General features: G+C 37.5%; 2 protein-coding genes and 1 long non-coding RNA gene across 33 annotated transcripts in view; all 3 read right to left on the reverse strand.

The window, feature by feature from the left end:
* Window positions 1-6546: 6546 nt before the first annotated feature.
* LOC126931789 (uncharacterized) lies at window positions 6547-8028 on the reverse strand. Its single transcript, XR_007717925.1, has 3 exons — window positions 7942-8028; window positions 7472-7612; window positions 6547-6698 (listed from the first exon to the last, which is right to left on the reverse strand). It is a non-coding gene; the product is annotated as an uncharacterized LOC126931789 (long non-coding RNA).
* A 27628-nt stretch (window positions 8029-35656) lies between these two features.
* Window positions 35657-103465, reverse strand: IPO8 (importin 8). The gene is made up of 25 exons (XM_050750252.1): window positions 103036-103465; window positions 98023-98104; window positions 91416-91572; window positions 88797-88955; window positions 87638-87794; window positions 82746-82835; window positions 80919-81013; window positions 80254-80338; window positions 77563-77697; window positions 75786-75885; window positions 72356-72432; window positions 71915-72031; window positions 71408-71497; window positions 69647-69812; window positions 68488-68648; window positions 67330-67455; window positions 63548-63614; window positions 59523-59648; window positions 58747-58844; window positions 55742-55837; window positions 46168-46388; window positions 43644-43849; window positions 40741-40944; window positions 38572-38688; window positions 35657-37631 (listed from the first exon to the last, which is right to left on the reverse strand). The coding sequence occupies exons 1-25, from the start codon at window positions 103117-103119 to the stop codon at window positions 37534-37536; spliced, it is 3114 nt and encodes a 1037-aa protein (XP_050606209.1). The 5' UTR covers window positions 103120-103465; the 3' UTR covers window positions 35657-37533.
* A 13612-nt stretch (window positions 103466-117077) lies between these two features.
* CAPRIN2 (caprin family member 2) overlaps window positions 117078-144179 on the reverse strand; it is a 45679-nt gene continuing 18577 nt past the window's right edge. For 3 of the 31 annotated variants that reach the window (XM_050750299.1, XM_050750282.1, XM_050750285.1), the window contains exons 5-19: window positions 142688-142926; window positions 141388-141470; window positions 139137-139304; window positions 138039-138082; window positions 136459-137136; window positions 133800-133922; window positions 132209-132290; window positions 131099-131154; window positions 128661-128765; window positions 126942-127088; window positions 124367-124535; window positions 122803-122988; window positions 121635-121735; window positions 119091-119154; window positions 117078-117998 (exon numbers count right to left, since the gene is read on the reverse strand). In XM_050750299.1, coding sequence (XP_050606256.1) covers window positions 117430-117998; window positions 119091-119154; window positions 121635-121735; window positions 122803-122988; window positions 124367-124535; window positions 126942-127088; window positions 128661-128765; window positions 131099-131154; window positions 132209-132290; window positions 133800-133922; window positions 136459-137136; window positions 138039-138082; window positions 139137-139304; window positions 141388-141470; window positions 142688-142926 — 2814 coding nt within the window. In that variant the 3' untranslated portion in view covers window positions 117078-117429. Of the gene's footprint in view, window positions 118043-119090; window positions 119155-119266; window positions 119311-121634; window positions 121736-122802; window positions 122989-124366; window positions 124536-126941; window positions 127089-128660; window positions 128766-131098; window positions 131155-132208; window positions 132291-133799; window positions 133923-136458; window positions 137137-138038; window positions 138083-139136; window positions 139305-141387; window positions 141471-142687; window positions 142927-144179 lie in introns of all 31 variants that reach the window. The other 28 variants (XM_050750289.1, XM_050750287.1, XM_050750284.1 and 25 more) reach the window with 15 other exon arrangements.

Here is a 144179-nt window from a genome sequence, read left to right on the forward strand (position 1 = left end):
TACACCTTTCCCTATCCATCTCTTCATCTGGCACTCATCTTTATCCCTTGTAATATCCTTTATAATAAACCAGTAAAGGTAAATGTGCATATCCCTCAGTTATATGAGCTGCTCTAGCACATTAATCGAACCTGAGGAGGGGGTTGTGGAAACCCTGATTTATAGCTGGTCGATCAGAAGCACAGGTAAAACAACCTGGGGCTTGCAGTCAGCATCAGTGATGGGGGCAGTCTTGCAGACTGAGCCCTCAACCAGTGGGATCTGATGCTATCTCCAGGTAGATAGTGTCAAAGTGAATTGATTTAGAGGACCCCCAGCTAGTGTCCCCTGCAGAATTGATTGCTTGCTTAATGTGTGGAGAAAAACCTACACATCATGATTGTTGAGTGACAGTCTAAGTAACACTGAGTTTGACTTGTTTCCCTATAATCTCAGAGCAACTCAGAGTGGTGACTTACAGTATCAAACAGCGGCAGAGAACCCAGACTCTGGAAGGCAGCCATCTGGACTGGGTTCCTTGGAATTAGACTCTGAGGTGGATATTTGTATGCAGCTTTCCTTGGGAGCATTTTCAAAACCAATACCTGTAAGAAAATGAGAGAAGCCGGGTTGGGCAGAGGTGATGAAGGAGCTACACAGGACAAATTTGATCTTGCAGAGAGCCCTTGAGTTGGAAAGGGACTTCAAGTTGCAAAGGGTTTTGATCAGGCCATTAGTCCATACATTGACCAGATATTGGTTATGGGCAAACCCCAATAAAGGATCTAACTCTGGGCAAGGCAGCTCCCTTTGGTCAAGAACAATGGCCAGAGAGCGACACATCTGACAGCCACCAGGAGCCAGCTCTCCCAGAGGCTGAGGGAGTGAGCATTTCAGTTCTGAATAGGAAATCTGGGTGTCACATGAGGCATCCATGACACTGTCTGGTACCAAGCTCAGTTCAGCTACTTACTCACTATGAGATCTTGGTTAGTTTCTTAATCCTTCTGTGCCTCAATTTCCTCAGCCTAAAAGTGGGAATAGTAATGCATTTACCTCAAACAATTGTTGTGAGAATTGGATAAGTTAAAACTGCTAGAAACACACCTGACACAGAGTCAACACTTCATAAGAATAGAAGGTCGAAACCTCACAACAGCCCAGGTCTTCTGATTTCCAGTCCTGTGCCATTTCTTCAAGCCATTCATTTCATCAAGGCTCCTCCATTCTCATTCTGTTTCCAGTGTATGTCGTACATGAGCCTTGTGTGCTGCAATACGCCACCCATAACTATGTTGCACCTTTGCAAAAGTATGTATTAATTTAGTATGACCAAAACAAGGGTATTTAACAAAACAACCTAGACATTTCAGTGGTTTGCAACCATCTGTTACTCACTCATTTACTCACCTGTGGGTTTTGCTAACCTGGGCTAGGCTTGGCTGAGCCTGACTCCTAGCTCCATGGCTGGGCCCAGGCCTTTCCACATGTCTCTTGTCTTTCTTAAATTAGCAATACTCACAGCATATTCTGTTCATAGTGAAAGACAGGAGCTCAAGAGACCACACCTAAATATGCAAGCACATTCCAAGCCTCTGCTCACATCTGTGGTCATCCTATTGGCTAAAGCAATCCAGGTGGCTAAGCCCAAAGTCAAGCACACGCACCAAGGAGAGAAGGTACCCACAGAGGTTGAGGCAAGGGAAGGACTGGAAATTTGCTGAACAGTAATCTTCCACACAGCCTGATGAACCAAAATTTTGTAATAGAAAAGAAGATACTCATGACCAGAATCTTAAGAAGAAAAAAAGCTGCAGCTGAAAGCCTTTACTAAATACTTATTACTAGTATGTCTAGGCAGATCCTTCTAGCCTCTCTCTGACTCAGTCTCCTCACTTGCAAAACAATTATAATACTCCCCTTCTATTTGATTCATAGAAATGGGGTATCATCATTCTCATCCACTTACCATACTTTTTTGTGGAATACTGCAGCAAGCCTTTGTTGGCATTCTCTGCCATCTAGCATGCTTATAATTCTTTATTGAGCATTACAGCATGGGACTGATCCCCCAGAACTGTCATAAAAAGGCATGAGAAATGCAGAATTACTTCAGTATATAGGAGTAGCTAGAATCTAATGTGCTATAGATTTCTTAAGCATTGGGTCTTCATCTCATAGACTTCTATCTACCCTGACAGCACTTGAGTATATATAAGCCCTCCAAAAAATCTAGTTGAATTTTCTGTTTTCAAGGTCAGTTAAATAGAGGATGGTACCAACACTGCTGAGACACCAGTCAGTCAATGCCCTCTGCTAAAAGCCTAATGCAAGCCTCTTTACCTATCATAGTTACTAAATACCCAGCTCAGGACTTTTGCTCCTTAATTCCAAAACCTTCTATTTGGGTACTACCTAGCAGCATCAAATTCCTTTAAAATAAAACAAAAGAATGATGGTTCAGCAAACTGTAGCTTTTGGTCCAAAAATATATATTTCTAATTCATTTAGTTACAGTGAGACAGATGCCAAACTTTTATGAGTTTTTAGTCTAATCAAATTTGTGTACACAAAGATGAAATCCTCCTCTCTCTACTTGCCAGGAACAAGGCATAATCTTTATTCCAACAAAAGCTTTATTGCTACAAGTATCACCTAGTTCTTTAAAGACCCTCTGAAGTCATTTTGATCTCAGGAACTTTTTCATACCTCTTCCAGATTGACCTTATAAAAGTACCATAGAACTTCTAGCAAAAAAAAAAAAAAAATAGGAGAAAATCTTAGTGGTTTAGTGACTATTTGCTAAGCCTGCTAGAACTAAGTACCACAAACTGAGGACTGAAGCCACAGAAATGTATTATCTCACAGTTCTGGGGGCTGGAAGTCTAAGGTCAAAGTGTCCGCAGGGCTGTTCCCTCTGAGCACTGTGAGAGAGAATCTGTTCCATGGTTCTCTCCTCCTCTAGTACTCCCTGGCACTTTTGGCATTCCTCAGCTTGTAAATTATCCCCCCAACTCTGCTTTTATGTTTCCATGGCATTCTCCCTGTGTGTGTATCTGTCCTCAGATATACCCATTACATAAGGACACCAGTCCTATTGGATTAGAACCCACCCCCAATAATCTCATTTTAACTTGATCATCTCTGTGAAGACCCTATTTCCAAACAAGGTCACATTCTAAGGTAGGGCTTACCTTACCTTACCTCAGGGCTTATTGGGGGTTAGAGCTTCAACATGTTAATTGGGGGGCAGGGGGAATACAATTCAACCCATAACACATTGACCTTGTGTTAGGCAAAGATTTCTCCCAAACTATAAAAAGCACAAACTACAAAAGAAGAAAATTGTTAAACTGGTCATCATCAAAATTAGACACTGCTACTATTTGAAAAACACTCTTAAGAAAATGAAAAGACAAATCACCCATAGACTAGGTAAAAATATTTCCAAACACAGAAAGAACTTATATCTAGAATATATTTTTTAAAACTCTTTACCCAATAATAATGACTCAATAATAAAAATGCAACTCATATTAAGACAAACAACCTAGTGAAAAATGGGCAAAAATCTGGACACCTCATCAGAGAAGATATACAAAAGGCCAGCAAGCATGTGAAAAGATGCTCAAAATCATTATGGATCAGGGAAATGCAAACTGAAACTGCAAGGTACCTCTACATACCAATACAATACAAATCAAAATGATTGACAACACAAGTTCTGGCAAGGCTGTGGAGCAACTAGACCCTCATACAGTCACATTGGAAAACAGTATGGCAGCTTCTAGTAAAAGTAATAATGCACCTACCATACAACACACCAATCCAAATCCTAGGTATTTACACAAAAGAAACAAATACCTATGTTTACACAGAGGCCTCTACATGAACGTTCATAGCAGCTATATTGAGTAGTCAAAAACTGGAAACAACCCAAATACTCAACTGGAGAAGAGATAACCAAATAATGCTATATATGTACAATGGAATATTCCTCAGCAATAAAAAGAATGAAGTACTAATACATGTATGCAAAAGTATACATATTCCACATTCCATCTATATAGCAGTCTAGAAAAGATAGTGCTATAAGGGTAGAAAATAGACTAGTGGTTGGCAGAAGTTGGTGGTAGTGAAAGGGAATGACTGAAAAGGAGTACAGAGGAACTCTTGGGGGGGATGGATATTTCTGTATCTTGAGTTTAATGATGGTTAGATGACAATACATTTGCCAAAACTCATTGAACTATACACTTAAAAAGGAGAATTCATTTTAAGTAAATTATTTTGCAATATTTTTAAAGTGCTACAGTATCCTTCACTCTCTCCAGCATCTACAAGGGTTTCTGGAGTAGCCCAGCCTCATGTGCTAAGCACTGTGAAAATTCCCCAGCACAAGGTCTTTAAGGGCAGGGCTGTAGTTTACTCCTTTCAGCTCATTCCTAGAACCAGCTTCCCAATAGGAACACAATACATACTTGCTGGCTTTATTATTCTGCATCCAGTCATTCTATGGGATAAGATAAAAATGACAAACATACAGGTAAGTTTTCCCAACCCTTTTCCCTGCCAGATAAATCAGGTTCTGATTCTGCAAACTGTTTAGTTCCTTCCCCTCTTCTCCTTCTGAACAAGATTAAGGTTCTTGGGAGGCAGAATGAGTAAAAGGCACTGAAGAATGGTGAAACTGGCAGTAAGGGTAAAGAGGGGCTTCTCTTCCCAGGAGGCATTGAGTGAAGAAGGATCCCACACCTGCAGACTATGAGAGCCCAGGGCACAGCTGGCAGAAGTCGGTTAGAGCTGGATGAGGAGTGGGCTGGAGAGAGACCGGGGGTGGGCCAGGGATAGTGAGAGAGGGTCCTTCTGTGGAAAGAGAGTGACAGGCCTCAGGAGTTGTCAGATGCTACAGAATATGAGAAAAAGGAAATCTTAGTAAAACCTGTCTTCAAGTTCTGCATTCGATTTGTATATGATCTGAATTCCTGTTTGAACTATTCTTTGAATATGGCCCCACTGCTAAATGAACCACAGGAGTCTTGACTTCAAGATGATCATAAGTGCAACAAACACATATTAAACACTCTCTGGGGCTCCTACATCTTACTGGCCACACAGGGGAGACAAAAATATATAAAAGACAATATTAGAGATACTTGATTATGTAAGACATGAAACATAATCAATAACATTTGTAAAGTCATTAACTACTTTCAAAATCTTAGTATGTGTATTAGTCCGCTCTTGCTTTGTTTGCTATAAAGAAATATCTGAGACTAGGTAATTTACAAAGAAAAGATATTTAATTGGCTCACAGTTCTGCAGGCTGCACAGGAAGCAAGGTGCCAGCATCTGCTCAGTTTCTGGGAGGCCTCAGGGAGCTTTTACTCATGGCAGAAGACAATGCAGGAGCAGACACATCACATAGCAAGAGTGGGAGCAAGGGAGAGAGAGTGGGGGTGAGGGGTGCCATACACTTTTACATGACCAGATCTCACAAAAGCTCACTCACTATCACAAGGACAGCACCAAGCCATGAGGCACCTGCCCCCATGACTCAACACCTCCCACCAGGCCCAGGCTCCTGCACTGGGGATTACATTTCAACATGAGATTTGGGTGGGGACAAATATCCAGATTATATTGGTGTACTTGATACATTATGATTTTATTGAACCCTCTTAGGAACTCTAAACCCTCTTAGGAACTCTAACCCTCTTAGGAACTCATTATCTAAACTAAATGATCTGACAGTGGCTGACACTCAGCTCAGCAGGAAGAGTCAATCTGAATCTAAGTCTTGAGAACTCCGAAGTTTGTTCTCTTTGTTCCCTCTGCACCTTCCTCTCTCTGGCATGGAAAGAAACATGTAACACAAGATAGAGACCCAGAAGTGGAGGCCCAGCGTCTGATGTATAAAATGGCTTTTCAGGATTACAAGAGACATGGCCAGTACTTTCAGTGCAAGGATGTCTCACTAAAATTCAGGAGCATATTAAGTCTCAAGTCATCCATCTCCCTTCTGGCTAGACAGCCACTGATATGGTTTGGCTGCATCCTCACCAAATCTCAGCTTGAATTGTATCTCCCAGAACTCCCATGTGTTGTGGGAGCGACCCAAGGGGGAGGTAATTGAATCATGGGTACTGGCCTTTCCCAGGCCATTCTCGTGATAGTGAATAAATCTCACTAGATCTGATGGGTTTATCAGGGGTTTCCACTTTTGCTTCTCTCTCATTTTTTCTTGCCGCCACCATGTAAGAATGGCCTTTTGCCTCCCACCATGATTCTGAGGCCTCCCCAGCCATGTGGAACTGTAAGTCCAATTAAACCTCTTTTTCTTCTCAGTCTTGGGTATATCTTTACCAGCAGCATGAAAATGGACTAATGCAGTCACTCTCGGTCTCAAAGACTTGGCTACACCTCAGAGCTCATGGAACACCGCATATATCTCAGAAAATATTGGAGTGTAACTTCCATTTATGTGTATCTCTCAAAATCCATATTTATTATTAAGACAGAGGATCAAATTGATCAATTTCTCACCATCCCATGTGGAGTTCCTATGCAGGGCAGTTCTGCCCAATACCCCACAAAGACATCCGGCTTCCCTGGCTTTTTTAGAAGAGAGTTGTAGGTGTGGTAGGCAATGGTGAGTGGGGAAGGCCTGTGACTTCAACATGGATGATACAAGTAATCCTGCTATTGTGCTGTGTTTCCTGAAATAACAAATATGCAGTCTTATTATTTCCTTTGGCACAACGTAAACCTACTACCTCATGTGCTCTCACATTTTTGTCTTAAATCCTTTCAGGCACCATTGGATTTTTAGAGCACTTATTTTTAATTCCCCTCACCCACCCACTATTCTTCACTTCATCCTCTCAGCTTTGAGAGTATGTTGATTTAAATTTAGTAAGGGAAGAAAAACATTCATGCTGTTGTCTTTTAAATAACACTGAACCCCTTTCAAAGGCAGCATTCATGTGCAGGTATCACTTATCATTAAGGGATTATAAAGGTTCTGAAAGAAATATTTTAAAAATTGACACAAATTACCTGTGGGTTATATTATTTACTATATTTTAAAGTTTCTTGATTTTTCTTGAAACTATCTAGTTTGTAATTCAAAGGTTGAGTGTTATCAAGATTTAAAAATACATAATCTTTAATATAGCACAGACAAATGAAAAGTCATGCCTGCTGTACTCAGAGTCATTTAGTATCATTCAATTCTATAAAACCATAATAAAGAAGGATTAACAGTTCAACAGCTGCACTGTAAATATAACAATTATCGTTGTTGAAATTCAGGGTTCTATAAACTACCCCCTCACATTTAACTATATCAAAGCAAATAGCAGTCATTGATTCAATATAGAGTTAGGAAAGGATTGTTGCCATTACATCACCTAGATCATAGATCTTAATCCCTATAATAAAGTCAACCATTGCAGTGTTTGCAAAAGAAGAATGAGATCATAGGACTGACCTTTTTAGCTAAGATGAAAGAACCCATCTGGAGAGATCACATTACAGCAGCAGCCTTTGTTGGCACTGTCATATCCCATCTCAGCATCTCATGGTAGGCATTCCCATCTTGTATGGGTCAGTTTATCAGGGGTTACTAGGACTAGATTTAAGGGCTGAGAATTAGTAGACAACCATTTACATTATGATTTGGAGGATTCTGGAAAGGATTTCCTTCACCAAACATATCTCCTCTATAGTCTATTAAGATATTTGAAATCCAGGCATTCTCGACTTTCTGACATTTGTATCGCTGAACAGGCTAGTTGGTTCTTTTTCCAAAGTACAAGACTTGCAGAGCTGGCCCCTGACATGTGATAAGGCCCCTAATCCAGTCATGTATGCCTTTTCTTTTTTGCTACACAAAGGTGACATATATAGAGAAAAAAGGCAAAGGAGCAGAAAAAATGTGAATAATGAATGAAAACTTACATTTGATGAAAAACATTAATCTTCACATCCAAAAAGCTCAACATCCAAGAAGCTCAACAATCTCTAAGTAGGATAAAGTCAAACAGATCCACACCTAGCCACATCAAAATCAAACAAAGGATAAAGAGAAAGTTTTAAATGTAGCAAGAGAAAACAATTCTTCACGCAAGACCCACAATAAGAGTAACGGGCTTTTTTTCACAAGATGGTGGATTACACACTTTTAGCGTGCCTCAGTTACTTGGAAATAGCAAGATAGTGCATAAAGATCAACTCTGTGAGCATTAATTTAAGAAGGAAAATGGGAATCCACCAGAATCATGACAGGCACCTCAGATCCCAGAGAGGAAAATGTGGGCAAACAGACCCCATGACAGCATCTGGCTGATAAAAGTGAGTGAAACCCCAGTATGTGAGAGAGTCAGAGAGCCTCCTTCTGTTACTCACCTTTCCACTGGGGATCCGAGCAACCCAGGCCAAGGGAGGACACCTTGTTTATCCTAAGTCTTGCAGCCAGCCTGGGGAGGAGCTTGGAGATTCTATGAGAAAAAGACAGTGGAGAACACTGCAGGCATTTTCCCAGACCTGTGACCGAGAGCAGAATGTGTTTTTAACCCAGGAACATAAAGTCAGCCATTCTTTAGCAACCTGGCAGTATAGCCATGCAGGCATTTTAGTCTCAGGTCAGAGACTGGAGTGCCTGCTCTAGAGTGGGGTAGGGGTCTCCAGAGCTAGAACTATGAAAAGTACCTCAGCAGTAGGCACTGGAATTGTGTTCTTCCCCATTGCAAGACTAGGGTGGGATGGGAGCTGCTACCACTGCAGTTTGTCCTGAGCAGCAAGACCTGCAGCCAGGGTCAGTTTAGTGACTTGGAACCAGTCTGTGCATGCCATATCTGGGTGCCCCATCCTGCTACCCTGAGATCATGGTGCAGTGGGGCCCTATCCACTCTACCCACAGGCAGAAATCCAGGCATTTGGAGTACCTGTTTGCCTGGACCAGCAACCTGAGCTGCCCCACCCTTCATAGACATAGATCAAGATACAGTGGGGCCCTTTCTGCTCCATGCCCAGACAGATCTCCAGGCATTTGGAGGATCCATTTGCCTAGTTCAGCAGCTTGAGCCACCTCGCTCTTCCTGGGCATAGATTGTGGTGGAACAGGGTTCTCTCTGCTCCACAATAGGCAGATCTCCAGGTATTCAAAGTACCCACTCACCTGGATTGGCATTCTGACCTATGCCACCCTTCCTATATTGAGATCCTGGTGAAGCAGGGACCTCCTCACCCCACACTCAGGCAGATCTCCAGGCACCTGGAGTGCCCTCTCTCCTGGATAAGGAGTTTAGACCATCCCCCATCCCTGTACAGTGAACTTGGAGCTGAAGAGGTTTCCCAGCTCCATGCCTAGGTGCACCTCTAGGTACTTGATGGCTGCCCACTGAATTCTCCCTCAGCACTTGTGCTTGTTCCTGAAGCCTGTAGGCAGGCTCACCTGGTCCAGCTCCATCCATCTTGTCCCCTACTCACCACGGGCTGAACAGGAAGGTCAGAGCACACGGCACTCCATGGATCAGCCTATTTGCCTGAAGCAACAGGGAGCTTCTCCCAGTAAACAAGGATCAAGTATATCCCCAAATTGGTTGCAGCCAACTCATACCTATAAGTGCCATCTACAGGCTTAGAGTTTGAACTGCACAGCCCAATATAAAATTTGCCATCAGAAGTGCACACAGCTATAGAAGCAAAGCCAAACAACCCTACTCAACATTCTCTATAGTTATACCTGCTGGAGAGATGGAAAAAAAGGAAAGAGAAAATAATAATAATAATAATAATATAGGAAAAGAAATGAAAAGAAAAGTTCTACCTGCCAGAAAATAACTACATAAATTGTAAGTACCAGCATCTCAGATGAGAAGGAACCAGGGCAAGAATTCTGGTACCATAAAAAATATGAACGTAGTGATGCCATCAAAGGATTACACTAGCTCTCCAGCAATGGTCTCTAACCAAAATTGAAACTAAGAAATGACAGATAAAGTATTCATGGACTAGAAAAAAAAAAAAAAAACTTAATGATATCCAAGACAAGGTTAAAAATCAACACAAAGAAACTTCTAAAGCAATGTCCAGGAAACGAATGAGAGATAAACATCCTAAAAAGAAATTAATCAGGGCTGGGTGTGGTGGCTCACGCCTGTAATCCCAGCACTTTGGGAGGCCAAGGTGGGCAGATCATTTGAGGTCAGAAATTCGAGGCCAGCCTGGCTAACATGGTGAAACCCCATCTCTACTAAAAACACAAAAATTAGCTGGGTGTGGTGGCACATGTCTGTAATCCCAGCTACTCAGGAGGCTGAGGCAGGAGAATAGCTTGAACCCAGGAGGCAGAGGTTGCAGTGAGTCGAGATCTTGCCACTGTACTCCAGCCTGGGCGACAGAGTCTCTGTCTCAAAAAAAAAAAAAAAAAAAAGAAAGAAAGGAGGAAAGAAAGAAATCAGTCAGACCTTCTGGAATTGAAAAACTTACCTAAGGAGTTTCAAAATACAATTAAAAGCTTTATCAATACATTGGGCCAAGCAGAAGAAAGAATTACAGAGCTTGAAGACCAGTCTTTCAAGCTAACCCAGCCAAACAAGAATAAAGGAAAATGAATGTAAAAAAATGAATAGTCTTCAAGAAATATGTAATTACATAAAGTGAAAAAATCTACAAATTATTAACATTCTTGAGAGGAAGAAAAAGTTAACAATGTGGAAAATATATTTTTGAGGGAATAACTCAAGAAAAGTTTCCTAATCTTGCTAGAAAGATAGACATCAAGATACAAGAAATCCAGAGAACACCTGCAAGATACTATGCAAAACAACATCACCAAGGCATATAGTCACCAGACTGTCCAAAGTGAACACTAAAGAAAAAAATTTAAAGGCAGGTAGCAAAAAAAGGTCAGATCACATACAAAGGGAACCCCATTAGGCTAACAGCAGACGTCTTAGCAGAAACCTTATAAGTCAGGAGAGATTGGGGGCTTATTTTTAGCATTCTTTAAATTGCCAAAGCAATCCTAAGCAGAAGGAACAAAGCCAGAGGCATCACATTACCTGATTTCAAACTATACTGTAAGGCTACAGTAACCAAAACACCATGGTACTGGTACGAAAACAGACACCTAGACCAGTGGAACAGAATAAAGAATGCAAAAATAAAGCCACACACCTACAGCCATCTGCTCTTCAACAAAGTTGCCAAAAACAAGCAAAAGAGAAAAGACTCCCTATTCAATAAATTGTGCAGGATAGTTGGCTAGCCACATGCAGGAGAATAAATCAGGACCCCTACCTGTCACCATATACAAAAGTTAACTCAAGATTAATTAGAGATTTAAAGGTAAGACCTCAGACTATAGATAAAAATCCTAGAAGAAAACCTAGAGAATATCAGGTTTGGGAAAGAAATTACAACTAAGACCACAACAGCAACTGCAACCAAAATATTAAAAACCAGGACCTAATAAAACTAAAGACCTTCCGCACAGTAGAAGAAACTATCAGTCAACTGCTGGCAAGATGACCGAATAGGAACAGCTCCGGTCTGCAGCTCCCAGCGAGATTGATGCAGAAGGCAGGTGATTTCTGCATTTCCAATTGAGGTACCTGGTTCATCTCATTGGGACTGGTTGGACAACGGGTGCAGCCCACAGAGGGCAAGTCGAAGCAGGGTGGGACATTGCCTCATCTGGGAAGTGCAAGGGGTTGGGGGATTTTCTCCCCTACCCAAGGGAAGCCTTAAGGGATTGAACCCGAGGAACAATGCACACTCCAGCCCAGATATTGTGCTTGTCCCGTGGTCTTCACAACCTGCAGGCCAGGAGATTCCCTCTGGTGCCTACCCCACCAGAGCCCTGTGTTTCAAGCACAAAACTGGGTGGCCACTTGGGCAGACACAGAACTAGCTGCAGGAGTTTTTTTTTCCATACACCAGTGGTGCCTGGAACGCCAGCGAGACAGAGCTGTTCACTCACCTGGAAAGGGGTGCTGAAGCCCCAGGGAGCCAAGTGGTCTGGATCAGCAGGCCCCATCCCCATGGAGCCCAGCAAACTAAGATCCACTGGCTTGAAATTCTCAATGCCATTACAGCAGCAGTCTGAGATTGACCTGAGATGCTTGAGCTTGGTGGGGGGAGGGGCGTCCACCATTGCTGAGGCTTGAGTAGGCAGTTTTATGCTCACACTGTAAACAAAGCAGCCAGGAAGTTCCAACTGGGTGGAGCCCACTGCAGCTCAGCAAGGCTACTGTGGCCAGACTGCCAGATTTCTCCTCTCTGGGCAGGGCATCTCTGAAATAAAGGCAGTAGCCCCAGTCAGGGACTTATAGATAAAACCCCCATCTCCCTGGGACAGAGCACCTGGGGGAAGGGGAAGCTTTGGGTGCAGCTTCAGCAGACTGTGTAGCCTAACTGGGAGAAACCTCCCAGTAGGGGCCAACTGACACCTCATACAGGCAGGTGCCCCTCTGGGACAAAGCTTCCAGAGGAAGGATCAGGCATCTATGTTTGCTATTCTGCAATATTTGCTGTTCTGCAGCTTCCACTGGTGATACCCAGGTAAACAGGGTCTGGAGTGGACCTCCAGCAAACTCCAACAGACCTGCAGCTGAGGGACCTGACTGTTAGAAGGAAAACTAACAAACAGAAAGGAATAGCATCAGCATCAACGAAAAAGACATCCACACCAAAACCCCATCTGTAGGTCACCAACATCAAAGACCAAAGGTAGATAAAACCACAAAGATGGGGAGAAACCAGAGCAGAAAAACTGAAAATTTTAAAAACCAGAGCACCTCTTCCCCTCCAAAGGATCTCAGCTCCTCGCCAGCAACAGAACAAAGCTGGATGGAGAATGACCTTGATGAGTTAACAGAAGTAGGCTTCAGGCGGTCGGTAATAACAAACTTCTCTGAGCTAAAGGAGCACGTTCTAACCCATCGCAAGGAAGCTAAAAACCTTGAAAAAAGGTTAGACGAATGACTAACTAGAATAAACAGTATAGAGAAGTCCTTAAATGACCTGATGGAGCTGAAAACCATGGCATGAGAACTTCATGGCACATGCACAAGCTTCAATAGCTGATTTGATCAAGTGGAAGAAAGGATATTAGTGATCGAAGATCAAATTAATGAAATAAAGTGAGAACACAAGATTAGAGAAAAAAGAGTAAAAAGAAATAAACAAAGCCTCCAAGAAATATGGGACTAGGTGAAAAGACCAAATCTACATTTGATTGGTGTACCTGAAAGTGACAGGGAGAATGGAACCAAGCTGGAAAACACTCTTCAGGATACTATCCAGGAGAACTTCCCCAACCCAGCAAGGCAGGCCAACATTCAAATTCAGGAAATACAGAGAACACCGCAAAGATACTCCTTGAGAAGAACAACCCCAAGACACATAATTGTCAGAGTCACCAAGGTTGAAATGAAGGAAAAAATGTCAAGGGCAGCCAGAGAGAAAAGTCGAGTTACCCACAAAGGGAAGCCCATCAGACTAAAAGCACATCTCTCAGCAGAAACCCTACAAGCCAGAAGAGAGTGGGGGCCAATATTCGACATTCGACATTCTTAAAGAAAGGAATTTTCAACCCAGAATTTCATATCCAGGCAAACTAAGCTTCATAAGTGAAGGAGAAATAAAATCCTTTACAGACAAGCAAATGCTGAGAGATTGTGTCACCACCAGGCCTACCTTACAAGAGCTCCTGAAGGAAGCACTAAATATGGAAAGGAACAACTAGTACCAGCCACTGCAAAAACATGCCAAATTGTAAAGACCATTGATGCTATGAAGAAACTGCATCAATTAATGGGCAAAATAACCAGCTAACATTACAATGACGGGATCAAATTCACACATAACAATATTAACCTTAAATGTAAATGGGCTAAATGCCCCAATTAAAAGACACAGACTGGCAAATTGGATAAAGGGTCAAGACCCATCAGTGTGCTGTATTCAGGAGACCCATCTCATGTGCAGAGACACACATAGGCTCAAAATAAAGGGATAGAGGAAGATCTACCAAGCAAATGGAAAGCAAAAAAAGCAGAGGTTGCAATCCTAGTCTCTGATAAAACAGACTTTATAACAACAAAGATCAAAAGAGACAAAGAAGGCCATTAAATAATGGTAAAGGGATCAATTCAACAAAAAGAGCTAACTACCCTAAATATATATGCACCCAATACAGGAGCACCCAGATTCATAAAGCAAGTCCTTAGAGACCTACAGAGAGACTTAGACTACCACACAACAATAATGGGAGACTTTAACACCCCACTGTCCATATTAGACAGATCAATGAGACAGAAGGTTAACAAGGATATCCAGGACTTGAACTTAGCTCTGCACCAAGTGGACCTAATAGACATCTACAGAACTCTCCACCCCAAATCAACAGAATATACATTCTTCTCAGCACCTTATTGTACTTATTCTAAAATTGACCACATAATTGGAAGTAAAACACTCCTCAGCAAATGCAAAAGAACGGAAATCATAAGAAACAGTCTCTCAGACCATAGGGCAAATCAAATTAGAACTCAGGATTAAGAAACTCACTCAAAACTGCAAAACTATATGGAAACTGAACAACCTGCTCCTGAATGACTACAGGTAAATAATGAAATGAAGGCAGAAATAAAGATATTATTTGAAACCAATGAGAATGAAGACACAACGTACCATAATCTCTGAGACACATTTAAAGCAATGTGTAGAGGAAAATTTAAGCGCTAAAAGCCCACAAGAGAAAGCAGGAAAGATCTAAAATTGACACCCTAACATCACAATTAAAAGAACTAGAGAAGTAATGCAAACAAATTCAAAAGCTAGCAGAAGACAAGAAATAACTAAGGTCGGAGCAGAACTGAAGGAGATAGAGACATGAAAAACCCTTCAAAAAATCAATGAATCCAGGAGCTGATTTTTTGAAAAGATCAACAAAATTGATAGACCACTGGCCAGACTAATCAAGAAGAAAAGAGAAAAGAATCAAATAGATGCAATAAAAAAATGATATAGGGGATATCACCACTGATCCCACAGAAATACAAACTACCATGAGAGAATACTAACACCTCTATGCAAATAAACTAGAAAACCTAGAAGAAATGGATGAATTGCTGGACACATATACCCTCCCAAGTCTAAACCAGGAAGAAGTCGAATCCTTCAATAGACCAATAACAACTTCTGAAATTGAGGCAGTAATTAATAGCCTACCAACCAAAAAAGTCCAGAAACAGACAGATTCACACAAGAAGAGGAAGAAAGAAGAGGAGGAGGACGAGCAGGAGGAGGAGCAAGAGGAGGAGGTGGAGGAGGAGTAGGACGAGGTGTAATATGCAGCCACTAGAACAAAAAAGAGAGAGGCCACAGAGGAGAGACTTTTTAAATGTTACACATGTAATACTATAGAACTATAATTGACCATGCCAATGAATGTAGGTAAGTTTTTTACCTAGTAAAAGAAAAGACATTTTTCAGATTGAGTCACAAATCTCTGTCGCAAACCCAATTCCTATGCTATTCACGATTCACTTTGATGTATTGTGCACTTAAAAATTTGCTGAAGGTAGATTTCATGTTAAGCATTCATACAAAATCCACTAAAAAAAAAGATAGGCACAAGGGAACTTTGAGGTGATACAAATGTCTATTACCTTGATTGTGGTGGTGGTTTCATGGGTGTATGCATATGTCCAAACTCATCAAATTGTATTTAAATATGTATAATTTTTTGTACATCATTTGTATCACAATAAAGCTGTTTTTTAGAGTCACACCTTGAAAGCAAAATTATTCAAAAAAGTTAAAAATAAAAAGATGAACCAAGACATATGAGAAAAGTACAAAACAAAAAGAAAGTGGTGTTTATAATACAGTATGAGGGAAGGCAGAATTCAAGCTAACAAGACATAATAAATATATAAAGGCACTTTATAATGCTAATGAATACAAACCAAAACAAAGATATAACAGTGATAAATATCTCTATACTAAACAATGTGGCAGCAATGTTAATGAAACAGAAATCACAGGAGGCACAAGGAGAAACAGATGGAAACAGCAGTAGGAGACTTTATTTCACTTCTCCAAGTCCAACTCAGACCAAATGGGCAAAAATAAGAACACACATAAAAAGACAAACGATATAATAAATTAGGTATATTTCTGCTTCTGGACATGATGGAATTCATAGCAGCAAACTGCTCACACTGAGAACAATTACAAAACCCTGATAAATTTTTTAAAATCGTATCTTCTAATGTATCAGAGAGCTGCAAAAGTAAATGGTACTAGAGGGACTGAAATTCCAGGGACTAAGAAGAGAGCAAACCTTTTATAAATGAGTTGAGAATCTGCAGCTGCCTTCTCCAGGAGATATTTGCCAATTCTGGGCACTGGCTAGAGTCAGAGGATCTGGTCTTGGTCCGGACAGAGGGTCTCTGCTGGAGAGACAGAAAAACTAACACAGCTTTGGGTGGTCATTTAAAACCTGGTTTGACAAAATTGGAAACCTGAGAGCGGGTCTCCCTTCTCAAGGCATTCAGCTAATTCCAAAGATGTACACAGTGGGAGTTTCAAGTGCTAAGCGAAAACCTCTGAAAGACAGGACAGAAATTCCCACAGTCCATTGGTGCTGAGACAACAAAGACCCACCTATCTCTGAACTAAAAACTCTGAAGGGACACACACTAAGTGCTGGCTACTTGTAGCTTCCCACCTCCCAGGGACAACACCCACTTTGCCCTTCTAAATTGCTTTCCTTCATAGCCTAGCAGAAGGGGAAAAAATTATATTCACAGTAGGAAGTGATAGAGGCTTAGGGACTAAAAAGAAGCCTAGTTCAAAATCCCATTAATGGTCATCCCCACCCCAATCAGCAATTTCCCAGGCAACTAGTTTCAACGTTTTTAACTTTCCTTTACCTACTGAGGAGACATCTAAGTGCCCTGTTTTTCAACACTTTCTTGATTGTGGTTTTCTGAAAATGTTATAGCGTAGCCTGAGGCACAGCTGCACTATTTTTCAAGAACGGAGCTCCCTTTGAAGAATAGAGCATTTTTATAAATATAAAATGTTTGTTTGTTTGTTTTGTTTTTTCAACTTTTAAGTTCAGGAGTACATGTGCCAGGTGTGCAGGTTTGTTACACAGGTAAACCAGTGCCATGGTGGTTTGCTGCACAGATCATCCCATCACCTAGGTATTAAGCCCAGCATCCATTAGCCATTCTTTCTGATGCTCTCCTTCCCCCACTCCTCCCTCCGACAGGCCCCAGTGTGTGTGGTTGCTCCCCTCACTTATAAGTGATAACATGTAGTGTTAGTTTTCTGTTCCTGCATTAGTTTGCTGAGGATAACATTTTCCAACTCCATCCATGTCCCTGCAAAGGACGTGATCTCCTTCCTTTTTATGGCTGCATAGTATTCCATGGTATATATGTACCACATCTTCTTTATCCAGTCTACCATTGATGGGTATTTGGGTTGATTCCATGTCTTTACTATTGTGAATAGTGCTGCAATGAGCATAGGCATGCATGTGTCTTTATAATAGGATGATTTATATTCCTTGGGGTATATACCCAGTAATGGTATTGCTGGGTTGATCCCATTGATATTTCTGTCTTTAGGTCTTTGAGGAATTGCCACACTGTCTTCCACAATGGCTGAACTAATTTATGCTCCCACCACCAGTGTAAAAGTGTTCCTTTTTCTCTGCAACCTCACCAGCCTCTGTTGCTTTTTGACATTTTAATAATAGGCATTCTGACTGGCGTGCTCTCTCCCTGTTTTTAATGCTAAATTACAAGGTAAAAGAGAAAAGAAAACCGAAAATAAAGATAATTTTCCTTTTCTACAACGTCACGCTCATGATTAGAGGGTATAACTCACCAAGGCAACCAGGTCTTCCTCTACAAATCCCCATTCTGCAGACAAAGAAACTCCTACCCAGTCAGTGTCAAAACGCAGAAACTCAGATTTCCTCAACTTCTGCTGTCTGAAAAATCACATTTTTTCTGCTAAACAGCGTTGTCTAATACTTAATTAGTAATATCTAATACTGAAAATAATATTCTATAAAACAGAGTCATTTTTTTATTGGCTAATGTTCTGAAAAAAGAATGTGAAACTGTACACGGTGCTACCGTGACACTTTGGTTTAATTTCTTAAACCAGAAATATCATCACTTACCTTCTCCTCTTTGGTTCTGATTTTCACGAAAATCAAAACATAGAAACTGGCAGTTTTCTAAGAGTCTCAATTCACAAAGTCCATCTGAAATTTTGGAAACTAAAATAAAGATAAGCAAATGATTGGTGTTCTCTAGCTGTTTTTTTGAACTGCTCTCTCAGGCTGATAGCGGCCTTTAGCTTCCAAAGCTATCAACCCCTCTAATACTTTTTTATGTCTAAAATATTTAAATTAAAAAATTCAAGTCACCTTGCAGCAGTCCTCCTAGCTTGCTCATTATGAACAGATTTCTTCTATCCCTTTTCTCTCCACTGCATTTAGAGTTCATAGAGTAAGGTGCACTAACAAGTGGATGATTAAGTCAACTTCATTTTCTGCCCTTCAGGGCTGTAAGGATGATCTCCTATTGGCTATGTTCTGTAGTTACTGAGAAAAGTGATGGATAATCAAGTCAGAAAATAACAAGTACTGACTACAAGTGCTCACAACAAGTCCCACCTACTGCGTGTTCAGCACAAAGCAGAGCACTGGGGCAAGAGTGGGGTGGGGAGAAGTGCAAAGGAAAAATATGGCATCTCTGGCATCAGTCCCACCACAGTGACCACCACTCCTACCTCCCAATATGCGCATACACACAAAGCCTTTGGGAGTGTGTAGGTTAGGAGAGTTTTTCGTTGGAAGGATTTGACTTTGTTCCCAGCCTTCCCATTGATGACAGCATGACTTATGCCATTATCCACTCTGTTTCCATATCTACTCTTCTCCTTCTATCTGTTCCTTCTTTTATATCAGATAGTCAAAATACTCAGGGTGAACCACACTAAGAATTATTCCATCTCTAAAACTCTAGTAGATATTTAATGAGCTTAGCATGTGTAGCTAGTATGTTTCTAATATAAACTAAATTTTCAGATAGGAGTAAAAGGAAATAAAGAGGTATTGAAAGAAAAATTAGAAAATGGAAGATAAATGAGAATGATAAAGCACAAAACTTGTTAAAAATGGTATCAAGGACCATTAAAAGGCATGCTGGTTCACAAATACTCTTTTTAAAGGCAAGAAACAATATAACAACGGTTTAAAATTCCACAATGTTTTACAGAGTATCAAGAAATGTGTATGGGCAAAAATACTTTTTTGAAATACTGGAGACAAGAATTGGTCTGTCCAGAATTAATAACAGAGAATGAAGGTGGCCCCCGGATGAAGACAAACAGCCCAACCCCCCTCCCCTGTTGCCCAGTGTGCACGGCCAAGGCAGAAGCTGGCCATGGCCCTGCTCACAGTCATATTCTTCTGTGGTGACTTTTAGACGTTCTTTCTTCTCGATTTCTGGTGACTTCTGCACATTTCTATCGCTCTCAAAAGAGGAAATTATGCAAAGGCAATTCACTCCATTTTTAAGACATTCTCTTTCTCTCACATATATATGTTTTTAAATTCTATACTTAAACTTTGCTTTAAAAGGGCCGTAAATTAATACCCAAAGGACCATATTTACAATTGTATATAAAGCATGCAGTGGAAAATACATTCACCATAAAGAAATGCACTTTGCAGCATTTAAAAAAGACATGTTTCCTTAATTAAGGTATATACTGTTAATCATGGTATGGTACAACTGGACCATGTTGATTTCATTCCCTTGCAAAACCTCGTAGAGGTTCTGTTAAACCCGACTGACAGCACAACCCATTACTCTAACTTACTGGTTCTCTCCATAAAATAAAATTAACGGTGTCACCATCACCAAGCCGCAGCTCAACAGAAGATCTGAGGAGCCAAAAGCCTGTGTTACTATATGAGCAATTCTCTTCTTGTCTTTAAAGCCCACAGTGAATTCTAAACCCAGATGTCTCTGAAAAGCAGATTTCTAAGTTGAATATAAACATGAGATGGCAAAAATTGAACCCAAGGGCAGAAGGCATGCCAGGCTTACGAATACTCCCAAATGATTCTGAGAAAGCTTTGCAGCAGTGCAAGTTTATCGTGCACTTTAAACTGATCTATTGAACTGTCTCAGTTGCGTGAGTTAGTAGAGCTGACCCACTGAGTAACAGACACATCCGTTACTGCAAATGAGCGTATTAACAAGTGTAACTCAAGATAATGCCTGAATATGTGAGAAATTCATTCAGCCACAGCTGCAAATGGGATTTTATGACCATATAAATATAATCTATAAATTAGATCATGCCTTTTCATTTGTAGAAAGTTTTACATATTAAAAAAATAAAGCTGGCTAAAAATAAAAATGATAGTCCCTGAGAACAAAGGCATAACATCTGTAAACAGTGCAGACTGAATCTGAGCTACAGATTGTCATATCTGCTTTTAAATGTAGCTTAGTTTGAAAGTAGACAACCAAGACCATTTTAGGAAAACTCAGTTACATTCACTTTCGAATTTTACCCTATCATTGAATTTTGGGGTGAGGAGGGGTGTTGGAGATTGCCTAGTTCTGCTTCGCATGAGAGGTCTGCATTGCCTCTCCAGTGTTCTTGTATGGACAATGCCTTATTGTTCTCCTAGCAGCTCAGTATGTATTGCCTTTATTTATATTGCAAAGCATAGGAGAGCATATGGGAACCTAGGTTAGAAGAAAGAAACTATTTCAGATAACACAAACCCTCCATTATGTAGCCCCCAAATAAACAGAAGTAAAGGCTTCTGCCTCACTTGTCAAGATGAGAAACCAGTGTTTTCACACTCATGCTGGAAATCATATTTATCCTGTGTTTTCTGTTCAATCTCTATTTTTAATGACCTTTCCCTTGCTCTCTCATTCACTACGTCTTTACTCGATATTTCTGACAGTTTCTACATTTTCACAAGTTACTAAATATTGGAGCTTTCTGAGCTTTGTGTGCTATTTTACCCCAAATCATAGCTTTTTAAAATGGAATATGTATCTTTAAGCCAGCCACTTTCAAAGATAAATAAACAGTAACAAGAGATAGAAATGATGTTAGAAGGCATGTCAACTTTTATTTGCCGGCAGACTTCTCCCTTAGAAAAGAGAGGGGAAGCAGGCTGGGTGCGGTGGCTCACGCCTGTAATCCCAGCACTTTGGGAGGCCAAGGCAGGTGGATGGCCTGAGCTCAGGAGTTTGAGACCACCCAGGGCAACATGGTGAAACCCCATCTCTACTAAAAATACACACACAAAAAAAAAACAAAAAACGAGTGTGGTGGTGTACGCCTCTAGTCTCAGCTACTTGGGAGGCTGAGGCAGGAGAATCGCTTGAGCCCCAGAGGCAAAGGTTGCAGTGAGCTGAGATCATGCCACTGCACTCCAGCTTGGGATACAGAGTGAGACGCTGTCTCAAAAGAAAAAAAAAAAAAAAAAAAACAGAAAAGAAAGAAAAGACAAGAAAAGAAAAGAAGAGGGGAAGTTAAAAGGGGCTTCCCTGAAATTAGAAAGCTGTTTTTCATGAGCTGATTGAACCATCTGACCCCGAGATGATTTCTATACCCACAAGATGTATGATTTTAGCAGACTGTAAACTCTATCTTCCCAGGCTCCTCAGGAAGATGATATCTCAGGCCTGGCATGGTGGCTCACACCTGTAATCCCAGCACTTTGGGACGCTGAGGCGGAAAGATCGCTTGAGCTCAGGTGTTCGAGACCAGCCAGCCAACATGGCAAAAACCCTATCTCTACTAAAAATGCAAAAATTAGCCGGGCATGGTGGTGTGAGCCTGTAATCCCAGTTACTCAGGAGGCTAAGGCAGGAGAATAGCTTGAACCCAGGAGGTGGAGGTTGCAGTAAGCTAAGATTGCACCACTGTACTCTATCCAGCCTGGGTGACAGAGCGAGACTCTGCCAAAAAGAAAAAAAAAAGGAAGATGCCATCTCTCATCAAGAGGTGGTCTGTGTCCCCTCCTTTTGAATTTGGGATGGCCTTGTGACTCATCTTGGCCAACAGGATGCATAATTGGCATTGTGTGACTTGAAGCTGGGCTATGGAGAAGCCCCCTACAAGCATCCATGTCTGCTTTCTTGGAACACACTCATTGCCGGGTGAAGGAGTCCAGCCTAGCTTCCTTGAAGATGAATATTCAAATAGTGAGGCCCAGCATGCAAGCTAAGCCCAGTCCTCCATCAACTTGCCAGTTGACTGCAGCCACATGAATGACCACAGGCAAGCCCAGCAGCAGTATCCAACCAACCCACAAAACCCTAAGAAATAATAAATCATTGCTGTTTTAAGCCTTAAATTTTGGAGTGGTTATGCAACAAAGGCTGAGATGGGGTGGGGTGCTATTATACCAAATAAGAAACTAAACATGTGGTATTAGGTAACTATTAGAAACTGGAGAGAGGATGACCCATGTTCTGTAGGAGAAGAAAAATCAGTAAAACTGTTGCCCATTGTAACTCAGAAGGTTAAGAAAGCCACCTAATAAATTTGTGAGTCAGGCAAAGGGGATTTAAAAGCAGAATTTGGGAGAATCAGTTGGTTTTTTTTTTTTTTTGGTTTTTTTTTTTTTTTAAGCTGTGTATGATGCAGCATGGAAAGAAAAAGATAAACAAAAGAATTATTCAGTTTGCAAGTCAAATTTAGAGAAAATATAGAAGAGCTACGGTGTTCTAGATCAGCAAAGAAAACTGTTTAGTATTTCTAATATCTCCAATCGGCAAAATATCATCAAAATAAGAGATGACCAAAGCTAAATCAAAGATGTGGCTAACTCCTATTCAACATAGTGTTGGAAGTTCTGGCTAGGGCAATCAGGCAAGAGAAAGAAATCAAGTGTATTCAGTTAGGAAAAGAAGAAGTCAAATTGTCCCTCTTTGCAGATGACATGAATGTATATTTAGAAAACCCCATTGTCTCAGCCCAAAATCTCCTTAAGCTGATAAGCAACTTCAGCAAAGTCTCAGGATACAAAATTAATGTGCAAAAATCACAAGCATTCTTATACACCAGTAACAGACAAACAGAGAGCCAAATCAGGAATGAACTTCCATTCACAATTGCTTCAAAGAGAATAAAATACCTAGGAATCCAACTTACAAGGGATGTAAAGGACCTCTTCAAGGAGAACTACAAACCACTGCTCAGTGAAATCAAAGAGGACACAAACAAATGGAAGAACATACCATGCTCATGGATAGGAAGAATCAATATCGTGAAAATGGCCATACTGCCCAAGGTAATTTATAGATTCAATGCCATCCCCATCAAGCTACCAATGAGTTTCTTCACAGAATTGGAAAAAACTGCTTTAAAGTTCATATGGAACCAAAAAAGAGCCCGCATCTCCAAGACAATCCTAAGTCAAAAGAACAAAGCTGGAGGCATCACGCTACCTGACTTCAAACTATACTACAAGGCTACAGTAACCAAAACAGCATGGTACTGGTACCAAAACAGAGATATAGACCAATGGAACAGAACAGAGTCCTCAGAAATAATACCACACATCTACAGCCATCTGATCTTTGACAAACCTGAGAGAAACAAGAAATGGGGAAAGGATTCCCTATTTAATAAATGGTGCTGGGAAAATTGGCTAGCCATAAGTAGAAAGCTGAAACTGGATCCTTTCCTTACTCCTTATATGAAAATTAATTCAAGATGGATTAGAGACTTAAATGTTAGACCTAATACAATAAAAATCCTAGAGGAAAACCTAGGTAGTACCATTCAGGACATAGGCATGGGCAAAGACTTCATGTCTAAAACACCAAAAGCAACAGCAGCAAAAGCCAAAATTGACAAATGGGATCTAATTAAACTAAAGAGCTTCTGCACAGCAAAAGAAACTATCATCAGAGTGAACAGGCAACCTACAGAATGGGAGAAAATATTGGCAATCTACTCATCTGACAAAGGGCTAATATCCAGAACCTACAAAGAACTCAAACAAATTTACAAGAAAAAAACAAACAACCCCATCCAAAAGTGGGCAAAGGATATGAACAGACATTTCTCAAAAGAAGACATTCATACAGCCAACAGACACATGAAAAAATGCTCATCATCACTGGCCATCAGAGAAATGCAAATGAAAACCACAATGAGATACCATCTCACACCAGTTAGAATGGCGATCATTAAAAAGTCAGGAAACAACAGGTGCTGGAGAGGATGTGGAGAAATAGGAACACTTTTACACTGTTGGTGGGATTGTAAACTAGTTCAACCATTGTGGAAAACAGTGTGGCGATTCCTCAAGGATCTAGAACTAGATGTACCATATGACCCAGCCATCCCATTACTGGGTATATACCCAAAGGATTATAAATTATGTTGCTATAAAGACACATGCACACGTATGTTTATTGCAGCACTATTCATAATAGCAAAGACTTGGAATCAACCCAAATGTCCATCAGTGACAGATTGGATTAAGAAAATGTGGCACATATACACCATGGAATACTATGCAGCCATAAAAAAGGATGAGTTTGTGTCCTTTGTAGGGACATGGACGCAGCTGGAAACCATCATTCTTAGCAAACTATCACAAGAACAGAAAACCAAACACCGCATGTTCTCACTCATAGGTGGGAACTGAACAATGAGATCACTTGGACTCAGGAAGGGGGACATCACACACCGGGGCCTATCGTGGGGAGGGGGGTGGGGGGAGGGATTGCATTGGGAGTTATACCTGATGTAAATGATGAGTTGATGGGTGCAGCACAGCAACATGGCACAAGTATACATATGTAACAAACCTGCACATTATGCACATGTACCCTACAACTTAAAGTATAATAATAATAAATAAATTAAAAAAAAAAAAAAAAAAAAAAAACAAAGATGTGGCTAGTGGTAAGATCTTTTGCTAAGACATCAGAAAGATTTAAGGGAGCACCTAGCAGACATTTCTCAGCAAGGTAAAAGGATTTTTAAGAACCTTAAAACATTGTCTCACCTGTGGGACAAATTAGAGAGATTTCTCAAAAAGAATTATGGCTTTGGGGTATGGAGTGAACCCCAATAAGACATGTAGCAAACCCACAAATTTTCTGAGAGGATTATATTGGTGAGAGCACCACTGGTTTGAATTAGAAGGGACAAAGACCATTCACAATGAAGAGAGTTTGCAGCTAAATTTTTAATAGTTGGTAAACAAGCTGAGAAGTCTACTCAACTACAAAGATGAGCCATTTTTATTGAAAAGAAAAAGACATCTCAGAAGGCAGAACCCAAATATCACAGCAGAGCCAAAAGCTGGGAAAAAACAGGATTAGACAATCACTCCAAGGAAGCAGAAGTGAGTTCTCATCAAGTATTCCCTGTCACCAAAGGAATGGGTCCTGGCAATGTGTGTCCAGATAGATTTCAAAATTCCTATGGCTAATCATTGCTAAGTACCTTCCATTTCTCACATTTTTTTAAATGAGAATATCTATGTGAATATTCTCTCTCTGCCTCACCTTTGTGTGTAGGATGGAGGTGGGGAGGGCAGTAAACTTCTTTTAGTTCTCTGGTGTCCTCATCAAGAAGAGCACATAACTACTTTTGAACCTAATGCAGACAGATTATAAAATAATGGAATTTGAGTATGACGCCATAACTGGATGAGACTTTGCGAGTCTTGGGAAGGGACTTGAATTATTGGGAGAGAATGCAGATTGTGGCATGTTTTTACTATAATGGCTCCCAATGAACTACAATATCCTGTGTCCACCTGCTTTTGCAAAGTGACTTTGCCACCCCACCCATCAAGAGGTAGAGTCTACTTCTCTACCCCTTTAATCTGAGCTGAACTTGTTTTATTATAATAGAATTTAGCCTAGGCCAGGCACAGTGGCTCACACCTGTAATCACAGCAACTTTGGAGGCAGAGGCATGTGGATCGCTTGAGCCCAGGAGTTCCAGACCAGCCTGGGCAACATGGTGAGACTCTGTCTTTACAAAAAACACAAAAAATTAGCCTGGCGTGGTGGCATGTGCCTGTAGTCCCAGCTACTTGGGAGGCTGAGGTGGGAGGATCACTTGAGCCTGGGAGGCAGAGGTTGCAGTGAGCTGTGATCACACCACTGCACTCCAGCCTAGGTGACAGAGATCGTATCTCAAAAAAAAAAAAAAAATTGAATGCAACCTAAGTAATATTGTGACTTCAAAGGCTAGACCATAACAAGTCAGGCAGCTTCTATTTACACTCTCTTGTGAAGTGGCCGTCATGATGTGAAAAACCTTGGTCTTCTTCCTTGAGGATGAATGACTACATGGAGAGAGGGGCCTAGTTGACTCAGATGAGCCCAGCCCCAGAAAATCAAGCAGTTAAATGCAGCTGTGGGAGTGAGACCCTGACAATACAAAAAGAAAAAAAAAAGAAAAAGAAAAAGAAAAAGAACCACCTGATCAATGCACAGAACAGGGAAGGGGGTAAGTTTTGTTTTTTTTTTTTAAGCCAGCAAATTTTGGGGTGATTTGTTATGCAGCAAAACTGACTGAAACAGTACATAATGAACTGCCTATTTAATAATAAGTGTCTAATTAATTTCAAATCCCTTTCTTAAGTTGTCAGAAGGGCTAATTCCCAAATTTCTGCAGTCACAGTTAAGCCCAACCTAGATGCAGATAATCTGACCAGTTTTCTCCTCTTAAGCTTCACAGTACATAAAAAATTGCTCTTTAGAAACATAAAAAAGAAAAAAAATGCTCCATCCTTTACCCTGCCTTATCTCGCTCAAAGTGAGTTTATGAACAGTGTATTAGTTATTCTTATTAGCATAACAAATGGTCCCCAAACTTAGCAGCTCAAAACAGTAATTGTTTATCTCACACAGTTTCTGAGAGTCAGGAATCCAGCAGTGACTTAGTTGGGCAATTATGACTCAGAGCCTTCATGAGGTGGTAGTCAAGCCAGAGCTAAGTTTAAGACTTGTCAAGGGTTGAAGCATCTAATTCCATGTTGACTCATATGTCTACTGGAAGGAGGCTTCAGTTCCAAATGATGTAGGCCTCTCTGTAAAGCTGTTCATGACATGGCTTATGAGCCATGACATTAGAGCAAATAATATCAGATAAAGCACCCAAGATGGAAATCAGTTTTTCATAACCTATTCTTGGAAGTGACATCCCATAACTTCTCCTGCATGCTTCTAAACTCACAGTCCAACCATAGAACAATGTGAAAGGGAATTAGTCAAGGGATAGTAAGAATCACTGGGGGCCATCTGGGAGGCTGGATATCACAAGTGAATAATAATCCATCTGCAGTCACACATCTCTCTAGATGCAAAGAGCTAGTGTGTCTCCTACATCAGTTAGCATTCTACGTTGTAAGCAATAGCAGCTGCTCTAGCTAATTTAAGTAGAAAAGGAACTCAATGAAAGGATCTTAGGTTCTCACAGAACTAAAAGGAAATCTTACAAACAAGGCTCAGAAACAGGATATTAGATGACTGATTAAAGATATATTTGATAAATGAAAAGATTACACTTATAATATTTTGCATTTGTTTAGATACTATGCTATTATAAGAAGTACATTAAACAATCACAGCCCATGGGATGTAATCAAAATGCAAATTTATTTTTGTTTTCCATTCTCTCTTTACATTTTATCCACTGGAAAAAGTTTTTATCTGCTTTTAGATAACAATCCCTAGCAGACCTGAGGATTTTCTGATCATGCTTAAGAAATAAGCCTCAAAATCACTTAATATTGTAAAACATAAACTTGATTTAGAAATTTAAATGTCCTGCCCAAAATATTAATCAATACTTCAGTCTTCAAAAATGAGAATTCTCCTGCATCTGTCCTCCACCAGTCCGTGCATTTATTTTCTATTGTTGCTATAACAAATTACCACTAATGTAACGGCTTACAACCCACAAATGTATCATCTTACAGTTCTAGAAGTCAGCAGTCCTAGATGGGTCTTATCGGGCTAAAATGAAGGTGTTGGTAGGACGACATTTCATCCTGGAGACTCTAGGAGACTGTTTCCTTGCCTTTTCCAGCGTCTAAAGGCCGCCTGCATTAGTTGGCTCACAGTGCCCTTCCTCCATCTTCAAAGTCAGCAATAATGGACTCAGTCCTCACTCCAGCCTTCTCTTCTGCCTCCCTCTTCCACTTTAAAGAAACCCCATGATTACACTGGGTGCACGTGGATAACCCAGGATACTCTCCCTGTTTTAAGATCAGCTGATCAGCAAACTGAATTCTACCTGGAATCTTAATTCCCCTTTTCCATGTAAAGTTACATTTTTACAGTTTCCAAGGATTAGGACATAGACATCTTTGCGTGTTTGGGGGTCGTGGGACGGGAGTCACTATTCTGCTTACACAGCCTATAATAGAGCAGCCAATCACAGGACAACCACTGGTAAGGATTAACACAATGTGGCGAGATCATGATACAGCAGTAAGGGAAGTAGCACCACCTGGCAGTGGTGGCTAGTTAAGATTATTCCCTGTTTATTAATCCTATGTTGAAGGAAGAGGCTAAAAGCCTACCAAGTGGAGTTATACTGAAAAAGTAAACAATCTGCTTATTTATTTCTGCCTTCAGAGAATCACTTGACTATACTACCCAGTCACAACCCCATTAATGGTACTTGGAGTACCAAATGTAGAGTCTAAAACCTCACTCTTTGGAAATATGAAACCACAGCAAAGGTTTCAAATGCAACCCATTTAACTAGTAAAATGAAAATTGGTCTTGTTCCCCCAAAATAGACAACACCCTCATGAAGAAATAAACACTTCTTGCTGGTACCTATTGATGTTAAATATCTTGTTTTATTTGAAAATGCTACCAACCCTGACACCACCCAGCTGAGGGTTGTCTGACAGCAGCAGCTGCAGGGAGCTAAAAATTATGAAATTAAATTTATAGTTTTGATTACTGGGATTGGCCAACATTGGGTTATCTGGTTTGAAAAACTGTGTGTAATACATATATACAACAAATTCCTTATTTTGAAAAAAGTACATAATTTGTATTAGTAAAAAAAGAAAATTAGCTTCTTGCTAAATAGCAACACAAAAGCATGTGAAAATATAAATCTCACTGCTAAGGGTAAATACATAGACAAATACAGAATAATGTAATATTGTAATGGTGGTGCATAAATCACTTTTAACCCTAGCATAAAAGACAAAAGTATTAAGAATATAACCACAAAATATTGGTTAATGGATACACAATATAAAAAGGGAATTCTGACATCAATAACAAAGTGGGGAATGGGAGAGTAAAAGTGTAGTTTTTGTATGTGACTGAAGTTATCAGCTCAAAATAGACTGGTACAATTCTAAGGAGGGTTATGCAAGCTTCACAGTAAATACAAAGAAAAATCTTCAGCAGATACAAAAAAGAGAACAGAATCAGAATATATGACCATAAAAAATTATCAAATCACAAAAACAGCAAGAGGAGAAGAGAGGAACAAAAGAACCACGAAACAGAAACCAATGAACAAAAATGGCAGTAGTAAGTTCTTATCAATCAATAATTTCTTTAAATGTAATTCACCAAAGATATAGAGTAGCTGAATGGATTAAAAAGCAAGATCTAATTACAAGATGTCTACAAAAGACTCACTTTAGATTTAAGGACATACATAGACTGACAGTGAAGGGATGAAACAAGACATATCATGCAAATGGTCACCAAAAGAGAGCGTAAGCAGCTTTTCTTATATTAGACAAAAAGACTTTAAGTCAAAAACTGTCACAAGAGACAAAGAAGGTAATTACATAATGATAAAAGGGTCAATTCAACAGGAAGACATAACAATTGTTTTTAATAACACCATAAGCCAAATGGACCTAACAGACATGTACAGAACCTTCTACCTAACAGCAGCAGAATATACATTCCTCTTAACTGCACATGAAACATTCTCCAAGATAGATTACATGCAAGGTCACGAAACAAGTTCTAACAAATTTAAGATGACTGAAATAATTTCAATTATCTTTTTTGACTACAAAGAAATGAAGCTAGAAATCAATAAAAGAAAAACGGAAAAATTCACAAATACATGGAAGTTAAGCAATATATTCAACCATTGGGTCAAAGAGGAAATTTTAAAAATTAGAAGATATCGTGAGACAAACAAAAACACAACATGCCAAAACTTATGGGAGGTGGCAAAAGCAGTGCTAAAATGGAAGTTTATAGTGATAAATGTCTACATTAAAAAAGATCTCCAACAACTTAACATTATACTTCAAGGAACTAGAAAAAGAAGCCCAAAACTAGCAGAAAGAAGGAAATAATAAAGATTAGAGCAGAAATAAATGAAGACAAGAAAGCAAAGGAAAGTCGACAAACTGAAGTTTGTTTTTTTGAAAAGATAATCAAAATCAACAAACCCTTAACTAGGAAAAAATAAAATAAAATCAGAAATAGGAGATACAACCAATGCCATATAAATTTTTTAAAGGAACTAATATAAACAATTACATGTTAACACATTGGACGACCCAGAAGAAATGAATAAATTCCTAGAAACATACAAGCTACCAAGATTGAATCAAGAAGAAATAGAAAGCCTGAACAGATCAATAACAAATAAGGAGATTGAATCAGCAATTTAAAACCTTCAATCAAAGAAAAGCCCAGGAACCAAATGGAAGAAGAAACCAGTGAAATAGAGGCAGTGAAAAAAGGCAACTGGAGCGTACTTTCCAAGAAGTTGCACACAATGAGATAGCTGAGGAAGGGCCAAATTACTTAGGGTGGCCGGGTGCCCTGGCTCACAGTTCCAATCCCAGCTCTTTGGGAGGCCAAGGTGGAAAGATAGTTCAAGGCCAGAAGTTTGAGACATGCCTGGGCAACATATTGAGTCCCTGTCTCTACAAAAAATTTAAAAAATAGCCAGGCATGGTGGTGCTTGCCTGTACTCCCAGCTACTCAGGAAGCTAATGTAGAATCACTTGACCCCATGAGATCAATCTGCAGTGAACTGTGATCACACCATTGCATTCCAGCCTGGGCAACAAAGTGAGACCCTGTCTCTAAAAATAAAGTAAAATAAACTTTTTTTATTTATTTATTTTTTATTTTTATTTTTATTAGAAAAAGAGGGAATCCTCCCTAACTCATTTTATGAGGCCAACATCATCCTGATACCAAAGCCTGGCAGAGACACAACAAAAAAAGAGAATTTTAGACCAATATCCCTGATGAACATCGATGCAAAAATCCTCAATAAAATACTGGCAATCGGATTCAGCAGCACATCAAAAAGCTTATCCACCATGATCAAGTGGGCTTCATCCCTGGGATGCAAGGTTGGTTCAACATTCACAAATCAATAAACATAATCCAGCATATAAACAGAACCAAAGACAAGAACCACATGATTATCTCAATAGATGCAGAAAAGGCTTTTGACAAAATTCAACAGCCCTTCATGCTAAAAACGCTCAATAAATTCGCTATTGATGGAACGCACCTCAAAATAATGAGAGCTATTTATGACAAACCCACAGCCAATATCATACTGAATGGGCAACAACTGGAAAAATTCCCTTTGAAAACCGGCACAAGACAGGGATGCCCTCTCTCACCACTCCTATTCAACATAGTGTTGGAAGTTCTGGCTAGGGCAATCAGGCAACAGGAAGAAATAAAGGGTATTCAGTTAGGAAAAGAAGAAGTCAAATTGTCCCTGTTTGCAGATGACATGATTGTATATTTAGAAAACCCCATCATCTCAGCCCACAATCTCCTTAAGCTAATAAGCAACTCAGCAAAGTCTCAGGATACAAAATCAATGTGCAAAAATCACAAGCATTCTTATACATCAGTAACAGACAGAGAGCCAAATCATGAATGAACTCCCATTCACAATTGCTTCAAAGAGAATAAAATACCTAGGAATCCAACTTACAAGGGATGTAAAGGACCTCTTCAAGGAGAACTACAAACCACTGCTCAGTGAAATAAAAGAGGACACAAACACATGGAAGAACATACCATGCTCATGGATAGGAAGAATCAATATCGTGAAAATGGCCATACCGCCCAAGGTTATTTATAGATTCAATGCCATCCCCATCAAGCTACCAATGAGTTTCTTCACAGAATTGGAAAAAGCTGCTTTAAAGTTCATATGGAACCAAAAAAGAGCCCGCATCGCCAAGACAATCCTAAGTCAAAAGAACAAAGCTGGAGGCATCACGCTACCTGACTTCAAACTATACTACAAGGCTACAGTAACCAAAACAGCATGGTACTGGTACCAAAACAGAGATATAGACCAATGGAGTAAAATAAACTTAAGGCATTATGACCCATGTTAAGGATTTTCTCTTTATCCTAACACCATCAAGGGATCTTAATCAGGTTTTTGATACAATCAATATTTTGCATTTTGAATAAATCACTCTATTGTGTGAATAGGTTAAGAATGGTGCTATGGGACAGAAGAGCAGATGTAAGAGCTAATATTTGAAGATTCTAGAATATTCTAGCAAAGCAATGGTTGTAGCTTACACTAAGGTGACATCGAGAGCAGCAGAGACTCAAAATATATTTTGAAGAGCGAATCAGTGAGACATAGTAAGTGTTTTAAGTGTTTGGGTCTGGGGAGTGAGGAAGTGGAGTGAAGATGAACAAGCTTAAAAATTAAATAGAGAAGAATGAGGCCATAAGGGGAAAGGAAAGGAAAAGAACAGCTGGAGTTAGAAGAAGGTGCTTTGCCATGCAGACTACAGAAAGAGAGGTCTGAAAAAAATAACCTACCTGGAATGCTGCTGCACATAGAAACTGTGCACTAGATTTAGGAACAGAAAGCAGGGGGCACAGTGACCCACAGACAACAGCTTCCTTCCAGCGGCATACATCTACTTCACCATCCAGCTGCTGTTGCACACTTGTTTTCTCCACAGGAACCTATCTCCAAGATCTTATTTGTGGCCTCCGAGATGCCTCTAAGATCCAAACTCATTGGCAGAACGTCAATCATCCATTTGTTCATGTGTTCATTCTATTGACCACGCTTAGCCACCAGATGCAGGGCATTAGAAAGACAACAAAACATGTCTACAAAATATTAATACCACATAAAGCACAATCTCTGCCCTCAAGTCTATAATCAATGGTGTGAGCAATTCAAGGCCAAACAAAACACATACCAGTGGTGTGGAAAAGAGGAAAGAGCTCATTCCGATGGCAGGGATTACCCACATGTGAAGGAATTCTAATTCATTGGCATGCTGTATGTCAAACTGTATGGAAATAAACTGTATGGAAATCAGGAGGGATGAGGGTCCAGCTGCTGGCAGTTCTCAGGAGAGAAATGACTGGCAAGGAAGAGAAACTGAGGGTACTGCCCACACTCACTAGGCAGTAGGAATGGTGGGTCACTCTAAACTTAAGAGTGATGTGTTGGGACACTGGGCCACAGTGGACAGGTGCCTGTGAGGCCCTACTGTGTAGTACCGTTTCTCCCCAGGTTTTCCCTTCATAAGTAGGGAGGTCCAGTGGGGAAAGTCTCCATAAGGTCACTCCTGCCCGAGTTGCTCTCAGCCCCTGCATATTCCATAGCCTAAAGAAAGTTTCCAATTTCCAGCTCTTGAGGGGCATCCATCTACTTGTGAAAATCTTTTTCAAGTTGGATGACCTCCAAGATGAGCTTCTTCCCATGTGTCCGGCAGGGAGCATGTGCATCCTCTTCTCTTCCTCCTTGATGTTTGGGCTTGCACTCCCTCTTCTTAACAAGACAGCCCTTTCCTTCGTCTAGCTGCACTGCTGTCTGGCCTGGACTCTCAGACTACCCAGACACATGCCTTCTGTCACCGACACACCTTTCTTGGCTACAGGATCAGCCATAGTTGCCCTTTGTGCTTCTTCCTCAAACATAGTCTAACTACAGAGTATAAGCCATCTCTTTATTTATTGATTTTGCAGCCTTTCTTGCTAGCAGACTGCCTAGAAAGTTCCCAACCCACCCAGGCAGCATTTGTACAGCAGTTTCAATGGAGAAAGTAAGGTGGGACAGAAAAGATTGCTATTTAAGGCTCAACTAATTTTTAATGCATGAAACATTCATGCATACACACACATGCACATACATGGTCCTAACACGGCCAAGTTTCCCTTTTATGCCTGGATTATTCAGTCTCCCTTGCTAAACAGCAAACTGTACTATAATTCATTATATTACTTAATGACAATTTAAAATAACTGTTTTCTTAGGAATTTTCACTGATTAACAATGTAATGGGTCTTATCATCATGCAAGTACAAGTATGTGCTCCATGACCCTTCAGTCAATAATGGACTACATAAATGACAGTGGACCCATAAGTGAATGGAGCTGGAGAATTCCTATCACCTAGTACTTACTATACTTGCTATTTTAGTGCATACTCCTACTTACTAAAAAAGTGAACTGTGAAACAGCCTCAGGCAGGTCCTTCAGTAGGTGTTCCAGAAGGAGGCATTGCTACATAGGAGATGACCACTCCATACATGTTATTGCCCATGAAGTCCTTCCAGTGGGACAAGATGTGGAGGTGGAAGACAGGGATATTGGTGATCCTGACTCTAGGTAGGCCTACACTAATGTGTCTGTGTCTTAGTCACTAACAAAGTTTAAAAAGTAAACACATTTTAAAAATAGACAAAAGCTCATAGAATAAGGATATTAAAAAGGAAAATGTTTTTGTACAGCTGTACAATGTGATTTAAGCTAAGTGTTATTACAAAAGAGCTAAAAAGTTAAAAGTTCACAAAAAGTTACAGTAAACTAAGATTATTGAAGAAAATTGTTTTATAAATTTAGTGTAGCCTAAGTGTACAGTTTTATAAAGTCTACAGTAGTGTGCAGCAATGTCCTAAACATTCATGTTCACTCACCACGCAAAGCAGCTCTCAGTCCTGCAAACTCCATTCATACATTTTTATCTTTTATATCACATTTCTAGTGTACCTTTTGTGTTTAGATACATAATTACTTACCATTGTGTTACAATTGCCTATAGTATTCAGTATAGTACAGTAACATGCTGTACAGGTTTGTAGTCAAGGAGCAATAGGCTATCCCATACAGCCTAGGTGTGTAGTAAGCTACACCATGTAGGTTTGTGTAAGTAGACTCTAGGATGCTCACACAATAACAAAATGCCCATGAAGCATTTATAAGAACATATCCATTATTGACACATGACCGTATTACCAGTCCAGTTTTGACCAGTAATAATTTGGTAGTAGACCCATCAGAAAATTGCACCATTTTAGTGATATCTTCCTTTCCTTCCAGGTCCCACTGTGGTTGAACGCTCTGTCCCTTTCCAGAGAGCTCTGACACCCTTGTGCAGACCTCCTGGTTCATGAGATGGGCTCTCACTCCCTACTTCTCTCCATGTATTAGCTGTTCCTGATAAGCCCTGGTTACCCTCCCAGACCTACAGTCCACTGTGCTTCAGGTCCCCAGATGTCAGGAAAACATATTGATGGGTTATTATCAACTGCTTAAAGCACCTCCACATTTCAGAAAACATTTCACACAGAAGAGTTCAGAATCCTGGGAATCAGTCCGCATTTTATTTTATAGTACATTCATATAAGTTCCTGTATTTCCAAGGTAACCAGGTCACATTCAGGTTAGCACTGCTGGTAACAAAATCATACAACTACCCTGGCTTCAAAAACAAGATAGGGTGATGCACATTAATACCTCTTTCCCTTTGATACGGCAGAAGACAGTACATCACAAAATAAAATCTCAAAAATCACATGCCTTTTACAATCCAGTGTGAAGGCATACCATTTATGTTAAAATTAGACCATGTGGAACATGAGAATAAAGAGTTTGAAAGCTCTCTAAAATTTCTCCCAATGCCATCTTTCGCTTCTAATGCCAGTTGGCATGTTCAGCTTCAATGCCTTGGGAAGGGAGGGGCAGAGGAAAGCAGGGGGTCACAGAACTCCAAAACTCATGGTTTTCCAGGCTACTTCTATAGAGATTACTTAACCTAAAATTCTAAAGAGTTAATATGCATGAGGGATGGTAATATAGGAAGCACCTGAAAAAAATTCCTCCAGTCACTGATGGGAAATTTAAGCTGTGAATTTTTGTGAATTTTCAATTTCACAGAAAGGAAAATCTGTATCACATCTAGTAATATGTTAAGTTCTGAAGATACATTTTTCATTTGGCTGAATAAAAACCCTATGATCCATGTTCTGGTCTTGAACCAGGTCAGAAAAACAATGTAATCTCCATCTGTAATATTTCCTATAGGCCACCTAAGAGTGCAGCCACCCCAACCATTGAAAATTTTGAGAAGTCAAACTGAGCTATAATAAAGACACAAACAAATCAGGTAGGAGAAAATCCAAAGATGTGAGAAAGCGAGAAGTTAGATTTGTTTGGGTCTTTTTCCTAGATTACAAAAAAAATACATCATTATAAAATGCTTTGAACCCTGGTCCAACACAGCTGGAATGACAAGTTATTTAACATACAAGTCCCCATCCAGAAAGACAGTGTGCTTATGTAGCACCTTTCTCTTAGAAGTTCAATGTGCTTTAGGTATGATTATCAATTAATTGCATAATTACATTATTCAGAATATACTCCGACTTACTGCTGACTCCACTGACTAAAGAGCCCCTGCCACTTGCTGCCAAGAAATTGAGTCCTGAACTTACAAGGTTAGGAGTGAAATTGGTATGTGTATTTGTTGACCCCAAAAGAAATACCACCCCTTTTCAAGGCAGAAAAAAATGAGAGAAGAGGGAGTAAGACACTTCTTTAAAAAGCCACGAAACATCTTATGAAAAACCAGAGCCAGTGCATATTTTATAATACAACCCCTGAAAACAGCCCCCAGCAGCAGGGTGAGCAGAGGGAGCAGTGAAGATTTGGAAACCAGAGTGACTTGCAGTAACTGCCTAACAATAAATTCACAGAGTAAAACGCAGAATAGTCGACATATAACCAAGGTTTATGTTGTATCTAGAAATATGTTTTATGCTTTAAAAAAAATTGCAATGCACTCCAAAAATTTTTTTCTGATAATTCATGTACAACAGAAGGCACTGTTATCCGTATAAATCCATTGATTCTGCAAGGCAAAAACCTGAGACGTGCAAGTCGATCCAATCCTCTAAAACGACCTTGGGCATTCAGCCTTTGGAACATATGGTTTGTCCTTTTCAGTCCAATGATTGTTTTTCTTTCATTTCATACTTACAGTAGCTGTTTAAATATATATTTCAGGGTGACAAAGGTCAAAGGGGAAAGAGTAGATAAAAGTGCTGCCTAATGCCAGATGGTAGCTGGTACAGCAGGAGGGCCCTGAAAGCAGCCCCCTCATTTCATCCCCTTGACCCTCACACTCCTTTTGTGAAATAAAATGCAGTGATGACAATTGGTCAGCTGATGTTCTTTCCTTCAGTTGTTGCTGGGCACAGTCCCAAAGTTAAATGCGGAGAGGACTCCTTTGTTTTCAAAGGTGAAGCCTCCCTGTTGTTCAATCTTCTTCTTTGCTTCTAGCATTTTTCAAAAGAAAAGGGGAGAAGAAAAAAAAAAAGAATGCTTAAGGTGACGAAGTTGGAGATGACCCAAAGGAGCCAGATTGTTTATATGCTTAGAACTGTGAAAGAATGTGACTCGTAGTATTAGTTATTCTGCCAAAGAAGAACTAAGAATAACAGACCCATGTCAATAAGGTGGTATGTTCACTACCATCGGAACATCTGCAAAAAAACGAGTAAAAAGAAAACACATCTCAGAGTTGGATTCTACTTCACTGTCTCTACTGCTGAAAGAGGGCCCAGATTTCTCATATCAGGAGGGCTGATCGAGAATCTGCACAGAACTGAAGATCTAAGTCCATGCAGAAGAACCAGCATTCAAAAATCTAGATGTCTAGTTTGCAATGTTTCCTACTAAAATTTTTTTGTAACTACAAAATCGTTTCCAACGACAATCTACAAGTAACTATAATAATCAACATAAAATAATTCCTCCAGCTTAAAAACTGAAAATTAACAACAAGAAACAATGTCAAATAAAGCCCAACAATGAGAAATGGAGGACATTCCATTTCCAGGAATACAAGCTCCTAGGAAGAATTCATCAAGTGCCTTTGGCCCACGGCTGAAATGTTTAGGGGAGCGATCCAGCTGATTAAGTTTCCCTCGGCAAGACTTATCCCAACCCTTACTTTGTACCTTTACCTCCAACATACGATATGAATGTGAATGAGAACACCACTAGGAGATACATATTAATGTGCAGGTTTTTGCAAAGTTAAGACATCATGAGTGATTAAAACAATCATACAATAATGACAATTCCTTATTATCTTAAAGGGTGAGTCTCTAACAATTTTAAAAACAGTGTTTAGGTGCCACCTGGCTCATCAAATAAGGCTGACTGTTGGCACTGTGACACATGCACTTCACTCTGGAGGTTACTCTGGCTGACCTGCCACCGTCCGTCGGTGCTCTGCCAGTGTGTACACCTCCTGCAGTGCTGTCCGCTGATCCTCGCTGAGTGGTGCCATCAGCAGCTGGTACCAGGCAGCATCTCGACTCTGCACAGCTGTTGCAATTGGGGAGGAAAAGACAGGAGGGCACAGTGACTATTAATTTAGAGAACAAGTAGTAACATGATCAAATTACAAAGAAATTATCCCAGACAGTAACAAAGAGTACAGTACTACAATACACACAAGGTAATGAAACTTATGCCAACAAAGGATTATTTCTGAGTACCCACTTCGTACCCAGCTATGTGGGATATCAAAGGAAGGTAACAACATTGCAAATCTCTAGTCTGCCTAGTTCTCTGTCTCCTTTGCTGTCTTCTATGGATGTTCTCTAAAATCCAGAACACCTGTACTCACTCATTACCATTTTCCTCTGGAATTGTCATACTACCTGCAGCTTCAGCATTGCTACCACCCCAAGGACCCAAATCTGTACCTCTAGCAAAAATCTTCCCCTAAGCCTCCTGGACGGTTCCATTTGAATAGCTCATCTCAAACTCAACACAACTAAAACCAAATTTAACAATTTCCTCCCAAACCTTCTATCTCTCCATTTATCTCACCAGTTCTATTAGTCTCCCAGTCAACTACTGTCCATTCTTTAACATCTCTGAGCATGCCCTCTCCACACCCAAAGCTCTGCTTCTTTCTTACTGTCTTTCATCTATATGCTGCTTTCCATCAAATGTCACCCTCCCCATTCCAGGTCTCTATACACCTAAATTAATAAAGTGATCTCCTTTGGCTCCCACATCTAGTCCTTTCCAGTTTTTTCCTGCACATAATCCATCACCGGATAACTCCCCTGAAATGACTTACCACATCTACAAGGTCACCGCCTCAGAACACAACTTTCAACACTATTCCAATGGGCAATGGGATGGACCACCTCAGTCCAGAATTCAAGGCCACTATAGCCCAGTCCAACTGTATTCCTTCAGTGTTTAAGCAGTGGCCCCTACATGCTGGTTTAAAGCTGCTTGTCACTTGAGAAGCATCTTTAAAAATACATCTCCTGAGATCCTACTCAAGATCTAAAAGCTTTCTTGGTGATTATGACACACCCATGTCTGGAACTACACTAGGGCACACCTTCCATATTTCCATCTCCACGTTTATGCTGTTATATTTGCCATGCTTTGGAATATAGTTTCCTGTGCTCTCTGCCTCCAATTCCTGTGAATTTCAATAAACACATCTAGGTAGTTTTTTCTTCATTAATGTTATTTGTAGCAACACTACAAAATTGTTACTAATATTGCCTTATTAGTAACAACATTTACGCATAAGGATGTTCATTTTAATAACCCTCATAATGGCAAAAACATTGGAAACAATCTTAAATGTCCCACAGTGGAACTAAATTACAATATAACTATGGAAATACTATGTAACCATAAAACAAATAATCTATATTAATGAGATTTAAAATAATTTATTTGATTAATAACTTTCTAAATAGCCTCATTGGCTTGTTTTTATTCTGTAAATTTTCCATTTCCATTTTTCCACTAGGTTACTGGTCTTACGCATTTGAGGATGGCGTCTGTACACTGTGTACGTTATGCCTATTATGCATATGTGGCAAATATTTTCTCCCCCCAATCATTTATGAGTCCTGTAACTGTAATTAAACTGTCCTCTGTTGTTTAAAATTGGCAAATTACTTACATAGTAAAAAGTCACTGTCTTATGCTAGCAATTGCATTCTACAGATTGTGAATAACTAATAGGTTGTTAGCTACAACTTTTAAGCAACACATGCCTGAAGCACTTCATTCTTTGCTATAAAAATGCTTGCCCATTTATGCCTAAAGGATGAACAACATACACAGATACTCCATATATTACTTTTGCAAGGACAACCTACAGGTTCACCCTGCTACTTCTCAATGATGAAAATTGCTAGGATTGGGGGATAGGTGTTCATTATTTTAATTTCCATCATTTCATATATGTTTGTTTGGGGATTTCTATCATAAGGAATAAACAAAAAAATTTTTTAAAGAATCTAGACCAATCTTGGGCAGATATCAAAACAGGAAGAAGTGAAGAAAGAGTTTAGAAAAAAAAAATATCAGAAGATGTGGGGAATAAAGACATACTTATCAGAGCTTGTGTAAAAAACTGATATTCATCCACACTATTGTCAAGGTCAAGTGGAGTACTGAACCCCTCAAGCGCGGTTTCTTCCAATACTTCTTCATCCCAATCATCATCTTCCTCCTCCTCATCTTCGCCTCTTCCATTATTTGACTGCATCGCTTGAGCAGTTACATTCGTCTCCTCTTCATCACTTGAAATCTCCTCTGTGAACCCATTAATTATTTAAAAAGAATCAAAACACATACGGACAAAATATAAAATTTCGTGACAAAAACCAAAGACTATAAAACTATACTCTGGAAAGGAAAAAGATCTTCCACAAAATTTTAATAAAAATAAATCTTATCTCTGGTGTAAAGAGGAGAATCAAAAAATAAAAATAAAAAATAAAATAAATAAACCTTATCTTTACTGTAGAGTTTGCTAAGTTGAGAATGTCCTTATCTTCCTCACTGAAAACAAGTTCCCTAAACCTGTTATCCAGATGAACATTACTACTGTTAGGCTATGCACGTTCATTAATACAAGAATATTATTCAATTGCATATTTCAAAATTACCTTTGTTTAAAACAAAAGTGACTGTACAGTCTGTGCATGTGTTTTAAACAATGGCTTCCTATTGAGAATTCAGTCCTCTTAATTAACTGAGTTGATTATAAACTGCTTAGAAATGCCCAAATGAGATCATTTCTGCTAGTAGAAACAGTAAAAATACAGATCCAGCCATCCCACTTCAGGGTATATATCTAAAATATTTGAAATCAGTATGTAGAACAGATGTCAGCAGCCCTGTGTTCACTGCAGCATTATCAGCATTATTCACAATAGCCAAGTTACAGAATCAACCTAAGTCAACAACAGATGAATAAAGAAAATGTGGATTCTTTAAAATGAAACACTATTCAGCTTTTAAAAAGGTAATTCTGTCATTTCCAACAACATGGATGAACTTGGACATTATGATAAGCAAAATAAGTCAGGCACAGAAAGACACATACTGCCTGTTCTCACTTATACATAGAATCTAAAACAATCAAACTCATAGAAGTAGAAAGTAGAATGGTGGCTACCAGAGGCTGGAGGTGGTGGGAATGAGGGAATGTTAGTAAAAGGGTACAAAGTCTCAGACAGGAAGAATTAGGTTTTTGTTTTGTTTTGTTTTGTTTTTGGTATCTATTGTACAGCATGGTGAATAGAGTTAATAGTATATCGTACATTTCAAAATTGGCAAGACTGTAAATTTCAAATGTTCCCACCATTAAAAAGGCTATTTAAGGTGATGGATATATTAGTTTGATTTAATCATTCCACATTATATTCACAAATCATAACATCACTTTGTACTCCACAAATATATAATTTGATAATTTATAATAAAAAGAAATAGCAAAAATATAAAGAAAAATAGTTAGCTACATGTGGCTTGAAAAGTTAAAAACTTGAACTACATTATGTATCACCATGGATTCTGTATCTATTTTCAGTATCAATCTGTTCCTAGCAGTTAGATTGTAACTGAAATACTGGAACAGGAAGGCAGTCAATGCGGAACAAAAATCAAGATAAGAGAGAAATCCTGGAGTAAACCCAAACCAGGTAATATTAACCTAAAACTAGTTCTATTATACACATCATACTGAAGCAGGTAGATTGAACTAGGTAGTTTTAGGAATAAGGCACTTAACCATAGTTTGGACCAAATACACGAAAAAATGCATGGCAAATTATAACTATTAATACAAAAAGACTGAGAAATACCTCCAGGAGTTAATCATTCCATACTTTAGTAGGAAATACAAGAAAGTCTGGGATATTACTAGAAAATTTTCCCTCAAGCCATATAGTATAAGCCAATAAAGAGTTACCAAACCAAGAAATTAGAGATAACACACCTGAAAAAACAAAAGAATTCTACAACTGCTGACACATAGTTAGCTAAAAACAAAACAAAACAAAAGTCACACATGCAACACTTCTAATAAAGAAGCATTTCTTCAAAAGACCTACATAGATTTTAGAAAAACAAATTAGAAGCTGTATTTTGTGCTGGGGAGTGGAGAAAGGGTAGTTTATAATCCCTGGTATATGAACAAACTGGGATGATGCCAGTTAAAAGTGTTTTAAATCTATACATGCTAAAATCACAGAATTTAGCATCGAAAATAGAGCTATATGTTCACCAGGAAGAGTTCTGATCTTTCTCAGCTAACGAGGTCTCTGTTTTTAACCAGGAGAGGAAAAACTCCACCTGGAATTGGAGAATGCTACTTCCTACTCTCTAGCAAGTAGCTCTGCAATCTCATCATTAAACAAAACAAAGGTCTAATATTCAACTCGAACAATCTTACTCTGATTCTCAATTAAGTAAATCCACTTCATTTAGGTACTTTCCCTTAATTTATATTTAAATCGCAAATATATCTCTCAAATATAATGTTGATAATAAGTCACCTAAGAACCGTTACAAAAAAGAAAAAAAAGACACTCTCTACTAATCTGTGGTACTAACACTTCTGCTCTTAATCTAATGATTCATTTAACTCATGGCTGCTGTCTTGATGAGGCTGTTAGCACAAACAAGAACATTAGATACTAGATTGCTAACTTTTAGTCAAGACCATTTGATTGTTATAAATGTGTTTCCTAATGTGTAACAACATCTATTAGGCTCCATAAAAAAAAAATCACTGAGTATATTAGGGGTCAGAAGGTGCACAAATCTAAATTTATATCACATGATACAATTAATAGCAAGTCAACCAAGCCCAAAATATTTCTTATATGTGCAGCAGACCGAAGAATGTAAATCTGTTTAATGTCTCCACATAGAATAGTATTCAAATAAAGTGCATACACAAATCAAAATCAATTGCAACATTCATTTCAATTAGAAGACTTTACCATTTTCTTCCATATCAGCTTTCTCTGCTTTTGAACGATCTTCCCGGTTTACCAGTTGTCTAGTAGCACAGACCTGCTTTAGGCCAAGGAAAAGGAAAAGAATTGAGGGAACAATCTGTCCCACCACAGCGTCTACTGCAGGAGGTCGATTTTGCAATTCCAGAAGGATACTCAGTCCTATTATACACATCTTCCGGTCATGATGTCTGCAAATTTTGAAGAAAAAAAAAATGTAGACATGAGAAGTGGAATAAAGAACAAATTCTGGAGAAACTAAAAAAAGAAATGTCCAAGGCATACTCTAAGGTTCATCTGTTGGTATTATACAGAAACATTCCCCATTTTGTACTGTATGAAACCCTATGTAAATCAAATTTTGTAAACCAATTATTTTCAAAGACCTATTGGGAGTCTGCAATTAACATGGTGAATCTTGCCACAATATCAATTTATAATTAATATAAATGTTATATATGGGCCTCGACATAAGGAGTTTTAATAAAGCAGAAATACCTATATTTGACAGCATAAAAGTCCAATACAATGGGGGCGGGGGGAAGGAAGAGTTTCTTAGACTCTTCCAACATTAGATTGATCTACAAAGTTTCTCAGCACACATAATCTACCCAAACCCTAAGAGGTGAAAGATGGTTCAAAAACTCAGCATCTAGTAAGATAGTCAGCTGAACTTAATGTAAATAGTCTACTAAAGTCCTATGCTATAAAATAGCATAAGAAAAAAATAAGGATAAGGAAAATTCAGAAAGAAAAAAGTTTGACCAGTAAACATTAGACATTTTTCTCCTAAATGTTTCCTCTAAGTTGTTTAAAACTAAAAAATTAAGAATTAAAAGATAACATTGGCAAAACATTCTTAAAATTGTGTGAATAAAAAATTCACTTGCAGTGATTCAGTTTGTTTAAAGTGAGAATAATATAACAAATCCAATAATGAATATTCTACAAGCTTCTGTTATTCTTCATTATTTGCATTTCTTGATTGATTCAACTCACTAATGCCCAAGTACTATGCTAAAACAGAACTGTGCTTGACCTGAAGACCTTCTCATCCATGCAGCCCCTAAATACAGACCACATGGATCACAGCAGAAAAGATGATTATCAAGCAGGGCTCTAAAGAATCCAAGGAAGCACAACCCAAGGACTCCCAGTCTACACAATAGCAGGGAAATTGCTTCCAGTGCTAATAAAGACATAAGAGGACTAACTGCTTAACTTTAAATGACCAAATCTCTATTCCTTAAATCTTTCTCAGAGATAACTTTAAGAACAATTTCTTTGAAAGTATGTTCTTCCCTTCAAGGTTTTAATAACAAATCTCAATAAGGGATAAATTCCAGTGTCCTGCAAGTAGAAAAATTAGAACACACATAGCAGCTTGTAAATATGTTCCCCCATTCCTATCGCCCCATCCTATTCCAGGCCTCCATCTTCTCCTGCCTGTGGCAGCAATGTCTTAACTACTTCGGGGAGTCTGTTCCTCTCAGGAAATTTTTCTAAATGATCTCTCACAAAACAATACTATTCATTTCCAGTTAAATATTAGATAGTGTTTTAAAACAAATTAGACAGCTAGCTCAATTTCTAGCATAACACAATCACTAATCTGTGTTGGGTGACCTGAGGTGGGCACATAACACTAATTGGAATCTCACTCTTCCTATTTTTTTGAGACGGAGTCCTGCTCTGTCAGCCAGGCTGGAGTGCAGTGGCGCGATCTTGGCTCACTGCAAGCTCTGCTTCCCGGGTTCACGCCATTCTCCTGCCTCAGCCTCCCAAGTAACTGGGACTATAGGCACGCACCTGCCACCATGCCCGGCTAATTTTTTTTTTTTGTATTTTTTTAGTAGAGACGGGGTTTCACCGTGTTAGCCAGGATGGTCTCGATCTCCTGATCTCGTGATCCACCCACTTCGGCCTCCCAAAGTGCTGAGATTACAGGCGTGAGCCACTGTGCCCTGCCTCACTCTTCTATTTTTGACAATTACGAGAGTGCTTCACATAAAACCAAATTCTCCTACTGGCGCAGCACCTGAGATACAAATAACAAGCCTTCTGACCCCACTTTTGAGAACAGGCATCCTTGAGATCTGCAAAGAGTTAAACATTCTGTGACATTACATTATATCTTTGCCAGAGGGGTACCTTCCTTAGAAATCCGACTCCATTTAGAATGTTTTTACCCACTGACACTTAATCATGGAACCCAGACAGACAATTAATTCTTGTTGCCTAGAGATACAATGATACACTCATGTTAAAAAAAAAAAAAAAAAAAAAAAAGGCAGGAAAGGGCTACATCTAATTTTCAGAGCCTGCATTGTTTCCACTAGATTACCCTGCTGAAAAGGATTCTTAATCCTCTAAAAATTAAATATTGACAATACACTAAAAATAATTCCTAAGACATGAAAATTATCTTTGTACATGCTATTATATGCAAATATTAAAAAGCAAACTTTCCAGAAACAGAAAAGAAGTGTAAAACCCAAAAGACACATACCCAAGAAAACAATCTGTATCATTCATCCATTGATTTATAAACTGTACAGTGATAGGTCCAGGGTTGTGAGGCAACTGAATTCGTTCTAAAGTATGTAGCAGCAAATCAGGGTTGTAGTACAAGGCAGCAATTGCAACCTGAAGACACATGGTACGAAGCTCACTAGTTTTGACCCCTCGAGTTAATCTCTCCAAAACAAGTTGAACGAAGAGTGGAATGCACTAGAAGACAAAAAGAAAAAGAGAGTCAACCACACAGATAGCCCAAGTAACTTTTATAGAAAGCTGTATATTGGCAGAGTGTCCTCAATAAATAAGACAGTCTTAATGGCAATGAGACTTTTGACTAAATCATTTTAGAGTTATTTAAAATATTTATATTATAAAAACCTAGAGAGACTAACTAGACAAAAACAAGTCCTATAGCAGTGCCAGAAAATCTCCTTCCTTCTTAAGTAAATTAAAGTCAGCTGAAGATTGTCCTGTAAGAGTCCACGCTCAAATGGTGTCAATAATCCATATGTGGACACAGCCACTTGCACATCTAAGGTGAAATCACTGCATGTCATTTTCTTTGACAAATTAAATTGGAAAGAAATAAATGGGACTGAAAGTAATTATGATGTAATCAGATTGTTTTTGAGAAAGAAAATTCCTGTTGGTATAAGATGAAAAAGGCTGAAGAAAAAATGGTGGAGCCTGAACATTAAAAAAATACCTGACTCCAATTCTAAAGTGCAATATTGATGAACTAATTTTACTGGAACGATTTCACAATAGTTACTTTCAGTTAAAGGGGATGAGTTGAAATGATTTGTATAAAATAAAATCTGAGGTCTTACTATAAGCCCCTTTTTAAAATAAACTTTAAAAAAATCAAGGTTTTGTGTAGAAATTTAAGAGTTATATTTATTATTTTCTTTTTAGTAGGCCAAAAGGCATATATATCTGGGTCAGCAGACTATTAGTCTGGTTTAGGATAACATATTGAATCAAAATACATGACTACACATACTTTTAAGACTATAAAGCTCTTTACAAAGATAACTAGTTTAACTCTACGTCTACTTACGCTGATACAACATATTCTGTGTTCTAATTTGAGATAACACATATAAGCTATGTTAAAAATTATTACCATGGTCAAATAATTAGGTGTGGATAAACGCAGCCACAAGAAAATATAAATTAAGTTTGAAAAGCTCTTTTCAAGATGTTTTAAAACTAAAGTTTCAAAATTACAGCTACATGGGAGAAATAAGTTCTGGTGTTCTATAGCACTATGAGATGACTATAGTTAACAGTAATGCATAGTTTCAAATAGCTAGGAGGAGGACATTGAATGTTCCCAACACAAAGAAATGATAAATGTTTGAGACAATGGATATGCTAATTACCCTGATCAGATCACTGCACATTGTATCAAAACATTACTATGTATTCTATAAACATACAATTATGTCAATTTAAATAAACAGAAAATAAAGTTTCATTTTCACAAATATTTACTATTATACACAAAGCCATAAGAACATAAAGGAATTGTGAAGTTTTAGAACTAGTAAAAGAATTCCATTATATTAAAACAAAATCGATTATGGAGGCTGGTTGGACAACTACGTAAATGCACAATTAGAGCACTGTGCCGCTGCAGAAGGAATGCAGAATATCTCTATATGCTACTACGAAGTGATCTGCAGGATATGTTACTTAGTGTAGAAGGCAACACAGGAAATGTATAGTATGCTACCATTTACCTAAGAAGGCAAGGCGAGAATATCTATTTTTTGTTTTTGTTTTGTTTTTTAATGAAAGGATGAACTAAAACTAGGGGAAGAAACAGGAGAAGAAGGGTAGAGGAATAGGGTGGAAGCTGGACTTCTCTGAATATACCTTGTCTTATAAATTAGACCTTAGAACTGTGTCTATGCTTCACATATCCATTACCAAAAAATTAAGCTATTTCTTTGTTTGTTTGTTTTGGAGACAAAGTCTTGCTAGAGTGCAAGGCTAGAGTGCAAATTAAGCTATTTCTAAAAATTAAGATAAAATGAAGTAAGTGAATCAACCAAACGAGGATTATTTTAGTAACTTTAAATTTTAATTATTTGACTGTATTTTCACTGTATATTGCTAGTGTATGAATATAGCTTAGAGATAAAAACAACTACTAAAAAAACAAATAATAGTAACCCTTTCTTGGTAACAAAGTTGGTATAATTAGTCTGAGGGTAAATGTATCCATTAGTGGGATAAAGCAAGCAAGTAATTAAGATGAGAACCAGAATTTTTGGTGTGGGAGATATAGAACAGTATCAAGTAGGTTAAGGATAAAGAATGTAGTCATGAATTTGAATTAGAAACATCTGTGTGTGGCAGGGCACGGTGGTTCACGATTGTAATCCCAGCACTTTGGGAGGCTGAGGCGGAAGGATCACCCAAGATCAGGAGTTTGAGACCTGCCCGGCCAACATGGTGAAACCCCATCTCTACTAAAAATATAAAACTTAGCCGGGTGTGGTGGCAGGCGCCTGTAACCCCAGCTACTCGGGAGGCTGAGGCAGGAGAATCACTTGAACCCAGGAGGCAGTGGTTGCAGTGAGCCGAGATCACACCATTTGCACTCCACTCCAGCCTGGAGTACAAGAGCGAGACTTCATCTCAAAAAAAAAAAAAAAAAAATCTGTGTGTATTAGATGGAAACAATAGGCACGGGGACTCCAAAGAGGTAAAGAAGAGAGTGGAAGAGGGTTGAAAAATGACCTGTTGGGTACTGTGTTCACTATCTGGGCAACAGGTTCAACAGAAACCCAAACTTCAGCATCACACAATATATCCACGTAACAAACCTGCACATGTACCCCCCACATCTAAAATTTAAAAAAAAAAAAAGATTTATCTGTGTACATTAATGCTTTATTGACTAAAAAAGCCAAACAACATATTTCTTGGCTCTATTTTGTAGAAACACGGACCAATCCAATATCAATGAATATATATATAGTGATATATTAGTTACATACATTAATATGCATTAGTATATATGTAGCTAATTATCAACTTATTAATATGACATATAAATAGTATATATTATATGCATATTATATATATACACACACATATATTATACATACATATATATTTTAGATATATATGTATAGCAATGAATATCCCTTGTACCCAGCTCATAGTCTTGAATACCATTTCCCAGGCTAGAACAAGACATCTATAAGATAAGCCTGGAATATCTAGTCATACCAAGACAGCAAGGAAACTACCAAAGACTATTAAAATCAGGTTAAAAGGGCTCTCAAGACAAATTTAAGAGGCTCCCACTGGACAAAAATAAAACTATGTATACTTAAAATACACTGAAACATATAGAGTAAATTTGGATCTATACATTCATAAGGATACTAAATATTTTTAAAAACCAAACAACATAACATAACATTTTACTGATCATCTTTGGAGAATGCTAGGTAAGAAACTTATCTTGAATAATGGTAAATAAAGGGAAATACTCAAGCTGTTTCTCAGAGTAACCTGATAATTTATCAGAAAACATTTCTCTTTATAGGAATATTTCAGCTAATAAAGAAGAAATGACAGAATTAGAAGATCACCATCAGCAACACTAACATCATGAGAGACCACCAGACATACTGTGCCTCCGAGTAAAATTACACACCATCAGCCATGAAGTACATGAGCTGAGACTGCGCCATCAACACTACATGTAATCACCAATTTACAGGAAATTTAGAGGAATGGAATGCCAATCAACACAGTCCTTCAGCTATACTTGAGTGCACTGTAATGGTAACCTCACTAACGTAGCGATCACCTTGTGTCCTTAACTTTCTGATACACAAATTCTTGAATACTGCTATGGTCTCAATATGGTTTGTCCTCCCGAAACTCATGTTGAAATTTGATTCCCAATGTGGCAGGTTTTGGGAAGTGGGGCCTAGTGGGAAGTGTTTGAGTCATGGTAGTGGTCGACCCCTCATGAATGCCTTGGGGCCATTCTCCCGTTCTGATGTAATGAGCGAGTTCTCACTATCATTCTGGCACAACTGAATTACTTTTTGTGGGAAAGAACTAGTTCCCATGACAGTAGGTTGTTATAAAGCAAGGTCACCCCTGGGTTTTGCCCCTTCGCATGTATCCACTTCCCCTTTGACCTTCCACCACATTGTGATACAGCACAGGCCATATCTTGCCAGCTTCTGGTGTACAGAATGGATTCTAAAGGATTCTAAAGTCTTTGGCGTGGATTTATTCTATAGCCTTCTGAACCTCTCCCCAACCTATGTTTCCATTATTAAATCCTATTGCTCAGAACCCTCCAAAATCCAGTAAACAGAACTAAATCCTTCTTTAGCCCCGTTCATGTCTTGTGCTTTACTACCTTCTTATTTTGTTAACATCATAATTTCTTTTCACCTCCACTGTAACACCTAAAAAGTACATAATAACAAAGGGGGAAAAGAGCCTTCACCTGTTGGGGACAGGTGGTAGTTCACACCTGTAATCCCAGAACGTTGGGAAGCTGAGGCAGGATCACTTGAAGCCAGGAGTTAGAGAGCGGCCTAAACCACATAGTGAGACCCCATCTCTACAAAAAATTTGAAAATGAGCTGGGCTTGGTAGCATATGCCTGCAGTCAGTCCTAGCTACTCAGGAGGTAAGATGGGAGGATCACTTGGGCCCAGGAATTTGAGGTTACAGTGAGATATGATTGCACCATTGCACTCCAGCCTAGGCAACAGAGTGAGATCCAATCTCCATTAAAAAAAGTTTTTAAATAAATATCAGTAATACTTTATGATTTTTTAGAAAGGTCATAATTTTTTTGTCACTAATACCCCAATAAAGCTTGGGGGTAGGGAGAAGTCATCCTCAAAAATAATGAAGATTTTGGTGGTAAGTAAATAAGAGGAAGCTCTATTGAGAGCAAAAAGATGGGCCAGCAGTTCACCAGAGATGGCCAAGAAAAGAGACAGTCAAAGCAAGGCCCCTTGGGTCCAAACAAACCTCAAAGAGGAACTTTGCTTTTTGGTGTTTTTTTTTTTTTTTTTTTTTTTTTGGAGATGGAGAAATTTTGCTCTTGTCACTCAGGCTGGAGTACAATGGCACGATCTCGGCTCACTGCAAACTCCGCCTCTGGGTTCAAGTGATTCTCCTGCCTCAGCCTCCCAAGTAGCTGGGATTACAGGCGCATGCCACCACGCCCAGGTAATTTTTATATTTTTAATGGAGACAGGGTTTCACTATGTTGGCCAGGCTGGTTTTGAACTCCTAACCTCCGGCGATCCACCAACCTCAGCCTCCCAAAGTGCTAGGAATAAAGGTGTGAGCCACAGCACCCCACCACAAAAATGAACTTTGAAAACAGCAAATCAGCCATCATAATGCTTAAAGAATAAAAGAAACTACTGTTAAAGAAAGCTATGAGACAATATCTCAAAGATAAAATTTCAGTAAAGATACAGGCATTGTAAAAAAGAACCAGGCCAGGTGCGGTGGCTCACGCCTGTAATCCCAGCATTTTGGGAGACCTAGGTGGGTGGATTACCTGAGGTCAGGAGTTCGAGATCAGCCTGGCCAACATAGCGAAACCCCGTCTCTACTAAGAAAAAACGAAAATTAGCTGGTGTGGTGGTGCACGCCTGTAATCCCAGCTACTTGGGAGGCTGAAGCTCAAGAATCACTTGAACCCAGGAGGTGGAGGTTGCAGTGAGCCAAGATTGCACCACTGCACCCTAGCCTGGGTGACAGAGCAAGACTTCATCTCAAAAAAAAAAAAAAAAAAAAAAAACAGAGAGAGAGAGAGAGAACCAAAACCAAATAGAAATTCTGGACTTAAGAAGTATGCAAACATCTCAAATCAATAATCTAACCTGTTACTTTAAAACACTGGAAAAAGAACAACTAAATGAAAAGCAAGCAGACAGAAAAAAATAAGGATTAAAGTGGAAACTAATGAAATGGAAAACAGAAAAATAGAGAACAAAACCAAAAGTTAGCTCTTTGAAAAAATCAAAATTGATAAACTTTTAACTCAACTAAGAAAAAAATAGAGAAGACTCTAATAACTAAAGCCAGGAACAAAACAGGGTCATTACCATGGACCCTACAGAAACAAAAAGACACAAGGAAATACTATGAACCACATGCAACGAATTAGATAAATTACATTGAAAAATTCCAAGATGCAAACTATTGAAATGAATTTAAAAAGAAATGTAAACTACAAATAGATCTATAACAAATAAAGAGACTGAATGGCCATTTAAAACTACCCACCAAAAACAAAACAAAACAAAACAAAACACAGACAAAAATAGGCGAGATAATTTCGCTGCTAAATTCTACCAAACATTTAAAAAAGAAGAGCAATCCTTCACAACTCTTTGAACAAAGAGAAAGGATGAACACTTCCCAACTCAATGAGTCCAACAATACTGATACCAAAGCCAGACAACAAACATCATAAGAAAAGAACGTTAGAGATCAATATCTTATGTATCAATAGTATTTATGCACATAAATACTTTTTAAAAACTACCAGGAAATTTAATCTAGAAATATATACAGAGATCATATTTGATAAGTATGATTTACACCAGGAATGCAAGTTTGATTTAAAATCTGAAAATCAATTAAGGCAATACATTTCTATTCTAAAAGGACAAAAACCACATGATCATCTCAGTAGATGCAGAAAAAAGCATTCTGCAAAATTCAACACCCTTTCATGATAAAAGCAACAAGTTAGCAACAGTCAAGAACTGAACCTGACAAAGTGCATATATGAAAAGCCCACAGGTAACATCAGACTTAATGGTGAAAGACTGAACGTGTTCCCTCCTAAGACCAGGAACAAGATGAGATGTCTCTTTTCATCATAGCTATTCAACATTGCACTCCAGATTCTAGCCAGGGCAATTAGTCAAGAAAAATAAGGGGCACCCAAACTGGAAAGGTAAAACTTATTTGTAGATAATACGATCCTGTTTATAGAAAATCCTAAAGAATCCACTAAAACACTATTAAAATAGTTCAGCAAGGTTTCAGGATACAAGATAAACATGCAAAAACAATTATATTTCTATACACTCGCAACAAACCTGAAAATAAAACAACTCTATTTACAATAGCATCAAAAAGAAAATATATAAAAATAGTTTAGGAATAGAATTGAAAAACTTGTACTCTGATAACAACCAAACATTGTTGAAAGAAATTAAAGAAAACCTAAATAAAAGAAAGTCACCCCATGTTCAGGGATTGAAAGACTATTTTTAAAACAGAAATACTTCTCAAACTAATCTATAGATTCAGCACAATGCCTGTTACAATCCCAGCTGGCTTATTTACTGAAATTGACAAACAGATCCTAAAACTCGTATGAAAATTTAACGGACCCTGACTAGCCAAAACAATCTCACAAAAGAATGCAGTTACAGGACTCAAACCTCCTGACTTCAAAACTTACTACAAAACTAAAGTAATAAAGACAATGCAGTACTGAAATAAGAACAGATAAGTACATAAATCAAATAGAATGAGTACAGAAAAAACCCTCACATTGTGGTCAACTGATTTGACAAGAATGCCAAGACAATTCAATGGGGGAAAAAATAGTCTTTTCCACAAATGGTGCTGAAACAACTTCATAACTACATGCAAAAGAATTAAAATGCAGACCCCTCCTCACACTATGTACAAAAACTAACTCAAAATAGATCAAGAGTCTATAAATGTAAGAAAAAAACTATAAAACTCTTAGAACAAAAGAGGATAAATCTTCATGACACTGGAGCTAGCAATGTTCCTTAAATACGGCAACGGCCGGGCACAGTGGCTTATGCCTGTAGTCGCAGCATTTTTCTACGAAAATTAGCCAGGTGTAGCAGCACGTGCCTGCAGTCCCAGCTACTCAGGAGGCTGAGGTGGGTGGATTTGGATGTCAAGGCTACAGTGAGCCAAGATTGTGCCACTTCACTCCAGCCCAGGTGATAGAATGAGACCCTGTCTCCAAAAAAAAAAAAACAAAAAAAAGACACCAACCACAAGCAATTAAAAAAAAAAAAGACATCATCAAAATTAAAAACATTTGTGCTTCAAAGGACACCATCAAGACAAATTGGGAGAAAATTTTGCAAATGATACCAGATAACAGGCTTCAATGTAGAATATATAATGAAGTCCAACAACTCAATAAATAGACAAGTAATTACAAATGAGAAAATGATCTGATTAGACATTTCTCCAAAAAAAGATATACAAAAGGCCAATCAGTACATGAAACATGCTCAAGATCATTAGCCATCATAAAAATGCAAATAAAAACCACAATGAGACACTACTTCACAAATGAAATAAGTGCTGGCAAAAACACAAAGAAATTGGAACCCTCTATCATTGCTGTAGGAATGGAAAATGGTGCAGCTGCTTTAAAAACAGTTTGACAGTCCCTCAAATGATTAAACACAGAATGACCATATTCCACTCCTAGGAAATGAAAACATATTCACACAAAAACTTGGACACAAAAGTTCCTAACAGCATTATTCATAATAGCCAAAAAGTAAAAATAACCCAAATGACCAACAACTGATGAATGGATAAAATGCGATTTAACCAAACAATGAAATATTATTTGGCATTAAAAGAAATAAAGTACCAATCCACACTACCACACAGATGAACCTTGAAAACCTATGCCAAGTGAAAGAAGCCAGTCACAAAGGACCACATATAAGATGATTCCATTTACATCAAATGCCCAGAATAAGCAAATCTATGGAGACAAAGCCATAGTGGTCGCCCAGAGCTTGGGGCAAGTGACTGTTAATGAGTTTTTTGGGAGAGGGGTGATGAAGTGTTCTAAAATTGTGATAACAGTTGCACAATTCTGTGAATACACTAAAAACCACGTATGTATATACTTTAAACGGGTGAACTGTATGGAATGTGAATTATATCTCAAAACTATTATAAGAAATACATAAAGCAAAACTTATAGAAAAGAAAAATTCACAATTTTACTTGAATATTTCAACATTTTTCTTAGTTATTGAACAACTTATCACAATAGTATCAAAAATTACATTAATCTTGTTGAAAACAAGATTAAAAATGTATAACTTATGAAAAATATAAAGTATAAATTTTAGCCTTTTAAAATGGTCAAGAAATACTTTTTTCTAGAGTACCTTAATTTCTGGTTAGAAAAGGTACCTAGGAATATTTAAATAGAATACACAAAAACAAAGGGAACATGAAAATCTCTGAGACTCCAACTGAGTAGCATTTACACACTTCATTTTTTTTTTGATAGCCCCTTACATTATTACATATTTTTCTGTGCATGCCTTTCTCAGCTACAATGCAAGGTACAGTTTCCAAACTACCTGGCTCTTTTTGTCATTTAAACAGGATTTGTACCAGAAAGCACAATCTATAGGCTGTCCTTTCCATTTTTCATCATAAACGAAAAGTCAAGCAGGCATGTAAACTTCAAATGTAACCATCAAGTAAGGTGCTTTCCAGACATACATTACCTGATCAATTCCCCTTCCTTTGCACTGAAGAATGATGACTTCCAGAAGTTTAGCTGCATGACACTCTGCATCTTCTCCTGCATCTCCACACAGTACCTGCAGTAATTACAATTTAGCTCAGCAGTAAATGGCACTGCGTAGAAGTTAATCAAGTCCACATGCACAAATGTCCCACATAAATTCAGCCATAGGAACCATAGCTTTGCTTGCTGTGCAAGTTTACCTCACCAACCCAAAGAAGAATGGCCAAAATAAATTCCATCTATCATCTCATTTCTTATAAGGAGCAATAATTCACTATTTGACCTTAGATTAATAAAGCAGACTACATAAGCTAATTTTCCAGATAAATGAAGCTTCCCTTTAAAGGCACCAAAATTATAAAATGAAATCAAAACAAAACAAAATAATCTTATCAATGAAACTATTTTTCTGTTCCTTTTGAATCCTGGTCCATATGAACCCATTTTTTTCATAACTACCATAATTTCATGTTATATACCTTTCAGTTCTCCAACATGAACTTCATAATTAGGAATATTTTTCATGGACATTGTAACCATTTACAACTATACAATATGACAGTAGGCGAATATAACAAGGTTACCAGACAGTTTCCCTATTATTAATTCTGTATTTTCACTACTATAAACAATTCCAAAATGTACATGTTCATACATAAAATGTGGAATATGACTGCCTTATAATAAGATTCTCAAAAAAGTTCCTAGAGTAGAGCATGCTTCTATTAAAAATTGTTTCAGATGAAAAAGAATAGACTTAAAGAAATAAGCGTGGGCCAGAAATTTAAAATATAGACAAAAAGACGTAACAGAGAGAAACCAAACACATATTCATTGAAAAAAGACTTACTGAAGTATGCAACTTTTGTGTAAGTTATTTTTAAGGAAAAAAAAAGCAAAATGTTAAAAATACTAGGAAAGAGACACAAATACAGACAAAGAAGGATTAGAAATAAGACTATAAAGAATACTGTATTCTTTACATTTAAAAGCTTAGATTCGATACTTTTCTAGAAAAATAAAATTTAAGAAAAATGAATTAAGAAATTCCAGATAATTCTGACAGATTTAACATTCCCATTTAATTTCATTCTCTCCCAAAATGCTATCAAAATGACAGTAAAGAGATTTTAAAGATGTACATATACAAAGAAAAAAAGTAGAGGTAATAGCAATAAACATTTTGGAAGCTGGAAAATAGCTGAATCATAAGCAGATATCAGGCAAAGCCAAGAATCAACTATATTTACATAAATTTAAAATGCTATCTCTATGACAGTGTATCACAGTCTAGCTTCCAAATGTGAATGGACTCTGGAACCAGGCTGCTTAGGTTCAAACCGCAGCTCTTCCACAGATTAGCTGTGTTTTTAGAAAAGTTACTTAACCTCTTTGTTTGACTGTCCCCATCTATAAAATGGGAATAAAAGAACCTACTTCACGGGGTTGTATGATACAGAAAGAAAAAGAATTACTCCCTTTTCCCAAAATTGCATTTACTTGGGGGCCTTTCGTTTTGGTTTGCCAAAAGGAAAGAAAACAAAAATGTATCTTGTAATTTTTAAAATGGGCTCTGGAGTCAGACTAGGTTCAAATCTGCCTCCAACACATAGTAGCTATGTGATTACAACTATTTCCTAACCTCAGGCACAGTGCAAGAAATTATGTCATAGTTTCCTTTTGATACAAATGTGGTACCTTCCTCATGCTCTCAAAAGGTTAAGTTAATATTGTAGGGAGTACTTAGAAAATGTCTGGTATATATAATAAGAATTCAAATATTAGCTAGTATTAAAACTAGTATTTCATATTCACAAAATATTAAATATATTACAACTATTTGATAAGTATAAGGAAATCATTGTATCAATTTTACTGTATCTGCAAACATACAGGGAAGCTGTGAATTACTAATGGAATACACAGAACTGTTATACTTGTTTTCTTTCCCTCTTTCTCTATCAGCTACCTCTCTAACAGGGAAAACTGAAGATTGCCACGTGATTATGATTTAACAACATGGGTTATTCACAGAGGTAAATGAATCATTACAACTCACAGTTCAGCCCCTTCACTTTATACCTGAAGAAGCTTACTGACTTCCCAAAATTTCCCTGACTCTTTAGAACTAAACTAAGACCTAGACCTAAACCAGATATACTGATTATCAGTACAGAGCTCTTACCAGATTTTGGGTACACCCCTTCTAGTGAGGAAAAAAAAATGTGTTGTGGGGGTTGTACACTAGCTATTTTACTCCCAACTCTATGGCCAAACTTCTTGGTGTCTGGTTATCCCAGCTTTATAAAATCTGCCTGCCAGCTTTATGCAATATAATTTCAGTTTCACATTTATGTGTGTGTGGGTATACAGACATTTATTTATTTATTTATTTACCTAAAGGAGAAGAAAAACGTTATTTGCCAAAGATCCCAAAATATAACCAATAGTGGGCCAAATCTATCTTGTGGCAAAGACAACATGGTAGACAATCATGTTTGTGTATAAGGATAACAGTAGCCATTATGTACGTTGTACAGTATAGATTCTTGTTAAATGATGCTTTTCCAACTATTATAATTTTTATCTTAAGTTGTTTATGCTCAGGTTACCTACATCTAGTGGCTTCCAATATATATATTAAATTAAAAAATAAAAAAGATCATTCCATTTGTCACTGATTAACAAAATGTGTGGTTAATTTTCCTAGCACTTTTCTTTAATCAAGTAGAAAATTCATTTCCAAAAGAAAAAAACACAAAGTAAAAAGCAGATATAAAAGTGGCAAACATTCATAAGCACGACACACAATATGAAACTTTCAAATCCCAAAGATCCTTTTGAAAATACAAATGAAAGAATATATGTTGATGAAGATAATGCAGAACTAAATGTATAAGAAACAAACTGAAAAAGTATCCTGAAGCAAAACAGGCAAACATTAGCAAGAACCACTGCAACAATAGATAAGGACATGCTTACCTTCCTACACATTGTAAAAAGAATTTCTAAATGTTTTGGATTTGATAATAAGGTATCTGTATCTATTGTCACATAATTATGGAGGAGAGGCATCATGTCTGAAAAAAAATCAAAAATTCAAATGAGACTTGAGTGACAGGAATAGAAATAAATTATTCCCACTGAAACCACATTTCTGTAGCACCCACACATTAGTATCTTCCCATGCAAGCACAAAAGGCTAGAAATGAAAGTAATAAGTCTGTTGTATATTTATAGATGGGGAAAATGTAAAGCAGAAAGACTAAGATGCTCATCATTTATGAAGCAATTGAGCTGAATTTTTTCCCTTTCTCCACTGCACACTCATCCCTATCTGACATATTTTATATTTTCTTGCTCATTTGTCTGAGTGATTCCCTACCCTCCCATCATCTCCATTAGAATGTAAGCTTCACAAGGGAAAAGGCTGTTTATTTTGCTCACTGCTGGATTACTGAGCTTAAAATAGGGCTTGGAATATACTTGGTGTCCATAAGATACTTATTAAATTAACATATGGATATATGTTCTGGTCATAAACTAACTTAAGACTCCATAAGAAATACAGCCTATCTCCTCTGCCTATATACCTAGGTCTGAAAAACACTGCTACAATAGCCCCAGCTTTCATGTGACCAGGAAATAAACACATTTTCTGGTCAATATTGGAATCGTATGTGTTTTTATTTCAGGTGTCGACAGGAAGTAATATCTAGACACAGAAAAGCAAAAATTTTATATGGTCAAAGCCATACCTGTAAAGTATTCAAAGCAATCCTGCTGAAACACTTCATATAGTATACCTAGAAGCTGCCACATTTGAGGGGAAATACTGTGGCAGGTTAAACTGTATGCCAGGGAAAGAATTTCTTCATAGAATTCTGGAAGAAAATCTCTAGTTAGAATGCTAGGAAATAGCAAAAGTTAAAACAAAGACCACACAGAGGAGGGTTTAGACTACCTACGCACACATAGTCCTCCTCTATCCAATGTACTCATAAACTTCCCTTTCTCAGTATTTGTATCTTCGGCTATGTATCTGCCAGCTTCCATTTCTTACCAAGATCTGCCCCTCTGTTCAATAAGGCAAGGCAAAAATGTTTTCACTAAACTTTCTTATACTATTGAAAAAATAAAGTTGTTTCTGCTTTATTATATATATTTACAAAACTGTATTAGAAATAGATACAAGAAGGAATAGATTATCATTCCTCTTTCATGTCGAGGATTTAAAATGTACAAATAATTAATAATATTCTTTGGAGAGCTTAATTATATCAGACTAAAGTATCTACCTATCTCAAATTTATACTTTTACTAACAACTATACACCAGGCAGTATTCTGTCAATTTACAAAACCTGTAAAACATACAGTATTCTTCAAGTTAATCAAGACAATAAGACCCACTATAAAGTAGAAGAGTTCAAAGGAAATGTTCTTATACTCACAAATATCATTATTCTCAGTCAAAAGTAAATTATATCTACACGTACAACCAGGAAACACAAACCTCAACAAAAATTTCAAATAGCTCCTACCACATCACTGAGCAAAGAAGCCTAGCCGGGCGCGGTGGCTCAAGCCTGTAATCCCAGCACTTTGGGAGGCCGAGACGGGCGGATCACGAGGTCAGGAAATCGAGACCATCCTGGCTAACACAGTGAAACCCCGTCTCTACTAAAAAATATAAAAAACTAGCCGGGCGAGGTGGTGGGCGCCTGTAGTCCCAGCTACTCGGGAGGCTGAGGCAGGAGAATGGCGTAAACCCGGGAGGCGGAGCTTGCAGTGAGCTGAGATCCCGCCACTGCACTCCAGCCTGGGCGACAGAGTGAGACTCCGCCTCAAAAAAAAAAAAAAAAAAAAAAGTCTAACTTGAAAGGTTTTTCTCTTATAAAAACCAGCATTCACCCTGGAAACTTGATTAAAGTTTCTCTAATATTACTTAAAACTTGATATTTTCAAAAGCTAGCAAAATAAAATGGAAATTACAAATATTGAGAAATAATTTACGTAAGGAAATCATTTGAAAAATAAATTATCTAAATACAGAATTTCTAAAAGTTCTAGCATGGCACTGGTATAAAAACAGACACACAGACCAATGGAACCAATTACAAAGCCCAAAAGTAAATCTACCCATTTAGGGTCAATTAATTTTCAACAAAGATGCCAAAAACACACAATGGAGACAGGACAGTCTCTTCAATAAATGGCACTGGGAAAACTAAATATCCATTTGCAAAAAATCAAATTAGACCCTCATCTTATACCATATACAAAAATCTACTTGATATTAATTAAATACTTAAGCTTTAAGACCTGACATGATAAAACTACTAGATAAAAACATAGGGGAAAAGCTTCATGGAAACTTGGAACACTGGTCTGGGGAATGATTTTTTTTTTTTTTGATATGAGGATATGATCCCAAAGCACACACAACAAAAGCAAAAACAGAAAAATAGGATTACATCAAACTAAAAGACTTTTGCATAGCAAAGAAAACAATTCACAGAATGAAGAGACAACCTCCAAAATGAGAGAAAATATTTAAAACCTATATCAAATGAAGATTTAGTATCCAAAACATATAAGGAACTCAAATCATTCAGTAGAAAGAAAATAACCCAGCTTAAAAATGGGCAAAGGAACTGAATGGATATTTCTCAAAAGATTATATAAAAACGGCCAACGTATATAAAAAAATATTTTAAATCACTAATCATGGGGGAAATGCAAATCAAAACCACAACGAGATACCACCTCATATCTACGAGGATGTCTATTATCAAAAAGACAAAAGTTAAATGCTGAAGGGGATGTAGAGAAAAAGGAAACTGTTGTATACTCTTGGTGAGAGAGTAAAAATAGCCACTGTGGACAGCAGTATGGAGGTTCCTCAAAAAATTAAAAATAGAACTACCATATGATCAAGTCATCCTAGTACTGGGTATATATACAAAGGAATTAAAATCAGGATCTTGAAGAGATAATGTGCCCTCCTATGTTCACTGAAGCATGTTTCACAATAACCAAGATATGAAAATACTTAAGTGTCCACTGACAGATGAACAGATAAAGAAAATGTCGTATTTATACATGATAGAGTACTAGTCCACCTTAAAAAAAAGAAAATCCTGTTATTTGCAACAACAGAGATGGACACACTATGCTAAGCGAAATAAGCCAAAACAGAACTTTCAGAAATTCTTTTATTATTAATTAAAGGCCATAGTTTACATTAAGGTTCACTCTTTGCATTGTTCATTCTAAGGGTTTTGACAAATGTATAGTGACATTTGTTCATCATTATTGTATCATACAGAGTAGTTTCACTGCCTAAAACTTCTGTGCTCTAACTATTCATCCTGCCCTCTCCCCCATCCCCAAACCCTGGCAACCACTGGTCTTTTTATTGAAAGATGTACTTTTTAAAAATACCTTGAATTGACAAATAAAAATTGTACATATGAAGTATACACCATTTTGAAATACGTATATTTTGTGGAATGACTAAATCTGGCATCCATTACTTCACATAGCTTTTCGTGGTGACACCACTTAAAATCTACTCTTAGCAATTTTCAAGTATATAATACATTGTTATTAACTATGGTCACCATTTTGACCAGCATCTCCCCTCCCTCCACTTCCTGCTAACTAAATTCTGTTCTTTCTATGAGTTTGGGATCTTGTGGTATCTGTCTTTCTGTGCCTGGCTTATTTCACTTAGCATAAAGTCCTCCAGATTCACCCATGTTGTCACAAATGACAGGATTTCCTTTTTAAGGCTGAATAGTATTCCACTGTTTATATCTACCATGTTGTATTCAAGTACTCTTAAAATATTATTCACATATATTAGCAGTGCATGCTCAACTTTTTACTAACAGAGTGAACAATAAAAAGCCTGGAGACAACTGCTCTTAATCAGAGACATGGTTTTCCTGCATCCTTCTATCTGAGTACTACACAGCTTGCATCTCTCTCACACCCACATGACGTGGGGCTAGCATCTTCAATATGCTTGAATACAATGGAAGACTCACCTCCTCTACAAAATTCCCATCAGCTTGTAACATCTAACATTGGTTACTGATTCTACTCAGAAGTCAGACACCATAATAGACAACAGGACAATTAACTCATACTTTATTTGAAACAGGATCCCACTCTGTTGTCCAAGGGGAGTGCAGGGGCACAATCACAATTCATGGCAGCCTCTACCTGCCAGGCTCATGTGATCCTCCCCACCTCAGCCTACTGAGTAGCTGGCACCACAAACACATGCCACCACACTCAGCTAATTTTTTGTAGAGACAGTGTTTCACCATGTTGCACTGGCTGGTCGTGAACTTCTGGGCTCAAGCAGTTCACCCACCTCAGCCTCCCAAACTACTAAGATTACAGGTGTGAGCCATGGTGCCCAGCCATTTCACATTTCTGATTTTAAAAAATGCCTATTAAACATTTTTCGATCCAAGATTAAAGTAACCTCACCTAAACCTCATCACAGTTCATTTCTAGCAATGTACAATTTAAAATTACTGTCCTTTAAAGTTCCAAAACCAAAAATTTTTCATTGGATGCATAATTTTTTTAGCTCTAAATGAAAATACAGATATTTAACACTAGAAAGGACATCCAAAAATTAAAGTGATTATGCTTCTCTTTCTCAAATTGTCAATCTTGTTAAATCTGAAGGGCTAAAATTATACTTTGAGTTCAAATTTTTAAAATTTTTTCAATTTATCTTTTTATTTAACCTTTGAACTTACCAATTACATGTTTCTGCAGAACAAGATCAATGATCCGTAGACAGATATTCTCTAACTGCTGCGTAATCTAAAGATAAATTTTAAATATTAAGCTTAAAATTATCATAATATATAAATTTAATATCGTGCCAATAAAAATATCAACAGGACATTTTTCAGACGGTAACCTGACAAGTTAATTCTAAACTTCATGTGAAAAAGTAAACATGCAAGAATACTCAGAAAATTTTGAAAAATAGACTAATGACAGAAATGGGGGTTAAATCCATAACAAACTTAACGATTTAGTTCCTTACCATGTATTTTATACCAAAATAAATTCCTAATGGATAAAATATTTCAGTGTGAAGAAATAAACCATAAAAAAAAATAATAAAAACAATTCTTGTATAATCCTGAAAAGGGAAAGTGACTCAAAGCCCAGAAATAATTTAAAAAAAAATGAAATCATCTAACTAAAAAATTAAAAACTTTTGCATGGGGCACTGGGAAGTCAAAAAAATAAGTGAAATATTTTCAAATGGTATCACAAAGATCAAATTCCCCTTATATAAAATTAATTTTTTAAAATTGAAATACAATAGAAAATGTGTGTTTTTTTTAATAATCTTTGCCTGTGTTTATAAAAAGATGTTCATTATAATACACGGTAAGGGTACAAATTCCAAGTGCAACATTAACAATTTTGACCTTTTAAAACTGGCAATGATCACAATTATGGGGCTGGGAAGAAAGACCCTGTTTGTATATTGATTTGTGGAGTGTAAACAGTACATACAATGAAGGACAAGTTGGCAACATCCTTCAAACTTACCCATACAAATCACGATGCAACCCAGCAATTCCACTTGAAGGGATTTACCCTTTACACATATTATGTGTGCAAAACAACACGTAAAAAGCCATTCATTCGTTTCAGCAATGTTTGTGATTACTAGCAATCAAATGTCCATTTAAACAAGAGACAGTTAAATTATATCCACTAAACAGAGACTGGTGAAATAAATTTGACACATCATACAAGGGAATATTAAGCAACCATTAAAAATATATAACTTTATTGACATGGAGGGATCACCAAGATATATTAAGTAAAAAATGGCAAATAAAAACTGTGTATAGCATGCTAGCATTTTCATAAAAGAAAAATATACACGTTCACTTTTTGCTTATATGTTAACAGAAAAGTCTCTAGAAGGGCACAAAAACCTGGTTTAAAAAAAAAAAAGGAAAAACATAGCTACTTCAGAGAGGAGAATTAGATAGCTGGGGAGTTGAGTGAGAAGGTAAAATTTCAATGAATTTTCTTTTCACATCTTTTTAATTTTTCAACATATGTTTGTATCAAATATTTTAAAATAAGTTAAAATCCATGGCGGGTTACATTTTTCATGTAAACGTCCTATTTCAACTGTCAAGTATATTCTAATATTCAACTTAAACCACTGTCTTAAGGTTCAAATGATCCAAAATTTCCCAGTTTAAAAAAACTGTCAATAAGGTTAAAATCATTAAACAAAAATGCATATGCTTAAGCACCTATTTTAGATTCACAATCTTGTGTTTCATACACTATTTGTCAGTGTTTCATAAATGTGCTTTTTCCTTTTAAGGATATATTTTTTTCAAAGTTTGCTTTTAATAAGTTAAAGCTCAAAATCTTGGTCAGGAGACCAAGATGCCAGTTGGTTTTGCCTGTAATTATTCATGGCCTTGGTAAAGCCATTTAGCTGAAGGCTTTAGGTGGTTTTTTTTTGTCTTTAGGTAAGGATGCTGTATTAGTGTGTCTCAATTTTCACCCATGCCTCTCTTGATAATTACAATAAGTTCACATGTCCCTTTAATATTATTTGGAATTCAAAATAAATTTAATATCAAGAGAAAAAATAAAAACAAAATGATGCTGTTTTGTTTTTAAACTATCCCTGCAGCTCATTCTTCCATGCCCCACACACACTTGTGAAAACTGGACGAGGTTATTTCTAAGGTTTCTTCAAATTTAAAATACAAGTTCTAAGTATAAGACAAAAGAACGATCCCTTAAATTTACTTGTAATTTTGTAATTTAATTTGGAACATCTCACTGTTACCAAGAGGACCACCTAGTTTCAATACAGAAGGACGCAAAAATAAAATAATGAAAATGAAAATAAAAATTAAGCCCTTTAGGCATATGAAGACTAGTCTAGAAGAGCATCAAGCCATTTTTAAGAACCAAGTCAGCCAGGCACAGTGGCTCATGCCTATAATCCCAGCACCTTGAGAAGCCAAGGCGGGCATATCACTTGAGGTCAGCAGTTCCAGGCCTGCCAGGCCAACATGGTGAAACCCCTTCTCCACTAACAATACAAAAATTCGCCTGGGGGGTGGCAGGCAGCTACTCGGGAGGCTGAGGCAGGAGAATCACTTGAACCGGGAGGCTGAGGTTGAAGTGAGCTGAGATCATGCCACTGCACTCCGGCCTGGGCAACAGAGCAAGACTTGTCTCAAACAAATAAATAAAAACCAAGTCATCTTCCATTGGCACGTGATAAACACAGGATAAACCAACAGCTACATGGCTTAACAATGCTATTTAAAGTAGTGGTAGCAGCCAGGCATGGCAGCTCACGCCTATAATCCCAGCACTTTGGGAGGCTGGAGCAGGTGGATCACCTGAGGTCAGGAGTTCAAGACCAGCCTGGCCAACATGGTGAAACCACATCTCTACTGAAAATATAAACAGTAGCTGGGTGTGATGGTGCACACCTGTAGTCCCAGCTATTCGGGAGGCTGAGGCAGGAGAATTGCTTGAACCTGGAAGGTGGAAGTTGCAGTGAGCCAAGATCATGTCACTGCACGCCAGCCTGGGTGACAGAGTGAGACTGTCTCAAATAAAGAAATAAATAAATAAATAAAGTAGTACTAGCACCTGCTTCCTAAGTGTTCACCTTATAAAACAATAATTGCCATCAGTGCCAAACAAGTCAACTTGCACTCACAGAAGCAATGAACAAAAATTTAATTTGAGTTAAGGAGAGGCCATGGGATACTTGGGAAGAAGCTGGAGGTTTTAAATGGGGATAAACTGATACATTATCAAAATGATCTGACTACAAACCCAAATGTACAACTTACTAGCTCTGGGACCATGAGCAAGTTTCTTAAATCCACCTGAACTTTGTTTCTGCTTCTGCAAAACAGGCTACCATTACCTGTGCTATCTATGTCGTGGTGGCATTAGTAAGATCATATCAGCTGATGGATGTGAAAGCACTAGATAAATAACTGTATAAAGCCTTATCCCAATAACATTCTGGAATTCAGTTGAGTATGCTTTTCAGCTCTTTCACTTATTCCTTTCCATTTTTACAGTACTTGTTATACCAGAATTCTGTTCCATCACCTAACACTTGCCACTGTGATTGGACTGCTGTCTGTCACTCTCTACCAAGAATTCTAGATTGTTGGTTCCCAGAAAGCTGGGCTCATTTCTTATTCAATTTGGTATTCCCCAAGAACCTAGCCTGGTACATAGCAGATATGCTTAACTGAACTCAAATTAATATAAAGGAATACACTATATACTTTATAATATTTACATTATATTACAAATATTACAATATAATATTATAATGTTAGCCATTTAAATATGTTTCTTTAAAATGTGAGGGCAATTTTTAAAGCCTAGCAAGATAACTAAGTAGCAGTTTAAAAGTGGAGACTTCAAAATTCATGCCCACTGATCACATAAATTTCAGTTAAATGCCACTATTGTATCATAAACCACAAAGAAATCTCACCTCTTTATGATCTTCTACAACTGTTAAGATAGTATCAATGGTATGTAAAATTCCCATAGCCATTACTGTTTTGTCTTCGACTTCTTCATATTCATCACTTTGAAGAACTTTGCCAAATATCTCAGCCTATGAAAATAACATTAAAGTATTCCATTAGTACTGTTATGCTCCCCCTTTATAAAAGCAAAATGGCAGTGTCACACATCTAAAGTCTACATTGCTCAAACTTTGAAGTCTGCACTTTGCTGACTGAATCATCTCTCTTCTTAAAATAACAGAACCTGTCATGTTTTAAGTATAGCTATTTACATTAGCTATTATATCCAGAGAGCTAATATTTAACTTCTAGTTGTCACTAAGCAAGTAAAATCACAATCAAGGACAAGTGAAATCAAGCAATACTAAAAAGAAAAATGCAATAGAAGATTGAGAAGTCAAGGAATCACTTAGAAAATGAAACAAAAAAAACAGACATAGAAAACAGGAGGAAAAGTTTTAAAAAGAATTAGAGACACAGTCCAGATGTAATTCTCCACATCAGGAAATACAGAACAGAAAAAAAAATAGTAACGAGAAATTTATCAAAAAAGTAAAACAATAAATTGCCCCAAACTGAAGGAAATGAACTTCCTCATTCAAAGCCCAGAAATTAAAAATTTAGAAGGCACATCATAAAATTTCAGAATATTCTAGATGAAAGAAATTATCCTAATTATTAAAGTCTAATTATAGAAATATCAGAATAATTTTTTTATCAATATTTCAGTTACAGTCATGCATCGCTTAACATGGATATATTTTGAGAAATGTGTCGTTAGGCAATTTCATCCTTGCTTGAACATCATTGAGTGTACTTAGGCAAATCTAGATGGCATAGCCTACTGATCCATGGCCACAAACCTGTACAGTTTGTTATTGTAGTGAATACTCAGGCAATCATGACACAATGGAATATCTGTATCTAAACATAGAAAAGGTACAGTAAAACTACAGTATTATAATCTTATGAGTGTACCATCGTATACGCAATCTGTCATTGACTGAAATGTTGTTATGCAGCACATGACTGTACAAATAGAACTGAACTCCATATTTTGGAGTTTATTTAGATTACTCAAGGTTTCTAAACCAAATTAACATAAAACTGCCCAGTCTTACCAAGTGTTGGGTCATATCAACAGCAATTGAGGCTACCTCTTGACTGTATTCACATATCATCTTCTGGATGACATTAGTAACATCATCATTTTCTGTCTCTCTAACAATGTGCAACAGTTCCTGCATAATAGGCCTCACATGTGGCTTCATATATTCCTTAGCTAATTCAATAAAACAAACAAAAGTAATAAAAATTACCATGCCCAGATGATAAAAGGAATTAATTTGGTCACAAGGTCAAGTGACCCAGGGTAATACCTAAATTAGGTTCTAGATACACACTTGCTCTGTGATAAGTTACAAAGCTGTACCAAAATAATGTTCACCAATATATCAATTCCCCAAGAGTAATATAAGGATAAGAAGTTCTGCACAGGAGAGAACTGTCCTGTGCAGAAACTATCCCAAAATACTAATAGTCCCCACTGAGAAATTCTAATTATACATACACTTGGTCATCAGAATGACTTGGAAAACATGAATCAGTTCTCAGGACAAGTTATAAAAAAATCATGTACTTGAAGACTATCCAGAACACTGATGGGGCCCCTTCCCTGCCCCAGGCCATCTCTACCACCCTCCTTTGCCATGTATACAATATCCAATCCTCCCACTGAAACACTGTTGAATAGAGGCAAACTAGGTTCATGTTCTTTGTAAAGCTGAACTTACTTTCAAAGGTTTATTTGAACTTTCATCAGAACACTCTGAACAAATGAGACTCCGTTATCACTTATGAGAAATACTACTTGCTACTTTCAAAACTAGGGGAATCAGAATCCTAGAGGTGAAAGGAATCATGAAGTCATCCAGTCCAACTCCCCTAAACTTAAATATGTGGAAACCTGAGCCTTGACAGATCACGCACCTTGCCCAGGTTTCCATGGCAAATTAGTAGCAAAATCAAAACTGGGCCCAGGTCACTTTACACCCAGCCTATCCTAGCGCCCCACAATGATTAACATGCTTCCTAATCTAAAATTTTGAAAACTACAGTCAATAGCAACACCTAAAAAGGACAAGAATAAACTACAAAATTCTGAGAGGGCAAACTCAGAATTCCAAACCCTGAACCCTCAGACATGGAGATGCATCCTCATTAGGGAAGAAAGTAAATGAAATTATTTGAGAAAACGTCTGAAAGGTATTTTGGCTTTACCTTGTATCTGGTTAGAAATTAAGGACTGAAGAGCAAGGGCAGCTTCAACTTTGACAGGCATCTCTTTATCTTCAATCAGGCTCTTCTTCGCTAATTCAACTGCATTTCTTAGATTGAGCTCATTATGGAACTTCAAAGAACTAAATGCATGAAGTACCCAGCAAGACTGTATTATTAAAAAAGGTAAGTAGGGAGCTATTAGGATTATAGCATTCTGTAATAATGTCACAGATATAGGAACTTCTTAGTAACATATCATCAATTCTATGAAGAAATGTTTGCTTTTGGGGTAATATAGTAGCCTTAGTTTCTAATTTCTACATCCCCCTTTTTACAAGTAAGGCATTTTCATTACTTCTAAATTACCCATATGCAATAATGTTTTTCATGGGAAAGAGAAAAAGAAGCCAAATATGTCTTTGAAAAAAAATCTATTTATGCTTTTAATAAATATTATAACTCATAATTAATGTATTATATGTAAAAGCAACTCTAAACCAGTATGTGAAATTCATTTGTCACACTTAGGTAAAACATTATTCTCCCTTACACTAACTGGTTTAGCAAACTTCCTTTTTTTCAGTCACATAGGTACCAAAAATTTTAAACCTGGTATAGATGATCACATTTTAACTATTAGACCACAGAATCATTATTATATTTTACTCTCTGTGTGCATCAAACACAATCAACAGAAATTAATTTTAGTTACTAAAGACTTTTAGCAAGAGAATCACAATTCATACAACTTCTCAAAGGTAGGAGCCCAACTGTAAAAATGCTCATGGGCTCTCAGCGTCCCTACTCCACATTTGTCCAGATATCTCGCTAGTAACTATTATTTTATAAAATGCTTACTAGCGTACAAGGCATTGTTAATATATGTTGTTTTAAGCAAGACATTTTTTGTGCTGATATATTTACAAAGAGAAATACTAGGCTCTTGAATAAAAGTCCTGTTTCTATTTCTCCATAAAATACATTGATTCTAAAAGAATATACACATAGAGCACAATTTCACATGCATTATTAATCTCTCCATTTTACTAAGGCAAATCTACCTAATATACTGAAAATCAAATTCAAGTTCTTAGCTAATCCAGAATTTCACGTCATTTTATACACAAAATAAATCCATTTGTGAATTTAAATTGTATGACTGCTATAAAATCACCTTTCTCATTGCATGTTTTACATATGCAACAAGTGAGGCTAGGGTGACAAATGAAATAAAACCAGCAGGAAATAAAATCCATAAATCTTTTCCTTTTTTTTTTTGAGATAGGATCTCACTGTCGCCCAGGCCGCAGTGCAGTGGCACAATCTCTGCTCACCACAACGTCCGCCTCCCGGGTTCAAGCAATTCTCCTGGCTCAGCTTCCCTAGTAGCTGGGATTACATGTACCCGCCACAAAGTCCAGCTAATTTTGTGTATTTTTGTAGAGATGGGGTTTCACCATGTTGGCCAGGCTGGTCTCAAACTCCCCATCTCAAGTGATCCGCCCGCCTCAGCCTCTCAAAGTGCTGGGATTACAGGCATGAGCCACTGCGTCCGGCCCATAAATCTTTTTCTTTAATAGTCTGTCCTTTATTCAGCTGATGTGACCATAGGCAGACATTCTAATTGACTCTATTTCATCTCAATATGTGGTAAAAGGTCAATTTATCCAAAAACATTTATTTGAATAATTATCTTATGAAGATTTAAGATACATAACAGAAATATGAGAAACTTATTTAACAGAAATATGAAACACTTACTCTAGCTCGAAGATATCCCAGGTTAGACAATAATAATGGAAATACATGATTTTGTAGAAACAACTCCATTTGGTCCTTGAATAAACTCTTCTATTAGGAAACAAATTTCAACTTATCAGTTTCTTTTTCATATGTAAGAATCACTTCCTAATCAAGTATGTTTACTACGACTTGCATTTAATATACTTCTACTTATAATTTTGTGAAATTATTTGACCTATATGTTGCATGTTTTAAAACAAGACAAATACTACCTTAGATCAGTTTGATATTGATTTTGTAGAAATAAGATATTTTGTATCCCCTTCACATAGCAACGGTTTCATACTGAAAATGTTAGTCAAATTTTCTTTTTAATTAAAGAAATAGGTGACAGAAAGGAGGATATTTGTCAACTCAATTATCCAGAAGTAGTCACCAGCTTTAAATTAACCATAACTTTCATATTCTCTCATTTGCCTGTGCTTTACAATGTTATTAAGTAAATTAAATTTTGATTATCTTAACCTTCAGTAAAATCTCAGCTAGGGAACCAATCACATGCAGGGCTCCATCTTTCTTCCTAGGGTCAAAGTTCGGGTCTGTTAGGATTTGATAACAGAATGCCATCATTTTTGGCAACACCTAAAGAAATAGAAGAATCCATTTTAGTCTACATGAACTTTGTCTTACTATAGTATTAACTGTGATGCACAAATTTTTAAAAATAAAGCCATTTTATTATGTTCTATCAAGCAACTATAAGCTCAATAAGAAAAGTACAATTTATTAAGAAAACAAAATAACCATGATACCCTTTCCCCTCACCAGGACAGAAAAAAAAAAAAATTCTTAAGGTGACAAGTTATAATGAATAACAACATAATTTCTCAAACACCAGGGATATACTAGAGTATCAAATCAACACAGGCCACTTTTGTTTTGGATTTAAAAAGAAAAATGAAATACCTCTTTTCTTTTCTTTGCAGCAGTATATAAGAGAGTCTGGGCTGCTGTGGTGGGAGACGCATAGTCTTCAAAAATATCTGAGATTTTAAAAGGTTAAAACTATGTTAGCAAAAATATAATTACTTATTCTAGATTTTAAACCTGACTGGCTGCTATTCCAAACCAAAAATATAAAACCATCCACATATGACACTGGTTGACAGCACTAAAAAGCTAAGGATATACAGTGGCACCACAACATTGTTGTCTCCTGCACAAAACAATGTTCCTCAAACTCTACAGGTTGTCCTTTTAAACTATTATATTGAAGAAAACAATGCATTTGCACATATGTTTCACTGAGAACAGAAAAAGTGCTTTATCTCTATCAAAAAACAACAAAAATGTACTCAGTTCTTACTATGTGCCAGGCACTATTCTAGACCCTGGGATACAAAGATCAAACAAAAAGGTTCTCATGGAGCTTACGTTGTGAGACAAAGAAACAGAGTGTACATACACACACACATAATAAGTCAGGTTAAAAACAAATGTAAAATAGGATAAAAAGACAGAGTGACAGAGCATGGGGTGCTAGTTTAAATAAGGTGTTAGGGAAAGCCTCTCCAACTCTGTTAAGGTAACGTTTAAGCAGAAATTGAATGAAATGAGGGAGAAAGCAATCCATGGATAAAGCACTCCAAGCAGGGGAAACAGCAAGTATAAAAGCCTTGAGGGACTGCTAGGACCATGCCTGGCTCTGTCGATACGTAGGTTCACCAGGTCATCAACGGATATTTGTTGAATATACACCTATCTAAAACTTAACATATCACTTAATACCATGAACATTTTCACAAATTTCAGAATAGGCAGTTTTACATAATAAACTGAAATCTTGAAAGGTATCTGATATGTCCTTGTTTAAATATAAAATATAAAAGATAAAATCAAATCTAAGTCTACCTCAAAATATAAAATACAAACATAATAAGAACATTTTTGGAGTACTGTACTTACTCTGTGCCAGGCCATATGCTACAGTTTTAGAAGCATCTAGTATTCTATGCTAAGCAGTCAGTTCATGTGTATTATCCCATTTAATTCTCCCAGAACTATTATCATCACCCGTTTGACAGCTGAAATCACTGAATTTTAGAGAGGTTAAGTAACCTGTCCACAGTCACACAACAGGTAAGTGACTAAACCAGCATTCATACCCACGCTATCTTAACATCAAAGCCTGAGCTCTTGTTAGTTTTTACCAAATCAAAAAACATTATTGGGGGAAATGGGGAGATGTTGGTTAAAGAGTAGATAAAAAGAAACTAAAACATTATTATTAATCAGTCAATACATTTAGATAGGAATGCTTTGTTACACATAAATAATTCCAAGTGACAAACATATAAAAAGAAAATACAGTAACTGTTCTTCCCTATGGTTACCCAAAAGTAAAATACACATATCAAATCAAAGCCACTGCATTCTAGTCTACAGAAAGAAAAATTAAAGAAAACTCACTTCAGCTAGTCAGTCTTGAGTTACCCATATCCGCTTTTAAACAATAAAATGTAAATTCCCACTGTTAATCAATAGACACAGAGTTCTTATTTTCTAAAAACTGGGATATTAATACCTATCTTATCAGATATGAAGAATACATAAAATCATGGTAACTTTCTGAAAGCTAAACAAATACTCTGTACATCACAAAAACACATAGGTATTATAAAAGAAGTAAACACTAAAAGAATAAAAGAATGCCTTGCAAGGCAGGAGGATCACTTGAGCCAGGAGTTTGAAACCAGCCTGGGAAATATAAGGAGACCTTGTCTCTGCAAAAAATAATTAGCCAGGTGTGGTGGCACACACCTGTGGCCCCAATACTTGGAGGCTGAGGTGGGAGGATCACTAGAGCCTGGGAGGTCAAGGCTGTAGCGAGCTCCGATTGTACCAGTGCACTACAGCTTAATCAACAGAGCAAGACCCTGTCTCAAAAAAAAAAAAAAAAAAAAAAAAGAGAGAGAGAAGAATGGTTGGCTAATCACTCAAAACTAACTAGAAAAACAAAGGCATAAGAATAGGGAAATAATAAGTTACACATATGAATAATGATTTCCAAAAGAAAAAGAACAAAGAAATCAAGTAGATGATAAATGTTTCTCATTCATTTGCTTTTCTTATACTTTGTCTCCAAGAGAAAACGGGGTCCTCACTTACTGAATCAAATAATATAAACACAAAGTTCTGCAAAAACACTAGTGCTTGGCCTTTATTTTGCATTTTCTATCTCTTCTACACCTCTGCATTCCTCCACTAGTGCTTGAAGGCATACTGGAGGCCAAGCACTAGTGGAGGAATGCAGAGGTGTAGAAGAGATAGAAAATGCAAAATAAAGCAAATAAATAAGATAAAATTCCTGTCCTCAGCTTCTAAGTTGTGGGAGATAGGTATGCAAATTAATATTTTGCTATGTTAAGTGCTTGAGTGGTCCATGAAGCAATTAATACAAACTGGGAATAAAAGGGAATAAATCAGGCCACCTACACAATTCAACAGTTTCCACGAAGATCCAAGTTAAAAGGACACCCAAAGAACTGGGCCATACTTTTTTTTTTTTTTTTTTTTTTTTTTTTTTTTTTGGCCTTAAAAATTAAAATTTTATTTTGCAACAACATAGGTGAACTTGGAGGACATTGTGTTAAGTGAAATCACCCAGGCACAGAAAGACACCTGTCACAGATCACACTTCTGTGTGGACTCTAACAATGTCAAACTCAGAAACAGACAGCAAAATGGTGATTGCCAGAGACTAAGGTGGTGGGGAATAAAAGGATTGGGGAAATATTTGTCAAAGGATACAACATTTTAGTTATACAGGAAGAATACAGGTACATTGGGGGACTATAGTTAGTAACAGTATGTTGTACTCTTAAAAATTGCTGAGAATAGATTTTAAGTAGATTTTAACTATTCTTCAGAACTGGGCCATACACAGTGGGGCCCCCATATGAAATTTCTTTCCCTTGTGGAACACTTAGTCTCTCAGATAAGCAAGCAAAACAAATTGGGGTACCCTAAAATATGCAGAAATCCAAAGTATTTCCCACATGAGTACAACCCAATCTATAAATGAGTCTCCCAAAAGGCACAAAAAGGGATAATCCCTGCAGATCAGCATCACAACAGCGTAAGTAACAGAGGGCTCCATGGGAACTTCAGCACCCGTAAGAGAGATGAATGAGGTGGCTTTTCATCCCCCACATCCGACAATCTCAAGTTCTCTAGTTCAACAAAATAACATCAAACTCTCAAAGTTTCAGATTTTATCATGCAAAGCAGAACGTGGGAGATTTAACAAAGTAATAAAATTTGCTTAAAAATATAAATTTAGTTATACTACTTTACATATGCAGGAACGGATGAGAAATAAAACCATCTCAATTACCAAATTTCATCCTTATATACTCATATGGATCTTCTTGCCACAGCTCTTCATCCTCATCTTTATAACACATCACAGAAAAAATCACATCTTCAGAGATATTCTAAAATGAGAGAAAAAAAAAAAGTAACAAATGTGTATAGGCTATTCAAGTTTGAGGAATACTAATAATGTATTTGTTGACAGCCTTTATGATGTTAGTTTTCCAAACTCTGTGTGTATAAAATGTCAAGTCAAGGTTATATTTACTATTATGGTTCTTATTTTGAAATTTTTTTAACATTTCCATTTTGGTCCTAAATGTCCATGTATTAACAATATTAAAGGGCCAGGCATGGTGGCTCACGTCTGTAGTCCTACCTCTTTGGAAGCCCAAGGGCAGAAGGATCGCTTGAGGCCAGGAGTTCAAGACCAGCCTGGGTACTATAGCGAGACCCCATCTCCAAAAATATATATATAAAAATGTAGCCAAGCACGGTGGCATGCATCTTGGAGGGTCTCTTGAGCCCAGGAGCTCCAGGCTGCAGTGAGCCATGATCATGCCACTGCAGTCCAGCCTGTGCAAAAGAGTGAGACTCTAGCTCAAAAAAAAAAAAAATTAAATTTTCTTTACTTCTATTTCAACAAAAAAACTAATTTCCTACTCTACAAATGTAGGTTTTAGTTAGAGAAAAGTCGTATTTATTAGCCTCTCTGTGCACTGCTACTAATGCTCTATTAAGCCCTTTTATGCTAACAATTTATATAAAAACAGGATCATCTCTTATCACTTAATCCAAATTAAATAATTCTAAGAGAAAAAATTCAGCCTAAGGATCAGCATTTTCTTATTCCTACTTTACAGCTATATAAAAATAAAGCCAAAGGTATGAAGTAGAGAATAAATGCTATCACAACTCACCCTTACTTTACAGGAACACAGCAAATGAAATCAGTATCTTTATTAATTGCAAAGAAATTATCACTATTTGATCAAAGTGATTAGGCAAATAGTTATTAAGATGTCTACATAAAACAAAGAAAAGATATCTGTTGGTAAGACGGGTAATAACACTAAAATTCTATCCTGGACAGCAAACAGCAAAGTGAAAGATTTTTCTTTTCACATGTCATTTATAAAATTTAAGAATTTACAGTTTGGGAGACAGTAGGTATTCAGTTCCTAACATTCTTGAATTATCCAATTATTTGTATACAAATAAGCATTTATTTATTCGTGGCCTATAATTTTCCATTCTCATTTGTTCTTTAGCTAAATAACAATGCTGAATTCTACCTTTAGGCAAACAATTGATATAGAAACAATGATGCTATTGAAACTTAACAATCCAAGAAAAGAAATAAAAACCTTGCTCATACCTACAAAATAAAAACAGTCACATATCAGTCTTCAATTCCTGCAAAATAACACTACCTTAGTAGAGCCCTGGTAAGTTTTCAAAATGCTTTCACACAAAATACCTCATTTGATCCTAGCAACTTTTAGATAAGGACAGAAAAACACTATCTGCCTTAACAGAGGAGAAAATAAGGCTTAATGAGATTAAGCAAGATCAAGTGAATCCAGGTCTCCCAACTCATAAAACTTGAAGGCTTCACTTTTCTCAAATGCTTAAATTTCTAAGCCCTTTATATCTGACATAGGACTTCACTCATTAGAAATTATTAATGGTAAAATGTATATACAAAATGTAAAATATAGGAGTAGTAATACTAACTTTGTCTAGAAAACCTAATTTAACCAGAGAATAATTTTGGAGAGCTGCTCTCTGACACTAACCTGTATGTGTGGCTTCATCTGCTTCCAGGTTATAGAATGAACCACCCCTTGGTTGAGATAGTTGAATGCTTGCTGGAGAACACGGGGAGCTACATATTCTTTCTGTCTATATTGATCTAAAATTTTTAGTAGCACCTATAAGAAAATAGAAAATATAGAAGAACATAAACAATTTTAAGGTTAAAAGGGGGAGGTGGCATTTTTGGCATGACCTCAAATTCAAAATCCATAGAGAGAAAAATTAACAGATTTGGGAGAAAAATCAATGTTTTGTAAGAAAGCTCAGATAAACAGTTTTAATTATTAGACAGATCTATGTTATATTGAACTAAACAGTGTCTCATTGTAAGTGCCAGGCAAAGTCTAAATTTCTATTGCACTGCTAGCTCTTCAAAACAAGTTAAAACTCCTGTTTAAAAAATTACAATAACAGATCTGACTAAATAAACATTAAAAACTTCCATATAACAAGACACAGCACAAAGATGTTTCATTATCTGATAAAGACTCCTTCAAATTGGAAGAGAAAAGTTGTTCAAAAAATAGTTTTGACACAACTGATTAGCCCTTTGAAAAAATTTAAATTAACTCCCTAAACTTCATACCGAAATAAACCTCAGATGGGGAAATATTTTAACAATGACAAAAAACGATAGCACAGGATTCCTTCAAGAAAACGTGGGAGAATTTTCTTTTATAATCTCAGATCACAGAAGGTCTTTGTAAACACAACACAACTGAGAAGTTATTTTTTAAAAACTGATTTAAAAAATTATTTAGAAGGAAAGAACCACACCAAAGCAGCTCTGACTGGCTCAAGGACCTTTAGTCAACTTTCTTCACTACAGAAAGTTGCCTTCCAATTCCTGGTCTCCAGAGCTCTTCACCATATCAAGCTTATAAGTGAGTTGCTGAATAAATAAAAAGCATTCTTTCAAAATAGGTACAGAATTTATAAATCCAGAATATGGATTTTATTCAAGTTTCCTAAAACTCAGGTTTACCAAATTTATCGGAAGTCCTATCATCATGTAGAAATCCTTTCTGTGATGCAAGCTAGAAATGGATGATACTGAACATGATTCTTTCTAATACAGATGTGGCTCATACAAAGTAGGGGTGATGGGAGATGGGAAATGGGAGATTATCTCCCCACACAACAGTGGGGGAGAGAAGAGTCCCTGATAAGAAAACTATTTTTAAGTATCAGGAATATATACCTTAAATAACCATGGTACCAAGAGTTTATAACACGGATATAATGGCATTTTTATATGTGTGTATACATGTATACACACACATACATGTTTATGACACTGAAAAAAAATCGACTCACCACTCTTCAAGTGGAAATTAACTTTAAGATACTTGAAGGAGTTTAACAGTAGTGGACAGCAGTGAAAGGGGCAGAAGACAGCTGACCAGTTTCCTGGTTGTCCTGGTTTTATTCACTAATTTTCCCTATAGATTGTCTCACCAGCGAACAAAAAACTTTTGAGAAATTCAACTATATAACTACAGCCTTCCTGAATTGTTGCACTGTACTTTTTAGAAAGCATTTTACTAGGCAAAATGATAATCCATAAAAGGGAGTACTCCATCTCAAGACGACAGGTTCTAAGTACTTAACACTATAATGCTGACAATAAAGAGCTATTTTTAAAAAAAACCTCTAGAGCCGGGCACGGTGATTCACACATGTAATACCAGCACTTTGAGAATCCAAGTTGGGTGGATCACTTGAGATCAGGAGTTCAAGATCAGCCTGGCCAACATGGTAAAACTCCACCTCTACCCAAAAATATAAAAAATTAGCGAGGTGTGGTGGTGTGTGCCTTTAATCCCAGCTACTTGGGAGGCTGAGGCAGGAGAATCGCTTGAACCCAGGAGGCAGAAGTTGCAGTGAGCTGAGATTGTGCCACTGCACTCCAGCCTGGGCGACAGAGCGAAACTCCATCTCAAAAAAAAAAAATCTAGCAACACCCTCTATGTCATTAAAGCTTTTTCCTATGTCTAATTAGTCTTTGCTTCCTCAATATGGTCCTGACACAGCCAGTGGTCAATAATTAATAAATTTTATTGAAACATAAACAAAAATATGATTTAAATGGTAACACTGATCAACCAGTCTTCGTCCACCACTTGTCCTTTGTAGCTTTTAAAATTTTTAAACATTGTATCAACTTGGATTGTTTCAGGAACTAATTTTCACTATACAGGATGGTTCCCAAACTTCCATAGAAATGTTTAAGTTCTCAGCTAAGAATCTTGACGTCTAATAAGCTCAACTACTCTTCCTATACCAATTCATATTATATAAGTCTTCTAAAATAAAAACTTAGAACAAAGAGGTGGAGAAATGAAGATCAAAAAACTCCAAAGAGGTCAGAGAATTAATTAAAGGGCCCAATCTAATACTGGTGACTGCTACACCGCTATCAACTTAAAAGGTTTGAGTCCAGAATCTAGGATTCAGTTCTGGTGGTGGCTGTCTTGGGACATTTGGTTCTAAAACTAATTGCACTGGAAACTCGGTTTGAAAACTAATTGCACTACAATAGATTCCCAGAACTGTCCTTTCATCCTCTATAAATATGTAATGAATTAGTATGTTTGTAACCTACTTCCAATAGAAATGACTTTACTTTCAGAAGTAACCCTTCTTCTATTTTAAAAGCATAAGTTTATTACCTGCTGAATGCCCACCGCATAGGTTTTCAAAAAGAATTCAGAAAATTCAAAGTATTCTTTTGTGACATTTCCTGGGCTTCCATATCTTAAAATACAAAAAGACAATGTACAAATACCGTGAATTTTACAAACAGCATGCTTGCTAGTTTAAATATAGGCCCTTATTCAAAGATGGATTCTACTGGGACAGAAAACTAACACTGCCTTTTTTTCCCACAAGCCACAAAATGAAATCAAGATAACCTGTACTTAGACCATGGGCCATACTGTAAAGTTTTAGACAGAAGCTTTCACTTGCTAAACCAAAAGCTCCTAAAGGGTGAATATTCGAAATCAAAATGTTACAACTGACATACATTTTTTCAATAAATGCTTTTAAAATTAAATTTGACATTATTACGGAGTTGAGTGACCATGCAGCTTCTTGCATAATTCTTAGATATTACCAATGGGCTGAACAATGTTATTTTTCCAAGTTTTTCACAGAAGAATAGAAAAGATCCAGAAAAGACCACCCACTTCATTACGATCTCAAAGCCAATAATTAAAATTAAGCTGCTTTAAACAGAGTGACTCTTGGTTCTCGGTGGCTCTAAAGACAAATAATCATATCTGATACTGAGATACTGGCTGTATGATCATCAATGTAATAAACAGATAATTACCGTTCAAAGAGCCGAGCTACGATATGCAGTGCCCACTTCTTACACTTCCACCATACCAGTTCTGGTCTATCATCCTCATCAATGTGCAGAGTCTCCTAACAGGACAAAATTACCCAGATTAAAGTTCTGCATAATAAAAGGATTTATGCGAATAACAAAGGCAGGATAAATCTTGATATAGGTTAAGTCATATTAAACGTGAAGTTAGATTGCTATATAAATGAAAATTCTTACTTTATAGATTGCTAGGTAGGAATTAAATAAGCAAAGTAAATTTCAACTAACCAATGCCGCTGTTCACATTTACCTCCTATCTTCGAAAGGCCTAAATAAGCAGAGGACAAAATACAAAACACCATGGTTCCTTCAGGAAACTCTGAGATGATGAAGAGGTTCTACATTTTTATCTGGGTGATAACACAAGTGTATGTCAAAATTCACTGAACTAGTCATTAAGTTCTGTGCATTTATGTATGTAAGTTAAACGTCAAAATACTTTGTCTCACAATATGGACAACAGACACAATGCTGCACATTTTAAGACAAACCAAAATTTTAATAGATACAAGAACTAATGTGATAAATTAAAAATAGTATTATTGCAGATCAAAATGAAACACCATCTTTTCCCTATCAAATGGAAAAACATAGAATTAAGTGTGTACCCATAACAGGCATTCTCAATCACTGCTTCTTAAAGTGTAACTGAGGGCACACTTTCTTGAAGAGCACTCTGCAAGATTAGTGAAAAGCCTTACATGCTTCTAGTTTATCCAAAGAAAATAATCATGTATGTGCATAAAAATTTAAGTACATTCTTAAAACACTAAAAAATTAAAGCCTAAACATCCAGCAAGTAAAACATTCAACAAAAATGACAGTATAGGCTGGGCGCGGTGGCTCAAGCCTGTAATCCCAGCACTTTGGGAGGCCAAGGCGGGCAGATCATGAGGTCAGGAGATCGAGACCATCCTGGTCAACACGGTGACACCCCATCTCCACTTAAAAAAAATACAAAAACAAAAATTAGCCGGGCGTGGTGGTGGGCACCTGTAGTCCCAGCTACTCGGGAGGCTGAGGCAGGAGGATGGCATGAACCCGTGAGGCGGAGCTTGCTGTGAGCCGAGATTGCACCAGTGCACTCCAGCCTGGGCAACAGAGCAAGACCCTGTCTCAAAAAAAAAAAAAGTATAAAAGCATTGATAATCATAAAAATATTTATAAGTTTTAAGTGAAAACTGAATTTCAAAATAGTATCAATAAATACTTCTTTTTTTTTTTTTCCTTTTTGAGATAGGGTCTTGCTCTGTTCCCCAAGCATAGTTTACTGCAGCCTCAAACTACCAGTGATCCTCCCACCTCAACTTCCCAAGTAGCTAGGACTACAGGCACATGCTACCACATTTAGCTTTTTTTTTTTCATTTTGTAGAGTCAAGGTTCCACTATGTTGCACAGACTGGTCTTGAACTCCTAGCCCCAAGTGATCCCCCCAGCTTGGCCTCCCAAAGTGCTAGGATTACATGTGTGAGACACCATGCCCAGCCAATATACACTACTTTTATAAATTAAATATGTTGTGTATAGACGCAGAGGGGAAAAAAAAAGACTAGAGGAATAAATATAAAGTTTTAAAAACAGTTTTCATTTTTGGTAGGATTTAAATTGCTTATCTAAGCTTTCTAAAAATGGTATTATGAATTATTTTAATAATTTATTTTATTATAGTAGTAAATTTTTTCAAAGAGCAGGCATGGATAATGAATTAGTCTACCAGAAATACTCCAAACTCGTCACCCCTATTTTTCTTGGGAAAAGCTTTTTCTTACAGGAGGAACGGTCCTGTCGATAATAGTTCGGAAGATCTCCATCCACGTTGTCATGGTTTGGTTATTCACTAGCTGAAGAGGCAATGCATACTGGAAAACAGAAGAACAACAACATGAACAATAATTCTTCCCATCCAAAAAGAACAACAATTTTATGTATATTGTAAGGTTAAAATATATGAAAGGGCTAACATTTGAGAATGAAAACAGCAATCTTATATGGTTCAACCTAACTTAAAATAGATTCATATGCATATATAGAACTTAAATTTTTAAATTTAGAAGACTACCTGCCATGAGTTGTTTCTTGGGTCTCCTTTTTAAAAGGAAAAAAAAAAATGAATACACCAAGGTCTCATTTATTCAGCATGAGACTCTAGGTGAGTGATTGTTATGACTTACCCCTTTGAGGGTCAAACTTTCCATTTTAACTACCTTGATGAAAATCTTTATCTCATTATATGAAACTTTTTTTAAATTACTTTCCTCTACACTGTAGCATAATAATTACAGTCCACTTTGTACTACACAGATATGTGGCTCACTTCTGCTGTACTGTGAGGTGCAGAAGAGGGATATTGTCTCCACATCCATTCAGTACAAAACACGCTACATACTACAGACAATAAAATAGACAATCTTTGCCCCCACAAAGCTTACACTCAAACTGGAAAAAATATATATAGTCATGCATGACATAACAATGTTTCGGTCAGTGACAGACTGCATATACAACAATGGTCCCGTAAGATTAGAACAGAGCTGAAAGATTTCTATCACCTAGTGACATAGTAACCATCTTAAAGTCATAGCACAATGCATTACTCAAATATTTGTGGTGATGCTGGTGTAAACAAACCAACTGCATTGCCAGCTGTATAAAGTATAGCAATTTTATACAGTACCTAATTGGTAATGACAACTATGCTACTAGTTTATATATTTACTATACAATACTTTTTATCATTAGTTTAGAGTGTACTCCTTCTACTTTTATTCTTTTTAAGTTCTCTAAAACAGCCTCCAGTAGGTCCTTCAGGAGGTATTCCAGAAGGCATTATTATCATAGATGACAGCTCCATATTGCCCCTGAAATGAAGACACTCCAGTGGGACAAATATAGAAGTGGAACACAGTGATATTGATGATCCCAACCCTGCATAGGCCTAGGCTAACACGTGTGTGTCTTAGTTTTTAATGAAAAACTTTGAAAAAAGAAAAATTCTAAAATATAAAACCTTTTAAAATATGGATATAAACAAAATATTTTTGTACAGTTGTACAACATGTTAATATTTTAAACTAAGTGTTAGTATAACAGAGTCAAAAAGTTGAAAATTTTAAAGTTTGACTGGGCGCGGTGGCTCACGCCTGTAATCCCAGCACTTTGGGAGGCCGAGGCAGGCGGAACACGAGGTCAGGAGTTTGAGACCAGCCTGGCCAACATAGTGAAACCCCATCTCTACTAAAAATACAAAAAATTAGCCAGGTGTGGTGGCAAGTGCCTGTAATCCCACCTACTCAGGAGGCTGAGGCAGGAGAATTGCTTGAACCAGGAGGCAGAGGTGGCAGTGAGCCAAGATTATGCCATTGTACTCCAGCCCAGATGACAGTGTGAGACTCTGTCTCAAAAAAAAAAAAAAAAAATTAAAGTTTATGAAGTAAAAAAGTTACAGTAAGCTAGGGGTAATTTATTATTGCAGATAAATTTTATAAATTTATTGTTGCCTAAATGTTCAACATTTGTAAGCACAGACTAACATCCTAGGCCTTCACATTCACTCATCACTACCTCACCCACAGCAACTTCCAGTCCTACAAGTTCCATTCATGGTAAGTACCCTATACAGGTGTGCCTTTAAAAAAATATCCTGGCCGGGCGCGGTGGCTCAAGCCTGTAATCCCAGCACTTTGGGAGGCCGAGACAGGCGGATCACGAGGTCAGGAGATCGAGACCATCCTGGCTAACACAGTGAAACCCCGTCTCTACTAAAAAAATACAAAAAACTAGCCGGGCGAGGTGGCGGGCGCCTGTAGTCCCAGCTACTCGGGAGGCTGAGGCAGGAGAATGGCGCAAACCCGGGAGGCGGAGCTTGCAGTGAGCTGAGATCCAGCCACTGCACTCCAGCCTGGGCGAGGGAGCCAGACTCCGTCTCAAAAAAAAAAAAAAAATATCTTATGCTGTATTTTTAGCGTATCTTTTCTATTACTTACCATTGAGTTACAGTTGCTTTCAGTATTTGGTACAGTAACATGTACAGGTTTGCAGCCTAGGAGCAACACATAGCCTAGGTATGTAGTAGGCTATAGCGTCTACATTTGTGTAAGTACACTCTACAATGTTCACACAGGGACAAAAATTACCTAACAAGGCATTTCTCAGAATGTATCCCCAGAGTTAAGTAACACATGACTGTACATGTACAAAGGTAGGAATAAGAGAAGAAGGTGGGGGAGATGAAGGGCTTTATGGGCTATATTAAGAAGTTCACACTTTATTCTAAGTGTATTTGGGAGCCATTTGGATTTGATATAGGGAACAGAGGAGAAGTAGGCTGAGGGTTAGGATGAGCTTCTGTATAGAATATCCACGTGCCCTGTACAAATATTATAAATGCTACTTAGACAACATCTGTTGTATTACAATTTTATTTTATTTGAGGCGGAGTCTCACTCTGTCACCCACACTGGAGTGCAATGGTGCAATCTTGGATCACAGCAACCTCCGCCTCCTGGGTTGGAGCGATTCTCCAACCTCAGCCTCTGGAATAGCTGGAATTAGAGGCACTCACCATTATTCCCGGCTAATTTTTGTATTTTTCTAGAGATGGGGTTTCACCATGTTGGCCAGGCTGGTCTTGAACTCCAGACCTCAGGTGATCCGCCCATCTCAGCCTCCCAAAGTGCTGGGATTACAGACTTGAGCCACCACACCCAGCTGCTCATACTTTTAAAAACAAAATTGTCTGCCCCTTCTCATATTATCGCTTTTTACTTATGTCAGCATTATAATAGTGGCTCCTAATGCCTTCTAAATTTCTATTTCCCAGAGGAGAATATTAATGTATTAGTACCTAATAGATTACCAAAATGGTTAAAAATATTGAGGTTTTTCAGGTTTTTAACAAGTATAGACTGAGAAAAATATGTAGATTCTGTCCTCTTAGCAAACCAATTAGAGGTAGAGGCTTTAGAAAAATTATTTCATCAGCCTTTGTCTTACTTCCCAATTTCTAGCTGTTTCTCTCAATAAAAAAGGGAAGTCTGGCCTCTGAATAATATTTCAAAACAAGTGAGAACATATTTTCCTAGTATTCTAGTTTCTCCTCCTCTCACATTTGACTCCTTCCCCCTTCTCTTTCCCTGCAAAAAGTCTGCTCTGGGGAAAAAAAAAAACGCTGCCTCAGACTACGCCTATTAAAAGTTTAAAAGATGAGGCTTTAATAAAAATATAAATCTTTATTAAAGTAAAATATTCTGGGGCAGGCGCGGTGGATCACGCCTGTAATCCCAGCACTTTGGGAGGCCGAGGTGGGCAGATCACGAGGTCAGGAGATGGCGACCATCCTGGCTAACATGGTGAAACCCCGTGTCTACTAAAAATACAAAAAAAGAGCCAGGCGTGCTGGCAGGCACCTGTAGTCCCAGCTACTCGGGAGGCTGAAGCAGCAGAATGGCGTGAACCCGGGGGGTGGAGCTTGCAGTGAGCCGAGATCGCGCCACTGCACTCCAGCCTGGGCAACAGAGCGAGACTCGGACTCGAAAGAAAGAAAGACAGAAAGAAAGAACGAAAGAAAAAAGAACGAAAGAAGGAAGGAAGGAGGGAAGGAGGGAAGGAGGGAGGGAGGGAGGGAGGGAGGGAGGGAAGGAAGGAAGGAAGGAAGGAAGGAAGGAAGGAAGGAAGGAAGGAAGGAAGGAAGGAAGGAAGGAAGGGGAGAAAGAAAAGAAAAGAAAAGAAAAGAAAAGAAAAGAAAAGAAAAGAAAGAAAGAAAGAAAGAAAGAAAGAAAGAAAGAAAGAAAGAAAGAAAGAAAGAAAGAAAGAAAGAAAGAAAGAAAGAAAGAAAGAAAGAAAGAAAGAAAGAAAGAAAGAAAGAAAGAAAGAAAGAGAAAGAAAGAAAAAAGAAAAAGTAAAATATTCTGAAACAGTTTAAGTATCTAAGTCAATAAAAAGCCAAAGACAGATCCAAACTATCTTGGTTTTTGAGCTCAACAAAACCATCCTCTTCTCATGACAAATTCAACTAGAAAGCATGTAACAGAGTTTAATTCATTCATCAAACAGTTAAGACTGAAAACAATTATTCTTCCTCCAATCAGATCTAAATAATTTACCCAAGCCTTTCAAGGATTTGATGTTAAATATTTTTATATTTCAAACATATTCCATCTTTCTGGATTCCCATGTTGGTATCCCTTATAGCATTCAGATTTTTTTTTTTTAGGCAGTATTTTAAACCAAGGAAAATGAGCCTTAAATCTTCTGTTAGCTTTGAGTCAAATGCAAAGAAACTACCATCAATATGATTTCCCAATAGAAGAGGGACTCTCTTCTTCTTTACCTTCTTCTTCTCTCATAACTAATCTACAGGCAGGAATGCTATAGAACAGATAAGTCAAGTAATCAGGTTTTAGAGCAGGTAGGTTTACCTACCCTGGTTGTGCTTTACCCATGATTTCAGACACTGGAGTGAAATGCACACAGGGGCAGATCTGCCATTGAGATGATCTTGGGCAATTAATTTCTGTGAACCTGTTCCTCAAAAGCATTTTTTAAAGAAATATATGGGAGAATATATAATAATTTTTAATAATAAGTGATACTTACTGAGCACTTTCCATGTGTCAGGCAGAAATACAGGACTCCATATTTGTTTTCTGCAACAGAAACCTACCTGAACAAGTGCATAAAAGATTTTCAGAATTTGTTTCTGCAGTAATACAGAATAATAGGAGGAATCAGGAAGGAGCTGCACGATTTGTTGCTGAATACGAGGCAGGAATATCTGCATTGCTATTATAAGAGGTTCTCTCTCTTCTGCTTTCTTATATCTACATGAGCAAAGACAAAAAGAGAAAAGTAATTTTTCCCACCCAAAGAACTATCAATAATAAATTAGAAAATATTTTTAAATACATAAAACTAACAAAACAAAATCATTAACATTGGCTTACAGTTTCTGTTTGAATTGCTAGAATTAAGTTGAAAAGAAATTTAAAATAACACATCCTGTTTTAGGCACAGTTTAGACTAGTTTAAAGCAATTCAAGACTATTTTGCATTTTTCCTACATGAATGTTTCTAGTATTTAAATTAATTTTCATCAAGCCAAAATTCGTACTATAAAATACAAGTTGCTATGCTATTTTAAATAGACAAATAACGTAACAAATATGGGAGAAAATGTTTTTTTCTTATATTACCCTAAATTGAGCAGTTAAAGTAGTTTAAAATTTAGTTGCTCTTAGATCGCTTTAATTGCTATAAATCTGAAATATTTTCAAAAATTCCGTAAGTAGAGTAGGTAGGAACTAACCAGTTTAAAAGGAGAACTACAGGACTTTATATGCACATGTAGCAATCTTCCTAGAAACCAGAAAGCAATACTATTAAGTGTGATATTAGTCCTCCACCTACCCAAACTGCTTTTATGGAAAAGAATGTGATTAGCAAAGAAACGTCAACATTTTCTATCTTGCATCCAAAAAAGTACATGTTTTGGTTTATTTAACATACTCCCTAGAAGACAAGTATTAAGGTATCTCTGTATCAGAGTTTCCAAGGAAGCTGTTAATAAATGGTCCTGTGCAACTAAAAAGTTTTTGAAGTGCTTCATATTATATCACTGTCTCAGAGGTTAGCAATATCCATCAGCACATTAAAGTTTCTTTCAATAACTGCAGCAAATAAACACATTTAAGCATGTTTAACCCAACATTTCCCAGACTAATCTGATCACCTGTGCAGAACATCCACAACAGACCACTCTATGCAACTTAATTATTTCTAAGTTACACAAGGCTGCTTTCTTCAGCCAATGGAAACCAACTTACTCATATGTCTTCACCAGTTGATACAGACATAATAAACTGCCAAGCCAGCTTCCACTGCTCTGTGATTGCAAGTAATAGTCTATCTTGTCGACTACTGCTGGCCAGTGACCAGGAAAATCATGTTTTATGATGGCACGGAGACACATTGTTAACTGGACTCTACAAGGTAGGGAAGAAAAGTCCAAAATCTAAGTAGTTATAAATACTATGTTTCAAAGCCTTCTAATATTTTACATAAAAGTTTGTTATCTCCTATTTACCTGTATTATATAATTGTATACATGGGATAGGGGAAAAGACATATCTAAAAAAACATCTTTAGTGGCTCAACTTGCTGAAAATAAACAGAATGGGTGAGTTCCTAAAATGAATGAAACCTTTCAAGCTATCTTATCCTAAATACAGTTCAAAACAATTTTTAAATAGTTTAAAATTTTCAAAAAACTGCAAAGAATCTACCTCCGCTCTGTAAAATTTCCCAGCTTATTATATCTCATATTTTGGTTACCATATCCTAAATGGGGAAGAAAATAACACTTCAAACAGACAAACTTAGTCTAAAGATGGTACAAATAAGTACAAAGAAGGCCTACATAATTGTGGAAGCTTCTCTATGGGCCAAAACCTTGAACTCATCCTTTATCAGTTAAAACCCAACACCGTATGTTGAATCTATCCAAAGCAGTCTGAGATACTAATTTGTGTATCCCGAGTATAAGAAAGAAACATGTATTAGCGAGGCAATTCCTGAAGGGGAGACCTAAGAGCTACTTCCAAAGAAATAAATGAAAAAGCCAACAGAAGATACATAAAACAGAGGAAGAAAATATTCCTTCAATAAAACCACAAAGTTAAATGCTAAAATATGTTATCTGATAACATAGATCAGTAATCATTTCCTCAATGAGATTTCCACTTTAACTGAAACTGAAAAGAAAACAGGGGCAAAAATTTCTTTTCTACAAACTATCAATTCAATGATATCACCAAATATGACCTTACATGACATTTTCAAATAGTTAAGAAGCAAAATTAGGATTCCACAACGCAACTAAAAAAAAGAAAGCATTTTCAGTTGAACAACCAGTAACTCAGATTCACTTAAACTCGTAAAATTAAACAAAATGATGCCTTTTCTTCACACTATCAAATCTATTTGAAAAATCCCTTTGTAATACTCCTAAACTTTGAGAATAGGCGGAAGAACTTTCAACAATGATTATATTTAAGCCTTAAGGACATAAAAGGGGCAAAGCCACAGAGAACTGTCCCACAATAAAGACAAAAATCTCCTCTAGTGCCAGTAGTAGCTGCTCCTTTAAACAATAAATGTCATATTTGTATACAATAACACTGAAGCTTTTCATTTTTTTAAATCTCATTTTCAGGTTGATCCTCCCAGTCCTTTCTCATTCCAAGCAAAGGATGGTTATGAAAGGCCATCCTTCATGCATTACTGTGTAGAACCACTCGAAGATTAAGGGAGATCTGAAAATGTAAGATTTTGAAAATAAATGGATATATGATGGTACCACAGGGGTATCAGTCCCATGACTGGCATTTGGGCAACCAATGAGAATAATAGTGATTTATTTTTAACCAGTACACCTATTTTCTGCTCTTAACAAATTAATTGCTTTAAGAGTTCAATGCTTGTTCTCCTTCCTGTTACCCATGGTACTTTCTTCCTTTTCCACTGCTTATGTCATGATGGCTATTAGATACTCAGGGCTAACGTTATATTCAACTTCTTGACATTAAAAAGTTTCATTCCTCTACCACTGTTTTCACCTGTTTGTCCCTGCATTTTCAAAAGATACCTAATTACTATCTTGTGTGTTGAAAAGAATTTGTTTCTCCAATTTTAAGACTGCAAAATTTTTGACTATACAGCTGCTCTGTCCAATAGAGCAGCTGCTAGTTACATATGCACACTTTAAATGAATCAAAAGTAAATGGAATTAAAAATTCCGTTCCTCAGTTACACTGGCAACATTTCAAGTGCTCAACAGTCATTGATGCCATGTGGCTAATATTAGACAGCACTGACATAGAACACTGTCACTGCAGAAAGTTCTGAGGGACACTACTGCTCTATGGCATCTAATCTATGATTTTCAAAAACTGGAGACAATTCTTCTAGTTAATACCTACTCTATCCTGTCTTCTCTGAAGGAAAACATGCTCAATTCATAAATGTGAATAAAAATACAGGGAAAGATTAAGATAGGTGGTAGGTAAAAATTCCCAGAATCAATCTCTCTGTATCAAAGAAAAGAAAAGCAGGTAGTAAAAAAAGTCAAGCGATCATTACTAAGAATAAAGGTCATTTAAGTAGCAAGATTTACACAATTGTTTTGGTTAAGTATGAGTTTTTTTTTAATCTTACCTCTTTTTGTGGCAACATATGGCAACAAAATCTTTTCCAAAATATCTTGAGGCAAAGAATTACAAATGCAAAGACCACTAAGTAAAATAATATTCTTTGAGTGTCCCTCTTTATTACTTTACCTCTTTAGAAAAAGAAACATGAGTCTGAGGATTAGATCCAACAGCACCTACCCTCAGATCTAAGCATTTCATGCTTTCTAGTAATCCTAAAGATATAGCACCACATACCTCACTAAATCTGGAGACCGAATTATTCCTTCCACAATGTTATCACGTATTTGCTGGCGATCGTTTTCGTGAATGTTGAATGGAAATATTGCTTCTCCTGGTGGAGGTTCTCGATCTGGCCAGTATTGTGTCACCATGTTCTTCAGGTAAATGGCAGCTGAGTTTGAGAAAAAATGCTAATGTAGCAGTACCAAAAAGAATGGCTTTAATTCAGCCTTATAGAGCATGAAAGTCCAAACCCTTCAATGTTAAACATGAAACCCAGCAAAAATGGATACTCTTCCAGGTATAAACAGCGAAATCAGGAAGGGCAAGTGGATAAGAATTTAAAGGTTTCACTTCAGCTAGTCTAAGCAGAAAATATTTCATTAAGTCAAGATCCAGAGCTTACAGGACAGGAAAATTATCTAGAAATCATGCATAGTAAACATACTTTGAGATCATAAAATCACACTTTTTGCAATGCCTAATTCTGAGGTGACAACAGGTAAAGTTCTACTTTCCTTCATGAAGGTGGCTTTTTTGGTTTTTTGTTTTCCCACTGGCTACTATCAAACACTAGCATTTTGGAGTATCTCTGCTTTTTATAGTATTGGTAATTTTCCTCCAACCTTTTTGAAATATTTACTACTTGTAAATATAATAAGGAAATGAACATCAGTCTTCAAAAATTTTTGGAAAACTCAAGAAATTTTTATATGTTCTCATCTATCAAAATACATAATCTGATTTTGTTCTATTCTTTTTAATTGTTTTCAACTTTTAACAAAAGCCTTCTGAAAGAAACAGGCTGACATATTGCTACAGCATTTTAAGAAGGAATGTGAAGCTTTCTTTTCTTTTTTTTTCTTTGAGACGGAGTCTTGCTGTGTCATCTAGGCTGTAGTGCAGTGGCAAGATCTTGGCTCACTGCAACCTCTGCCTCCCGGGTTCAAACGATTATCCTGCCTCAGCCTCCCAAGTACCTGGGATTACAGGCGTGTGCCACCACACCCAGCTAATTTTTGTATTTTTAGTTAGACAAGGTTTCACCATATTGGCCAGGCTGGTCTCGAACTCCTTACCTCAGAAGCCTGACCTCAGAAGCCAGGGCACCTGGCCAGAATGTGAAGCTTTCTAACCATCCCAGTTGAACAGTGAATGTAAGTAAATACTTACAATGTCGTGTGTGTGTGTGTGTGTGTGTGTATAAAGAATAAAGATACGTGATTTGGAAAGCAGCATAACTTTCTTCCCTTAAGCTTCTCTTCTTTCCCCACCCAACTCTTTCTTCACCCAACTTTTAACATAAAACTATACTGGTGACCCGGTTAGGTGGCTCACATCTGTAATCCCAGCCCTTTGGGAGGCGGAGGCGGGTGGATCAACTTAGGTCAGGAGTTCGAGACCACCCTGGCCAACACGGTGAAACCCTGTCTCTACTAAAAATACAAAAATTAGCCAAGCATGGTGGCAGGTACCTGTAAACCCAGGAGGCGGAGGTTGCAGTGAGCCGAGATCATGCCACAGCACTGCAGCCAGGGCAACAGAGCAAGACTCCATCAAAAAAAAAAAAAAAAGCTAAATCGGGTAGTAAAAGCACTATACCATGAAGAATACACCAATACGTTCTACATTAACTAAAACATAAAAGAAATTTAGTGAAATTATGAACTTGACATCCTGTAAGCTCCTCTTTCATTAGTTTTGAGTAGCTAAAGTTTTGAAAAACTGTTCCATCTATGATTTCAATTTATTCGGGTAAAAACAAAAATTATATAAAGGGGGATGTGTGTTAGGGTTTTCTTTCTTCCCTTACTTGTTTTTAATTCAGACCACACAGGCTCTAGACTAAGTACCATGTTTTATCGGGTATAGTCATTATATTATGTAATAGTGACTGGCAAATAATATCTATTCAATAAAAATGTATAGACTATTCAAAAAATAATGAATGAATGATCTAAGGATATGAACCAATGTGTCAGCAGTTCAAACTGATTTCACAGGATTTGGGGGTTTTTTTGAGACAGGGTCTCACTCTATCGCCCAGGCTGGAGTACAGGGACACAATCACAGCTCACTGCAGTCTCCACCTCCAGGGCTTAGGTGATCCTCCCACCTCAGTCTCCCAAGTAGTTGGGAATACAGGCGTGCACCACCATGCCAGTTAATTTTTTGTATTTTTGTAGAGACAGGGTTTTGTCATACTGCCCAGGCTGGTCTTGAACTCCTGGGCTCAAGTGATCCACCCACCTTAGCCTCCCCAAGTGCTGGGATTACAGGCATGAACACCCAGCCTGATTTCACAGGATTAATCTTTGCAAAAAGAAAAATCAACTATATTATTCACAAAATCATTTTGATCCCTATAGAACTAGTCTTGAAAACAAAAAGCAACCTTTAGACAGTAAAGATACAGACATGGTAAAATCATGGGCTTATTTATGATTTAGTCATTAAATACTATTAATATTAATTTTACAGCTGAGTTGTTTTAATTTAAAAATTATGGTGCATCAAACAAGATAGGTTTTAAAAAAAAGCACACTGACTAATTTATATATGCCTAAATAAATGTACAATTAGGTAAAATAAAATTGAAAATATATTAAAAAGAAAATTTAAATTACTATTATGGATAATTATGGATTACTAAAGATAAAGGAAAAATACCAAAGATAACTGTTACCATATCAATCAATAATCTAAAAACCTCCCTTTAATCATTTAATTCAAGTACGTAACAACAAACCATTTGCCAGAACTAAGAAACAAAGGACTAATGTCATCTTAATCCAATTCATAAAGGAAGTATTAAACTTACTTATCTGTCTGGGTGTCTTGGAGCATCCTTGTATTTTAATAATCGATTAAAAAGAGAAGAAAATTTATAAATGGCACTTAAATTTAGGATAGTTGTAATATAGAATTTTACAAATGTATTTCAGATTCTATGATAAAAATGGCTGCTCTAAGATAGTTTTCCTACAAAATCCACTCACCATTTTAAGCATCATAAGTTGAAATTAACTTTCTAAAACACAAACACACTTTTCTCCTTCAGCACAATGAATCATCACTTAAGCTCTGGACCCAGAAACACAACTACAGAGGTCAATTGGGTTTCATAACCTCAAAGTGAAGAAAGTACTGTTATCTCAGTGGGCAGAATGTCATGCTTTTGAGTTGATGTTTCTAAGTCTCGCTGTTTTTCATTGTAATTTTGTAGCCCTTCTCTCCCTTATTACTCTGTGAAAGGCTAGATTAGACAACAAATGTGTCAATTATATCAAAATAATATTAAATAGATTCTAAGTACAAACTACAAAGCTTTCTACAAATAAAATGCATGAATGTTAATAAAAGTTTCTTAAAGTGCTTCTGGACTGATCAGCAACAGAGGCATCTTTCTGTTTATTTCTAGGTTCTGCACTCTATAATGTTAAGGTCAATCTTAACAAATAACCTCTGAACCAATAACCACAGAATGAATTGTTGTATCTTCTCCCTGCCCATCCTTTGGAAACACAAACAAAAAGAAACAACAAGAAGGAGGCAAACTTATAGAAATCAAAAACCATGCTATTTTTTTAAATGACAGTCCCACATCTGTCACCACTGATGACCTCTTCAGGTCTAATACCTCTCAACCACCACTTTTAAATCCAAACTACTCTCTGCTTCTCATAGCAAGTCCAAAATGCACTGAAGAAAGTACATTTCTGAGCCTAAATTTACATATATTAGAGAAATTTTACTAAAGAGTCTCTTCTCTTCAGAGGTAAGGAGTAAAAAATTAGAAACAAAAGTGACTTGACATTCCAGATCATAACTATCCTAAATTTAAGATAGGTTTCCTTCACTGAACATAATATTAATAATGCTATTATGCTTATCAACACCTCAAAAGAAAAGCAGCAGACCAAACATTCAAATTTTTTCGTTTTGCTTGGCAACATCAAAATACTGAATTTTTCCTGTTTCTTGAAAACTCACAGTAAGGTAAGAAAGGACATTCACCAGTGAGCACGCTTGATGGTAGCAAGAACACTTTATATTGCCCACAAACAAAAGAGAAAAAGTATTTTGCAGATGTATTTCCACTTAACATTAGCATAATTTTTTTTACAGCTTTATACAGGCTTTCTTTTAAAGCAAAAATCACAACATTCTTTTTTAAGTGTCATGCTAAAGATGATAAATTGTCTGGGTGTCTTGAAGCATCCTTATATTTTAATAATAGATTAAACAGAGCAGAAAATTTATAAATACCACTTAAATTTAGGTTATAATGTAGAATTTTTTTTTTTTTTTTTTTTTTGAGACGGAGTCTTGCTCTGCTGCCCAGGCTGGAGTGCAGTGGCCGGATCTCAGCTCACTGCAAGCTCCGCCTCCCGGGTTTACGCCATTCTCCTGCCTCAGCCTCCCGAGTAGCTGGGACTACAGGCGCCCGCCACCTCGCCCGGCTAGTTTTTTGTATTTTTTAGTAGAGACGGGGTTTCACCATGTTAGCCAGGATGGTCTCGATCTCCCGACCTCGTGATCCGCCCGTCTCGGCCTCCCAAAGTGCTGGGATTACAGGCTTGAGCCACCGCGCCCGGCCTCATAATGTAGAATTTTTAAATGTATTTCAGATTCTATGACAAAAATGGCTGCCCTAAGAAGGTTGTCCTAATAAGTTAGGAAATAATCACCAAGATAAACTTTATGAGGTAGTTAACAGATTTGAAATCTAAATTACGAAAAAAACAAATTATGAAGAAAAAAATGCCTTTCAATGCTGTTTACATTTTACATCAAAACTTCATTAAGTTGTACAGAGTTGGTGAGGATTTGGGGAACCTAGCATTCTAATGCACTGCTGGTAGAAAATGTAAGCAAAAGCAACTTAGTGAGAAGATTCTAAATTCTAAATGTCATAAACATCCATTAGCCTAGCATTTCCCCCTTTTTATAATTTATTCTATAAAAATACTCCCACAAGTACCTAGATACACATCCAATGATACTCATTTAGCACTGCTTCTATCAACGATGAAAAAAAAAAAAACGACAATAACGGAAATATCCATCAATATCAAATTGTTTAAGTAAATCATGGTAATTCTTATATAAAGAAATACTGCACAGCTGTTATAAAGAATGAAGTATGTATATGCACTGACTTGGAGCAATCTTCAAGGGTACATGGTTAAATGAAAAAAAGGAAACTGTAAAATAGCATGTGTAATATAAACAAAAGAATTGGAGAACCATGCATCAAAGCTGATGGCAGTCATCTTTGGGTGTGTGAAGAACAATGTAAGATATAAACTATGTTTCTCTAATGTTTCCATGTCATTAAAGGAAGGCATTAATGTAATAACTTGTTTTAAGATCTTTTAAAATGTTATTTCTTAAATGCTTCATAGGAACTTTACAATGGCCCTATAAACACTTAGGTTTTTAAAATAGGTTCCATTCAACAAAATGTTGTTTCAGAACAGCCCTATTTTATAAAACAAAGATGAAACAAGTGCAAATTATGGTTTCAAAAATTTACACAGAAGTCTTGTAAACCTTATAAAAGCAAAAAATAATTCCAACATCAGTGTTTTTCCATAGGATTTTCTTTTTTATCTTAACCACAAAGGGATCTTTTAGGAAATCATATATAGTGTTACAAATCTTCCCAAAGCTTAATATTTATCTTTTTATTCTATGTTCAAATAAAATTAAATACTTTCATCAGCATGTAGATTATGACCCCATTTCTATAGAACTGTTCATTGATCCTTCTACCTGAACACATGGAAAGGCTAATGTTCACCTAACATTAATGATGGTCATTTCTGAGTAGTGATGGTCATTTTTGAGTAGTGATGGCCATTTCTGAGTGATGAATGTTGGGTAATTTTACTTCCTTCTTTGTATTCTTCTAAATTGTCCAAATTACTTATGCATATATGTCACTTACATAACAAGTCTTTTTAAATATTTTTAATTAGCTATTGTCGTTTACCTCCTTTAGCTTTTGATTATTATCTTCTGAAAATTCATGACATTCTAAGGCTCTAATTTTTAACCTTCTGGGCTCTAATGACCAGTCCATAAAAAAACAAGACAAAAGAACAATATACAACATCATGAAACAACATAAGATCCCACAGACTTAAAAGTAAGTTTCATATTTAAAACAGTCCTGCTCCGCAGTCACCTGGGTTAGGAACATCTGGGCAACACATTACCTCCACGATTTGCCACGTAACAGAGCTTGAATTCACATATATAAATTCATGGTCTTAATCTATGGGCCCAGAGACTAGGCTACCAGAAATCATAAAACATTAGGAAGATTAGCTATTAAAATTGAGAAAGCTAACAAAAATAAGGGCAAAGTTACAGAGGCAAGGAATTGGTGGGTGGAAGGGAAAGGAGGGGGAAAAAAAGAGCTAGAGGATATTTGAGAGCTCAGTATCTACCTCTAAATTTCTGAGGGAAAAGAAAGTAAATTTTTAAGTCGCTAGAAATACTTCATGAGTGCTTCCGAATATTTCAATAAATTACAGATATTTAAAATTAAAATAAAACTCTCATTCTACTGTCACCTACAAATAAATTTATAAAGGATAAAAAACCAACTCACCTGCCTGTCGTACCGGGAATTCCACATGGTCAGAGACTATAATCCGAAGTAAACTGGGGGCAAAATTGATAATCTTGTAGGACTGAAATTACAAAGAAATGTTTTATAAAATAGTGCAATATAAGTGAGTAGCTTATAAGTTAGCACCAGTTACTGAATACATTACTGTCCAAATAGAAGAAAAACTTTTAAACTGAGATAAACCCTTCAAGGCAAAATGAAGATTACTAAAATACTTCAAGTCAAAAAATTTTCCTGAGCAGAAACTGAGGAATAAAAGAATATGAACACTTTTATGATTTTTTTTAACATATTGTCAGAATGGTCTCCAGAAGGAGTATACCAATTTACGCTCCCAACAGCAGCATATGATAATGTCCATCTATCTAACACAGGTATCATCATCCCTTTGAAACTTTAATGTTTTATTAATATTCTCAATTGCATTTTCTCTATTACTAAGGAGGTTAGATGTTTCCCTCTTTGTTGGCTGTTTTTTCTACAAATTCCTTACTCCCTTTATCCTTTTGTAAATGGAGTATTTGCTTTATTCTTAAGAAATGCTAAGAGCTATTTATGAATTTAAAATCTCAATCTTTTATTTGACCTATACATGGCAAGTATTTCTTCCTAGATCATTTGTGCTTCAATTTTGTTTATGGCATTTTTGACAAACAGAAAACAAAAAAACAAAGGCTACAGGAAATAGGAGACCTAATAGAACAAAACAGAGTAGATAATGTTACATAGTTGAGCATGAGCAATGGAGAGAAGCCAGTCCAGATTGGAACAGTGTGACTCACGAGACGGTGTTGAGCGCTCCGTCATCACCAGCTGCCCTCTACTGTTGTACTATCTTTTAAACTTAATGCCTAAGTGAGTCTGTGGGGATGAAGTTCCTGCTCTGCCCTGTGGCCTGAGTCACTTCACCCCACAGGTGTGCTCTACTTTGATCTGCTCCTGAGTTTGGGACCTTCAAAGCAAAAAAAATGCAGAGCATCCACTCCTTCTGATCACATTATATCCAGATGTACAGTACCTGGACTATATTACAGTCCTGTCACATTCCAGAGTCCACATATGCCTTTGTCCACTGACATTCATTTGAAAAGACTCAAATTCCAGTGAGGCCAAACCAGACAATGGCCCAGAGAGTCTGTTTAGCCCACCCCTCTCCTCAGAGCCTGGATCTACGGGGGCATCCCTTTCAATACACAGCTAGGTTTGGGCATACTACTCATTTTTTAAATTAGGATAGCATCTATGAAGGTAAATGTTTGATTACAAAATTAATTTGGAGACAACTGGCATTTTTAAAGTATTAATCCTTTTCATCCAAGAACATTGTGCTTTTCAAATCTTTCTATATCCTTCAAAAACATTTGAATGATAATTGTTCTTCCTTTCATCCTGTGTAGTCTTCAGATCTCAAATCTGTGGCATGCAAATTCTTTTTTATCCATAATTCAAACCATCAGAATTTTAAAGCAGTTTTTAAGAAAACAGATTTGTTCCAACAACAGTTGATAGGAGGCAAAATTAATACAGATTCACCCAGCCTTCACCTTCTACATATGCATTATAACTCATGTTTACAACTTTCTAAATACTGAAAGATCTTGTCATGAATCTAAGATTAAAACATCTATATAGTTTATTCTAATCATAAAAAAACTGACTTCCGTTATTTGTTTAAAAATCTTATTCCACACATACAAAATAACCTTTACTCCTAAATAAATGCTACTTATTTGAAAGTAATATACCTATTGCAGAGCCTACTTTTATTTCAACACTGTTACCATTGTACATATTTTGAAACGCCCCTTTTTGCAACTGTCTGCCATTTTTTAAAATGTCAGAAACCTTGTCTTCTTTCAGCATTGATTCATTCTATGTTAGCTTGGCCAGCTAAAACATTCAGAGATAAAATCAGATATATTTTCATACTACTTTACTCAGAAATAGTTACCCAATTTCTTTGTGCCTCTTCAGGCTTCGAGTTTCTAAAAAATAAACAAGACTAATTTCTCAATGATTTCCTGAGGATATTTTGTATCTGTGAAGTTTTCTGCAAATAAGCAGTTTGCTTAACTAAATGCTGCATTTATGAGAACTCAAAGCAAAAAACTGATGTCTCCTCCCATCCTCTGACTCACTGCTCTGCTACATTAACCTTTCTAGTCCTCCAGCACGCCAAGTTGAGGGCCTTTTCTGAACCGTTGTTCCTCTCAGTTCTTTGCCTGGCCCATTCCTTCACAACATCCAACTCTCTACTCAATGCCATTCTTCAGAGAATGGCTATACATCCCAACACTCCTGCTTGGGCTTTACAGCACTTATGACCTGAAATTATATAAGTTACTTGTCTGTATCCCCAGCTCCATGGGAACAAACTCTTATACCAATATCTGCAATATATTAACTCAATAAATATATCTGTGCTATATATAAACAAATTATCTTAATAAAGGGTAATGCAAATGGCATGTACACATGCATGGAAAGCAGATATTCCAAAGCTTGGCGATGAAAGTAAAAACTCATTTCCCTACCGAGGCCATGGGAAGGATAATTTATTAAAAGACGACACCTTTCTGGATGAATTACTTCAGCAAGGTACCTACCCATTCCTATTCCTCTCTGCTGCCACTAATGGGACTTCTGGTCTATAGAAAATGAGAAAGACGTAAAGGGTTCACTCTTAATATCCTGAGATAAAACTAAAACTACATTTTCCCATAGAAACAATATCACAAATAGCAGTCAGAAAACTAGTCACTAGTAACAGAAAAATGCTGGCCTGAAAAAAATATATAGCTCCAAATGAGAATTTATCCATTGGAACACAGGCTATTGTGCAGAAGCTGCTTACTTTTCTAAATGGCAATTGACAGATCCATCAGTATACGGCGGAAGCTGCTCCCATTCCCTATGCAGAGCATACTGCTAAGGGGAGATCTAGACTAAAGTCAAAGAGGTGGACCGTAACCACTTATGGTGATTTACCCACCCATTTATCCAACAAAGTCGGATGTTACAGTGGTGGCAAAGGACAAGCATGCAAAACCCATCATTATAAGCATGTTTTACTACATGGTTAGGTGACATTGTATTTTGTTCTACTTACAGCCAATTCAAAAAACCTTAAAGCATTTCACTATGCTTTATGTAAAATATAAATGCTGAAAGAGTGTTATAGCAATAAGCTACCTTTAGAAATTGCTGGGGAAATCACGGTCTGTGATGAGGTGGGACACTATGGGGCAGGGCAGAGTGATGATGGAATGGATTTGGACTGAACTACCATCAAGAGTCTATGGCCATACTACCCTGAATGTGCCTGCTTTTGTCTGAAATACCATGGAAAAAAAATAGGACTGGGTCTTAAATGTTTCCTAGTTCTGCCGGCTTTCTAAGGTACTTTTTCCACTTCTATAACATCAACTGTACTTATATACTGATGAATCAGAAAGAAATGAAGGTTAGGTGAAGGACAGGGAAGTGTAACCTGATATCAAAGGAACACCTGGCCTCATTGTGAGAAGGGGGTCATAAACAGGCCAACTCCCCTGTTCATACTAGTAGACTGCAAATTCAGCTCGTTTTGTTCTTCCTAACTAACCCCTGGATTACTATTCTTCCAGCCAGCCAACATACAGTACTTTTACTCTGCAAAGTCTGTGACAGGTACTGACTTTAACTTCCCGCTATTCTAAGTGACAGTCCATTTCTTTTTGAGGCACCAATACATCATCTTAGGGCATTAGTTCAACCCAGCCTCCTCTCCATTGGCAGTGTTTTCTCTCTCCTTTTTATCTATGGGGAATCCTGCATTCACACCTACTCCAAACTCCACCTAGATTACCTATTAAAATAATCCCTTTCAAAGATTCCCAACATGCAGCTGCCTTTTAAAGTCAATTCCAACAGAAACATTTACTTAGGACAATCACACTGTAGTCACACTTCCGGAGGCACAGAATCACCTGGGGGAGCTAGTTAAAATACAACTGGCCCCACCCCCACAGTTTCTGATTCTTTAAGTCTGGACTGAAGCCCCATAATTTGCATAATTTGTAAGTTCTCAGGTGATGCTGAAGCTCCAGGTCCTGGGCAACTCTTTGAGAACGCTGATTTTGGAATATTTACATTTTACAGGTTATCACAACCTAAAACAGCTATTGCTCCATCCCAGGGGTAGCTCTTAATTCCTACTTTTTAGTAAGGGGTCTATGATTCTCAAGTACCGGTAGGGAAGAAGAGATAAGCTAGAGTTTGGGGTCATTAAAATTTTGAAGTGTGGGGGTAACGCTGGAAAAACGTCAAGGCTAATCAGGAAGAACAAGAGACGGAGGAAAAAAGAAAAGTCTTACACATTTTAGCATTTATAAGAAATTTCTCCATACACATCTTGGTTTAATGTGTCTTAGATAAAGCAGTACCACCATGAAAACTGCCTATTCTCCCCAGAGCACTCTCCCAACAGCACTGCCCAGCGCTCCGCAAAACTCGGCCAATCAGTGTCAAAACAGTCCTGCCAACCCGACAGGAGGAGGCGGTGGGCAGAGTGCTCCACAGCAACACCTAAAAAGGGCTGGGTTTGGAGAAAAGATGAACTCAGATTTGAATTGTAAGTAAAATTCCCACCTGCTCCCCAAGTCAGCGCACTTAAGGAAAAGAAATCACATCCTGAAAACACTAGCACAGGTTGCAAAAACTGCTTCTTGCGGACCAAGTGGGCTGAACAAACTGCACTGGAGAAGGAAGACGACACGAAAAGGTGCAAAGGTGGCCAACAGGTGCGCGAGCTGCTCCGCAAAGATCCTGGGAGCCCTGCTCCACTGGACCGGGGGGGTCAGTGGGGGCGGGGGGCGGAGGGCGGGACCCGCCGTGAGGCGTCAGCCCCAGCCTGGTGGGGGTGAGGACGAGGGGCGCCGGGGAGGGGGAGCCCGGCCAGCCGGCAGGGGCGCCGCTCAGGCGGAAGAGGGGCGCCGAAGGCCCTCTCCTCACCTGGTTGAGTTCGTTCTCGGCTGCAATCCGCAACTTCGGGTCGATGGTGCCCTTCAGCGCCTGGATGATCCGGTTGAGGTCCATCTCCCCGGGTGGGGGCTCCGCGGCCCCCGGACCAGTAGGCCGGACTGCAGCTTTAGTTTTCTTTTGACCCTCTCAGCCTCCTCTTCCGCGACCCCTGGATTACCTCACACCCCAATCCCCGCCACCGTCGCCACCTGCGGCCACTTGCTGCGCCACTCTGACTCCGCGCCCCCTGTCCTCCCTTTTTCCCCCCCACAACTCGCTCTCCATTCACCCTTTTACGACAGCCGGTGGGAGGCGGGAGAAGGAAGAAGAGGAAGCAGAGCTTCCTTTACGGCGGCCTCTTCCCCCTGGCGTGATGGTATGACCGCCTTCCCTTGGCGGCCGCCATGCTGCTGTACGGAAAGCGGCCTCCGCTTCTTTCCCGAGGAAGAACCTGCGCTCCCGAACTCAGGCAGGCGGCCGCCATGCTTCCGTACTATTAGCAGCCTCCCGCCTCTTCCCAGATGAGGAAACTTGAGCTGGCCGGGAGTCTCCTTACAGCTGCTTCCAAATTAAGCATATCTGGATGGTGTGACACTTTCTGTTAGTCCGAGAACTGTATGGGCATCGCAACTGGGCCTGTTTCAAGACAGACTTGTTGGAACCTTCAAATCATGTACCTTACAGGTGAGCAGAGTTCCTCCGTGTGTGGGAGTCATCATTCATTCATTCGCTTTCACTGAACATTTGTTAAACATTTATTTTTGAACCAGAGTACTAGGATTTTTAGGTACCACATTATAACAAGATGAATTCCATGCAAGTTAATGTGAAGGAACTCACAACCTGAGAGATGAGACAAATATAAACAAAAAAAATTTACAGTGTAGAAATGATAGGGGAGTGCTGGGAATAGAAGAGCGTAGTCCCTTTAAATAATAGGGATGGGGGAAGTGAAGTGCTGGGTAGAGGAGAGTGTGGTCCCTGGCTAGGTTTCCACCCCCACCGACCTAGGTGAGGACTGGCACTCCAGCCTTCGGGCCCAAATGTTGCATTTCCCAAGACCACCCTGGCCTGCCACTCCCCCATCCTGTGCCTATGAAAACCCCAGACCCTAGCAGGCAGGCACACAGGCAGCCAGACGTCCAGAGGAGCATAAGGGTGGAAGAAGAGGAGCTCGCTGGCACATTCGCAGACCATCCACGGGCAGAACGATGCGGAGTTTGGCCCGGGCTGTCGGAAAAGAGCCCGAGGAAAACCATTTCCTTTCTGGGCCCCTCATCTGCTGAGAGCTACTTCCACTCAATAAAACTTTGCACTCATTCTCCAAGCCCACGTGTGATCCAATTCTTCTGGTATACCAAGGCAAGAACCCAGGATACATAAAGCTTGCTGTCCTTGCGACAAGGTAGGTCTAATAGAGCTGGTTAACACAAGCTCCCTCTAGACAAACTAAAAGAGCAGCCTGTAACACACACCCACTGGGGCTTCAGGAGCTGTAAACATTCACCCGTAGACACTGCCAAGGGGTCGGAGCTCCACAGCCTTCCCGTCTGTATGTGCCTCTAGAGGTCTGAACAGCGGGGCACTGAAGAAGCGAGCCACACCCCCCATGCACGCCCTGTGAGGGGGACAAGGGAACCTTTCCCATTTCAGAAAGATAAAGGTCACAGAAACTGAAAATTACATGCCTGAGAGTTTTATGAAAAATGTTCAGACCTTCTCAAAAATGTAATGAAAGGTAAGGAGAAAAGTTATACTATTTCTATCCACTGTGGCCATATCTGGCGCCACAATTTCAATGGCATGAAAATATTAAGGAGCTAGTTTTTCCTGAGGTTAAGCCAGAAGCGAGGGTTCTAATTATATTTAGTAAAGATGATGATGTGGGCAAAACACAGCTGAGGGGACATGATCTTTTCTGGAGCAGGTAATTAAGATAGATTGGGTCAATTAACTGAGTTCAATCGACAGAATAGAAAACATGTGGCTGAAAACTTGGTGGCTTGAAAGCTTCCCCCTCAGTTGGATGCAAAAGTGCTTCGCAGTGAATTTAACATGTCTAATTGCTTCCAGTATTGCCCCTCTTTAATCCATTATTCACACTGTCATCAAAAGAAAGTTTCTGAAATGTTAATATTGCTATGTCTCTTCCTTGATTTCTCATCAATTTCAAGATAAAATAGAAACTCCTTAGCACTACAGAGTCTTATGAACAAACACTATTTCACTAAACCACTCTCTTGGACATCATGATTGTCTAAAATTTTTTTTTACCTCTGAAAATCTTAACTCCAATATCCTCTTTTATAATTAGAACCAATTCTTCCATTTCTCTCTTCCTCAAAAATTCTAAGCTTATATTCTAATTCAATCACTATTTCAGTTCTTAGTCTATCCATTACTCACTACACATCATTTTCTGCTATTAAGCCCCCAATTCAGCTTCTTAACTCTAGCCTTGACCCACTGTGCAAACTGACATCACTACAAATATGTGTTCTTTAATCAGACACAAGCATCCTATTCCTTGCCTTTAATCAGCACCATTTTCCATTCCCTCAGTGGTGTTTCAACTCTCAGAACTCTTCTCAAGCTCCCTACGCCTTCTCACCGAACCCTGCAAAGATGAGCAAAGCCCTCAGGCTCAACTCAACAACAAATTCATCTCTGCTTACCCCTCTCATCTCCTCTCCAGTCTGAACCCAATTCTCTCCCATCTCCTCCAGGACCCTGTTCCATAAATCTCTCCTCTCTTAAATACATTTTTTCACTAAAATAAATTTTAGTCATTATAATGTGCTCATTGTTGACAATGTGTAAGTTTTTTTCCTACCTTTTCAGCCTCTTTCCCTCCACTGATTCAACCTTGGCCTAAAAACATTTCCCCTAGCAAAAAAATAATCTTCAGTAATGCTAATGATTGCTCATTCTTTTCCTCTTCATTCCAAAGAATGGTCTTCATTCATTGTGTCAGCTTACTTCCTATTTATGCGTCAACCACCTATCCCCAGGTTTCTCCCCATCATTTCCCACTAAAACTGCCAAGCAAAGATGAACACCGACCCCTTTAGGGGCATACCAAATGCAAGAGACATTTTTAGTTCTCATCTTAAATTCTCTCTCTCTCTCTCTCTCTCTCTCTTTCTCGTGTGTGTGTGTGTATGTAGAGAGAGAGAGAGAGAGAGAGACAGAGAGAGATCGAGAGAGATTGAGAGATTGGGGGAGGGTGTCTCACTTCCATTGCCTAGGCTGTAGTGCAGAGGCATGATCACTGCTCACTGCAACCTCAACCTCCTGGGATCAGGTAATTCTCCCACTTCAGCCTCCCGAATAGTTGGGACTACAGGCGCATGCCACCACGCCTGGCTTTATTTTTAGTAGAGACAGGGTTTTACCACATTTCTCAGACTGGTCTTGAACTGCTAGGCACAAGCAATCTGGCAGCCTCAGCCTCCCAAAGTGTTGGGATTACAGGTGTGAGCCACCACACCCAGCCTCTAATATCTGGTATCATATTTCGTAATATTTTTAAATTACCTCTTTTCTTGTTTTCTCTTACAGAATACATTCCTAATCCTTTGTTTACTCAATCGCCCAACTCTTTGACGCTTCTCAGGACTCTGTCCTCAGCCATCTTCTCTTTCTCATCTACCCATTCTTCAGTCATTTCATCCACTTATATAACTTTAACCATCAACTAAACAAAGACAGCTTACAAAACTGGTTATCAGATCTATCTCTTCCCTTAAACTAAATATATCCAAATGCCTATTACATTTCTACCAATATCTATCCCCCAAATCACTTAAGGCACATGTCTAAAACTGAACTCAGATAGCACTAAAGATGATAGTTTGGAGAAGGGAGAGACTTAAAGCAGTTATTCCAATAACATAAAAGGAGAGATCAAAAACAGTGACACCAGCGAATGCTGGTGAGGATGTACAGAAACTGGATCACTTATATGTTGGTGGTAACATGTACAGTGGTACAGCCATTCTGAAAACAATTGGGCCGTTTCTTTAAAAAACTGAATATGCAACTACCATATGACCCAGCAATTGCACTCCAGAGCACTTGTCCTAGACAAATGAAGACTTGTGCTCATAAAAAAAAAACTTTGTGAGTGTATATGCAGCTTTATTCATCATAACCCAAATCTGGAAACAATCCAGATATCCTTCAGTGGGTGAATGGTTAAATAAACATGGTACCTCTATACCATGGGATACTACTGAGCAACAAAAAGGAATGATGCGTGCAACAACATTGACGAATCTTCTGAGAATTATGCTGAGGGAAAGAAGCCAATCCCAAAGGATGCATCTTGTCGAACACCATTTATATAACTTTCTTAAAACTAAAAAAATATAGAACGATCTATGGTTGCTAAGGGTTAAAGTGGAGGTGGTGGCAAGGGGGAAGTGGGTGTGACTATAAAAGGGCAATATGAGGAATTCTGATGATGGAAATGTTCTGTAGCTTGACTGTATCAATGTCCATATCCCAGTTGTGATGTTGTACTATAGTTTTACAAGATGTTACTGTTGAAGGAAACTGGAAAAATGGTACATAGGATCTATCTGTATCATTTCTTACAACTTCATGTGAATCTACAATTATATCAAAATAAAAATTTTACCCAAAGTACGTGATTAAAAAGAGCTCATGTTCCCATGAAAACTTTGAATGTTTTGGACAGACTCACTGAAGACAAGTTATTCAAATACAACGCCATCAAATTAGGGGTGGCCAAGAAAATAGGAAAGATCAGAAAAAGCCATGAGCTCTCAGATTTTGCTCTCACATTTCTTGGCAATTGTCTTAAAATGGCTTTCCCTAAACTATAATTTATGTTCAACTTACATATGACTCATTGTTTGAATCATTTTTTTCACTTTGCATAAGGAGAGGATTTCTATACTTATTGATGCCCTCAGCTCGTTTCAGGTAGGATTTGAATCAGTGATATTGTCTTGTATTATCATGGTTTGAAATATGCCTCCCCTCTCTGTGCCTGTTTCCTCATCTGCTTCCAAGAACTGTTGTGGGGACTAGATGAGATAAACCCATGGGATATGTGCAATAAATACATCATTGTAGTCTATTTAAGAGAAGAGAGGCCCTATCAAAAATTGCCAAATCAGACATCATCTCACACATAATAAACAATCCATCAGTACTGGCTGAATAAGTACGTGAATACATGTGAGAGAGAAGGGGTCCAAAACAGGATATCCACAGTAGGCATGAAGGTCAAAAGATATAAGCCATTTCACAGGAAGAATCAACAGTAATTTGTGATGGGTTAGGTATAAAAGGTAACTAAGGTAAGTCAAGAACAATTTTAAAGTTTCAAGCTTTTATGACCTATGGAAGTCATTAACGAGGGAAAACATAACTAGATTTTGGAGGAAAGATGAGATAGCCTTTGGATGTGTTGAACTAGAAGTGCTTATAGTTTACATGGCTAGAGATTTCCAGTGAACAACTCATCAATGAGCTGAGTGAGGAGGCAGGAAGCTGTGGCCAGTGGAAGAGGAAGAAATAAAGGGATGGAGTTAAAAGAGCTGTAAGTCTTATGTGCACATAGGGCAGTTGACATCATAGAAGTGGATGGCATTACTCTAGAAATAAAGCATACAGAATAACTGGCATGATTACAGCTCAAATTACAGCAAGTAAATTTTACTCCAAGCGCTGATACTGTGGACTTTTTTGAGATTTAACATTTTAGTCATCTAAATGGAATATCACACAGCTGTCCTCCCCATCTGTTGGCAGCCGCTCATCTGTTGGTGTGTGTTAACAAGCTTGAATCTAATCCATAAAGAGAAAATGAGAGTTAAAAACCAACACTTAAAAATCCTATCTGTAAGTTTAATAATGCATCTCTTAAATACTATAAAGTTTATCATTAAAAACCTCTGCTCCAAGTGTCTATACTGAGCAGCCGGGTGAGTGGCTTACACCCGGAATTCTAGCACTTTGGGAGACCAAGGCAGGTGGATCACTTGAGGTCATGGGTTCAAGACCAGCCTAGTCAACATGGTGAAACCCCGTCTCTACTAAAAATTCAAAAACTTAGCCAGGTGTGGGGACACATGCCTATAATCCCAACTACTTGGGAGGCTGAGGCAGGAGAACCACTTGAACCCAGAAGGCAGAGATTGCGGTTAGCTGAGATCATGCCACTGGGCTCCAGCCTGAGTGACAGAGTGAGATGCTGTCTCAAAAAAAAAAAAAAAAAAGAAGTCTATACTGGCAGAGGTCTATATCATAAGCACGTGAAATACAGCTGCTTGTATGCCCAAGGGATTGGTTCCAAGACATCCATGTATACCCAAATCCGTGTATACTCAAGTCCTCTAGTCAGCCCTACAGAACCCCAGGATACAAAAAGTCAAGCCTCCTTTATATTTGGATTCCATATCCTGCGAAAATTGTATTTTCTATTGGCATTTAGTTGAAATTACATGTTAAGTGGACCTGCGCAGTTCAAATCCATGTTGTTCAAGAGTCAGCTGTAAATGTGAGAGAGTATACATACACACATATATATATATGAATTTATATATATAATATAGAGAGAATATAAAATACATAGAAATTGTTGAGGAATTTTTAAAAAACAAAAAATCAGTGATACATAAGCTAAAGTAATAGGAGTTACAGCAGTGTTACAAAGTTTCTAAACAGAAGCTAGCAACTTTCTTCTCCAGAGGCTACAATGATAGCAGTGTTGGGAAAGGATGCAAGGTACAAATAGTAGTATTAACTAGGACAGAAGAAAAAATATTTACTTTCAAGTAAATTTGTCTTCAAGATGTTTCTTCATCTCCTCGGGCTTTCCACTTTTCATATTGAAAAAGAGGCTATCCTCTTCCTCAGCTTCAGGACCTCTTGAGAAACTATGACTTAAGACAACCTCAACTGAATGGTTCGTATAGTTTACAAAGTGTCTACTTTGCCATAGTGCACCAAAAGCATATGAGTGAGACAGCAGTGGAAAATATGTTAACAGCTGCAGCACTAGAGAGCTAAAGGAGATACTGCAGAGAATGTTGCACTGCATTTGGACTTGAGAGAGCTAACTCTAACTCAGCACTTCTGATAATGGCCTTAGAAAGTCAATCTCCAAGAGTTTCCATTTTCTTATCCCCTAAAACAATATCCACCTCACCAGGGCCACTGTCAGGAAAAAATAAGCTTACACATATGGGCCAGGCCTGGTGGCTCATGCTTATAATCCCAGCAATTTGGAAGGCTGAAGCTGGTGGATCGCTTGAGCCCAGGAATTCAAGACCCGCCTGGGCAACATAGTGAAACCTCATCTCTAAAAAACCCCCCAAACAGCTGGGCGTGGTAGCTCATGTCTGTAACCCTAGCTCTTTGGGAGGCTGAGGTAGATGGATCAGTTGAGGTCAGGAGTTCAAGACCAGCCTGGCCAACATGGCGAAACCCCATCGCTACTAAAAATACAAAAACTTAGCTGAGCATGGTGGTGCATGCCTGTAATCCCAGCTACTTGAGAGGCTGTGACAGAATTGCACAAACCCAGGAGGCAGAGGTTGCAGTGAGCCAAGATCACACCACTGCACTCCAGCCTGGGTGACAGAGCAAGACTCTGTCTCAAAAAAAATGAAAACAAAAACAATTTCCCAAAAATTAACTGGGTGTGGTAGTGTGCACCTGTAATCCTAGCTACACAGGAGGCTGGGGCAGGAGGCTCACTTGAGCCCAGGAGGTCAAGGCTGCAGTGAGCCATGATCACACTACTGCACTCCAGCCTGGGGGGACAGAGTGAGACCCTATCTCAAAAAACAAACAACAAAAAAGTTACATATATGGCAGTACTTTGTAAAGTATTAAGTGAAATGCAAAAATTAGTGTAATGTGGATAATACTTAGGCTTTTAAATACTTAGGCTTTTTTTAAGTATTATCTCAGACTTGATAATTTAAAAAACCCTCAAACTCTATCCAAAGAAAGACAGGAAGAGTAGGTATCATAGCAATCTACCATTTTATCTCTTAGTTTAAAATTTTTAACAAAAAAGTGATATATACCTTTTAAGTTCTACAGTAAAGTTCAGAATGAAGAGCAAGTCTTCCTCCCGCAACAAGTCCCAAACCCTTTCCTTAAAGCCAACACCTTCAAATTTCTTGTACCTCCTACCAGAAAAAAGTTAAAGCAATCAGATATATGCTTTTAAGATTTTTCAGACAAATGAGATGTTATCAATTCTGTTCTACTATTTTGTAGCGCAAATTCCTAGCAGTGGAATTTCTAGGTCAAGTGTGTGTGTGTGTGTGTGTGTGTGTGTTTTCTGGCTCAAAAGTGTGTGTGTGTGTATTTTACCTTAACAGTCATCACCAATTTACTCTCCAAAAATATACTTATTCCAAACTAAAGCATGAATGCCCATTTCCCCACATGCTTGCCAAAGTATGTGCCTTAAAACCTTACATATGCTTACTGAAAATGTTTTCATGTGTTAACTGCCTCTTCACATCCATTGCCCTTTTTTATTGATTTCCTCCCACTGCAGGTGGCCATTTTGTCTTTTGACGTTGATATTTTCCTCCAATCAAAAGTCTTGTGGGAATAAATTCTGTGTGTTTAATTTATCCTTATGGCCTCTGCGTTTTGTGTCCCACTTATAATGCTCTTCCATACCCCTACATTGGTGTTCCCTACCCTGACAAAAAATAATGCTATCATGAAGCCCCAAATGAGTAAGCCTTACCTTTTACATTCAAGCTTCCAGTCATCTTTTTGGTGACCCATTCTTTTTTTTTTTTTTCTTCCTGTTTTTCCCCTTCATTTTAATAAACACTTTACAAAGTACAAAATATACTGTCTTTTGGGGGAAACATTAGGTACTTTTTTCTCTCCATCATACAGTTACATGAATCTCGAGGGCTTTGTGTTTCTTCAACAAGAACATAAGCATGAAGGCCCCAGGAGGTTAGGATAGGATGGTCAATTCTCCCCTTCACCTAGACCTTGGGACCAATGAAGCATCACTGCTATGGACGGTGACCTGTGCATGCCAAGTGAGGGCCAGAGGGGGCCATGGGCAGGCAGGAAGTCCTCCTATTTAGCTTTAATGATCAGTGTTCCATTGTGAGCCTTATGATAACTATGATGTTATTTTATGTATTTTAAAGGTGAAACAATTGTTAGCTAAGATGGGGTTCTGGACAGGGCCCCTCAGAGCTCCACCACGCACCCACTATCCACTCATCCCCATCTCTCAAGATACACATAAATGATTTTGGCAAACAGCAAGATGAAGGCTTGGAACTGTTTCGCTCTTAGCACCCTAATGTTTTGGAGCCAACTCTGCTCAACTCTTCCTGGACCATCTTCTGAATGTAGGTAAACTGAGGCAGTGGACAGGAAAATGTACTGAGCTTGGGCTGTCTTGAAACCTGAATTTGACCTGCTTTTCACCCCACACCCCACACCAGAGTTGGGGTCTCCAACTTTCTTGGACACCCTTCCAGGATGACCCCCAATAGGTGTGGGGTTGGTACTCCATTCTTAAGCAGTCAGCCAATTATCACAAGATTCTGAGCAAATAGAACAATGCAGATAAGTGAATGGAATAGAAAAAGTGTAGTAAATGGACTACTTAGGGCAAAAAATCTTTTAAAAACCTATCCTTAGAGTAATGAGAAAATAACACAATCATGAAACAAGAACAGAATACATACACAGTTGGCCCTCCATAGCCACAGGTTGCCCACATCCACAGATAGAAAATATTCAGAGAAACAGGATGCTTGCTTCTATACAGAACATGTACAAACCATTTTTTCTTGTCATGATTCCCTAAACAATCCAGTATAACAACTATTTACATAGCATTTACACAGCATTAGATATTATAAATAATCTAGAAATGATCTAAAGTATACAGGAGGATGTGTGGAGGTTTTTGGCAAACACTACTCCCTTTTGTATCAGGGACTTAAGCATTTGCAGATTTTAGTATCTGTAGGGGTCCTGGAAACAATCCCCCATAGATGCTGAGGGACAACTGTATGTAATGAACATTCGGGTAACAGGTCTTAGAGATTTTGAATGTTAATGAAAATTTAAAACTTCATAAAAAGGTAGGAAGATAAAGTCAAGGAAATCTCCCAATAAAAATCAGAAACAAGAGAAAAGATAAGAAAGTTAAAGAAGTGATCCAAAAATCTAGTTTTTGAATAGTAACACTTTCAGACAGAGAGCAGGAAAAGTGTGATAAAAATTAAATGAATAATTAAAGAAGAGACTTGCTCTCGGTGAAATGGACATCCTGAGGTGTCTGAATATTTGAATGTCATTCATCTTTGTAGTCCCAGAGTCAGATACAAATCAGATAACCCAAATATTTGAAAGACTAATCATTACCAAAGTTTGGGGTCTTTGAAATAAAATGAATATAGGAATAATGCTTGAGAAACAGAATTAGTAAGGCTAAGTCCTCTTAGTATTAATATTGAATACAAATATTTTATAATCTAGCATTTAGTATCTTGCACTGGTAGCAAGTGAGCTGTACCTGGAAGCTGTCACCACTTGCCCAAAAGCTGAAAAATGAGAACCAAGCTACTGTGGCCTAATCAAAAAGTTGTCAGTAAGAACACCCCTGATATAGAGTAGCAAATAGAGCAACTAGAGAGCTAAAATTTTCATCAAAATTATTTGTAAGTATTTGGCAGAGAAGTGATACAAACGTTTTATTTTCTTTGAGACAGGGTCTCACTCTGCCGCCCAGGCTGGCGTGCAACGGCACAATTACAGCTCACTGCAGCCTCAATGCCCAGGCTCAGGTGATACTCCCACCTCAGCCTCCTGAGTAGCTGGGACTACAGGGGCACGACACCACACCCAGCTTATTTCTTGTATCTTTTTGTAGAGACCAGGCTTCACCATGTTGCCCAGGTTGGTCTAGCTCCTGTGCTCAAGTGATCCACCCACCTCGGATTCCCAAAGTGCTGTGATTACAGGGATAAGTCACCATACCTGTGTATATGCTAACAATTGTTTCACCTTTAAAATACATAAAATAACATCATAGTTATCATAAGGCTCACAATGGAACACTGATCATTAAAGCTAAAGAATTTAACTGTGCAAACAGGAAAGATTAAGAGTATAAAAACACAGTATGTGATGTCATAGGATTGTAAAAATAAAGCTATTATGGAATTGAGAAAGGTAAACAAAAATGGGATGGTTGACAGATAACTAGTACAGGAAACAAGTAAGCAAACCTCTCAAAAAACATCCTGCTTTAAATGCCTGCATTTACTCAAATCATTTTAGAGGAGGTAAGAGTCAGCGGCTTACAACTTTGGATGTAGGGAGGAGACATCACTTAATAAAGGACTAAAAAACTTAAAGAAAAAACTCTGAGGAGAATCGAGTAAACAGGAAACTTATTTTACCTCCCTCATCTCTGCTTTTAGTAAAACAACTAAGTATTTGTATATTCAGAAAATTATATGGAATAATTATATGGAATGTCTCTTCATGTCAGCCATATCTACAATAAGATCTTCCCAGCAAAATAGAAGTTCTTTCCACCAGGTCCATAAATGGACTTTAGATATCTCTGGATTCCTACTCTCTCTCACAAATGTATGTAAATTCTGTGTATGTGCACATCTTTCTGTAAAGACGTCTTTTAGTTATAGCTTCCAGAACTAGCTTCAAAAAGTTACACTGCTTCAGAATGATCTTGTCCATTCATTAAGTCAAAATATGTCTACTTCATTATCTTTATACCTAGCCAAGTAACATTTCAAATACTCTCCCATAATATGACTCTTATCATAGGAGGATACCCTAAGTGATGAATCTCTTGATGTTGGACACTTACCTTAAAAAAAATATAAAGAGTTGCCCAAAATATTTTAAATAAACATTGTATGTATAAGAAAAAGACTACGCTGAAGGCCTTAATGCAGTAGGAAAATCATCGCTACAGAAAGGCCCTACTGAACTTGATCACCTGCTGTTCTTAAGCATCACGTTTCCCCCTCCATCATTCAATCATATTACCACTTTTCTACATGCGTTTTAGTTGTGTTGTGGACATAAAAGCCATGAGCTAATTTTTTTTAACTGGAATACTATTATCCCTACCCTACAAATTTCCTACCATAAGCTGAAAAAGTTCTGTGAAGTACTGAATCAAATCACATCTTGTATCTTGAGAACACTATACTAGCATTTAACACCATGGAGAGATAAACATGGCTTCAGGGTGTAACTGCTGAACCCACACCCAGCTCAAAAATATTAACTGTAATAAACGTAATGCTCTTATACCATTTTCCTGAGATTACTCAACACCTCAGAGAGGAGGATCAAAACAATTATTGTAGGAGTTCAGACAGGGTGGTGGGAGAAATTATAAGAGGAAATTATAGAAAGAAGCAAACCTTGTTGGAAGGCCAGGTTTTGCAAAAGCTTCAAAAGAAAATTTGGCTGAAGACAGCTGAATTTTCTTTAAAAATTAGGTTAGATAACAAGGGGATGTAAAGGAATTGGTCTAGATTAGTTTACTTAGGCCTCGGAACCTGGCCTTTAATCATTTGCGCACAGGACTGCTCTCTTGGTGGGCAGGGGAGGGGAGCGGGCATGCTAATTACGCAAAAGTGTGTTGACTCAAAGCCTTTGTCATTAAATCTGTACTAAATAAATACAAGCAATGCCAGCTTATCGGGGCTTCACTCTCGCTGGACTCTCGTCAGTGGTGCCGAGCAGTGAAGTCCTCTATTCGTGCTGTCAGGCAAAACACCTGTGTCAGCATACATTTTTTCATCCGTTGTTCAGCCAGGGTCTGTGGGTCAGACCCGGCAAATTATTTTCTGCCTCAGCAGATTACTTGCTTTAGTTGATGTGTAATAACGCCCTTCTCCAACCCTTAATATAGTCCTGAAAATGCAACTAAAATGCTCACTTTAAAAAAATAGATAGATATATTTTTTTGAGACAGAGTCTTGCTCAGTCACCCAGGCTGGAGTGCAGTGGCATAATCTCGGCTCACTGCAACATCCCCCTCCCAGGCTCAAGACATTCTCCTGCCTCAACCTCCCGAGTAGCTGGGATTACAGGAGCCCGCCATCACACCTGGCTAATTTTTGTATTTTTAGTAGAGACAGGGTTTCACCATGTTGGCCAGGCTGGTCTTGAACTCCTGACCTCAGGTGATCTGCCCACCTCAGCCTCCCAAAGTGCTGGGATTACAGGTGTGAGCCACCGCGCCCAGCCAAAAATTATTTAAACTGAGAAATAAAAAACATTACTGAAGAGGACATACAAGTTTTAAGTGTGAGAAAGTATTATATGGCTAGAATGAACACTAAACTTTACTGCATTTCTTAAATGTGTATGTGCCAGGCATTATGTTAAGTCTTTTAGATATATTCTTAAACTTCACAGCTGTCCTGATGGTAATCTACCATTCGCATTTTACATCTGAGAAACAGTATTTAAAAGAGAGAGAGAGAGAGATCGATCTTAGAGGTAACATAACTTCTCTAAGATTAGCTACTAAGTGGCAAAATCAGGACTCTGAAACACAGCATTGCCTGACCACAGAGCCTCTGCTTTTTAATGTCTTAGCATTTTGCCTGCTCAAATTAAATTGAGAATCCACTAGAAACTGTAAGTCGTATTGATGGTGGGCCAGTAGTATTTCCTGTGTATCTCCTATTGTATATTACTACACATGTAGTAGCTACCAAAAGATAGCTAACTAAAGGAAACCCACGCCCTACTGCAAAATAGAATAGCTTCAAGAAGAATGCATGATTTGGCCCATGGAAAACAGATCAAATGTTTTGATGAATGGCATGTATAATATCAGAGAAAAGTAACCCTGGAAGGAACTGTTATATATGTCTTATTTTAAAATAATAGGAGCCCATGAAGAAATAACCATTCAAGAGTTATCAGTGATGAATATTAAAAAGCAGATATTTTACCTCTCAACTAAATGTTTAATCAAACAGGAACACTGAAGGTGCATGTAACTTTTTTATTGAGGCACAACAAGGCATTGTAACTTGCCTGGACTTGAGGCAGTCAGTTTAGTAAGCTGAACGTTAATACAGTTAAGGATTAAGTGCAAACAATATACATTCACAGCTTGACTAGCGAGGCTACATCACAATTTATAAAGTGCCAGATTAGTGCTAATTGTCATTCAGCTTGATTTTTCACCTTAGGAAGGAAAACAAAAAAGTAAGGACCTCCTCCTTCCTCTAGGAACAAAAACATTTTCCTAAACCAACCAGTCATGAAGGCAAGGACTACTTTTCCTTCAATCCCACTAATTAGAACATCATCCTTTTACTGTCAATACTGTACTGACTTTCAATCTTGATAAAGAAGATAGCCTGAAAATGTAGAATATTTCCAGCTACTTCCATAAATTGCTCCCCTGTGCAGACGTAACCATATCTGGTCTCCCTGGAACAGCTGAAGAATTGCATGATTGCTAGCAGTTTCATGGTCTGGAGCACCATCATTGGCATAGGCTGATACCAAGACCTCTTCATTCTTCATGAGGTTGACATACAGTGGCACATTCACTGCCAGCTTTAGCATGTGAAAGATGAAAACATAAGTGCCATTCACTGGGCAATTAAATCTACCAAGCTGAAGATCAAAAGTTTCTCCTAAGTTGTTCAGAAGAAGATCAAACACAATAGGTTGGTCTAAAGTTCCAGGGGCCAGATTAGAGGTTCTGGCTGCTGAGAAGGCAACTCGCATCTGCTGAGGCAGGGGGTAGACGTGTACTGGCAGTATGGTGGCTGCTGGATTTGTCACTGGCACATCCACAGGGGTCATGCTACGGGAGTCGCCTTGTCCAGAGTCACCACTGTTAAAGGTTTCGTTGTCTCTTTCTGGGCTGCTCACCTGAGAAGAATCACTCCACCCTGCTGTTTTATTAGCAACAGTGAGTTTCTCATAATGAAGCAGTTAGCTTTGAACACAATATTTAACATTAGTCGGCTACTGAAACAAAGATACATTTTACAGTAAATTCCAAAACAAAAGCAATATATAGCTAGATTATACTTTTCTAGATTTTTCTGGCAATAGGTTTTTACAATACTCTTCTAACGCCAGAAAGCTCCAAGATAATCTTGTCTAATTGATCCTTTTTAAAGATTAAGAAAATGTAGCCCCCAAAAGGCTAGATAACTTAGCAAAGTCTAAAACTCAGGTCTGAACACTTTTTACTTCATCTTCCTCCCATAATTCTTAATTTCTCAGAGATCATTCTACAAAGCAGCTAATGTAGAAGGTCTCAAGAAAATGGAGACTACATAAAAGAACCAATTTTTAGAACTACTAGCTACTAGCCATTCAGAGATAGACTGATATGAAACTAAGTCCCATGATGAATGCTTGGTTTTTTTTGTTTCCAAGTCATACACTTTTAATGTTTTCAGTGCCATACAAAAACACTGCTCAGACTAAGGCAAAGGAAACTGAATACTCGCTATTTTTTTCAGAAGGAAAACATTGCTTTCCTGACAAAGTTACTCTTCGATGATTTTTTTTCTCCCTTATACAAACTTTCAATAGTTCCTTCACATTTTAAAAAGTGTTATAAGTATGCTGCTTTTGTTTCAAGTCACGGTGTCTTAATTGTTGCTTATTTGAATCTATTAATGCAGTGACATTAAAGTAGAAGTACCCATTATTACAAAAACCACCATCCTGAATCATCATATGAAAAATATTTGAAATCAGCATAGTGAATATATAAGATTAAATATGCTCTAGTGTCAAGTAGATTTTTAAAAAACACCCACCCTTTTAATTCAATTTGCAATTGGTTTCCATAGCCTATCTGAGTAGTCTAATATCTCCCTTAGTACTTTAGTACTACATTCAAGCAATTGAAAACCTCAACAAGACAAATGCTAAAAAGCAATGCGCTTTGGGAAGAACTTGGTAGAGGATGCAGAAAGAACTAGAGACATGTTTTGGGTAAAAAAAACTATTCAGCTAATTACTCTTACCTCTCGAATTTGCTCGTGGACCACCAGATGTCCCTCCTCGCTTATAACACTGCTGGAAATTATCCTAAAGTGAACATATAATATTTATCTTGGCATTAAAAATGCAGGACTACAATTGGTTATTACACAGGACTACTGGCTGGCAAATCTGTAATATTGTCCCTTTAGTTCTTTACCTGGCCTTCCCCAGCAACCAAAGAGGCTCAGATGTTTCCAAACACTAAGAAAAACAAAGCAAGGGCAACAGTGGCATTACTTGCTTCATCTGTTAATTAATCTGACCAATTAGATCTGTTAATACACGAAAAACAATAAAGCACTTGGAGAACACTATGTAAAAGATACAATGCTGAGTAATGAGATAAAGTTTTACATGTGGCATGGTCCTCTGTCCCTCATCTCAGTATAAAAGGACATCATAAAGCAAGAACACAGATTTTTATCAACCTTGCTCTATTTATACACCAAACTGGGAAGACTAATACCAACTATGTTGGGATTTGGGAATTTTTTTTAAAGAAATTGATAAAAAAGTATATTGTATAAATATATTTAGTGCCTAGAAATATAATCCAATCTATTAAGAAAAAATGTTCCAGGGACAGTACTTCAAACAAACTCAAGTATGAAGGAAGCCAAACTTCATACAACTCATGAAAAGAATAATTAGTGGTGTAATTATTATATGCAATAAAAAATTGAAACAGGACAAGAAGGTATACAATAAAAATAATAAAGCCTCTTACTCCATACTCCCTGTCCCCTCTCTGCAATAGCAACTAGCATTATCAATTTCTTGTTCCTCAGGAAGAAATGTAAAAGAGCACACAAAATACTGTAATAGTGGTATTAAGAAGAGACCGTTCTTTTACTTAAGTCTATATTAATCAACATCCTCCCCTCACATACATTCCATGAGGATCACGTAATAACATCTAGTATTTGTATGACTGATATACACACCTGGCTCTGTAGTGCTAAGCACTTAGGTGCTTTAGTTCATTTAATTCTCAGAATATCTCATGGAGAAAACCTCACTACCCCTCAGTGTTAGATGAAAAACTAACAGATGAGGAACTAGAGCTCAAAAAGTTTCACTAACATATCTAAGGTCATGTAGCAAAAGAAGTGATAAATGAGGGGTCAGACCCAAGGCATTTAGATTCCAAGGTGTTTTTCACTCTTTTTTTTTTGAGATGGAGTCTCGCTCTTCTTGCTCAGGGTGGAGTGCAATGGTGCTCTCTCTGCTTACTACAACCCCTACCTCCCAGGTTCAAGCAATTCTCCTGCCTCAGCCTCTCAAGTAGCTGGGATTACAGGTGTGCACCACCACGTCCGGCTAATTTTGTATTTTTAGTAGAGAGGGGGTTTCACCATGTTGGTCAGGCTGGTCTCAAACTCCTGACCTCAAGTGATCCACCCGCCTCGGCTTCCCAAAGTGCTGGGATTACAGGCGTGAGTCACCACGCCCGGCCTTCACCCTTTTCAATACTGCCTCTGTGTGGACATCCATCCTACCCCATGTAACTGTAAACTCCAAGGATAGGTATTTTATATATTACCAACAGAACTCAGTATGATACCATACACATACTCAAAGGCTTGTAAAACTTCAAAACTGAATATGCTGATGTATTATAGATTCAAATCTGTAAGTTCTCAAGGTTTGTTAAAGTGGAATTTCTAACATACTCTTATGAGTCTTTTATCATATGTAGTAAAGAAAATATGCTGGGTTCTTCAAATAAGAATAAACAACAACAAAAATCTTGGTCGGGCGCGGTGGCTCAAGCCTGTAATCCCAGCACTTTGGGAGGCCGAGACGGGCGGATCACGAGGTCAGGAGATCGAGACCATCCTGGCTAACACGGTGAAACCCCGTCTCTACTAAAAAAAATACAAAAAACTAGCCGGGCGAGGTGGCGGGCACCTGTAGTCCCAGCTACTCGGGAGGCTGAGGCAGGAGAATGGCGTGAACCCAGGAGGCGGAGCTTGCAGTGAGCTGAGATCCAGCCACTGCACTCCAGCCTGGGCGACAGAGCGAGACTCCGTCTCAAAAAAAAAAAAAAAAAAAAAAAAACCAAAAAAAAATCTTACGAAAAAGGGCTTTGCTACATTTGCTATTTAGGCAAGTTAAGTCAAAGGCAATGTAGTAAAGTTAAAATCATGGGCTCTGGAATAAGAAAGTCACGTTCTAATCTTAGTTTACCATTTCCTTGATGAGTGACCTTAGATAAGTTATTTAACCTCTGAACCAGTTTCTCCTGTAAGGTGGAAGAGCAAATGAGTTAATGCAAACAACATGATTAATAATGTCCTTAACACCTTCTAAGTTCCACATAACAAGCAGTTATCTATCATTTATCTTTCTTGAGTAATTGGAAAAAGCTTCCAACTCAACTCTTCTCCACAGGACTTACAAGTAGTTTTAAAACTAAGAGTGCACTCTTAGAAAACAAATTATGACTCTGCTATATACTTCAATCACCAGCTTAACATCAACAACTGTACCATTATTCAACTATGACAACTATTCTTACTTACCCTTTGGGAATAAGGTGATCCAGAATACTCTCTAGCTTGGAACTGCAGCTGACTATAATTTCCATTGGAAATTGAAGGAAGTCCTCTGTAAGTATCAAAACCTAATAAATAAACACACTTACATAAGATTATGTACAAAATCATTAAACTTTTAAACAGTCTAATTCTATATTGCTTTAAAAGTTAAATTGATTGTATTACGCCACCATTAGAATTATGCCCTCTTTAAGCAAACTCTACTAATATTGCTTCCACAGTAAAACATACATTTATAGAACAATGATGTCTTCAAATAAGCCAGGTTTATAAATTTACTACTGCTAAAATGCCGGTTGGGGTTGGGAAAGCGTGGTGGTAGGGCAGTTAGCTACTCAGGGCCTCTGTCAAGGGTTATTTTCTTGTTGTTTGCTTTTTTATAGGCAGTGCCTCGCTCTGTTACTCAGGCTGGAGCATAGTAGTGAGATCACAGCTCACCGTAACCTCAAACTCTTGGACTCAAGCATTCTTTCCAGTTGAGCCTCCCAAGTAGCTGGGACTAAAGTGCACATCACCATGCCCAGCTAAATTTTAAAAATTCTTTGTAGAGACGGGGTCTCACTATGTTGCCCAGGCTGGTCGCAAACTCCTGGCCTCAATGATCCTCCTACCTCAGCATCCCAAAGTCATGGGATGACAGGCGTGAGCCACTGCACCCAGCCTGTCTAGAGTATTTTGTTAGTAATAAGTAGTGACTAGGATACTTGGAACCATAACAAAAATTTAAGAGAATACCATTATTATAGTCTCAAATTCTATATTCTTTGTGACATAATCTAACAAATAACTAGATAATGGGCATTTTGTAAATATGATACACTTTTAGCAGAATTAAGTCAACTAAAGAAAAACATCACTCAAATATGAAAATTCATCCTCTGTAAAACAATACGGTGAAACCTTCCACTTCAGTAAGTCACAAAATCAATCTGCTTTTCATACAGAAAATTAGTTCCTCTGTTATGGAGAATAGGTGTATTAAAAATACTTTATTATTCACAAACAGGAAATTCTCTACTACATTATAAATGACAAAAGGTTAGGTAAAAGCAAGGTTAGGTAAAAATGGTTTGAGTCAAGTAAACACACAGACAAAATAATTCAGTATAATTAAATTTTATTCAGGGCATACCTTTATAACCACCAGGGGACCGATAGGAATTGGTTATTAATCTCCCACCACGAGTACATCCTCTAACAGATCCCCGGCTATTGACAAATGGCTGAGTAGGTCTGGGAAATACATTCGTCTGTGCTGGGTAAAAGGCAAGGCTACCATTGCTTACTTGAATAGTTCCATCAGGATGATAATTTGCTGCTTAAGAAAAACGGTTTTGGAGTCCAAGAGTTAAATGGTAATAATCTTTATACTTAAAAGCCAGTATATATCAAAATCATTAATACAATTTGCTCCCTTTAAAAACAAATAGGAGATATATATTCATGTATACAGTTCATCTACATGATTCAAATACATAATTCATATATAATGGAATATTATTCAGCCTAAAAAAGGAAGAAAATTTTGACCCATGCTACAACACGAATGAACCCTTAAGACATGCCAACTAAAATAAGCTAGTTTCAAAAGCACAAATATTGTATACCACTTATATGAGGTACCTAGAGCAGTCATTTTCAGAATCAGAAAGTAGAATGGTGGTTGCCAGGGGCTGGGGGGAGAGGAGGAGGAGGAGTTAGTATTAAATGATTACAAAGTTTCAGTTGGGGGAAGATGAAAAGTTCTGGAGGTGGACAGTGGTAATAATTACACAACAATTTGGTTGTACTTAATGCCACAGAATATCTATATAGTTAAAAATGATTAAAATGGTAATTTTTATGTTATGTATATTTTATGACAATTTTTAAAAAGCAGGCTAAATACTCCAGATGAGGGAGTAAAAGAAAATGGATTCTAATTAATACTGTATCTGAGAAGGCACATGACAAAAATATCATTTACGTAAGTCACCTGCCCTGTCTTTTAACAGTAGAGGGGAGAAGAGAATTGGGTCATCTGTGCCTAGGTCCCAGAATTTATATTACTACCTCTTCATCACTTGATTAGCCAAGTACTCAGAATGCTCAATTCATTTGCTCCGACTTCAGTTAAAAAACTCAATAGGGATCTGAAATACCAATATGAAAAATCTACAAGTGCTTCTTAAATTTAAACTAAGAAATGAGTACAAAGTTACCTATTCATGATTTAGAACAGCATGAAAGATCAAAATAGCCTCCCATCTCTAAGCAAACTGTACAATGAGCATACTAAGTCATATCTTCACAGTCTTCAATCTTTTGTTATAAGATAAAAAGAAAAGGACAGATAACCATTTGTGTTAAAAGGGTTAACAGAATGGTTTCAAAACCTTCATATAAGCAGCCAGATAGTGCCCATCTACCTCAATCACTGTCTGTGGTAATCAAAGCAAATAGATTTGAAAATACAAACCCACTTCAAGGTTAAATCAGTCTTCTAAGTTCTATCTCTACAAAAATTAAAATTAATAGGTAACCTCAACACAGGAAAGGGCATTAGGTTTTTCTCAACACTGGAGGAACATGTGAAGAAATAATGCTTACTAGTCAGGAAAATACTTCTAAAGTGTCACTACAGACTTGCTAGACTTGCTTTCCATTCAATTGGCGGTCCATCTAAGTCTTCCAAATATCATATGCAAAGATCTTACCAGTCTCTTGAGAATGGACAGTTTGTTCTACATGTATAGATGGCAGTTGGCACTGGGGTGGTGTTTGTGTACTTGCTGTGGTAAAACTTTGATTGTAGCCAGATGAATAAGAGGATTCTTTTATTTCTTGTTCTTTCCGTGGAGGCAGAGGTGCATTAACATTAAATACCTTAAAAGACAAGGACACGCTGAGTCATTTGGGAATTTTCAAAGAAAATTCTTAAGGGTGGTATCCAGAAAAATCGTACATTCAAAAACTTCTATTTTGCAGGCAAAGGACTTGAATAGACATCTCTCCAAAGAAGATATATGGTAAATAAGCACATGAAAACATGCTCATCATCATTAGGGAAATATAAATCCAAACCATAATGCAATACAAATTTATACCCATTAGGAGTATACCCATTAGGCTATTATCAAAAGGACAGAAAATAAGTGTTGGCAAGGATGCAGAGGAACTGGAACCCTCATGCATTGCCAGTGGGAATGCAAAATGGCGCAGCCACGCTGTGGAAAACAGTATGCTGCCTCCTCAAAAAGTATAGAATTAACATATGATCCACTAATTCCATCTCTAGGTATATACCCCAAATAATTGAAAGCAGGACTCAAACAGGTATTTATACACCTATGTTCATAGCAGCATTATTCAGAATAGTCAAAAGGTACAAACAACTCAACTTCCCAACAGATGAATGAATAAGCGAAATGAAGTACATACATAAAATGGATTATTCAGCCATATAAAAATGAAATTCTGATACACTCTATAACGTGAATGAACTCTGAAAACATTCTGCAAAGTGCAGTAAGCCAGATACAAGAGGAAAAATGTTGTAGGATACCACTTATATGAGGTAGAATAGGTAAATTCATAGAAACAAAGTAGAATAGAGATTAGCAGAGCTGTGGAGGGGGTTACAAATAGAAGTTATTGTTTAATGGATACTGAGTTTCTGTTTGGAATAATGACAAAGTTCTAAAAGTAGTGATGATGACTGCACATTATGAATGTACTATTATAATACCACTGAATTGTATACTTTAAAAAGGTTAAAATGGTAAATTCTGTTACACATATTTTACCACAGTAAAAAACACAACAAAAAAACACTCCTACTTGATTCCTGACAGAATTTACACCTAAGAGCAAAAGTTAATCTTCCTGCTACTATGCTATCATAATAATGCTTCCTGAGAATAAAGGCTATAAGGGAAAGGGGTCTTTTTTCAAAAACTAAAGATGAATGAAATATTTCACCGTTTACTGAATCTTTACCATGTGGCAAGCAATGATCTGTCCTTCTATGACTCTCTAGCTCCCTGATTCTGCTCCATTTTTCCTTACATCACACAGCACCTGATATACAGGTATCTGTCTCCCCAGCCCTCCTACCTCCATAATAAAATGTTAAGTTTCCTGAGCATATTTTACTTTTTTTCACTGCTACAACCTCAGTGATTAAGAACAGTGCCTGGTTTTGTAACTATTCTTTAATCAATAAATGAGTAAGAACCAATGTGTACTGGGTAGGATTCAAACAGGCAGATAAAACAGATTGGCATGAGCAAAAGGTATTGTGACAAGAATATGTAAGGCAAGCCCAGGGGACCAGTGTGGCAGGTATACCAGACTTGAAAAGGTACTGAGTATCAGAGGACTAAATTTCATTCTGTAATGGAACACTGCTTGCTTTTAATTAGACAAAAGAAAAGGTAAAACCAATGTGGCTATACTGTGCAGGATGAACTGACAGGAAAAGAGTGAAAGCAAGAAAACTATTCTGTCTAGAAATAAGATATTCTAAGTGATAAGGTGAGTGAATTCAACTGTCTGGACTCACCAGCCAATCTCCCCGGGTGATGCCTGCTTTCCATGCTACTCCACTGGCCCCACTACCACCACCAAAGTGCTTGGAGTGGGACACTAAGCACCAACAGGAAGGGTACTTACTGGCTCACTAAGGCTTTTTTCCCCCCGAAGAACTGTTTTAGACTAGTCTGTGTTTAGAGAATAAACATACCAAACTAGCTGTAATATTATTTTAAAAAAAAAAGCCCTAACTACAATTTGTAGAAAAATACATAATTCAAAACACCACACAAATCTGAACAAATCTCCAAAAACCATCTTGAGATCAGGATAAAATAAAATGAAAGTTTTAGCAATGACAGAACACCCAAGTATGTGTCCAGTATTTCAGGTTACTGATGTTAGGGAATAACACTAGTACTGATATTAGTAATGGTTAGTATTATTAAGCTGTTGCTAGAAATTCTGTTTCTCACCCACACATTGTGTTTGTTTAATATGGGTCCTCGACTTTGCCTGCTACTAATTCTGAAAGAGGGAATAATGTTCTGATAAAACACCCATTTAAAATTCTAGAGCCTGCGGATTTCCTACTCTTCTACCACAACAGTATTGCCATTGGCCAAATATAATTCTACAAACTCAAATAAATTTTACAAAAGGCAAACTTTTCACATAGTACCCAATAATTATGTAAGAGAAACAATGGCTTTTAACAGGAATAATGAACTGTAATCATCATTCATGTTTCATACTCACTGTCTGCATGGCTTGAAAGGGTGCTGTGTTAATGGTTACTGAACTACTACTTGCTGGAGGTGACTGCAGGCCCTGTTCAGAGCCCTTTGCCATGGGAGGATTTGGAGAAGCTAGTGAAGACGGTTGCTTGCCTGGGGGAATTGCTGCCTGGGGAGGAGAAATGCAGCATCAGCCAATCACCTGCCATATAACAAGCAGTTAACTTACTCTAAAACCCAAACTGGCATAAGTCAGCAAGTTCTTTAGGATGACATTTGGACACAGGAATGCAAAAGAATAGCTTTTGCTTACAACTTCGAATCTCAGTTGCTGAGGATGCATACCAGTATTTGCTTTGCACAGCTTGCTGACTAAGTGAAAGAGTCTTACCAATAATCAGTCTAACAGATGAGGGGCTGAACTTTTTTTATGCACCTCATTCTTTTCAAACCCTGAAATGGTAATTTCCGGTTAAGAACCTAGTATTATTCAAAATGTATACATCAGAATTGGATTTAAGAAAAAACTTGGGTTAGTTGTTTAGTGTTAATTTTTCTCTAAAGACTTATTAGTGGGTTTCTAAGTCAGCTACCTAAAACAGAAAACAACTCTGATCCGATTTAAGTAATCCTTACCTAAGGAAGCCACAAGTTCTTGACATAACAGATTATAAATCCAAAGGCTTAAAAAAATACCAAAAACCAATCTCAACTAGACTGTGAGGCAGACAGCTATGAGTTACTTGGTAACAATCACTTCTTCCTCTTCTTAAAATGAGGAATGAGTTAATTTAAATTCAGATCAAGTCTCAGCACCATAAAAACTAAGGATTATCTATATTTTCTTATATTCTATAATGAATACATATTCTTATATAATAGTTAACAAAAAAATACCTGATAGTTGCTAAATTACCACTCAAAATTCATCCTACTATGTCCATCTTAAGAATTTACTCAAACTTAGTAAAAACTGTAACTTAGAATTGAAATTGAAAGCACAAACATAATACCGTTAAAATGCCTTTTTTTTTTTTGAGACAGAGTCTCACTTTGTCACCCAGGCTAAAGTGCAGTGGCACACAATCTCTGCAAACTCCGCCTCCCAGGTTCAAGCAATTCTCCGGCCTCAGCCTTCTGAGTACCTGGGACTAGAAGCACACGCCACCGTGCACAGCTAATTTTTGTATTTTTAGGAGCGATGGGGCTTCACCATGTTGGCCAGGCTGGTCTTGAACTCCTGACCTCAAGTGATCCACCTGCCTTGGCCTCCCAAAGCGCTGGGATTGCAGGCATGAGCCACTGCACCTGACCCAAAATATTTTTGACAAAGTTAGCCAAAATAAGATTGTAACTCATTCCAACTCAGTAAGTGCTAATATTAAAAATATAAAGTTATTGAGCTTTCAGTTATACAAATAAGAAACTTTTCTCCTAAAAGTCCTCCAGTGTAAATATAGTGAGAAACTTGACTTAATGCTACCTACACTTTTCATTTTTTTAGATTAAAAATTGACATTTATTGCACTAGATAAGGCAATACCATATTAAATCTATTTATATGGCAAAGCCACAATGAAGTTACCTGTATAAGTTCTAAGATCACAATATCTATAGAAAGCAATACATTAATAAAGTATAAATGGTACATCATTCAACTAATCATGTCTGTAATTCATAAGATAAACTGGTTCTGCTATTCTTTCAGACACAAAAGAAATTAAGACAATTGGTCTTTTACCTCAGGAGTCTCTGAGGTCATAAACTCTGTTTCAGATCCAGAAGAAGCCTGATCGGTAGTAACCAAGCAAGCATTTGAGCTACAAGTAACTGGAGTAGAAGTAGCCTAGACACAGGAAAATACAAAATATTGTAAAAGGCACATTTTGTTAACTTTATATTTCTTGGGCCCTGGCCTTCCTAATATGTTACTCTTACTGAACAGGCACATGTGTCAAGAAGCACTCTACTAAACACTTTACACATGTTAATATATTTAATCCTAATGATAATCTGTGAGGTAGGTACTATTCTCATTTTATTGGCAATGAAGCAGTGACAAAGAAAGGTTAAGAAATTTGCCCAAGATCATACTACAATTAAGTGGCAGAGCTGAGATTCAAACACAAGCAGCCTGCTACACTGCCTTTCCAGGCCTGGTCACCAAAACTACACATCTCATCCCATTTTCACTGATTCTTGGCCCTGCAGTAGATAGCATCCATGGGAAGGTGAGCTCTGGGCATATTTAACACTGTAGGCACAGCTCTGCCAGAGATCATAGTAACTATGCTTTCATGCTAAGTGCTATCAGCGTCCTAAAGAGGCAGGCTAAAGTATAAATAGAATAAGCTCTACATAAATCAGAATGGCACCAAAAATGCCAGTGAAAAATCAAAGCTGATAGCATATGTAAAATAAAAATTGGGAGACAGTACATTAGGAACAAAAGTTGTGACAACTGTAACCAACAGAAAATGAAAAGAGTGGCTAGGAAAGAATTCTATCACACAACAAGTATTCAAAAATAGCAGAGAGACACTCATAAAAATCTGGCAAGAGCAAGGTCTAAAGTTTCAGTGAATCCACTCCTTTTATCTAAATGCTTCCATGTGGTTCTGAGGACCCCAAGTAATAAAATAGGTGAACTGGAAACTAATGAAGGGTAACAAAACAGAGAAATTATGTTTCAGTGACCTTCTTGAAGGAGGCATTATGATATGTTGCTTTTTAGGAAGGAGACTGGGGATTAAGTTTCAAGATCTTATGGAAAAAAATATTGGAAATCCTTTAGAACATCTTATATTACCCAAATAAATAGGCATAACTTAGATCTGGCCAAAATATTAGAACCATTATGAGATTAGAGTGTTTCTAAAACTAGGTCTTTCTTCTGCTCTGTCATTAAAGTAATGAGACAAGTGCCCAAGAAAAGTAGAACTGGCTGTTGTGGGGAAATAACTAACTCTGTTGCTAAGAGAAGATTCACAGATGCTAAGTTAAGGCATCTTAGGCCACTTGATAGTTAATCTTAAAATGGCTTGAATTTCAGTTAAAAGGTTCATTTAATAACAAAGACATTTATATTAGTATTTATTTAGAAGTGATGGCAGTTCCTGCTTCCAAATTAGTGCTTTTTAAGTGGACCAGTTGGAGGTGGGTTACTGGTAAATAAACATGATGTTTGAAACTAATGTTCCAAAAAATGGGTATGAAGATTCAACCAGGAAGTTTTTAAAAATATAGGTAACACCCTACAAAATTCTGCTCTAACAGGTCTAAGGTCTTATCTAGAAATGTATACCTTATTAAAGTGACCAGGGGCTTCTGATGCAGCCATCCCACAGCCTCCACCAGAGAACTACTAAACTAGACCAGTGCTTTTCAAAAAATTTATTTGTCAATTGAAAGCCTTATGGAGAACCCTAAACAGCTGGAACAGATAAAATTTAACTGCTTTAGTAAAAGCAGTGAGTGAATTGGAGGAAAGTAGGAAAAACGTCAATATACCCTGCTCAATAAATACAGTTTGAAAATTAAGGCTGGGTGCAGCAGCTCACATCTGTAATCCCAGCACTTTGGGAGGCTGAGGTGCGTGGATCACGAGGTCAGGAGTTCAAGACCAGCCTGGCCAAGATGGTGAAACCCCGTCTCTACTAAAAATACAAAAAAATTAGGCAGGTGTGGTGGTGGGCGCCTGTAATCCTAGCTAGTTGGGAGGCTGAGGCAGAGAACTGCTTGAACCCGTGAGGCAGAAGTAGCAGTGAGCTGAGATCATGCCACTGCACTCCAGCCTGGGTGACAGAGCAAGACTCTGTCTCAACAAAAAAAAAATTTTTTTAATAATAATTTCTTTCTTCAGATACTTTACTATGTTAATAAACTAAATGACTTAAGTAGCTCAAGAGAACATAATATTCTTAGACAAGGTACCCTCTGATTTCTTCAGGCTTGCTCTCTCCTTACTGAAGTCAGCAAACCTGTATTAGATGTTTTCAGCATAGCCATCAGGGAATCATTTTAGGTCAAGTTGTATTTAATCTACTAAACTAGATAATGCTTAGAATACTTTTAGTAATTTCATTAGGTACATTAGAATCAGTAAGTCTGATTATTCTTTCCAAAGCAAGAGCTTCTTCCTTGAGTAACAAAGAATAAAAGATTAATTTGGAAAGTTACCTGTAATGGCTCTTGAAGAAAATCACTTTGACTGGACAGATTTTGTTCTTTAGATGCTGCAAGGAGTAAAACAAACAGTAACTACTGAGGGAAGACAAAAGCTTATGCGTATCAACTAGGAGGAAACTAAAGCTTACACTTCACAAAAAAAGGCATTAGCTGGAAGGACTAGGTTTCAAGTTCATTACGCACTTTCTATTAGAGTTTTAAAGAGAGAGAACTGTAGAAGAATAGAAAATACTAGTTCCATCGGTGACACAGAGTGATGTTTTAAGGTTAAATGGGCAAAAATAGCATTTCAAGACTTCCAAAAGAAAAGAACTAAGACATTAAAAAATAACTGATAATAGTGACCTGGAAGATAAGACCCGAGCTACCATGCATAGTAATTAACTGATAAACTTAAGTTTCACAAATTTCAAAGTCAATCTTATCTGGATCATCTGTTCAGTTTTTTTCTGATTATATATATTAATATACTTTTCAATTATATAGTTTGTTTCTTGTTAATATCCATCACTTTTATTAATTACTCTCTATTTACTCTTACTTCACCCAGGAATTGCTGCATCAATCTTCAAGCTGGTGTATACTGCTCACTACAGCTGAACTAGCTTTATGTCACTCCCCTCTGGAGAAAAACAAATGTGGAGCGAAAAGCCTAAGCTTTGAAGCATCGGGCCAAATTCTAATGTAGGCTCCTTTGTTAGTTACTGTGTTAATCACTGTTCTACACTTCATTGTGGTAATCGCACCCGTAGTTAAGACCTAAAAGCCTCAACACTAGATTTAGAGTCCAAAGGAGTCAAGCAAGTTCTGGTCAGAATTCACTCCAACAACAACATAAATTACAAAAACAGCTATTGAGTATTTCCATTCACCCATCCAGAGCCTTTCTCCAAAAAGTGAAAACAAGCCAGTTAAGTACACTAATGTCCTAACGGTAATTTACCCACGTATAACTGGTAACAGATGTATACAGTTAGAATAAATTAATACACCAACATATTAGGACATCTAAAATAAAATCATTTGAAAAGACAACAACAACAACAACGAACAGCTGTTAGCTCAAGACGTTTGCTCCAAGTCTTTAGAATGATTACATACCTACGGGGCTACCTGGAGTAGCTGAAGGCGGTTGTGACGATGGAATTGCACTTGAAGGTTTGTCAAAGTCCAGAACAGACTCCTAAAGATACAATTTTAAATAGAGTAGAAACAGAGATTACTCATTTAAAAGCTATTACCACTAAATTATTCATGATGCTGCCTATAGTCTATTAGCTACAGATATCTAGCTAAAGCTATAGGTATCTAGCTAATCACTATCTCAAGATGCCAAAAATAGTCTCCATAGAAAAAGAAATTAAGAATTAAAATTAAAATCTAAAGTAACTGCCATACCTTAAGGCTGTGTAGAGTGCTAAACCCACAAGAGTAGGCTGTGCACAGTGGCTCACACCTGCAACCCCAGCACTTTGGGAGGCTTAGGTAGGAGGATCGCTTGAGCTCAGGAGTTTGAGGCCAGCATGGGCACAAAGCGAGACCTTGCTGCTACTAAAAATTTTTTAAAGAATTAGTTAGGCATGGTGGTATGTGCCTGTAGTCCCAGATGCTCAGGAGGCTGAGACAAGAGGATCGCTTGAGCCCAGGAGTTCGAGGCTGCAATGAGCTTTGATCACACCACTGCACCCCAACCTCGGCCAGCAGAGTGAGACCCTATCTTTAAACAAAACAAAACAAAACAAAAAAACTACAACAGTAAATCTAAGGACTAAGTTGGAAAAGAAATTCTTGACCTTACTAAGGTCCTACACATAGCCATCAATCCTAGTCTAATCAGAACCCCCATTTTTATTACACCCAACCAAAGAGCACCTATTTATCTCAACCATTTACTAGCTCATGCTGTTAAAACACTTCCATGATGAGAAATCACTCTCTTCTGCCTATCTCGGTTCTCCCAGAAAAGTTTCCAGTATTTTGCACACTTAAGCTACACATTTGCAGGGAGCATTTTAGTTCTTTCATCTTCAAGTAATCTGATGGTATAGGCAATTCCTACATTTTGCAAATAAGTGTTGGAGGTCAGTTAAACAGCTGGTAAGTAACAGAATTTAAACCCATGTCTATATTCAAAGCTCAGGATCTTTTACTAAACAAAAATACTTATTTGACTACTTTAGCCCTCAGTAATCTCACACTATTCTCAAATTCTGTGTTTCTCACAACATAAATATATTGTATAACACAATTTATCATTTAACTGTTGATTTAACAGAAATTTACAATCTTCTACAACTGGAATATAAATTCCTTGAAGGCAATGAATGTCTTATTTTCTGTATCTATACTACAATGGTACCTAACAATACCAAGCATAGAGTAGGTTCTCACAGTTCTCAGTACTGATGATCTATAGCAGTAATGATACTTGTGCAAGTTAAGCTTTTCACATGCTTACTTCATTTTTTTTTGTTCTAACAAACTTAGGAAGTAGGAACAATAATCCTCATTTTTCAAATAAAGAAACTGAGGCAGAATCAAGTAATTTGCCTAAACTCCAGGCTAGGAGAGCTAGGAGGCAGCAGAGCCAGGACTTGACAGAATAATCAATGCTCTTAACAATAATTTCACTGTAATATTTCCAATTAGAATCCCCATGAATATCATTTAAGATTTTGTAAATGACTCATACTTGCATAAAGTTACAAGTTCCTTGAATCTGGGTCATCAGATCCTGCAGTTTTTCTTTCCTCAATACTGGATCCTTCGGAAGGGTAGAGGAAGAACCTACAGGCTGATGCATAGGCTTAGGCACCTACAAGATAAACCCATAATGTGTAAGAGTGAAATTCAAATTCAAGAGCCTAGTCTAGGAAACAGCTTATCACTACATCTTAAAGGAAAAGAAAAAACAGCAATGTTCATTTATCACAGATAAAGAATTTTCTCATAAATACTGTTTCTAAATAAGCAAACTTTAAACAGATTTTTCCCCTTCACAATTTTCATGGAACTCTTTCTAAAACACAAAATTAAGATCCAGCAGAACCTCCTTGTTACGAGTGTTTTCATTATGGACACGAGTTACCATATGTCCTCTAGTATAACACACCAATGACTATGAGACATACCAATGATTTTTTTTTTCCAGGGCAAAAATTACTACTACCACATTAAATATACATCCCATTTTTAAGATGTATCTGATTTCAGAAATCAAAATGTAAATACATATATAAATACATACATGCACATACCCTAAAATTGAGGGGGATACACTATATTTTGTTATAAAGTAAGTACACTCTTGGGGGCTACTGATATTCATCCTAAATTGCTTAAAATTGCTACACATCCTGAATTAGACCAATTTACAGTTACTTTTTAAAGCTGTCAACATGCCAGTCTCCACTAGCTCCTCTTCTCCACCTTCTAATACTCAAAGAAGATACACAGCTAAGTTTGTCAAAGGTACCAGATAAAATAGAGTTAAGAGACCGTAAGTGAATACATATGAGACTCTTTCAGGAGGAAGGTATGAACATTAGTGATTAATTTCATGTTATCTAGTCTTTTGGCTTTGAACTCTATTCTGCATTTGACTGTACTTAGTCAATATTCTAGACAGCTCAGATTCCAAGACAGACAGAAAAATACTATATTACACATAGAAGTATCCTCTCCTCTCAGTAAATGAAAAACCCTGCAACTTCAATATAATGCTATCTGTGCCACAAAAGCAAATTAAATATGTTTTGACCTTTCCAAATATGCAACCCTGATTTTAAAAGCAGTTCATCAAATAGCATGATAATATTCTGGTATGATAAAGGTTCTGCACTGCTATACCTACTGGATTTTAAACCACGTTTTTAAAAGCAGCTTGAGGTATTAAATTGGGTTTTAAAATATGTTTTTCAAAATAGTTATATTACAGTTACGGTTGTGTGACATTTGGTTAATAAAATAAAGCTGCTAATCTTCCGCAGGGTCAGGAAGAAGCTAAAATTAATATTAGCAACTTGAAAGGAGAAAGGAGAGCAAAACAGCCACATAACTCTAAAATTTTGTTTCCATAGCAGAATTAAGCCAAGGGTAATTTACTTATAAAATGCAATGCTTTGCTTTCCCCAAGCAAAATGTTTTTCACATTATTAGAGGGCCAATGGTTTATCAGAAAGCCTTTAGCTAAAATGGCAAAAAAGTGCAAGGAAGACTACTCCACAGAGATAAGAGATCAGTGGAAGCACAAGTTCATACATCTCAGCAAATGACGTGGTAACAAGTTTACGTTATAAATAGTGGTAAATAAGTAATTTACAATAAAAGGCAACCCTAACATAGTACTGTACCCAAGAATTATTCAATGTAAGTTTTATCTACCTGAAATAGGTTATTTATGCTTAAAAGAATATGGCCTTATATTTTAACTGAATCTTGTACTCCAAAACCTAACTACAAAATATTTAATGCCAACACTCTTCCTATCTTTGGAAAAATTCTCATTTTTGAAATGGAAATAGAGAACTAATTCAAATCCTTCCCCCAACACTGAAGTATCCGCAACCACCCTAGGTCTTTATAAACCACCTTCATAAAGACCTGGGCTAAACTGAGTGACCATAAAGGAGCAGAAGAGAAGCAAGAGAATATAGAAAAATATAACTTGTCAGAAAAAGTTACTCATATAGCAGGTAAATGACAACAAATGAAATACAGTATCTCCCATCCTGTGACAAGTATTTACATTACTCACTTGTTCACACTATGGTCTTGTCTAAACTATCTACTATTTTCATATCATGTTATGTTGTTAAAATTTTGGCATTAAAACAACATTTTATAATTGCAGAAATTTCATCTCAGATTAGGCTCAAAGACAGACTAGATTAACTACCAGTTTTCAAGGGAAAATAATAAATCTACCCACTAAAGAGGGTGAAATATTTCATACATTAATTTCACATGGGTTTTGAAGAGAACTAAGGCCGGGCGCAGTGGCTCACGCCTGTAATCTCAAGCACTTTGGGAGGGTGAAGTGGGTGGATCACGAGATCAGGAGATACAGGCCATCCTGGCTAACGAGGTGAAACCCCGTCTCTACTAAAAATACAAAAAATTAGCCAGGCATGGTGGCCTGCATCTGTAGTCCCAGCTACTCAGGAGGCTGAGGCAGGAGAATTGCCTGAACTCGGGAGGCGGAGGTTGTGCCACTGCACTCCAGTCGGGGTGACAGAGTGATTCTCCATCTCGAAAAAAAAAAAAAAAAAGAGAGAGAACTAAAAAGTCATTACCACAACACCTTATTTATGCCTACACTGACAGAAGCAGAATGATACAGATCAACTCACATCTTTGGGTTCTGTGTTAAACTTCCTGGGCAGGAGCTGGTCATTTGGTATGAGGCTTGCTGTAGCTACTCCCCAGGACTTTGGAGAAATCTGTGACTGTGATGTTAAAGAGTGTTTTTGACTCTCAACATTGTTTTCCCAGGATTTTGGAGTCTCTGGCTGTTTTGAATCCTGTTCTTCACACATGGGAGTGGTCCATGACTTGGTGGTGTTCTGTTCACTCTGCACAGAAGGTGTCCAAGACTTTGGAGTTTGCTTCTTTGGATCTTGTTCTTTCTGCAGCTGAGCTGGCCACAGCTTTGGTGTCTCCTGCTTCTTTTGTTCCTCTTGAACATATCCTGCTTTGGATTTAGGTGTTTCTTGCTTCCACTGGCTAGGAGATGGCTTGGATTTGGAGATCTCCTGCTTCTTCTGCTCTTCTGGCAGAGTAGACCTGAGTTTTGAGGTGTCTTGTTTCCTCTGTTCTAAGGAAACTGCAGGCTTGGATACCTCCTGGTGCTTACCAGGAGATTCCCAGGACTTAAAGGATTCCTGTTTCTTCTCTTGACCATCTGGTTCAGTAAGCATATCCCAACGTTTTGGGAGATTTGGTTTTCTAGCATAATCTGCTTCCCAAGGTTGCTCCTCGCCTTGTTTGTTTGAATAATCTACTTCTGTCATATAGCGTCTGTTAAGAAACTAGATAAACAATGCACTTAAGTCACAAAATTCATAGAAGACCTTGAAGCGAATATTCAACTCTATTAGTATTGCTATGTCCACTGATCTAAGTTGTTGCACTAATATGAAATTTCTGTCCTTATTCTACTTGAAAAGACTTTCCTACTTCTCTTTCCTACTTTTCTGTCCATTCTTTTTTCCTCAATTAACAGAAATACAGACTTCGCTACTTCAAAAGTAGCAATTTCTGTTTGACTTGCCTAAGACTGGCAACAATTGCTTGATTCGGACTCTTCTACCAAGGCTGTTCTGCCTTTGCCAGCCTTAGGACCCTTCTCCGGAGGTGACTCCCTCAAACATTAAAAGGCAGACGATAGTTCAACTTCAAAGTTAAATTATGTAACCTTAAACCTTACATTTCCTAAGCTACCAGTGTTTTCTTTATTTCCCCTATACATCAATTACACTGTTTTTTAATCTCCCGTTCTTTTCAGCTTCCCATGAATTTCAATGTCACTTCAGAAAGAGAATAAATACCCTTTTCTGCTACCAATGTGAGTAAATTCTGGAGATGGCAAAGTCCTGTGCATCTTAAAGTTCCTCTAACACAGGAGCCAAAAATAGCTAACATTTGGGCAGTCAGTGTGCCAGGTCAAATTCTAAGTAATTTAGAATTTAGATCAACCTCTTTAATCCTCACAATAACCCCATGAATTAGTCATTATCATTATCCCTATTTTACATATGAGGAATAACAGACACAGCTGGACCAGACTTCTTGCCCAAAGTCCCTAAGCTAGTAAACTGCAGAACCAGGGTTCAAGCTCGGGCAGTCTGGCTCTAGAGCCTTAGCTTCCAACCACAACCCTATACAAAAGGCTGAAAAATCAACATCAGCAAATTGTCCTTCAGTATCTTACCTCTTGTGGTTGTATCTCTGGCTGGGCAAATTCCATTAGAGACTCTGGGATGAAAAAAAGAATTCGAATAAACACTACGGGAACTATAAGTTTTTAGACAGATTACAACTATAATTCATTCTAGAAACATATTTCAGAAGACTCATAACAGAAAAAGGGCAATACGATCAAGTATATTGATGGCAAGAGGAATTCTATTGCTTGTTAGTCCAAAGCATGTGGTCTAAGGCTAGTTCAAACTAGTAGCTCTCCTTACGTAAGACACTTCACAACAGTCAAGTTTCAGTTTCAAACTGATATCTGATTGAAAATAAGACTATTTCCTCTTACCCTAAAACACAGTTTTTTCAAGTTAGCATTATAGCTCATGTCCCATGGAGTAAAAATTGGTCATCTCAGCTTGAAATAGAGCCCTTAAAAACCTCTTACAAGCCAGCTTAAGGTTAGGAAGGGATAAGAGAGTGGAGATACTTAAGTACTGGACTTTGTATTAAGAACTAAGGGGAAATAAACATGGAAAATGGTTTGACTCTTGCTTATGGCTACCAGAACCCTGCCTGGACTACCTCCTTAGAAGAGATAGTTAATAAATCCAAGTTTGGTAAACAAAAGCAAAAGTGCCATTTGCTCAAAATATTTATTCCCCAGGCAAATGGTAATTTTAAAAGTATATTTTCTTTACTGACTTTAGCACTTTTTTCCCCTGAATCGATATTTCAACCTTAGGTTAATTACATCCTCATTCTACTACAGTATTGGATTCTACCATAACTTTCACTGTAAACAATTTTAAACAGAATTATCCCACTAGTAGTTTAACAGAGAAGTTTACTGAAATTCCATAAATGCCTCCTTTTAACCAATGTATTCTTTTGGGACAAAGTACAAACTAATATTTCTAATAAGATTCACTCTGTAAATCACGGTGATAAAGCCTACAGATGTTTTATAAACCTAGGTTTATCCTGCAGTAAGTAAAGATTTCCATGCATGTAGAACCTTACAAATTAAAATAAGGCAATCATTGTACAATATGTGACTCATTTGGGGTATTAAAAAATGCAACCACTATAAGGATTTTCAGAGGTCACAACAAACCTGACTCTTTGACAGATTCAGTCTTCGATAATTGTGTTTTTTTCTCTGATTGTATTAGCATTTCATCCTCCAGTGGTACTTCTTTTTCCTTGGCATTTTTGGGAACTGGGATACTTTCAAAATAGCCTGAGTTCAGCAATTTAGACAGTAGATCTTTCAAGTGTTTGTCTAAGAAAGAGTGATTAAGACTTAGTTGTCACATGACCTCACTGAAAATTACTTGGAAATCCTAATTTTATCCTAGTTGTAGTACATCGTTACAATAGTTTACATTGATGTACACAATACATCGTTACAATAGTTTACAACAGTTTACATTTTCATGGTACTGACTGGAGAACTTATCAGTACCGTGAAAAGTAAATATGCAGTCCATCTTTATTTTATGCTGAATCAATACGAATTTTAACAAGATCAGAATCTCAAAAGTTCAGCAAGTTACTTTAGTTTCTCTGGACCTCCATTTCCACCATTTGAAAAATGACTAAAAATCAGAGACCCTAATCAAATATGTCACAAAAGCATACATCTATTCTCTGAGATGAGAAATAAATCATTTTTCCTATCTGCTCTCAAGACATCACAACTAGCAACCACTCTATCTTCCCCAAATAATTAAGGCTTTAGAGAAGTAAAAGTCAGTTCCTCAAAATCTATCTATTAGGTTGGGTTAGAAAGTCCTATATTGGACAATCTCTATTAGATTACTAATATTATTCATCTATTTTAGAAAACCCTATCTTGTACAAACTCTGAAGTATTTTTAAACTACAAAATTCCATCATGAAGATTTTACTCGAGTTACGCTGTTTGTCATTCCTACCACCTGACCATTTGATGATCAAGAAAAACCTTAAAATGATGCTGAAGTCACTACACTACAAATAGGTCTAAAGTCATTTTATTTGAATATCCATTAAAAACATAATCCCAAACTAAGCAGAGTTTCCGTACTTCATTTGAGTATATTATTCCTTTCATAGGAGTACTATGACATAGATTTTGTCTTTAAAAAAAAAATCAGCTTTCAGATATAATTTACAGGCAAAATTATCCTATCTTAACTGTACAGTTTTAACAGATATTTAGTTGTGTTACCACCAGAATCATGATACAGAGGATTTTCATCAACCCAAGAAGTTCCTTACTACCCCTTTTGCAATTAATCTCCTCCCCTGACCCCCTGAAAACCAATAACCTGCTATCATTCCATTATGTCTTTTTTAGAATTTCATATAAGTGAAATCATACAATATGCACTCATTTTATGTCTGGCTTCTTTCACTCAGCATAATTATTTTGAGATTCATCCATGTTGTTACATGTATCAACAGCTCTGTCCCTTTTTTATTGGTGAGTAGATTCCACCGTATGGGTATACCACATTTTATCGATTTATCAGCTGAATAAAGCTAATATGAACATTCATGTACAAGTACTTACATGAACACGTCTTCATTTATCTTAGGTACTAGAAGACCAATTGCTTCGTGTTATAAGTGTGTGCTTCATTTTATTAAAATATTGCCAAACTATTTTCTAAACTCATTTTGCATTCTAACCAAGAAATAAACTTTTAATTTTGATTTAAGCTTGAACGAACTTAGAAATCTTAAGATAGTTACAGATACTTGGATTTTTTTTTTTTTCAACGAAGCAATCACTGGTAACAAAAATATTTACTACCTTCTAGTGAGTTTTCATTACTCTAAGCTAGTACACAAAGCTATGTACTTCATGTCCAGTCATTTGTATTTGGTCATTTGGCCAAAATCTATTTAGCAAGCCAAAAGAACTGTCTTTCCACAGACCACTTCCGGATCAATAGACAACAATGTTTCAATAGACTATAAAACCATTCATACATTCTTAGGCTGATCTAGTAGATAAGCCTCGATTATTAACACTGTGTGAACTTAAGATTCTTAAATAGAACAGGTACTACCACACAGAATAGAAAACTGAACCCCAAAATGATCAAGCTAGTGTTGAAGCCAGCACTTAGCTCTATTTCCAAATCATATTGACTTGCCACTTCAAAACTCTCCCTGAATTCCATTTTAGTGACTAGGGTTATACAATAGCTGCTTTTAACAGAACTAAACAAAGGGATCATTCTCCCAATGAATATACTATTGTCAGACATGTAAGTTCTGATGGACTGACACAGTTTAGACCCTCAATATCATACTAAACTTCTAGACATAAAGTTTAGTATTTACTGCATAAGTCCAGAGTAGAGAAAACTCACATGTCGTTCCTACCACTGCTTTCTCACTACCTTCCAAAAGGTCCCAAAAGTACAAGGATGACTGCTCCATCTGGTCTTCAACACTGACAAGGAAAAGCAGCAGCAGAACAAAGTGGCTTTAGAAGTACATATATATGGAGCAGCACAATTTATGCAATATAACCCATTAACAGACAAGACATTCAAATGTTAATTTTGTCTTTTTGCTCTTTGGAAATAAAAAAAATTGAAATGTATACACGGTGACTAAATGCCTGCTCGAGGATTTCAAATGTGAGAATTTTTCCTTAAAACAACTAAAATATGGATTTTAGCAAATAAAACTATTAAAGAATAGACCAAAAAGAGTTTAAAGCTGCCAATGTAGTATCATTAGTTCAGGTGTATGCCCTAGATAAAAGAACACTGGAATAGAAATATTAAGAGCCACATTTGACTTTAAAGAAAGCAGCTTATTTAACAAGTTATGTTTTGCTTACATTTCATATATTAAAGTGAAGCTACATTCCCTGAACCCACAAAAGCAAAGAAAGCAATGTACAGATGATGATGATGGAGCAGACTATCAGCATGAGAATTTAAAAATATATGGCTATACATAGGCAATTAAGAGTTCTATTAGGTTTCTCTCTGATCAGAGACTGACTTCTAGTAACTGTTGAAATCTGACTGTACTTTAGTATGGCTAACAAATACAAAGCTGGAATAGCCTGCATCTAACAAAGCAAGAGCAAAGCATCTGTCCCCTAGCTGATTTACTCCATCAAAACAAAAAGAGCAGTGGATCACTGTGAGGGAAAAAAATCAGACAGCCCCAATTTGCAGGCTTTATATTTTAAACTATCAAATGTATTTCTCACTAGTTATTCACAGCATAATAAGAACACCAAATAATTCTTACTTTGAAAGTTTAATGATACCGGCCACATTAAATATTATTTACCTCTACTTAAGTATAGCAGAAGAAAGAAGGCAACTCTGAAAAAATTATTTTAAAAGTTTTAGAAATAGATATAATATTATACTTGTACAGGATTAAAATTTGATGCTCAGACATTTTTTTAAAAATCAGTATTACAATAAAGAAGCATGTTAATGAGACCATTCAAATTCACTTTCCTTTCAGACAATCTGTCAACCCTGTCAGAGTCTGGGCCAGCCAAAGTTTCCATATTGAATCAAATTAATACTTTCTTAATTTCTCTCTCCCCCTCTCTAACACACGCGCACACACACACACACTGCTAAAAAGCTAAAGTGTCAAGCGCTTCATTTCAGGAAAATCTTTTCATTAGCTTACCTCAGACTTTCATTTCTTTCAGGGCAGGTCAGTTTTGAAAACTTAATGAGGTAGTCAAGTTCTTTTGAAGGCAAATACACTGCACCATTCAAACCCCCTTTGAAGTCTTTTTGTACGTGTTCCTGTGTCAAGTTCTGCAATACATACTGAACTTGAAGTATAGTTCGAAGCTTTTTCTTCTCAGCCTCAAGTTTTAGCATGTGCTCCCTTCTCTGCGCCTTCTTCTGCGCTTTTAGTAGCTGTTAAAACAAATGGCTAATTAAGGGTAACAATTCTCTACCATCCCATGTTAGAAATACGTGTTCTACAAAGTCTAAACCCAAATAGCTGAGATTAGATGATAAATCTTATGACTGTCAAACTATCAGTTTAGCCTGTCTCCTTTTTGAGCTAAAGAAGTCACTGAGTAATAAACTGGTTTGTCTCAGGTAACTGGAGCCAAGGGGGTCAAATATCTGACTCCCAAATCCAGGATATGTCTAGTACTGCTAATATCACCATGATGAGCAGTGAAGTACCAATCACTGACGTCCATATTCATTTCAACATTTTACTCTTTCACGTTTATGTATATCAGTCCTTTTTGGACCTTTTAGGATTTTTATTTTCATTTCATATTCCAGGGGAAAATATATTTGAACTAAAAAGGTCAATTTTCAATCAACCAAAGACGACTGGCTAAAGCATAAGGAACTGAAAAGCTAATGGACATAAAATGTCTTCCAAGTGTAATGCCAAAAATCAGCCACAGCAAACACGCTATTTTTGTTTAAGAAGTAAAATTAAAAAATTTTTAAATAATAATTTGCCCTGTCAGTCTGGACCGAGCTATATCCTCCAATATTTAGCTGACAAAACAGATATAGAAAATAAATGGAGCTTAAGTTTTCCCTCAGGCCAGGCACAATGGTACACACCTATAATCCTAGGCCTTTGGGAGGCCGAGGAGGGTGAATCACTTGACCCCAGGAATTCAAGACCAGCCTGGGCAACATGGCAAAACCCCATCTCTACAAAAAATACAAAAATTATCTGGGCATGGTGGTGTGTGTCTGTAGTCTCAGCTACTCAGGAGGCTGTGGTAGACAGATCGCTTGAGCCCAGGAGGTCAAGGCTGCAGTGAGCGGTGACGGTGCTACTACACTCCAGCCTGGGCAACAAAGTGAGATCCTGTCCCCCACCAAAAAAAAAAAAAAAAAAAAGTTTCCCCTCCAACAATGTGTGTATATAGATTGAGCAGCCCTAGATCTACTCTAAAGCTTAGAACTATAACACCTTGACGTCTGACATAATGTTCATGGGTCCCAGAAAGGACTTGCCATTTAACTAAAAAGTACTATTCTGGACTTGCCATTTAACTAAAAAGTACTATCTCTTTCCATTAAGAAACCTAAAAAGTCTTTTCCCTCCATAGTTTTTCTGATTGTAACGTTTCCGTCATATTGGATATTTCGCAAGGTATGAAGATTAAAATACAAAAAAAAAAAAAAAA

This window comes from Macaca thibetana, chromosome 11 (assembly GCF_024542745.1).
Source record: "Macaca thibetana thibetana isolate TM-01 chromosome 11, ASM2454274v1, whole genome shotgun sequence".
NCBI lineage: Eukaryota > Metazoa > Chordata > Mammalia > Primates > Cercopithecidae > Macaca > Macaca thibetana.

Bases quoted from the DNA above. Each gene is read 5' to 3' on its own strand.
- IPO8 (XM_050750252.1), bottom strand. From the start codon at position 103,119: ATGGACCTCAACCGGATCATCCAGGCGCTGAAGGGCACCATCGACCCG. The intron at 87,795-88,796 runs GTAAGTTGGTTT...TTGCTCATGTAG, and splicing joins CAACTGGTGAAGACATATGA to ATATAAGAAAGCAGAAGAGA. The intron at 81,014-82,745 runs GTAAGAAAAAGC...TTGTCCTGTTAG, and splicing joins TCGACAGGACCGTTCCTCCT to GAGACTCTGCACATTGATGA.